Source organism: Anoplolepis gracilipes, chromosome 3 (assembly GCF_047496725.1).
Source record: "Anoplolepis gracilipes chromosome 3, ASM4749672v1, whole genome shotgun sequence".
Classification (NCBI taxonomy): domain Eukaryota; kingdom Metazoa; phylum Arthropoda; class Insecta; order Hymenoptera; family Formicidae; genus Anoplolepis; species Anoplolepis gracilipes.
In genome coordinates this window covers 12781276-12920734 of record NC_132972.1, presented here as the reverse complement: position 1 = coordinate 12920734, position 139459 = coordinate 12781276, and the positions used below count along the sequence as shown (strand labels likewise).

Sequence of the window (139459 nt, the reverse complement as noted above, 5' to 3'; positions counted from 1 at the left end):
ACGTGAAGGAGATTTTGTTCAATATTCAGAAGACTTTCTTCAATTTGTACCAAACATTGTTCGATATCGCAGCTTGTCTCCGAATCATGCTCGCTCTTTCTCGATTGACTTGCATTGTTCGTCTCGCATCCTTCGTTCTTTGGTTTTCTCATGGTACCGTCCTTGAAATTTTTCGACGTGACTTGAGATTCTTGGCGATGATTTTCCGACCACATTTCTGAAGACCAGGGAGGCATCAGGGGAACTTGATGTTGCGTTTGACTGTCGTAGAATACGCGGTAGTTGCTATGGCTGTTGGCTATCTCATAATTCACACCCTCCGTTCTAACATCCCAGGCTAAATTATCGCTTTCTATGTTCTCCCTATAATCTCGATTTTGCATGTCGACTGCAGGATCGCCGTTCTTGCCATGACTGTTTGCCATCACGTACATTGACGTTACGTCAAGATCGCGCGTGTTGAGATTATTTCTGGCCCTCTGATATCCTGAATACAACTGCGTGTATTTGCTATGGCTGCTCGACTCTTGATAGGCATTTCCGTGACTATTCGCGAGCGGATATGTCGCGCCAAAGTCAAAATCAGGTCGACGTCTCGAATCACTTCTCTTCAATCGTTTGTATATCGACCACTTATGTTTGCCATGACTGCCGATATCTTTGTCACAGTCATCGTCATCGTCATCATCATCGTTGTTATACTCAATAGCATCCTCGGGATACAATAATTCTTCACTGTCGATTTCGGGGACTGAAGGGCCGAGATTTCTGTCATCAATCAGGGTATAACCGTCCAACACATTTTCGTCGAGATCGATCCATTTCTTGGAACGATCTTCGATGGCTCTTCGACGACGCTTTTCGGAGCGATTATTTTCGGGATGTCGTCGTCGTTCACGTATTGTAGGATCGTGTACGTGTATTTGCACCGGGCAGAGGACGTCGGAATTTCTCTCGATGTTATCGCGCAGCTCTGGTGGTGTCGTTGTTACCAATGGCGCTGCTTCATCCAGTAGATTGTCTCTGGATCCGCGATATCGATAGCCGGGACAGGGTGTGTCGACCGGTGAATGCGAGAGAAGATTGACGTAACCACCGGCGCCTCTGCCTACGAGCGATCAGGTACTGATCGATGGATTCATCTGATTGTGAATCACAGCGGAATTTTGGCTCTCATTCAGCGCTTCGTTACTCGATCTTAGACGATGCATGTTACATATTACCTATTGGCGAACAGGTAGAAAATAAAAATGAAAATATCTATGAACGATTCTTTGGTGCTTAGTAAAAAAGATAGACAAAATATATTTTATTTTTCAGAGAAGGTAAACAAATTGAATATTTACTGTAAATCTCTATTATTATAGAAGTATTATATGTCCATGTATTATTTAAAATTTCATAATTGGAATTGTAGACAATATGTATGGCAATTACATAATTGATAATGAAAAAATGCTAATATCTGGTTGTTACTAAAAAAAATAAAAATTTTTGCATTGCAATACACGTCTATAGATGCACGTCTTAATATGAATTAAAACATAATACATGTATAATATCAAGTATTTTTGAAGGAAGTTTTTAATGAAACCATTACATTTTATATATTCGTCACTTTATTTTTTGTCCTAAAAAGGATATTTTTTTCAAGAGAAAGAATATAAAAAATTGATATATAAAAAACTAGCTACTTTATTAAATTGTCATTAAAAGTTACCTTTGGAGGACTTATTCTAATGTCCCTAAATTCATCCGTGAATGTCAGAATATAAGCGCAAAATGCCATTGCACAAAGCCATTCGGTTACCGTGCTAGCCACATGCAATTCCCAGCCGCCGTCCTCTTTGTACCATTTCCGAGGGTTCGTTCCTAGTATAGGATAAAATTTAATAAATATTAATATAATAAGACGTACGAGAGAGAGATTTAAAAGTGAAAATAAGCGGACTAACCTTTGTAAGCGAGATGAGCTAGTACGCCTGTGATAAGAATCACGAAGAAGCATACTGTACAGAAAGTCGATAATGCCGTGCGAAGATGCGCGAGTCGTAACGAATATCCTGACGGGTGTAAATAAAATGAACATACAGCCTGTAAAAAAAGAAAATTATTGTGAGTTATGTGCATATGAGAACAAAATAATTTTTATATATATTTAACGTAAATAAAATAATTCTAAAACCATTTTTCCGTTACGGAAAAGAACAAAGTCATTATGAAACTTTTATAACATTTTTCGTTAACACTTTAATCTCGTCTCGTTTTTTAAATTTATGATTTTATAGATTTAATTTTCAATAATTTGCGATAATTTTATTCCTATATAATTACAATAGTTTCACAAATTACAAGGCTATCGTATTTTCGAAATATCGTCTATTCATGTATTAAAATAATCTTGATATTAATAAATATTTAATGAAAGTTTATTTCGACACATTTACTATTTTGAACAGTGACCTTTTAATACGCACCTGAGTCCAAAAATACGCGGTACCACCTCCAAAGCAGAGTACTGCGCCGATGAGATGAACTACGATTACTGAAGTTTCTTGAAAATTCGCGACAATTGATAGACCGGCGGTTGATGCGAGGCCGAATATTAAGGCCCAATGATTCCATTTCGGCAAGGAGGCTGGTGAACCAAAAGTGCTGGTGCACTCTTTAACTTGAGAATATCTTATGTAGATCATAAAGAACACTGCAATATAAATGATACAGTTGCATTTTATCGATACATAATATTTATATACTAATAAATAAATACATTATAAATAATAATTGCTTTCTTATTATGTTATTATCGTAAAATTTCTAATCTTTTCTTTAGCGTATCATCATTTTTTAACATTTGCACATCGAAATTTTTTTGTCTTTGATGCAATAAGGAGAAAATTGGTTATTATAATCGTAAATACATGTGCACTTCAAGAGTGCTGTTTATGATAAACAACAACGTGCTATACGTATTTACTTACTGAGAATAGCAATCAAATTGACAGCTTGAGAGAAAATGCAACTCTCTGGTGCATAAGTTGCTGCATCGGAAATGTAAGGAAAACCAGCTTCTACGTGTCCTAGTAAAACAGCGATTACATATCTGCAAATTGCGGATGTAAAATAGCCTTTTAAAAATTTGATTTATTTATTATTAAATTTTATTAACAAAATAAAAAATGAATAAATAAAAGATAAGTTTAAGGATATTTCCTTTTATATTTTAATTAAATTAAATTAAAAGTAACAATCATAATAATAACATAAAGGATATAGAGAAATAAATATATATACATATATATAAAAAATAAGTAAATATATATATATATGTATGTGTGTGTAATTTATTATTATAAATATAATGTATGAGCATATATATATTCATAGTTATAATAAATTAGTTCCTTAAGCTTGAAAAAACTTTTTTTTAACACGTCAAAACTTGAAAAGTTTTTTTTTAACACGCAGATTGTATTTCCAAATTTCTAATCGATTTTGCTTACCGGGAAAATAATAATTAATGTATAATTAGATGAATACAATAGCTGATATCCAGATGATTTTAAAAAGAAAAAGAAATTTGAATCATAACTCTATTAATATATGTAAACATATATGTATATAAATTCTTTAATGATTTATAAATATAATTAGATTTACGTTAAAATGAAGATCGTAGGCAAGGAGATAAAAACGGCGATCGGCAGATAATGTAGATTAGCAAAGAATTCCTGTTTGTCCATGGTTTCGATGTACAGTCGCTGTCAATGTTAAAGCCGGTGATGATAATGTTAATCGTCGACGTCTGCGATCGACGCCGTTATCGGAAAGAGTCTTGCGTCGATGCAGCCGCCGACGAATTGCAATTATTCATATTCCTTGGTGGCTATTCATAGGCCTTTTAATCCTCTTTTTATTAAGTATCAATCTCCGCAACGTCTAAGTCTAAACCAACGATAGCACCGCGATTCAATTGCCATTAATATTCCTTCGATTCTGCAAGAGAAATAATTGTCTTTATTTTTTTCATGCAAATAATACGTTATCTTATATAATATATTGTAGTTCATTTTACTAGTGCGAGAGAGATAAATGATAATACTTTTGAGATTTTATGATCGACAACAATTATTTCCGCCAAAACGTGGTAATTAACGTTTTTTAAATAGTTCTTTATATAACATAATTTCATAAAAAGTGTGTGTGTGTGTATATATATAATTGCGTTTTTTATATATTTTCATATATGTTATTTGAGTAATTATAACTAAAATATAAATATAAATTGTGCGTAACTTTATATTCTTTTTCAGAACGAGTGAGATGATTTTGTAAAATATATTTAATAATTTAATAGATAACGCTATATTTTTTGATCAAAATTTAATCGATTATTTTTTTAAATGTGCAATAAGTTATAAGTTTTGAAAGATAAGAAACATTATTTTATTCTTATAAATGCATCTGTAACGTCCGCAATTTATAAGTTATCTCTAGTTAGTTGCCACGTACATTAAATACATTGATCAATTTGTCCCTGACTTTATCCTTATATCGAAAGAAGATTTCCTTCATTATTTCTTGTAAATCATAGTCGGAATAGTTGGCGGCTTCTGAAAAAGCCTGCTTTTGTGATATCATCTTAGAGAGGGTTTAACTCTCTTATAAAATAGTAAGGAATTATTTAACATTGCAATTTTTTACTATATAATAAATGATTGTAATGGCCATTTGAAATTGTTACGTTTCTTACTTTTAATTTTTTATTTTAATTTTTTTCTAATGATATATATTTGCTTTTAATGATACGAGCAGGTTAATTACTACAGATATTATATTACATAGTTAATTAAACAATCAATTATAGAATAATTAATTAGATTACACAAATCCTTATTAAAATTTATAATTGCTTCGTGTAACTAATTTTATAATTTTAATCGAGATCTTCTAAAAGGTTATTTAGTAAGATTTGAATAATTATCAGTAAAAGTAGATATATAAAATATGAGTCAATAATAAAAATTATATAAATAATAATAATAATAATACAATATCAAAATGCTAATAGTTTAAAGTAATTGATAGACGGAAAGTAAAAAATATATTAAAATATATATTAGAGAAAATAGCAAAAAGAGAGAATTTTTAGATATAGGAATAATATACATTGTTGGTAGTATAACATGTGTGGCAATAAATAGAGTTGTGGACTTTACATTGTGGACTTTACAGCGTGTACTAATGAACATTTCAATAAATTCGATAATAATGACATTCATTTAATCTACTGCGGATCAGAAATTCATACTGAAGTTTGCGATATAATAAGGAAGACTACATTATACGCTTATGTAAATAATACCATGCTGATATAGCGCTTACGACACGTCATGTTTAATGAACGTGCGAACTGTCACACGGGCGTTGTCTGCGTGAAAGAGAGAAGCGTGCGGTTAAGCAAACAGCCACATATACGAGATGCAAACGGATATGACAAGCTAGAAATCCCCAGTTAAATAACATTTTCCCTTTGTCATTATCTGCTCGTTATAAACTAAAAATAAAATCGATGAATGGATATGCACATTTATAACACAACGTGCAATAGTGAAAGTGATAATTTCCATTCGTGTTTACTTTTACGATGCGCAAAATTATAAGAGGCTTATGGAAAAGAAAATTCATTAATTAATTTTCTGTTACTCTTTCCGTGTTATTTAAAAAATTAAAACCAAAATTGTCATAAGACGCACTCGACAACACATCGGGCGACGCACAAAGAATTTGCACCCTGAAAACAATGGTTCCTCCCGTTCCTTCTCTACTCCTTCATTCGTAGGGTTGCTGAGACGTTGTCGACGTCGTAACTCTTCGTAATCTTCACTTTACAGAACATATATCGGAAGTCGCGACGAATATTACACGTAATTGGAAATATAGGCGGGAGACTTGTCCACTTGTCAGTTATCTCGTTTGAATTAGTTGGAGGACAAAACTTTGTGGTATTTGCGTTGAAACTCGTCGGGAAATGCGAAGGCTATGACCCGAAGGCTATGGAGGTGCGCGATCGATGTTGCGTCAACGAAAACGACGCTCTCGGCAGCTGCGCCGCACCGTATCGTCGCCGGCGCTGTCGGCGTCGTTACTGTCTGACCAGCACATTCGCCAAAGACTATATCTCCTACCACACTCTGACAATGAGCGTTTTTCGTCGCGTCACAAAGTATTCGTCACTTTTGCCACGGCTATATGATAAAAAAATTGTAAAAGTATTGTTAAACTTTATTTTTAGTTTGGTATACCGATAAAATTTGATAAGAATGTAAAGAAAAGCATACATTTTGAATACTATGTAAATTTTAAATAATATATTTTTATGCAAAATTAAATTAATTGAAATAATCTCAAGGGTCATTCTTTTAGAAAGTAAGAATAACTAGAAAATTTAAGTTTTCTTTTTTGTACATGACTTTTAAAACACACAAGTACATTTATAATTATATTATACAAGTTAACAATTATAGTATATATTACTAGTGTTTTTATTTCTTTTTGGGTTTTAAATTAATATTACTATTAAAAGTAAAATAAAAAATATAATTTTTATTTTACTGTTAAATTTAAACTTTTTATTAAATATTTATGTAATTATAATTTTTATTACAAAATATAATAGTAATATTAAGATAATAAGTAACAAAGTTTGTTCTTTCAAACATTTGAAAAACTTAGAAAATTGAAAAATAAAGAGTAGATGTAATAAGTGAAAGTTACATATAGTATACAAATATACAAACAAAAATTATAATTAGTATTAGTACTTTTATATTCAGTTGTATTTAATACGTATAGATCTCTATAAGATATTTTAAAACATAATATATGTTATCGATAATTTACTTCCGTCCGATAGATGCGATTCCTTTTTTTTACAAAGGAAAATGTTATCATATGATAAGTTAACACGCAGCACGATTTTTATCGTTTATCATTAGCTGGTTTCTAATTATTAAAATTAAAAAACATTTCTGGTAAATTATATTTAACAGTTATATTTATGCAAGATGTAATTAACATATATTGCGTCCTATTGAAGAGAATTCTAAAGCTGTTGGATCGAAACATCTGGTTTATTTATTATTTTACTATTGTTTTCGAGTGTGAAACACTGCCATGTTCAATCATCTTTTACACGTAGTATTTTATAAATCTCGTATATATTATTATTTCGTTTATATGTATATATTATTTATTGATTATATATATTTTTACAATTACATGCTTTCTGAAAAGATCATAGATATTGTTAAAAACTTGACGTACCAGGTCGTCTTAAGTGTATATGTTTCGTATATCTACATATTTTGAAAATCATATAAATGATAAATAATTTAAATTTTTTAATTACTTACCTCACACTATATTGTTGATCCGTTGCTCAAACTTTTTTTCCCCTTTTGCTTATCCTTTGCTGTTTCCTCGTAGCACTCACACTTACTTACGGAACATGATTAATTATGATTAGTTGTATACGCAACGATGACGAGACACTTTGCATGGCATTTCCGATCACGAAATAATCAAATGAGATATACACTTTATTGTATCGTAAGAGAGAGCAACACGAAAACGATGTTTATAGGAAGTCAAAATCATCTGTCACTCTTTACAGTAATTATCTCTATTGTTGTATATATGTAGTAGACACATAATAACACAATAACATAAATCATAAAATTAAAAAATTAAAGTAATGAAATGCCGTAATAAAATTTAATTAATAATCGCACTTTAAGAAAATGTAAAGTACATATATATATATATATTTGCCTTTAAGCATTGTTAGTAGAAAAATAATTAATTAATGTCGTAGGACTGTCCTTCATTCAATTAATATACACACGTGTTAACGGAAGGGATCTTTACTATAATAAAATTACAAGTTCTGTCCGGACATCAAGTCTTGTCTGACAGGAGAAGTATATTTACAACAAGCTCGCAGATCCTTTGTATACTGATCTTGTTATTATTAGTTATTTAAAGCGCGGTTGTTTTAGACACGGTGTGGCGTAAACATACTTGACCACGCTTGACGAATCACATACACTTACACGTACATACGTTTACTAAAATCAGTCCCACAATATTATTCCTCTAATAATGGAAGGATAGCTCATAAAAGAAGAAACGATAATTTTCTGTTGCTTTAATTTTTACTCGCATAATGAATGATTGCGATTCGATAAAGTTATCATTGCGATATAGATTGTCATTTATCAAAAATTTAATAATCGTTAATTATAATAATTAAAGCGAATTATGTTTCGATACTAGTTGATGTGCGACCACATTTAGAAAAATAATCCGACAGTATACAAAACGTTTCGCGTCACTACTTTACTGCTCGAGTGTCGTACGAATAATAATTAGATCGAGATATGTAAATAATAGTGCTATACGCCAAAATCAAACAGCTGTTATTGTCAATTTGTTGCTGAAATATTTTACGTATTATGGTATGTATCTGCTTCTTTAAAAATTAATTAATTGTTTTTCTAGCAATTTGTATTTTTATTAGTAATACTCTCAACAACCGATTATCGAGTTTAAACTCAAGAGAGACATCTCATTTAGTTTGCTAAAAATATCCTCGGAAACACTTGTGAAATTAGAATATGAGTTGAACGCGAAAACGCGATCGCAAAACGTGGGAACGTAAAAACGCGAAATGTGAAGACGTGAGAACGTGACCGCGATTACAACCGAGACGATTGTAAATAATAGCGCGCTATAGTTATTAAGGCCGACTACATGTTATTATTTTACGTACTCTGGAATTGTTTTCTACGTATTTTAAGATTTATTACGTAATATAATATGTATTTATGTATAGTATCGCAAAAGAGAGAATATGTGTTACTGCGTACAGTACGCTCAACTTTAAAGAGACCGAGCGCGAGGCGCGACGACACACACGCCGGAGTGCGCACTGAACACGTGCGTACGCGCTGTCACTACGCCTGTCAGAGTCGGAATGAATGGACGTCACAGCTGCTCATGCCTCACGCGCTAATATCCCTACCACTTCTTACTACACAACGCGGTGACGTCAAGGAGAAGGGAGAGTATGCTCTCTGTCCTCGCGCCAAAACAATAACAAACACGCACTATAAAAACTTGAGTATCGCTGCGTGATAAAACCTGACGCGTTAAAATATATACATCAAAGGATTCTAAAATACGTAAAATTCCTTAACTAAAATGGTATTATTATCCGACATTTAACGCGCTTTAAAGCATGTAATATTTATGAACCATTTTCTCTTTTCTCAATATTTATAATAAAATGCTTTTTAAATTAATTCTTTGACGCTTTTCGACTAACTGCAAAGTATTGTTATCTTTCACGTGTATCTTTATCTTGCATCTTTCACTTATATCTGTTTCCTTCATGAGAAACGCGATTGTGACGATAAAGAAAAAGGAAAGTACTTTGGTATACATGTAATAAAGATCAAATATTAATCAAGATAAAATATACGTAATAAAGATAAAAGACATCCATCACATACGGTTTTCAAACGTCAACAAAAGTTCGCGTAAAAAAAAAAAAAAAAACACTTTTCATCTATCATTTTGAGAGAGATTGCGCGCGTACAGAATGATTAATTTAGTATTCGATTAACTGATTTTTTGAATTTTAAATGTCAGTGGTTAAATAAGTGAGATTTGTAATGTTGTGAAACAACCGGGTTTTTGAAATAGTATGCGTAATAGCACATAAATTATGACTTATTAGCTTAAAATATTCTTACTATAAATATTCACGGATCTAATGAATTTTATACTATGATTCACGCTTTCTGCTTACAAAAATCTGATAATTAACGTTTCTCATCAAACACAGCACGTAGAATCAGTTGACATCACGAAAAAGAGAATAATTAATTTAGAGATTTGATTTTATGTGGCTTTTTTAAAAAAATATAAAATATAAAAAATTAATAATATAAAAAAATATGTTATATAAATAAATTGCAAAAACCGAAAAAGCATCGTAAATCAAAAATAATAAATATAAATTGAATATAACGGTTTCGATGTTAAATTTAACATAATTTTGTGTCCGAAGCGTTAAACGAGTTGTGGGCACTTTGTCATAATTTATATTACGTCTGTATGGGCTTCTTCCTGGTTCCTTTTATTTAAATTTTGCTATTATAACGTTATATTGGAAAGTACATTTAAGCATACACATTCAGTATTTTTGTTTGTAAAGTTTGGAGCCGATATAAGAAACTTATTACATTTTACATGCGTACTTTTAAGTGTTTTAATGTATTATATGACTACATATATTCTTACGTTGTATTGTTGAAGATGGTCCAAAGATGGCCCAAAGCATTCAAATAAGTGCTTTTTTTAAACTTGAGTTTTTATTTGCGCCCTTACACTCTGCGCTCCTATTTGCTTTTCTCCGTGACGTTATTAAATTTAACAGAATTTCAGTACAGTTACGGTTTCGATCTTTCTAAAGTTATTGATTTAAATTGTTCGCGTTTACATCACCTGTCTGGCTTTTGCTGAATTTTGTTTTATCAATGTAAATCCAATGTTTCGATTAAAGTTACTGATTTAAATATTTTATTATGCTTTATTCTAAGAGTTGTTTCATTATATTTATAATTACCAGCAATTTGAGTTCGCGAGCTAATTCCTACGTTCGATTTCTGATGAATTTCAATGAGCTGTTGAAGCGTGAGCGCAGTTCGTTTCTTTTTCATGATCGTATGCGCTTCGGTAACATGACGAGTTTGCCCTTTTGAAGCGAAATATCATCTGAATGAGATATTTTTGAGTGTTTTCTCTTTTTATTTTTTCTAATGTTTTTAGCACTTTCAATACTTTTTTTTTAAGTAGACGCGAACTTTAGTCAATCATATCATACATATACATATAATTTTTTCTTATATATATATACAATGTACTTTACTTATTTAATAAATATTTATAAAAAATTGATAGCAAAAATTATTATAACGTAGGTATTGAATATCGAATAACATAATTTTTATCTCTATTTGATTTATTTTTATATTATTTTATAAAATGTTTAATTATTATAATGTAATTACACACATCTTTTTTAATATAGTAATCGCTATTAAAATAAGAATTGGCTATTGTAATTAAGCCACATAATAATAATTCAAATGATGATATGAACCTCAAGTTTTTTGTCTATACTCGCAATATATCTAATCTTGCGCTACGAATATGATGTTTCGATTCTTGATAATGACATATTTATCATTGATTATATACTTATAACGTATCTTACAACTGTATTTAAATTAATAACATTAAAGTTTTTTGAGGAAGATGCAATTAGTATACACACAGCATATAAAAATTTTCTTCTTAATTAATAGAATTATAAATAACTTGAATTTTTAATTAATTAATATTAGAATTTTATTTAATTAATATTTTTTTGTATTTTGTTTTTCACGAATGTAAAAAATTCATGTCAACTCTTATTGTTAGTTCTCTGAAAAGTTCAATTACTATTTTCTTGTTACATTCTACAATATGCAATATGCATTCTGCAATATATACATATATATATATATATATATATATATATATATACGAATATATATATACATATATATATTTATATATACATATATATATATGTATGTATATATTACATATGCATGTATATATCTTTTTATTAGCCTCTTGTTGCTTTTACTATTTTCTTTGTATTTTTCTTTGATAATATGCAATAACTGTCAAACATATAAAATATACTAGAGAGATAGGCTGTTGAACTATAAATATAGTAGTATTCTATAACTAGTGGAAGCTTGACATATCGATGTAGAAAAGAAATTACGTATCTTGTGGCGTTGTCGCTTCTGTTTTGTGTGACGTTGCCGTGTTTTCGATTTTATCCAAATACATTAACTAAAAACAGAATTATTTTTAAAATTAATATCTGGAATATATTTTTGTCGTAAATTTTATTATCTCTAATTATAATTTGTTAATAATCACGCATAAAAGTAAAAATAAACGTTCATTGCACGTATTACAAAACGTTCTATCACTATCATAATTTATCTTTTAAAATTCTTAAAGTTCTTAATAAATTCAAAATGAATTTTTCCTTAATAAGCAAATATCAAAATGAGAAGATGCACAAAATAACCGTAATTTATGCACAAAAAATTAAAAGCTTTAAAAAAATTAACCTAAGGATTAATGCCTTTACCATCCTCTAAATAGTCTATTGCAGCAATTGTGCAAAAAGCCTAAAGATATTTATGCAACAACACTCAACGCAATTTTAACAATCAGAAGCACTGCTAAAATATTCTCTTCTTATTCTCTGTCTTCATCACATGCGGTGATACAGCTTAAATCTCCTATATCGTATTAAATTTTGTTCTCTTTGAACTGCATTTTTATTTTTGGAAATATAAAAATGTTGCAGGGAGTATAAGTGAGTATGGGAAATAAGAATGACAGTTCATAAAAGTCAAAATTTGCCGTACAACGAATGACGTATAGAACCTTTGTCGAAATTCAAGGTTTGTTGATCCATACCTTAAGGCCTTAAGACGTCACTTCAAAATATCACGATAAAATTTTCTACTCACTGTAACTCAAAAAGAAAATATTCAAAATAGAGGATATCCAGAGATCAAAATGATGAAGGTAGAAAATGATTTCCAGCAATGCTTTCAATCGTTAAAATTGCACTGGAATTGTTGTATAAATATCATAATGGACTATTTTAAAGAACCCATTTTATGCTTCTGTGCATATAGTATTTTAGTTAAAAACATTTAAAAATTTTTTTAAAATAAATTATTGTAAACATATAACAGAATTTTATTCTTTAATTAAATTAAATTAAATTTTAATTTAATTAATTTTTACAAATAATAAAAATGCTAGATAAATATTAAAAAAAGTTTTGAAAATAGTTTTTTATTTTCTCAAATTTTTTAAGAATCTAATAAAAAAATTGTAGTAATAAAGAAATACTCGGTAATAACAGAATATCATGTAACATTAGTAGTTTATGAATTTCTGGAAATAAATTTAACAAACGCAAAGGACCATTAGTCTAACGTAACAATTTAAACAAAAAAATGGCTACTATAGTAATTAAATGTGATACCGTAACTACGGGGTCTTCAAAGTTAATTAATCGAAATTCCAGAACAAACGTCAGAAGGAATGCGCAATAGACTATCGCAAGAATCCATTCACATGTAGTACTTGCGACATGCCAACCCCAACCACCGTCTGCCGGTAACCATTTCTTGTAATCATTACCTGTAAACAAGTTAAATTTTTATTTTATTTATTCTTACTATTCATTCATTATTTGAATATTTCACAATCCACCTTATTTTAATTTGATTTAATAATAAGAATAATTTTTTATTTAAAATAATATATATATATACAAAATTAAAAATATGTAAATACACTTTTGTGTGTTTGTATGCAACTTTCAATAAATAAGAATTTAGTCGTTTTACATGTGAATCTCGCTGAGTATTTGTTAGATGTATACAATGATAAGTTATAAGTTATAAGTTATATTACATTTGCTTACCTTTAAATTCAGACATTGAGATATAGCCAGGAATAATTGTAGCAGTCGTTAATATCAATGTGAGAGCCGAGAGAATTGCGCGCACATAAACAACAATCGTGCCATTCATAGCTGGTACCATCTTATAACTTAAATATGTCTAAAACAATTAGTATTGTAATAATTATTTTATGACTATAAAATTATTTTTTATATAAAGCTTACTCATTCCATCACTTCAAACTACTTTTATACGACTTTAAAGAAATAAAAATGTTTAATAGATATTGTTTTAAAATTTAAAGAATGGTTCCAATTGTCAATAAATTAATTTCGAGGAAATATCCACGGTGAAGCATAAATCTCCATAAGATTTATAAGATCTATATTGTGTACCTGAAAACAGAAATAGAGAGTGCCAGCAGAAAAGCAAGTCATCGCTCCCACCATGTGAGCGGCGATTACGCGAGCCTCTTGAAAATTGGCGAGTATGTCTAGACCGAAACAAGCGAGGATGCCGCAACACGCAGTTACCGTGATAATTCTTTTGCTTATGAGATCACTGCCTCTCTCTATTTGCCATTGCAATACTTGTCGATGCCTGATATAGACGCAGCATCCGACTGTGGAAGATGTAGATTGAATTTTTTTATTATGTTTAAAGAGAATTTATCTAAAATTTCTTTTTAGCTCTCCTTTTTCTTTAGCTTTTTATTATGTTATTTGTTTTTGTTATGTTATTTATTTTTGTTTACTTTATCGCTATTTAAATTAAACTAACTAAATTATATACATATGTATATATATATATATAGAGGCTCTCAATATTACTGAGTAATACAATTAAAAAACACAATTAGGCAATGAAAAGTCGACGCAGATGTAGAGCATGAAATAATTGTTTTTATATTTTTTAAGTCACTGAAGAAGGCTCGAAAGGAGTCTGAAACGAATAGATTATGAAATAAATAATTATTTGAATTATTGGTTAAAATTATTTCACGCTCAACATCCGCGTCGGCTCTTCATTGCCTAATTGTGTTTTTAATTGCTATTTAAATTATTTCTATTTTCGAATTTCATATTTTTTTACAGAGTTCTTTTATATTTGTGTGTATTTAATAATCAATCTTACTTAGATTTTTTTCTTGTTCAAACTTTTCTTTATTAAACTATTTTTTAAACTATTTTGAAGAAAATTAAATTTTAAAGCGTGAGATAAATATAATTTCATTTCTTAAAAATTTTGACCAGTATACATACGTAAAAGAGCTGCAATATTTAGACACTGCGCAAATATGCAAGATTCCGGTGATAACGTGCCGGTCTCTGATATATAAGGGAATCCAGGCACCACGTGGTCCCATTGCACCGATATGGTGTATCTGAAACATGAACCATTCATAAACTATAAACGTGTGACGTGAACGAGTATATAAAACGCTCGTATCGGGTTTCTTCGACTTTCTCAACCGTTCGCAAAGCTCTTTTATAATTAGCTCTTCATCGTTAATAATTCTACATTTGTTATTTGAACAGATATTTTAAAATACAATATAAAACTGTGTAAAACAATTTATCTCTTATTTTGAGCTAATTAACTTAAGTACATATGTATTTAAAATACTTATTTATCTAAAATTTTATTTATTTTTATTTAAAAAGTAACTATTTGTAAACTTTTAAAAATTACTTATATAATAACATTAAGTAGGATAAAATAATAAAATAATAAAATATTTAAATTAATTAATTTTTTCTAAAAGAAACTACGATGTTTCTGATATCCTGATATAATATACGATTCTTTTAATTAATAATATTATTTTCATTAAAAAATACAATCTTTAAAATATGTTCTAAGAATATTATCAAAGTAATTTGTCTACATTTCTGTGATTATATTCTGATCATGTCTTCAAGATTCTGAGAATAAATAGCAAGAGCATATTAATTGGTTTTTTTCGTCAGATTTATTGACGATAGTGATTGATATAATGAAACTTGATTTGATTATAAATTTTGTAATAACTTTTTATATCATATTTAGCATTTAATTTTGGGAAACAATTATTGATTGACAAGCGAGGTAAACTAATTAAAACTTGTTAAGAAAGACAAACATAAATATAATAATGAAAAAGTAAAGCTAAATTGAAAACTTTTTTTTTGAGAGAATATATAATCGAGGAAAATTGTTTCAGACACTATAATATTTAAATTTTGATTTATATTAAAAAATGTATTTGTTTTACTTTACTAACTGCTTAGTTTTACTTTACTAACTGCTTAGTTAATATAGTTTTTTTCTTCAAAAATTACGGACTTACGTAATTACGAATGTCACGGGAATCAAGATGAAGAGACTCAATGGTAATACGTGCAATTTCCCGTACGCCATTCTTGCTTTATCACCTTCGGCCTGCTGCAAGACACGGTCATTCTTATCGCGTTGTTATCATGCGGATCGGTGCGTCCTATACCCGCACCTGTACGTACACATTCTTCATCGGAATGATCAAGATTGGTGGCGATGCGATAGCTTGGTATGATCGATGAATTGAGGACAACGAGAAGATTGAACAGATTGTAGGCGGGGTTGAAGTGACACATATTTTAGTTCATATAAAAGACCCGGCAAAAAAGGCCCCCCCCAGAGACTGCTGGAAGACTCTCTGTGTGATTTATAATGTTCATTTCACGGATATCAACGGAGTGTTAGGGATAAAAAATTATATCTTTTTTCCAATTATATCGCAGTTTTAATAAATCTCTTGATATATTAAGGTAAACACACACATATCAAAAGTGTGTAGAACGAATAAGTATAATAAATATAAAAAATTAATAAATATAAATAAATATAGTTTTATTTTATTATTAATCAATTTCGTAGAATATTCGTATCAATTCTGTTATAATACGAAGCATCAAAAATTTGTTCTCCCTTCTCCTTCTCTTAAAATAATGAGCATTTAAGATGACATTCCAGAAAACTCGTCACATTATTAAGAAAAAAACGCGAAAGGAGAGACCGGACAATTTTACTATATTAATTTTTGTAATAAGAAATAAGATTTTTTGTATTCTCTATGACACATACAAATAAGAAAAAAACAAAGAAAAGGAGAGACTTATAGAGAGAAAGAAATTTTGATAACTTATGATAATCAAATTCTATCACTAAAAAAAGATTGTCGAAACTCACCTTGAGAATCTCGTCAAGTCTTGTAATTTTTCTAATAAGAATATACTATCACGATTCATGCCACGAGAGCACTTAATCGTGAAACGCTTTGAAGCGACTGTCCATTGTACCTTTTATCGCACATACCATACCGATTGTCACGCACACAATTACGTGCTAATTAATACTTGACGCGAGACAATACGATATACATGCATCCGATATTTAATTTCTAAATATATGTATATTTCTGTGAAAATATTTCGATTAAAAATGATAAATAGGAAACAATGATAACATTTGTGTGCGTATATGTGCACTTGATCTTTGTAATACCAAATATAAATAAAATTAAATAATTATAATTTGACCCAAGTGATTCATAAATCAAAGGCATTAATGAAATAAAAAAGATAATCTCTTAAATTAAAGATTTAAATGAATTATTCTGATCAAACTGGTATTATATTAAGCATTATATTATTGAGTTATTTAATAATTGTTATGTATATACACACAATTACTTATAAAAGTTCATTTTCAAGAAAACTAAACAGAAAATTTAGAATATATATTTAGAAAATATAAGAAAAAAAATATAAAAAAAATATAAAATATAAAATTATATTTGAATATCTGTAGTATCTTGAAATTAATATAAATAGTTTAATATTATTTATGTATTATTTAATAACACTAGTTTTATATAAGGTTGAAAAAATTCAATACCGTTTCATTCGTCGAATGAGTTTCATTATGCATAAATCGATGGTCCTCTTTCTTTGACCATGATGTATGGCAAAATAATCTCGGACTTGTAACGTTGAGTGATCGTAGAAGCGTGTTGGATCTGATATTTATGTGCAAATTGTTAAGCGATAGTGTCGATTGCCCTGAATTGCTTACAAAAGAAAAATTACATATTCCTGGTAGATTGCTTAGGTAACACCAACTATTCGTTGTGGGGACCCATAGAACGTCCTATGGTAGATATAAACTTTTGGATCGGATGTGTATGCTAGCAAATGACTTCTCAGCGCATATTGATTTTTTCCATGCGAGTCCAAATTCAATTAATAGAAATTTCCCTCGTTGGATTTAATTTTTGATACTTAATTTATCTTAACTATATAAGTGTCCATCCCTGTATGCATACTATTATTTATGGAAATCTAGATTGTATTTTTATATTTCTGTATTTTGTTCTCTTTTGTAATTCTATACTAGAGGGATTTTATTGTCCCATTGAGTAAATATAAATAAATAATATTTTAATACATCACAATTTAACTTCTTCTTGAGACAAAATCATTGGTTCTTATTTTTAAATAAACATTTTAAGACACAGAATAAGACCACAACATTTAAGACCATCAATTTAAAAAAAAAAATTGAATCATCACTCAAAAATTTATAAATTTAGGAATATAGACCTTTTTTGTTATTAAATTAAACGTATGAACGGTTACGCGTAACGCACGTCTCACTTGAAGCTACTAGGTGGACCAGAAATTCGTAATTAACGCGATGTCATTGATAGTACGTTTATTGGAATGGTAATGGGGCTATTTGGCAATGCTGTTTTGAACTCGACCCAATTTCAGATTATGTCTACTACTGCACGCCGTAACCATTTCATGCTAATGAAACGTTTATTTGAAATTCGGAAACTTTTCGCTTAGGAATGTAGAGGAAATCTATAATCAGGATTTTGTAAAAAAATTGTATAAGTGAATTACATATTTAAATCACATTTTTATATCAACAACATTACGACAATAGAATACAATACGCTTAGCAACTTTTGTTTGATGTTATGTTATCTTATCACTATGGTACATTTAACGGTTTGTTTTATTTATGAAATAATTTAATAATGATTATTGTTTCTTGAACGATTATTATTTCTACATATTTGTTGTTGTAAACAGAAATCTTTTAGAAAAACTTAATGTAACATTCTTGAAATTTGACAATCTACGTATATTAAAATCAGAAATAATCATGTTTTCAACATTTAATCACTTAGAAAAACAATTGTTTCGATACTTTTAATTAATTTCTTTTACTTTTACTGTTTTGAATATTTTTAAGTGAACGTTTCTTGTCATAATATGTGTCCGTTAACATGGCAGTATTTTTTAAATGGCAGTAACTTGAGAGAATTCTAGTAAAAAGCATTTTATAAATACTGGACGCAAGATATGTTTTTTGGCAATATCATTTTTTAAATGGCAGTCAATTAATACATTATTGATTTTTATATTAATTATAAAAGAATAATTGTAAAAGAATACACATTGCACAGAAAAGTATATTTTAAATATCAATTATTTTTATTGCTTTAATGAATTGCTTGCATTTTAAATTATTAATACTTGCAAATATTTTTGAAATTTAAAAAATAATTTTTTTAGATGCTTTACATCTATTGTTTAATTGATATAAGTATTTTTTTCTATTTATAAAGCTTTTGTTTGCTCAAAAAGATGTTTTAATAATATGTTAATTTATAGATAAATTAACTAAGAAACATGTGATTTCTATAGATAATAATAATATAGATTGATAATTGCACATGTTTAAAATAAGTGTATGTACATATGACTTAATGTTGAATATTTACATTCTATAAATAACTTGATAAATAAATAAACGCATGTTATTTGAAGTCGATCGCCGGATCTTATTGTGGAGTTAATTCCGAAGAAAATCGTGAATAATATATACGTAATGCATCTTATATTTTTGTAAATACTATCACTTCTAATACGCGATCAGACTAGTTTTCATATCGTAAACTAATATTTCTACATATAGTTAATTCTCATTCCACAGTCAATTATTATTTACAATTGTAACGAAAAGTATATATATTGGCATTTTATCTATAAAAATCGACAATTAATATCAAATAAAATTTTTAGTAAAATATGTTCTTATATATTTACATGTATTTTTTTTCTTTTATTAAATTTTATTAGATTGTATTAAGTTAAAAAATTAATTTATTAGAGAAAATAATTTGTATAAAATTAGATATTTTTCAAGTGCTCTAAAATTGAGAAATGTTATTTAAACATAATTTTTTTATATATTTGTTTGTCAATGCCATGTCCACTACAATTGTATTCTCAGTTGCTTTATCAGTGTATAATAATTATTTGTGAATTATTATTTGTACCAAGAATCTGAGCTTGCTATTTTATTCATGTAATTAGCAGATACTTTCCAATCTTTGAAATGTTTTAAAACATGATGTAATTATAATAAGTTATAATTATATAGCATATAATAATAGATAACTTTTTTAACTTTACTCTAGACGATGAAATAACAATAAAATTAAAAAAAAAGACGCCAATGCGAATTAAAGTTATTTTTGTGTGGACGGAGCGTTTCCGTGGTTTTCCTTTTGCCGAAAGCCGACGTTATTGTCTTTAATTGCATCGCAAATCAAATAATCAAGTGTTATGAGAGTACATTCTCAGCGAACTAGGTCGTTTAAGTTAGTGTGTCACTTATTATATATGATTAACTTTTACCAATACATAAATAGATAACAAAGAAACAGAAGTAACTCATTAATTTAAAATTAAATATTAATAATTTACGTACATGTGTGGCCAAATTAACTTAATTTGTATCTCATTAATTTTTCAAAGTTTCACTATTTTTTTCTTGCATTATTTTAAAAGTTGCATTCAATAACATCAAAAAATTTGATAATTAATTTGACATATATATTTGATATATATATTTGATTATATTTGATATATATATGTAATTGCAATAAATTTTAATTTTATTTTTTCTAATGTAAGAAAAACAATCCAGCCATGTTTGCACTCTAAATATTCAACAAACATATGCATGTGTATAGAAGTTTGACTGTTAGAAACGAATTTCCTCTATAGTAGTATAATCATATACTTGGCAATGTATCGTATAAGATACATTTTTGTTCCATAGTTTTGTAATAGATTAGCAATTTTTTATTTATAAGTAAAACGCGTTTTCACGTTCTTAAAATCTGTATAAATTAGATTTATACATCTTTTTTACTTTATTCTTGTGTTAATTTCATAGATTGAGTACTTTACAAAAAGATTACATTAAAAATACGCTATAAATTATGCACATTTCTTCCTATTGATTATATAAATTCTATCTTTTTTTTTTACATTTATTATTTATTTTTCAATCTTGTCAAATTTAGGCTTAATAACGTTGCATTGTTCGTACTCGAATGCATTACGCGCTGGCTTCGTCGATTACAGTGATCATTCTATTAGCATTAGGCGGTACATTCGTAAAACGCCATTTCGATTTAACTTCCTCTTCATCAGCTGTCGACTGCACGCCGCTAGTTTGACCACAATTAGATTGACTGGTCTTGGATCGCGCCAAGGACCATCTGCGTCCACGGCGGTCCATAATAATCGGCATCTCCGCGATTAAATTATTCTCGAATTCTGAGAGCATAAGGTAGTTCTCAACCTTGTTACACGAGGTTATACAATCTCCTATATAGTCGAGATCCTCCAGTAGATTGTCGGGTAAATCCATGTCAGCTATACCTTCCTCCGAGATGCATGTGAGCTCCGGTTTATTGGTTCCTAAGACATCTATTGCTTCACCTGAAAAATGATACATAATAATTATGATGAATATGTTATTAAGCAAAATTCTTTTTACATTTTACAATATGCTTTATACATTATTGAAAAGTCTATATGAATATATAGATTCTATAAGACCTACTATAGAGAAATAAAATATTGATTAATTTATATAAAAGATTATAAAGATATAAGAGCAGTGAAAGAGAAAAAATTAAATAGTAGAATGACTAGTGTGATAGCGTATGTATATGTGTGACGGCAGTTTCACATAGATAAATTAAATTAAATTAATCTTATATTGTTTATTTCTATTTGTTAACAATGTAATTAAAATTATTTCTTTAATTATAATAAATGATTAAAAAATAACATAAGAAGCAGAATCAAAAGTAATAACACAATGATTAGAACTTGAGTTTAATTAAGAGTTGTCGTAAATTATAATAGATTAGACACACGGACACATACACACACACACACACACACACACACACACACACACAAAAAATATGTAATGTTATTTAAAGATTTTTTAAAATATATTTTTTTCCTCTTTTTTATTCATAAAATTAGAAAAATATATATATATATATATATATATTTATATATATTATTATATATATAAACCTTGTATTGGTACAATGTCAGCTCCTAGAACGACTGCTGCGGCCGTCGCTCCGGCCGCTCCAGCAGCGGCCACGTGGGGTCCTTCGTTCTCGGGCTCTTGACTGAATGACGGTTTTCGTCGTTGAGGACAGTTGTCCGAAGCGCATGTGTGTTTCGTACCATTAACTTTGTGCTTATGCTTAGACAAATTTCTTCTATGCAAATCGATGAAGAAGAGAGTAAAACTGCCAACCAAGACGCACGTTGAGCTGAAGTAGTAGCCAGCCTTCCCACCGCAGCCCACGTTTATATATCCTATGAAATAGACAAATCACATCCGAAAGAAAATTCATTAAATAAAGAGCCTAATCTATATAATACGTTTCCAAATATTTTAATAACTTTATTTTCAAAAGATTTCGTTTACAAATGAAATACTTAAGATCGCAATGCATGGAATAATATCTGATAGAATGTTTGTACTCATTGAAATGCATAGATATCGTTACGTTTTTTTGTTTCTTACCCGATATGGGTACTCCGATTGCAATTGGTATCGCTTGAGAACATTGAACGAAACCCCATGTTCTGGCAAAATTCCGCGCCCTCACTCTTTCGTATGTGTACATCTTCAGGCTATAATGATAGCCGCCGCAGAAGATACCTATAAAAAACCAATGTTTTTTTTATTGTTTGTAACATGGTCTTTTATGGTATAGGATAAAGAAAAAAAGACTGCTGAATCGCGCTATTAAATCTTTATTACCCTCTTTTTTATTATTACTTTAGTAATTTTCGCACTTTGAATTATCGATAATCTTCGTTAATTTAAAGAAAGAATAAAACAATGTTTTAATTCAAAAAAATTATCGCAATTTTATTTATTATATCACATATATTAAATGGAGAACATATTACCAAGAATTATTTAATGATAAATGAAGAACATATTATCAAGAATTATTTAATGATTTTTTTGTTAATTTAACATTTCTCATCTTTTTCAAGAATAGAAGACCTTCTATTAATTTTTTACGAATGAAAGTTTCACTTTACCGTAAATCCACGCGAACATAACGTATCCGTGGTAATTTCCTTGAACTGCGGTGAGAGCGAGAATGCAGAGTCCGCATACAAAGACTGCCGCTTGTGTGAGATATTGGCGGGCTATCCTGCATTCGACGCTGCGATGAACGACCAAAAGGCCAAATGCTACGCAGCCAACAGTCCATGCGAGTCCAAGATAAGCTTGTAACAAGACAACTGCATCCCCGAGACCTTCTTCCTCCACTTGATGCGCCTACACAAAGAAAAGTCATTTATTTTATGTGTTTATCTCCACAAGCTTAAAAAAAAAAAATATATATATATATATCAGATGTTACACTCATTTTTTGCGGTTAGTTAGAAAATATAATATGTGTAAAAGTAAATTATAAATTCGTTTTATTTTAAATAGTGATTTGATTATAAAATGATTAAAAAAAAATTAAAAATAAAGCAATATTAAAAGGAAATGATGATAATGAACGAATCTTAAATTGTATATTCACTATAAAATTAATTTTGTACGATTTGAATGGAGAATTCTATAAATATATACATATATCTGCAGGTAACTCTATAGAGAATTTTATATCTCTATATAATTTAATATAATAATATATATTTACATAATCCTATAATATATATTAATTTATAAGGTATATTTTTTGCGAAAAATCATATTTCATGCAATTTATTGTCGAATCAGGAATAAGCATAGAAAATGGATGCAGTATGTGCTGCGTCAGTTTTTTTAAAATTCACTTCTCGTCGTTACCAGATAAAATATCGGCGTGTTGATCCCAAACGCCGAAATTCCGGTGGACACCAAGAGGATCCTCACTGTTTTACTCTTCAAAGTGCTAAAGTCAAAAAATGGTGGCCTGTCATCGGCCTTGTTTTTATCTTTTATCTTGCGCTTTTGATTCTTTAAATGTAAGATTGCTCTTCGTTGAGGGTGGTACAGAGAAGCGCTACGGTAAAAAGTGCCAAGGATAAAAGTGAGAAAAACTACTCCCGTGACAGCTTGAAGACCAAGTCGCCATCCGATTTTACTGTAATAAAAAAAATCTTTGCATGTAACTCTTGATTTTTGATGACTGCTTGGTAATATTGTAAATTAATTATAAATATTCTGTAATAATTAATTAATATCTCGAAAAAGAGGAAAAATTTATATAAGGACACTGATTCTTAATAAAATTAATAATGATATATATAATATATATAACTATAATATTTATATGTTTATTTATTATATTCTTATCATATATTCAAAGTAGAAAAATAATAATTTAATCATTTTTATTAATAGTAATAAGAGATTTTTAGGAATATATGATAGAATTATATGAAGATTAATTTAAAAAATGTAATGAGTTTTCCGTTTTGTTTTATCCGTTTGTTTATAGTATTCAGTCTATTAAGACAAGCTTTTGACAAGTTATTTTGCGATTTAACTTACGTGATTGCTCCTTTTATAAAAGCAGACATGACCGCTATACCCAAGCCGCTTCCTGACACGATAAAAATTTCGACCAATTCTCTCTTCCTTTTAAAATACTGTGCCACCATAAGTGTGCTGCAGTCTCGCGTCATTCCAACTCCTATCCCTGCATAAAAATGAAAGAAAAATCAATATTTCAAATATTCCATTCCTAGTTTTATTAGAATTTTAGGATTTTTTAGTATCCAATAATTTTGTTCCTTTCGACTATTATGCACTTTTAAAATTAACTAGTAGATTTAGATGAATTAATAAAATGCTGTGCAGCTAAAATAACAATCGTTTAACAATGCAGGACCGTAAATTATGACATATACATATAAATATTAGAAGATATTGTGTCATACAATCTACTATGTTGTATTAAAATAAAAGTAATCAATTATTAAAATTAACGATTCAGATGTTAGACGATACTAATTAGATTAAAAAAAAAGAAATTATAGTTGATAACTTCATTTATTCAAAAATCTTATTATCTTTACATCGCTCTCATATTATCGGAAAACATCTACGACTGCACTATCGCAAGTAGTCCTCTAGAGTCTCGTTACCGTTACGATCTTTACTCACCGACCACGGTGCCGTAGCTGAAGAACAATTGGTGGAACTGCGAGGCGAAGGAAGTGAAGAGGCAGCCGAGCGCGGTAACGAGGCCGCCCAAAACTGCCGTGACTCTTGTACTTTTTCTTCGGCAAAACGCTATCGTCACCGGCGACACCAGCAGGGCGACACCCGTCGACATTGCCCCCAGCCATCCTGTAACGAGAAAACATCGTATAGAGGTATTGTGCAAACTTTACTTAAGCGCTGCGTAGACGACGGCATCTATATAAAACTAAACGAGCATGATTACGAGAAGAAATGATAACAACTATAATTGTTCCTAATAAAATATTTTTCCTAACTAAAATATTTTTCCATACCGTCTAATAATATAATATTGCAGATTTTTATCTCTTTCTATCTTCTTCAGAATCATAGATCAACAAATACGCCCTTAGCATAAAAAGTTAACAAAAGTAAGTAAAGTCCATAAAGAGATTTTCCCTTAGATATTTTTCCTCAGTGGATGTAATTCCGTCACGTTACGGATAGTTACATAGATCCCGTATACAACGTGACAGAATTAATTTCACTGTGGAAAGATATCTGAGGGAACGTCTCTTCACAGAGTTGTTATTAACTTTTTTTTACTGCAACGGCGTATTTGTTGATCCCAAAGGAGATACGACTCTTTTCTAAATTACTCTTAATCTGTTCCATAATATAAATGTCAAATCCTGCATAATAATTTTAAAAAGATTTCGATCTTTGTCACGTGTCATACATAACAGAATGCTAATGACTAACAGCTGGTTCTCATTTCGTTTGACATAGTATTCTCGGTTATGTCGCTACTGTTATGTCAACCATCTATTTATTTCATTCTATTCATTTATTCGTTTGTCTATTTAAAATCAACGTAGACCATCCGTTTTCGCCATTTATTTGACAAACGTCGAACGATGTCTGGCGAGGAATGGGGTTGCAATTCGTGGCTTCACACTTTCCGCTTGGGTTTTTGGGAGACGTGTCAACAGTAAAACGAATTCGCTTTGCGGACTGTGTATTACAGCAATAGAATCCAACAAATCTTCTCCGATACTTTACGATCGAAGGATAAACCGCGATTGGCAATGTGATCACGGCGGGAAATGTTTGCTTACCGCATCGATTGGCTCGCTACTTTCGGCATCGTTCGTATTTGAAAATAATGGAACAATAGATATATATCTCGGAATAATTTAACATTTAACATTTATTTTTTTGAGCATTAGATATTTAAATCTTTTCTCCCTTATATATATATATATATATATATATATATATATATATATATATATATATTGCCTTCTTTGGCATAATACTTCTTTCTTTAATTTCATTTACTCTCCTTACTATCTCCTTCGTCAGCAAAAATTGAGTAGTCGCAATTTTCGTCTGGTACATTACCAGCCTACGGAAATGGATTAAATATACAGCAGCTTTATACATATATATATATATATACTTCCTTATAAGACTCACGATATGTATCGTCTAACGTAACTAAGTTATTGTCATAGCCTAGATGCGCGGCAAGTCGGAGCCAATAAGGTTTACGCGCTGTCATCCATCGTTTCTTAAATGATTTATGATAGTCGCAACATCCAAAGAATCTTCAGAGCACATTGACGTGCTAACGAATATGTATCCTCTTTCATGCTTCTTTTTTTTTCTTTTTATTCTTGCCGCAAAGAGTTTAGTGCGTCTATCGTAACCATGAAATCTTATCGATAAATCACGTCTGAAGGCGGGATAAAGCCGTGGATACCTCTTGCATCTACTTAACTTCGAAGCAAGGGGAGGTTTTCGCGCAAACAACGATAGTTTACATCTCTAAGTTATCATAGTTCCCGTAGCACTTTAAATTAATAAAAAAATATATTTTAAATTATCAATCAATTAAATGTATTATATCTATACGTAAAAAATACATTTGCTGTCACGTCAGGTCCAATCGCTCTCGTTAAGACGTCAATTGATACGACTGTCAGTAAATACCGAACGAGCACTCGATTGCCTCACTAAGACCGTTTTAATTACGACACCGAGTCATTAAGCGGACGCGATTAGGTCGCCGTAGGCGGAGAGTCGTTTAATTAATTTTCACCGGTCGCATCGATACGCGAGCTCATTGATCGCGGCGAGTTCTCTTTATTGCAGAAGTAAGTAACCGGTTGCCGGTTACGGAGACAAACGGGCGCCGCATCGTGCGCGGGAAAAAGCAGTTATTAATCTCACTGTTGCTGTAGGGGAGTGCGATGGATACCCGTTAAATATCGCTCGCCAACGATGGTGACTTATCCGCATGGAAGCGTCATTTAAGACTGGTGCCTTTCGCAAGTTCTCCCTCGATTCTTTCTCCTTCTGGATTCCCGAGAGCTTGCAACCGTCTTGGAATCTCCTCCCACGCGTGGGAATAAATATATACGTTCGGATTCGTCTTGGGATATACACAGGCTGTTTCTGTTATTATCGTTTAGGACGTTGACAAGGAAGAAAGAATGTGAAAGTTCAGAAGAAAGAGATTTATATGCAGAGAGAATACGTTCGAGTGCCTTTCCGGTAACATGATAAAGTCCATAAATCTGTAATATCTGGAAAACTTGAATATAAAATTTGTATGTGAGCGTGTGGCAATATTATTTTTATTCTACGGTGATTATCGATTGTGGAATTAGCAATTTGTTTGCATTAATAATTGTCGAGCACAAGAATCTATTCTTTTACAAAAATAACTTTTTGTATTAAATATGAACAAACAGATTTTAATGCATATTTTTTCATTTGCACATGACAAGAGCGAGTTATGATACATACTTTGTGAAAATGTGTGAAATCTCTAATAAATATATAGGAAATAAAATAATTTTGTTTCGTGAAGTGCTAGGAGGACGTTTATCATAATACTCTGCCACTTTTCGTTTTTCCTTTCGCTTCTTTTCTCGGTCAGGTTCAGAGATTCTTTATCGAGAATCGTGTGAGTACTCTTCCCACCCCTAGATAGTCTCCGTCGATGGGAATGGGTGAAACGACAGTGAGAGTGAATTGGCGAGAGCGAGAGCTGCCATCAGGGTCAACGACTTGCGGACTGGTCGGGTTTTACATAGCAAACGTGTCCTCCCGAAGGACGAAGAAGCTCGATTTGCGAGAATTTTCCCACTGAGTTCTTTAAGGAGCAAGACGAACGGCTTAAACCAGCAAGTGTGCATTGCTCGCATTTATCTTTCAATTTTTTGCATCGTACAGATACGAAAATAAATGTTTTGTTATAAAGTTTCGAATTTTTGCGTACTTTGAATAGAATGTATTTCGTGTTTTTAAATAATAATGTAAGAAATGTCCTAATTTGTTATACATATAACTTGGTGTCAATTAATTAGATAGATTTTATATGCTCGAGCTAAGTAACGTCGCATTAAAACAAAAAAAAATAAATTTATAAATTCTTTTTCATAAAAAAGTAATTTTATTATTTTTGTGAAATAAGAATATAATTTTATAGTATAATATACTTAATATTGTTTTGCTTTTATACATAATTTTTAACAACAAAAGAATCTATTTTTTTAAATATTTTATATTAAATATTCATATTACACAACAAATAGAAAAATGCATGCTTTTTAGGTTTAATTTAATAATAACAAATTTATGTAGACGTTTTGTGAGAGAGCTTCATACATATAACAGATTAACCATCAAATTTAAAATTTTTTACATTAATATTATTTAATATAATTAAATAATATAATTAATATTATTTAATAAAATTAAATAATATATGCATATTTAAATAAAAGAAGAATTACGATAATTATGTGAATAAATAGGATGTTTCTTTTTATATAAATATTTCTAAAAAGGATAAAATTTATATGTCAAAAAAAAAACTTAAATTAATCTAAACTGTTTAGAGTATTTTTTAAAATGTTTAATCAAAGATTGAAGCGATAACAAGAAAATTAAAGACATAAAAACATCAAAAAATATCAATTGATAAAATACAGAGTTTGGCTTTTAATATATTAATAAAAAAACATATAAATAATTTAAACATATATAACAATTTAGCAAATATATCTTTTGTCAAGAATGTATCTTTTGTATCAACAGAACAAGCCAATTAGAGTGTTTCCTCTTCTTCAAATGTTTGGGATTCTTGCCAGATAACACGATCCATTCATTTCCGCTTGTCCCTCCTGAATTCCCGCTAAGTCGCTCGGATCGAATTAGCTTCTCATAAAATTTCAGTACATTTTGGGATACGATTTCGTGTCGTAGGATTATCAAAATTTATTTAGATTTAAAGATAGCAGCATTTAAAAATCGTCAAAAATTATTCGACAAATACGTTTTCATTAGGACGATAATAATCCGCTTGTAATACAATCCCTTGCAAGTAATCATAATGAAGGGACCTCGTAGAAACTTGAAAGTATTGCCGACGTTGTACTTATTGTTAGAAGTATTGGAAACCACTTGAGAGTACGATTTTGTATTTTGTTTCTTTCCTAATAAAATGTTGAAAGTATATTCTCGATATTTCTCTCTTTCTTTACTAGGGATAATATTGCAAAGTATAAGTTTCATTCTTATAGATTGAATATCATTCTTAAAGGTTGAAACTTATGTATTTCTATAAATTATAATTTTCTCCTTTCTTTCTTTTCATTCTGTTATATGTACTTCTTAATTTATTTTCATTTTGTCTTTATTAATAAAAAAGAAAAATAATTATTTGAAAAATGCAGAAATATATATCTAAATATAATAATTAAATAAATCAAGTTTTTTTTTCGCAAATATCACCTCTCATTTGTTGGAAGCAAATATTTAATAAGCTGTAAAAATAGTTTTCTTCTTTTGCATTCCTTAATCCTTATAGTTAGCTTAAAACAGGTACTTTGATAAAATCATTGGATATTACATTATTATATTAATAATGTTTACGCACTTATTGCATCACGTACCTACGTTGAGAAGATTCTGACGATATCGCTTTGTTCCATCAAGTAATAACCAAGCCCCGGCAGCCCCTTGAATTCCCGTGGCGAGAATCTGTACCATAACACCCGTCACGACGATGACCCAACCCCAACAGTTTTCGGGGTAATAATGTTGTTTTATAGTGCATTGCGCAGCATATCTGAATATAATTTGAAGACCATATCCAATCCCGATCACATAATTATATTGGAAACAATATGATTAAATATCATACTATAAATAGTTTCATAACGCACGCGATGTTTGGTTTAAGAAAATAGAAATTGTAGAAAGGTATATAAGATTTTGAAAATATCAGTTTTTAAGTATCGCATAATATAATATTGAAATATTCTATATTAACAATGTAGAAATTAATTAACTAAAAATATTAATCTTTCTTGAAATAATATGACGTTAGATTAGAAAAATTTGTAAATTAATAAAAACGATAGACTTCAACTAAAATTTAAGACAATTGTGTCAGATAGTGTTTAATTTAATTTGATACGAAATATAACATCTCGATCGTTCAACAGTTGTAATACTTTATATATTCAAACCTAGGATCAGGATTTGCATCTTCCTCGATTTCTTTTGGCACTTGAAGGGACACTATTCCCTGACATTCCCCAGAAAAGGAAGGCTCGCCGAGATCGCCGGAAATTGCGACTCCGCTGTCTTCATAAACAGGACTTTGAACTCGGTTCTTCATTCCGCGATTTAGGATGACTATCCTCTTTGATACCGACGATGATACACGATTTTAATTACCTTTTCCGACACCGATATGATGTGTATTCTCGTCAAAGATTGCTCGTTCGCCATGATACGAGTTTACAAGCCGCTGCTGGAGTCACTGATCGTTCGCGATAATATCATCATTTATTATGCAGAAGTTATGCTCTTTTACAACACACTAAAAATTGAATTAAACGTTGTATGATAGTCGTAACCTCCAGTATGAAATTAATATTTTAAATTTTTTCTTTGACTAATTGCAGATGAAAATAGTAAAAAATTAATTTTAAATTGCATTTATTTGAATTTTATAGAATCTTTTATTTATTTCATTATTTATCTCTATAATGTTAATGAATATTTACAGAATTAAATGAAAAGAGATAAGAAAGAGAAATAAGCAAAATGAATGTACGTTTTTGAACAAATGCTAAAACACAATAACCTTCTACGAAAAGAGAGAAAGTTACAAGAAATTAATACCTATTATTTTTAAATTAATTTATGATATAACTTACTATTCTCTTTACGATAATACGTCAAAGAGGAAAAAAGTAAGATATAAAGGATGATAAAATCGCAATCAAAATGAGTTAACCAGTGAGATAATGCATGCTTCTAGTTATAAGTTTCGTCGTTATAGTGGCGTTCGTGGCATGTTCGGTGGCCATATATACACGTGTAAGAGTGCATTATGCTAAAAGCTAGGCAAACAGAATCTGTAAAGGAAGCTAGGGATGGAGGGTTGCAAGAGTGGTGAGTGAAAGGAGGAATCCAGTACAACTAGGAAATAAAAAAAGGAAGAGAAGAATTGAGGAGAAAAGAAGCGGGAGACATCGGAGCGTGTCGCGCTTTTATCACACTGGCTAATTCAACAATTGTGTAATTTTAAGAGAAGATAAACGACCCGTGACTTTGCAGTACTTGAAATGACGTATACATTTATCTCACATTTAAAATAAAATTCGTATTCCAGAAAGTTTATCGTGTTGCGGTAGAAACTTTTCTCAAAATTAAATTACCTTTGCGAATTCCGAAATTGTATGTTTCTACGTTTCCTGATTTGACTGGGGCTTAAAATTGAATGAGTTTTAATAGAACGTGATTGCATTCCACATCCTTTTTACACAAACGTATACTTTTTTAAAAGAGAAACATTTTGATCGTGAAAAATTACTTTGTTGTGATGCGTTTTATCATACACTTTCAAATTTTTTTTATCGATTTTAAATTTAATTTATAATTTAATTAAACAAAGTTTTAAAATTAATTTTTGCAAACTAATTATAAAATTGTATAAATTAATTGAAAGATTAATGTTGGGCAATAAGTTATTCTAAAAAATTTGAGAGATATATAAAATCTAATAAAATTGCAGTACTATATAATACTTGACTCTTATTTTGAATCATTTATATTAAACTCGAAAGAATTCAACGTAATTTCCCACCAATACAAAAAAAAAAAACCTTAATTCACGTACTGTTGCTATAACAAAAATATAATCATATAATTTTAATGTAAAGCGGATAACGAACGTACTGCGGAATTTTGATGAAACAATGATATTGAAAACATGTATGACATCTAACACGATCACTTTACTGGAGTTTTTTTCAAAATAATGGCCTTCCTTCTTGCCTCACTAGTTGATCATTTCGCCTGTAAAATTTTATTTTGCTCTATTGTCACATCTTGTCGGATCTTGAATTATTTTTAATAATTGAACGCAATAAATGTTTCTGATTTTGATATGACGATATATTGTACTATGTATTGAATTACGACGAATGATGCACAGCGGACGCATTGAGTTTTTCGGAAGCGATAATAATTTTATCGACACGTTTACGCGCGTATATCGCGCATCTCGATCGGAGGGATTGTCGGAACGCTAGATGAGAGACGCGTTGCCAAACGTCGACTGGGTTCGCCGAGGTGGATCAGAAGAGACGCGCGCTCTGCAAACCGAGTTTGCGTAGAGGAAGCGAGTGGTCCAATCCCCTTGTGCTCCCGGGTTCACCACGTGCTTTTGTAGGCGATAGGTTTGCAACAGGACCAATCGCGAGGTGAAACCTTGATATATATAACGATGTTGTTTGTCGACGCGATTTTATCATTGTTATGTCTATATACCAGGAATGTGATAGCTTCATTTAAACGAAGTTGAATCACCGTAAACTTCCTCTTATACATGAAAGGGGACAATAACAGTAAAAGAAAATAAAATTAGCTTGTCAAAATATACATTGAGGGATAAGTAAACTTCTTCGGTCAAATTAATTGTACAACCAGAATTTTTCGAAAAATATGCGATTTATTATAGAAGTAGCAGCTTAAAGGATTTAATTTTCTCGTGCAAAGAAGGCTCATTAAGTATAATTTGTCAAGTCTCCCGAAATTTCTGACAGGAAATTAGGATTAAATTACTATTTATCACCTTCAACAAAGTTTAAAATGGTAGATTAAAAAAAGGAAGCGCAATGTGCAGTAACTTGTTTTTAACGATAAATGTTTTGTAAAATTAAAAATTTTGATGCCATAAAATTTATCCTAACGACGGGCTTTCGCGTATTCGAAGTATCCATGCAACTGCACGATAATCGAGCAGTTACAATACCTCATTGACCAATATCGGCAATGTAATATTTTTCTGATACAATCACGATTGTATGACTATACGATTACTAGGTAATCGAACGATTCGAAATATGCATTGTCGCTTTAGTGAATTATGCAGGCAAGTCGCGCGCAGATTACAAAACAGGATGCATTTAATCAATACATATATCGATTTGCTCACTTCGAAATTATTCGCTATTCACTTAATAAAAAGCTGTCGAGCTGTTTTAGAATTTCATTCTGTCGTATTATTTGCGAGACACAGCAAATTATTTCATGCAATATGAATTTATTGTTCGATAATAGTAATATTTAATGAATGTTAATAACAGATTTCTAATATGTATATATTAAAATAATAATGTGTAAATATATCTTATGTAGATATATTATTATATCTTATTATTATAATTTTAACAAAGAGTACAAAATAACTCATCACGCAACACATTTTAATTATATATTTTTAATAAATTCAAAATCAATCTTTTTAACAAATATTTATTTTTAATTGTTTATAAGTATTAATATCTCGATATCTTTTTATGAAAGATATTTATTTATATTTATATTTTTAAATTTTGATGGTATATTTTATTCTGTATAAAATTCGAAATATAAAAGAATAATTTAAATCTTGAGAAGTTTTCCTTATCTGCATTCTTGTGATACATGGAAAATGGTGAGATAGGAAAACTGCGAAAAAGTGTTTCAAATGTAATAATTCAAGGTCCAGGAGCAATAAATCGGTGTTGGAGAGACTATCGTCGCGATAGCGAAGATTCTACAATAAATGCGACATATAGGAAAAAGTTCCGACGGTTTCACGCAGCATCTTTTGCTGCACGCTTGAGTAGGCTTCGATCGTCCGAAAGATCTGGCGATTCCTTCCGTCGCGACATCGTATATCCTGTTCTCTACGCTTTTTATAGAGCACCTAAGTGTAACCTAAAGTCGGATTTAACGATTTTTGTGTATGACAATAATGTGATGGTAATTTAATATGACAATGTTATCTATTTTTAATTCTTTAAATGTTATATACAATATATTATATAATATATACAATTGTTATACATATATAATTGTTGTATAATATATATAAATATTATATGCAATTATATTATATAGTATTATACAATATTGTGACAAAGAATTAGATTAAAAAAATAAAATAAAAAATTAAAATAAATTTACTCTAAAAATTTTTTTCAAATTAACAAGAAATATTTTGCCAGCTAAATATTTTGATTTTTTATCTGAGATTTTTATTGACATAGTATTTTTTTATTTTTAGAAAAAAGATTATTTCTAGAGATGAGAGTCTGTATATGTGTGTGATGTAGTCAAAAAAACATCAGATTTTCTTTTGATTAATTCATCATTATAAAGTCATTGACTTTACAAAATAAATTGAGATGACGATTAGATAAGATGGTAATTATATTTAATCAATAATATACATTGCCAGAAATGTGACAGAATGATGAATTTAAGTATGACTCTAATATCAACTACGTTATATTTTGCACGCACTTTTGCGTGTGATATTCGATAACGACCTTTTATTAAGTACTAGTATGATATAGTATGATACATATATAGTTGAATAGTTGAACGAAATAATATAAATCAAAACTATTTCAACTTTCTTCTGTCAAAATAAACACGAAATACACGTTAGAAAGCAGATGCTTATTAATATTTTCTTATATCGTCGCAACGGAATATATTCAAAATGTTAAATAAGAGTTCAGAATTGTCGGTCAAAATGCATAAATATTATGCACACGGTTCTCGCAGATTGTTTTCGATCCTTGTATCGTTAAGATGTCGACGACGCCTATTTTTACCACGAAACCATGTTGCAGCTGTCGAATCGCAGGCCATTATAAATCTCGCGACAGCATTTCGTCGTCTTAAACACTCCCTCCTTCCGCTCTTTCCGAAAATATGAAAAATCTCTTAATTTCGTTGATATATAAAATGTGTTTCTTCTTTTGAACATTCTATTTTTGTTTTTTAGTTGTGTCCAATTCCTCGATAATTAGAATGCCCTGGGTAACGATGGATAACAGGAGCTATGATTTTATCACGTGTCTAAAAGGTGAGAAAGCCGTTGTTCGTGTTTGTATTATTGACTTCTTTTCTATAAATATTCGAGATCTGAAATTCGAAATTTTATCACGCACGGAATACATAAAAGATTTGATTGATACGACCTAAATACTATTATCGATCGCAGAATAAATTAAGCACCGCGCGCGTTACCTATTTTTACATCAAATTTTGAATATAGTCATTAATTCAAGAAGTGCGGTAACATTGTTATGTCAAATATATAAAAAGTAAAACCTTAAAATTTTAATGTTGTCAGTTTTATATTTTCAAATCCGCGATCAAGGAGATATAAAAAAAATTAAATTTTTTTAAAGCGACACGTAACTTGATATCTTGAATAGTTAAAATTAGGAGAATTTAATCCAAATATAATAATACACACACTGTCTGTGTGACTGTGCATTAGAATGTCATATTTAGATAGAAGCAATATAGGCGACACAAACGGTAATAATCCATTAAACTCCTTTTCTTGCACGTATTATTGTTATTCTACGCAACTAAATTATAGGGGTGGTTGCGACGAAAGATGAAAAGGGATCAAGCTACCAAGTCGTTGTTTCTCATGATTAATAACTCTTAGTCTTTAAATGGTAGTTTGTCTTATCTTATTCTCTTCCAATTCCCTAACCAATCTCGTTGTATTAAGAGACAGTAACATTAATAGTTTTTCGCAAACGTGAGTGAAACAATTTGTTCGTGTGAGTGGTCATAGTGTGACGCAAAAAGTCTCAAGGTCTCAGTGTCAAGGTTCTTAAAGAGAATAAGTAGAAATAAAGTAGGATAAATCGCACGATGACGCTCACAGTAAGCCAAATCCGTGATAATCCACTTTTAATTTCTCGAAGCGAAAGTTACAAGATTCTCGTAAATTACGATTAATGTTTCTAATTATAAGTGAAAAAGATTACATGTGTTAATATAAGGTTATATCCGAAAGAAGGTACTAAATGCAAAGATTATAAGGTTGAAATCAGAAACAATTATTTATTTTTTTATGTGCTTCTAGTAATTATAAACTCCTTTTACAGAAAGAAAACAATATGCGAATAATTAACTTTATAGTTGAAATATAAAGTTGACGGAATATAGAATTTCATTAGTTGCCTATTTTTTGGCAGGAACAACACACGAAAAAAATATATATGTATATGTATAGATAATTTCAAATTTAAACGTATAAATTTTTAATCAAATGCTTAATACGATTTCAAACGAATAATATTTTATATACGTTATATTTTTTCTTTATGTATTAAATTATCGAGTCAAAAAGAATAATAAAATATTTATCACATATATTCTTATTACATATTGGCTTTGGTTTATATTCAAAGGAAAATTGAGATTAAAAGTCAAGCAAATTGGATATATATTTGTCGCAAAATCCGCAAATAGTTAGAAACGAACACAGGAGAAAGGAAAGATCGCGAATGTAATTTGATCGTAATTCTCGAGAGAAGGAACATGAGTCACTCAGATTGCCGAGTCGTTAAGCACTTCTCTCTATTGCATGAAGAGAAGAAGATAGTTGAAGTAGCGAGCAGCTTTCGAGGTTTCGTCGTCCGCTTACCAAACTCTTCGTTCTCGATCAATGTGTTTAACGAATCAGAACGTCGATACGACTCATTGAGACGCGGAATATACTTGGTCAAAAGCTTATAGAGTTCTTTGAGAGTTGTAATTATGTTTTTTAAGCAATCATCAGACATGACATTTAGTATCATTAGAAAACTTTTCATAGAAAATTATCTATATTTTTAATTTATTTATTTTAACAAAATTTTGTGCGTATATATAAAATAAAGTGTATGTTTGAGACATTGAAAAGGTATTAATACTACGAAAAGATGAAACGAGCATTTACAATTAGAGTCACCGTAATTGCTACGAAATATTTGATTGTGTGTTTATGTGTTTATTCAATAGTTACATCAACTTACAAACTGTTTATCTTTATCCACATTGATTATAAGATGAAGAATTTCATAGATTCCTTAGCATAGTGAACAAATAGCTGACAAATTATGATAAATCGTATTTGAGTTTTCAAAATAAATTCAAATGATGAACAGATCTGTTTTACAATAATTCGATATTTTATTTTGATTTTAATATCAAATTTTGGAGAAATTAAAAGTGAATCAATTAAATACTATTCATTAATTTAAAGATGATGGTTCATCAAAGTTGATATTTTTTTTTGTGAAAACTTGTTTTTTGATTTTATATATTGGTTGTCATAATTTATCTTTATGATTAATATTTAAAATTATTTAAAAAATAAAATTTTATTTTTATTAGCTTTTTTAAGGATATTTAAAAGTTTTTGCTCATAATTTTAAATAACCGAAAATGTAATAAATGCAAATATTCTATTTATTAAGATTAAAGAAAAACATAGATTAAAGATGCATTTATAATGAATCTGACATTAAAACTTTTTATATAAAAATATATATAAAATATATTTTATTATAGAACATATTTAATTTTTTAATTCAATTTAAATTTGAAAAAGAATAGTAGTCATCCGTTTTTTATTCATATAGAAAATGAACTAACATCGTTTAAATAATGTAATAAGCGCTACCAATCGTAGGTAGATATTTCTGCTTCATTCATGGTAAACTATAGTATCGTGTAACTATAGTATTCTAGCGAATGGTTGTAGCAAGCCATGGCATACAAATCTGTGACCGGCAAAGCAGTTTCCCTTAAAGATTTCTCTTGAAACATAGTTATCTAATTCAGATAAATTTGTATATTATATCAAATGTGGAAGCTGGATATATGTAATATGCATATAGCGCGTTGTACGTTTTTTAGAATTATTATTTAGCATACATTAAATTAAAAATTATATTAAATTTGCAAAGAATATTTAATATTCTTAATAACTATTGTCTAAACTCTTGTTTCTTATAAAGTTATTAATATATAGATTGCTATAAGATAAGATAATTTTAGTGCAATAATCGTAATACTAAGTAAGTGAGAATACGAAAAATTTGTAATTAATCAATTCCGATCGGAGTTTCTTCTGGTTCTTCCGTGCAAAGTGAAATACGACGACCTAATTTTACGAAGCTCTAATCGTTTGAAAAATGAAAAACATTGGGGCTGCTGTGATAAGTTTTTGATCTCTGTCAGTGACAGCATGATAGCAAATCTTTATCTCTTTTTGTATACGCATATCTTTACATCCGTGAATAATGGAAGGTTTTTCTAGCCAAAGTTCTCTCTCTTGATCCCATTGTCTTTCTAAAACAGACGATGCCTCTGACAGAAGGTTCGGATTTATTCACTTGATGACGAAGGGGATTAGAATCCATTGAGACCCTCGGGAGATACGGGCATCCCTTTAGTACAAAAAAATCATTGTACAATATTCTCAATATTAATTCCAAAATATTGATATTATAGCTTTTCTGATAAAAGCATCAAATACATCGATCGGTTTATAAATTCGTTTCTTAAATTTCTTATAAATATTTTACTAAAAATCAATTACATATTTGGTAAATCATTATCACAATTGTAATAACTATGAAAAAATTTGAATAATAAGATTTTAACGATAATGAATATCTTAGAGCACGAGAAAACATTGTTTCAATAATAAATGTTTAATTATAATTATATTTTTAAAAATTTTTATAATTTTAAAAGTTTTAAAATATCAATTATTATATATAGTATACGTATATATTTCTATATTAGAATTATTTATTGTATAGATTGAATACATTGTTATATGTACATTGCATTATTCAATTTTCTATTTGTAATCTTATCAACATATTAGAAAGATCAATTCATTCGTTTCTTTTTATCGCGATTGATATTGTATAAGATTCAAGAAGGAACTGCTTCTCATCAGAAATTTAACACGAGTCATTTCATTATATGCGTATCTACTAAGTACATGCAAAGCTCGTATTCTGTATCTTAAGTAGTATTATACAAAGATTGTAATCAACTTGTTGCGTTCATGCTTGTCGAATCGATAATTCCAATGTCAATTGTGTCCTAGAGCTCTTCTCCCATGCGTTTTTTCACCGCAAAATATCTTGCAATACAAATTTTGCAATTTATATTAATATGTGTGATTTATAATTATTATTTAATCTCTGTAGTAAAAAATTATTACATTATTATTACATTAAATTATTGCATTAATTACATTAATTGTTATATTATTACATTAAATTATTATAGCGTAATTGTTTCTGGATATATCATTTTTAAATTATAATAATATCAACTATAAACGAGAAAACTGACCGAATATATTTATTAAAAGTTAATAATAACGTATTTACGTTAATAATAACGTATTTGATAAATTAATAAGATTTGTAATTATACTCGTACGCTTCGGATCAATATTACTTTTTAATAAAATTCTTCAATATTATAAATAGCTTTATAGTAATATATGGTGTATTTGAAAGTCAAACATTTTTTTCGAACTAAGAATATGTTCTTTGTATTAGGAAAGCTTGTATGAATGACGAGATCGATGTATGAGGTCGAGCAAGATAATTGAATTTTATCGGAGAATGCAATGAAATAAATGCTTAATTTTTCATACAAAAATTCGCTTCTTGGCTGTCGATAGAAAATTAGATCTTCGTACGTGATTGTAATATTGCAATATCGATCAAGATATGAAATGGATAGCGTACGTTATTTTTAGTGAGTTTTTTCGAGTACAAATATATATCATAAATTTAAATATAATTAATATAATTAATTAAGTTGTTTAATAAATATTTTAATAATTTTTACAAAACAGTTCTATGAGTAAAAATTATTAATTAAATAAATGTAAATATTAATTAAATGAGACTGCTTCAAATGACGTACCTACTGAGATGAGACACCGGTTGTATTTCGGATAGGTGTAACAATAAGTGAGATTTCGTGTCAATCTGTAATTAATTTTAATTTCCAGATAGTGTTCTGTGAATAAATATTATTAAAATATTTATTAAACAAAAAAACCTAGATCATCCTCAACACTGCAAATAACTGCATATAAGTGCACCGAAATGAATCATATTTTAATAGTTGATATCGACTTTAAATGAGATTGGATTATTTATAATTTTACGCATCGTATATAATACAGAAAAAGCATTAAAGAATTAAAAACAATATACATACATCTATTAGGACACACATATATACGTTAATAAATAGAGAAAGAGAGAGAAAGAGATAGGAAGGGACACATAGGACTTCAAATTATAAATAGAATTCTACTTGAGTTTTATAGCGAATTATATATGCGAGTATAAAGATAATTATTTAATACGATGTAACTGATACAGTTACGCGAAAATGGAGTCAGAGTTTGCCTTCACGACCGTCATTTCGCGCCCAGTGTTTATGAAGCCGGGTCGGATCGCGATGCTCCGTGTTCTTCTCGTCGATTTCAAACGAATATTAGTGTACAAGTGCATGTCAGAAGAGAATCGAGATTTAGATAGAGATGAGCTGCAGTCTCTAGACAGATTTATCCGTGTGCGTTCGTCGTAATCGTGACGTTTCGTGACCTTCGAGGTCGTCCGATTTTGTAACCGCGTCGTTTGCTTTCGCATGTATTTTGCGAGTGAATTTCGTGCGCGAACAAAAGTCGAGTGTACTTACTGAATTGGAAAACGAACGATCGTTTTATTGGACATATCTATTAATCCGCGAAAAAGTATACGCCGATGTTTTGCATGTATATAACGCGCTATGTACAGTGATTTATCGTTCGTGCGGAGATATATAAGCGGGAAGGTACAGATCCGACATAAATTTTGTGTATCAATAATATGTATTGAAATCAGGAGTGTCATACAAAATGTTGCGCGATCGTTATTTTCGAGTTTTAATTAATATGTTTGTAATTAAACGCGAGTGTTTTGTGAATGCTTTTGAAGTGTATCGACAAAGAATCAAGAGATGAGCCAACCTGGGATGGCATCGGGCTTCGTCGGAGCAATCATGAGGTAATTTATTATTCGCGGAATTAATCTTTTTTGTCACGGTCATAATGTATTTCGTGTAATTCTATTTAGATTTAGAGTGTGAAGCTGGCATCTCACTTCGTGTAAACTTATTAATTCTTAAGAGTTCTGGCTTTTATTTTAATAATTCTAGAACTCTTAATAATAAATCTAAATTAAATAAATAGTTCTGGTCATTCCAAAAAATGGCTCGAGACAAAAAAGCTTAAGATAAATTGATAATGAGACACTAGATTCACGCTGCGTCTCACTTTTCCTTCGACGATCTTTTTAACATTCTTGTCAGTTTTAAGTTTAAGAATTCTACAATAGTTCTATGCATAAAAATTATTAGAATATTAATTAAATTGATCGCCCGAGATGTCGGACGTATAAATACCGAGGTAAGACTCATGTTTGTATTTCGATGGTTCTATCGACTTTAAATAAAATTTCGTGTTACACACTCGCATTTTGGGTGATCTAATTAATTCCAAAAAATATTTTAATAATTTTTATAGAATTCTCTTTAAAAATTAAAAGTGATTGCAAAATAACACGAAAAATCTTAAAGTCGATAGAACTATCGAAATATAATACAGCGTCTCGGTCCTCGATATACTTACACATCCGGCGTCTCAGACAATCTAATTTGTTTAATAAATATTCTAATAATTTTTACGCATTGTTTAATAAATATGCTAATAATTTTTATGCATAGAATTGTCTCTAGAAATTAAAAGTGATTGTAGAATAATACAAAGTCTCATTTAAAGTTGATAAAACTATCGAAATATGACCAGCGTCTCACTTCACCTCAGCGCCTCGAGCGATCTAACTTATTTAATTGATATTCTAATACTTTTTATGTATATATAAAACTTTTTATGGAATTATTATAGAATTTTCAAGCGTTTAAAATCTTAAAAAAATGTTAAAAAAAATTATTGGTGAACAAAGTGAGACACAACGTGAACTTGGCATCTCAATTTATCTTCTGAGTCATTTTTTGTTTAATAGAACCGTTTATTTAATCTATCAAAAACTAGAATTATTAAAAATAAATTCAGAAATTCAATAATTAATGAGTTTCTACGAAGTGAGACGCCAGTTTCACACGTACCCTCTTTTTGTTGAAAAATAATTTTTCTTGAATTTTGTATACATTTTCTGTTCTCATACAATAGAAAGATTTCTTTCAAATTCTAAAAAATTGTACGACAAAAAATTAATTCTAAAAAATTGTACGACAAAACACTAATTCCAAAAAAATTTTATTTAAATCTGAAAATGATATCTAACAATAAGCTTGACATATTTCATTTAAATAATCATATGATTTATCATGCTAAAGATTATAATATATTTGGCATTTAATGCAATTATTAATATAAAACAATTATATACTTGACATTTATTGTTAGTGCAATTATTAATCAGTCGAAAAATATTTTCAAATTTTTAGAACAAATTTAACATTGTGTTATATTATTTTTTAAAAATAATTTGTGCGATATTTTCTCTTTGAAATATTATTTATATCTTGCAATTATATCTTATATCTTGGCTTTAATGTTTTTCTATAGCTGTTTTTTTACTTTCTTTTTTCTCTCTCTCTCTCTCTCTCTTTCTCTCTCTCTCTCTCATCTACGTTAACTTATTTTAAACATTCTTTAAAAAAACATATCTATAAAAAAGACCGACTTCCACGCAACATTGATTCACTGACGGATATATTTTCGAGGGACTAATAAATTCTCATTAGTTCTGCGAAAAAACAGATCGTTTCTGTTGAATAGTATTGTTAAAGATTTATTATTAAAACATGTGGATATATCGTTATTAAGAAAGATACATATATAAGTATACACAAGAAATATAAGGATGAAATAGATATTTAAATAAAAATATTTATATTTTAAATTTATATTATAAATTATAAATTTATATTATAAAAATATTTAAATTTCTAAAATATTTTGTTTGATATACAAATATCGTAACAATGACGCATAATATTAATGAAGCTCAAGAAATTGATGCTAGCAATATGCAGTATGAAAGGATTAAATTCTTACTAGTCCGAGAAATTTAAATTTGTGATTAAATTCTGTTTGTAAACTCAATTAGATTATGCGAAATGGTTTGAATGCGTGAGCGTACAATTAGTTTAAAATCAATTACGTGATAATTGCAGTGATGGTCGCAGCTTTCTGGTTAGGTATCGGTGTAATTAAGGTGCTGTTGTAAATAAAAACGAGCTATAAAAAATGTGTCTTACTCCACGTATTTCTTCTCTAATATTCTTGTTAAATTATGTTTTAAATATTGTTATAAAATATTTATCGTTAGGAAAATAGTGTTAAAAATGATTGAATTTCTTGTTGAAGCGTATATTAGAAATATACAATACAATAATATGAAATATGAAAAAATTAATATTTTGTTTAATAATAGCAAATCACAAATAAGAGAATTAACAATAATAACGTTAATAAAGCAAAAGCAATTTTTTCTTTTGCAGTGCTTAAATATGACAAATATTGTCTGATGTTGACATTTATGACTGACGAATTCATCCGGGAACAATATTTTTTAGCGAGCAACGTGCAAGTCGTTAAATTCATTGCAAACCGAAAAATTTACGGATGCGGTCTCCGCATGCAGTACACGTCTGGTACGCATTTTCAGTAACAAGAATATGTGCGACAGACAAATAGACTGACGGACGTATTTAAAGAAAGAAACAAACAAGAGAGAAAGAGAACGACAAGAAGTACGAAAATAAAGGTCGACGCCTTTTTTACGAGACTCGTCGCGAGTCGCAATGGACAATTTCGGGTGACATCCTACGCGGAAAAAGTAAAGCGTTTCTCGATTACAATTGCGGTAACGACGCCCACCGTCGAAAAAAACCATCTCCGGAGATAACCGAATCCTCTTAGATGTCGGAGCGGTCTTGCGTTTTCGTATCGAGGATCATATCTCGATTATATTTCGTGCGGTTAATCCATTCGACAGAATGATACTCGTAGTAATTTAGATTACTGTGTTGATTTTGAGCAAATATAGAATTTTTATCGTCATATTTTTGTGTTGTAATAAATCATAAATAATAATAATATTTAAATAAATTATTGATTTATAAATATTTATCGGTTGACGAAATAGTATAATTGGTAAAAATGTTATAAATGAAACTTTTCTCGAGATATTTTCAATGTAATTTTTAATGTGCAAAGTGACAGAGCGGAATTTTGCTTTTCTTTTCCCCTTCCCCCCTTTTTGTTTCTCTTGAGAGAAGCAGACAGAGAGGCGTCTGTGCGACAATAGGCATTTCAGATTGACTTTATCTTGATGAACTTACGTCGGTTTTGCGCGTTGAAAGCATTCGCCGCGGAAGGGGAAGAGGGGGAGAGGGAGGAAAAAAACTTTTTAGTCCGGCAATTTTTATCGTACCTCTCTCATCTATGTTGTTTTATAGTCTGATACAACGGCGGTTCTACTTTGAGATACTTCATTTATGTTCAATATTAACGTGTACGCGCGCCGATTCCGCGCTCCTACGCCGGCACATAACGCATATTTTACATCCCTTATCGAAAGTGCTGGCTAGGTCAGACACCAGACGCCGCGAGAAAATGCGAGCAGCTTTGGATTTTAATCCGATGGAATTTTAATCTCTGGATTTTTTCCGAGCGAATCTAGGGATAAACCCAGAGACGTAACTAGTTTAGATTTAGATCAGTGGAAAATTATTTGTGCTTTCTCAGCATACAAGCAGTACAATTTTTGAGGGAAGTGTCATATGTTGAGTATATTTATCTTTGTTTTTTTATTACATAATATATAACGAGTACATCAATACTGCTGATTAAAATTAACATAAAAGATTTAGACTGAGGGAGTAATTGTAAAACATTTTTATAAAAGTGTTGAAATAATTCTCAAAAATAATTAATATTTTTTCACGTTTATTCGTTGATATTCAATGATGATTCGTACTCCCTCAGTATATATATAAATTAGTTTTTTAAACAAAGGTAAAATTAAAAAGTAAAAATATTATTTATGTGAAAGTTTGATTTTTGTATATTTTTAATTATTACATTTAAATTTGTACATTTAAATTTCAATTTTATATATATAATCTTTTGAATAAACTAGTTTAATTTAAAGTATGCTGTTTCTTCAAAATAAATAAAAATGTCTCTTGGAGTTTTTTAGAACTAGATCATGCTTTAGATTTACAACTTGCATGTCACGAAACTCTCATAAGTCTTCAAAAAAATTTTTTATATTAGATATATGTATCATATTTGCATTAGTATTCATTTACATATCATTGTTTTATATTCTACTTCTATCTCTTATATATATATATATATATATATATATATATTTAGAAACGATCATACAATTCATATTTTTTGTGTATTGAAGGGTCAGCTTTTTCACTGTCTTTTAAAACTTTGATCTTCTCTTAATGTAATTTTAAAATATAATTTTTTTATATAAAATAATTATGGTATAAATTAAGTTAAAAGAATATAAATTATACAAGAATTTTAAAAATCTAAAAAATACTTTTAAATTAAATAAAAAATTGCTAATTTAGCAATATATTAATAATAAATATTTAAAACAATATGAAAAAATAAATTGTTAAAGGAAGGCTTCTGATTAATTTTCATAAAAAATAAAAGAAGAAGTAGTAATTTAATGCACACTATCATAAAATATTTACGTAAATGCAGTACAAAGTAAGCAATGATTATAAACGAGAAGACATGTTAATGAATCCTATAGTAGGTTGGCGAAAGGTGCGATTTTTGACGATGATGAGACTTTATTGCTCTAGGCCAGTATTTTCGAGAGATGTTCAAAACAGGCATTTAAGTACGCCAACAAAAAATTGATCTGTCGTTCTCTTGACGCATTTGCAAATTTTTTGCTCTCATCTGAATTCAATCTTATCATATGTGCTAATTCGTTACCTGTCTGACATTCTCTCTTAGAGCCATAATGAAAAGAACTCATAATGTTATTAATGTTTATTCGTCCTTGATTCTGTGTTATTTTTGCATAATCTATAACTGAAGATAAATGTATACGGTTATTCAAAATTTTTTATACAATCGAGACATTCGATAAAAATATATTCTACTAATATAAAAATAATTTCCTACATTTTTTCGCAATTTATATTTTTCTTTTTACACAACATTTTACATTCGACTTCTTTATTTTTATTCTTTGTTATTCTTAAGTACAACTAAAAAAAAAATTCGAAAAATAATTAAATAGTATAATTAAAATAGAAGTATCGTTAGATTATATTTAAAGAGGGAACATTAAATTGCGCCAAGACCTGGCAAAATACGCATGTCACGTGCGTGTGTCTATATGCAAAGAGCACTTTCTCGTGACTTATTCTGAAACGCGAACAGGATCAACGCTCTGATATGAATCTGCTTCGATGACGTCAGTTTATCTATCATTCATTTTGAATTGTACAGAAAAATTGAGAACCAATTTCTCCTCTGTGTGTGTGTGTGTGTGAATTGATTCGTCTTAATATCTATTTCTCTAACTCGTATTATAAAAGACTATCTTAAATTCACGAGGCAGTGCGGATAAAAAAACATGGGCAAACTTGTCCTTTTTAATTCTTCTACAACATGTTTGGAGATTATATCAAAATTAGAAACAGACATATATCTCTTATTTGAAAATAACTAAGGCAGTCTGTTAAATATTTTCTTCATATCTTTAATCTTTTTAATTATTTGACGCATTTCAATACACCAATTCACGTAACTACAATATGTTCGTCAGTTATTTAGCAAGAGAGAGTTCCTTTGACGCGATTATAAAGCGGCAAGTTAGTAATACCAATTTTTTGTAAGCACATATCCGCCACAATTTCGCCCTTAATGTCGCAATACGAGAGCTTCTGTCTCGTGAGATATCTGGGCCAACGTAAACTCGAAGGAGAGACCATGTGTGCCCGTCACCCCGATGCGCGAAATTACCTTATAAGGAAGTATTATTACAGAACAGCCGTTGATACAAATGCCGCCAGAATCCGTTCTAAATGGATTCGTAAATTATTTCGTCTAAAAATGAAAAGATATATCGATACATTCATCATTGGTCGAGATTAAGATCTATTCGTGATGACTTTCCAAACTGCTCATTGATATAATGAAACAAAGCATCCTTCTAATTCTTATATAGAAGGGAAACTTATCCATTATTTATTTTAAGAAAATATTGGAAGATAATGTTAGAAGTTATTTTTCATTTCAAGCATATATTATTGAATTCTTCTTTTAATTAAAACATTTTTAGTATATTACAAAGTAAAATATAGTTTAAGTTTCTCCTGTTATTTATAACATTTTATATTCTGTGTGTGATGTTTTAACACTTTACGATACATGATGGACTCATACGCGAAACATATTATCTTACATGCGAATAGAGATTTAACTGTACGATGACGTTCCAGTTTTATCCCTTTCAGATAAATAGTATTAAATGCGACAAAAACGCCGATTATTATATGCATCTGTAAAAGCAATTTTCTGTTTTTGGCCGTATGCCAGTGAAGCGACTTTTGCACGCATGCGATTTCTACAGAGAAATATCACAAAGTGTCCAAAGTTAAACCAGTGATGTTAAAAATGCACCGCGATTTTACTACCGCTCCAGATAGTAGTCGTAATGCCAGTTGACACGTTCTCATTTCGCGACCAATTTTGGTAATCGAGACTTTTTCTTTTCTGGTCTAAATTAGAATTATCGTCATAATGTTTTGCTCTAAAACGATTTTGGCCAATAGATCTTATATTATATTTTAAAATTTTGTATTAGTGAATGATTGTGCTTTTTCATCGCTCTTATCGTTGTTATTTCCGGCTTCCATGTTATTTATGAAAGATCTTAAGTAGCTTTGTATGAGAGAGATTTAAATCGGAGAAACTCTTGATTCAATTAATGTTTTCGTTTTAAAGTACTTGATTTGTTATGTAAACACGCAGCTAATAAAAATTCATCGACCGTCGATCAATACCATCTACGTATTAACGAAAGTAAAAGTGTTTACATTCTACTCATTCTACGCTGTTTGTCTGTCAAAACGCAATAAGATTTAAATTTTTTGTCTTCATTATGTACAATCTACAAATATATTAATAATTAGTTATTAATTATTATGAAATTTAATTGTGATTTCTAAAAATGACTTTATAAATAAGGACAAAGATTATATCACAACTTACAATCCAAATATTAAAGATAAAAATATCAATGAATAATATCAATTCTTAATTTTATTCTTATGCAAATCTTATGCTAAATATAAAATAACGTTTAAAAAATTTATAAAATTCGAAATGTTTATATATTGATAAATTTACAAAGTTTATATATAACTTTACAAAATTTATTTTACATCTTTGATTTTTAAAGATTGAAATATTTAATCAAAAATAGTAAAAAAAGAAAGTAAAAGATAAAACAAATTATGAAAATGTGAGTGCCCAATGAAATTTGGACGGGAACGATTGATTATTATCTGTAGTTTAGCAGTGACCGGTAACGAATAGTTCTGATTCTTTCTTGCTCTCTAAACTAACCTGTTTGTAGATGCACGTGGGAGCCAAATTTGACTGTCACTTGCTGAAGAAAAATGCCAACGGCACCGTGAGTGCCATGTGATAGAATTTGTACTAACAAACCCACGAGGAGAACCACCCAGCCCCAGCCACCCTCCGGATAATAGTGTTGCTTTAGCGTTAGTAATTGTCTCAGGTCCGCGACTAATTGGCGCGACGTAGCACGTGTTCGTTCCGGTGCCACTGGTGTGTGATCGCTGCAAGCGATCCCGCTGTCATGGAATGACAGTTTTGGCAACGATCGACTGCGATGAAGTAGTGCGGTGGCGATCGGCGCCGGCGGTCTCGTCGAATCATTTCTTCGGTTGACGATCTTGGTCGCGTCTTGGTTCACCGTCTCATAGACGTCGACGGTTGCAGCATCATCGCGATTCAAATAACCTGAATATTTTTGCATATGAGATTGTCGATGGTAAGAGAAGTGCGCCTCCCCGTCGTTTTCGCATTTTCTTGCGTCACCCTCCGTACAGGGAACGACGATATTCGTTTCTCGTTCCCTCGATTCTCGCCGATTCCCGATAACGTTCCTCGCGGACGCGGTTCGCCGTGTTCTTCTTGGCGATCGCGCGCGATTGTGTTTGCCGGAGATGTGAACGATCTTACGAGTCGCTTCATCTCGAGAAGCTTGTTGGAGCGCGTCTGTGTTTGGCATGGATACAATGACATCGTCCCCGTGAGAATACCCGCAACTTTGCTGCGAACTGATTTCCATCTTCTCTTTGTTACAGTCATCTTTACGGCTCTCGATATTTCTGATTCGCTCGAGTTTGTTCGAGCCGATTGTTTTACCAGCACCCGGGAAGCGATATGCTGATTCGCATGGATTGTTTATCGGTGCAATTGCAACTTTTATTTCATGAACAGCGCGATTTTTCTTCAAATCGCAATATTCATTGTCGAGGATAGTTTTGTTCGCTCTATTATAAATTTTAAATATTTTTTGATTCTCCTCAATTTTGTCAGTTGGCCGGAATAAGCAGGAAACTCCAATCTTACAGTTTAGATTTTTAAACTTCTGGTTTTCTTTTTTACATATAATTATTTTACGATCGCTGATAATATTGCTGCGAATATCGCTATCCATCTTATCATGACTCGTATCGTCATTAATATCTGATTTATTGGCAATTTGAATTTCATTTTCAAGAAATGATTCTTTTTGTTTTGACCATTCTTCACCATCTCGTATGCAATGGTTCTTGGTGGTATCATTATATGAATACTTCGATACGTGATTAGGATTGCGGAATTTTGATCCGCTAATAGGCTCTTCGACATAATCGACGCAGTCATTATTATAGTCGGCCACGATAATGCGAGTTTCACTCGAAGATCTCAACGGTTCTGCAGCTGTTGCAGGCGTCACTTGGTATTCGTCAACTTCGAAATTTACACGAGAGGCTGCCATTATCCAAATTTCTCTTTCTCTGATTTCAAAGTGGCACACGGCTTCTGGTTTTCGTCGTTTTCGTTCTCTTCAGTGACGTCGCCATCTTTGTCGTCGTCGTCGCTCCTCTTCCTCGGTTTCTTCCATCTCCTTCTTGATCAGAAATTCGAAACTCGAAAAGCGTTTATCTCGAGATTTGAATTTTGCAATCGAAACGGAAAATAGAAGATTCTTGGTGCATTATTTCTGTCACACAAAAAGTAATTTGAATTTTTTATGAGGATTTTAATATTATTATGGTTCAACATAAATATAATTAATTTACGATCCATTTTTTTATATAAAAAAGAAAATATAAAAATACATTAATCTCTTTACATATTATATTAAATATTTATATAGCATTTTTATAGGAATTGTTGTCAAATATAATTTGGAATCTGTTAACTTTTTTTATATCAGATTTATCAAACTATATGTATGTAAACGAGTATCAATAAAATTTTAAAATAAAAATTGAACTGGTTTTTTGTTTGCACGTAAATAATCTAAATTCAAATTAACGCCACCGTCGTGTGGGTTCTAATTTATTACAGCTACAAAGCCTTCGTAAATAGAATCATAATTCTCACGTCCCGCGGTGATTATCATTTAATTGAAAAATCTCGTAAAACTTCGGAGAAGAGTTTCCGAAGATAGAATAAAACTTTCTTGAAAAGGATGCGTCAAGATCGTCATAACCGCGATTATGTCAGTCGAAACTTCCGGAAAGTTTCATTTCGCAGTAGCCTGGATCTCGTAGGCGGAAAATAGCCGTGGAGTAGTCCCCTGGTAACGGTCGCGATTAAATCGAGCCAAATGAAAGTCCTCTGCCTCGGAGGATACGCCGGTTGTGAACAACGGGATATTATTGTAGATCGCACGGGGAACCAACCGTCGCGTCGACCGGGCGCGACACGCTCAGCGCGCGAACTGAGCGCTCATCTCGGATCTCGGCGCGCGAGTGCCGAGTGTCTCTCTGCGGCTGCGGCTACGGCCACGGCGTCTCTCCGCTTCAAGAGCGGAGTCGTCGCGGATTGTCAGGTTGTACCGGACGCGATCGTCGAATCGTTCTTTCTTTCTCCTTCTTGTCTCTGTTCTCCTTCCCTCTTGCGTGTTTCTCTCATCTTGGATCTGTTCTACGCTACTCTACTTTCCCTCCCACCGCAGTGACGCCGTGCGTCATTCATCAGTAGCCGTAGATACGTTCTGTCAATGGCTGTTTCTAGTTCTCGTCGGCGATTCTTCTCCTCGCGGCTCCACTTGGTGGCAGATCGGTATTTTTCCTACCTTTTTCCGTTTCCTCTGCGCCAGTTCGTTGACTTGACTATCGTTCATCAGGAGTTACTTTCTCTGTTTACTTTTTATGTTGATCAATGTGGCTATTACGCGCCAGACTTGTCGGAATGATCTTGAGTATTTATCTTAGACCGTAATAAATTGTACTATCTCTGTACCTATCTATGCGTATCTCTATGAAAATGATTAGTATTACGACGGAAGTAATCCGTCGAAATGTGTTCTTTCGTTTCATTTCTTTGAAGATTACTCTCGAATCTATGATTGTGTGAAGCTCTTCATCAGTACACTTCTTATGATATGGATTATCGCGGGCAATAAAATTGTGAGCGTAACTTTGTTCCTTAGTCTTTCTTATATTATAAATCTTGCATAAATGCATCTGTGATAAAAATATTGCTAAATAAAATTGATTTTATTTATTGTTTTAACAACAATTTTATTTGAATTGCGCTACGTTGATGTTAACTGCAGTATTACATATTTGTTTTATTTTATTAATTCTAATTTTGACTTTATTGCATTTAATTTATTGCATTATAATTATTATAGAGTTGTGTACATTTATGAGGAGATTTTAACATCGTATTTGCATAGAAATTTGTTACTACGATACACATTATATCTTTTCTCATGAATTTAAACACAAAATATACGATTCGAAATAAAATTTCGATCTCATGAAACTTTAATTTAAAAACTTTGAAATTTCCTTCAATCGCTAAATGATAAATGGACAACTACTTTCGGCACTCTATAATTTATTAAGTGGAACAAATCGTGCAAAAGAGCTACTTTGTCTTTTCTCGTTGAAGGTCGATGTCGGACTGATTTCATGTCCATTGCCTTCGAATAGACAATTAGTCAGCCAAATTACATTCGTTCCGTATAAACTGTGCGTGCGAAAGGCAAAGCTTTAGCACAATGTATTACGCAACCATATTGCGTGCATGATTTAGTACTTTCTCCGATAGACTCGTGTTAAAATAATGTTGGCACAAAAGATTCCTTTGGAACGGGGATAAATAAACTTTTCGCAAGTATCTCGCAATCGGTTTTAATCCTCGCCGACTTCGGTTCATCTTCAGTTTAATATAATCAGTCTTTCTTGTACATCAACGTTTTTACGATAGGCCGAGTCATTTTATTACGCGAGAAATAAAAATCTAAATTGCTGCGATAATCTAAACTTTTCTATTCTCGCACCAAAAGGTCCTTTCGCGAACGGTTCCTTTGACGATCCCTCCTCTGTAAATCTCTGTTCGTTTCATTCCTCTCCTTTTTCTGGTCATTATTCTCTCGTTACCCGGAATATATGAATTGAGAAGCGCGCAGCTGTTATTATAGTTATATATCTATGGATTAAGCGAATATTTTATCAGATCGAAATCGATAAATCCACTGGATTCTGAAATCTTTAATCTTCGAAGAAAAGGTATAATTTAACAGCATTTTTCGTCGTGTTATTTATTTTGTTTAATTGCGGAAACATTTTATATATTCGTGCAATTTTTATCTTTGTATTCGTAATAAAACATATACGAAACATAGTATGTGCAATGTATAAAACATTTTTCTTATTTAAAAAAAATATGTAAAATTATAATTAAAAATGGAAGTATCATATAAGAATTAAACAATTCTAAATAAAATAATCTTTTATGCTTATTAGAAAATTAGAAATGTATGAGTCGTCAAAATCACATTGTTAAACAAGATCTACGATAAACCTATCCCAGTCATGAAAATGATTCGCAAGGGGTTAAGGATTACTTCGCCAAAGGCTTTGGTCTGCTTTAACTAAATGCTTGTGTCATGCTAGCATCATATTGTTCGCATGTCATTCCGTTAAGACTTCGTCAACACTCTTTCCGCGTGTCATGTTTCACTCGTTATTACATATCGATTCGATATAGCATCTTATGGCAAGATGCGAACAGTACAATACTACTGACAGGAGAACAGTGTCCTCCAGTGATGGACGGACAAAGAAACTGTCGAGCAGCTAAGTATTACTCGGTCAAAACGTCATGTCTGAGGGGAAGTTTAAGAGATAATACTTATAAAGTATATTCAGTCACCATAGAATAAATGTAGACTTTCATTTTCAGTAATACAATCATTTTTTCCGACTTTTATATTATCATTATTATATCAGTATTATTAATATTATTTAATGTGCACAATTCAATAGAAGTATATATTTTGTACTAGACAAGGAAATGAACAGATTGTGTGCTGATATTTTAGATTGTATTTAAAATCACAAAATATGTATTTTAGTAAAATAGATATAACTTTTGACAGTATGGTTCTCTTTCTCTATTGTAAGATACAAAATTTATTAATTATAATAATAAAATATAATATTATGTATTATTTAAAAGACCCTAAACAAAACAAGTTTTTTAATTAACAAAATTATAAATTTGTATACATTATATAAAATATTACATTAATATATTATCTTATATGTTGCACCGTTTGGATATAATACATAAAAAAAAAAGATGAATAGTTATAAAAATACGATTATACATTATTGAAATGAAAAGTTGAATAAGACTGATCTGTCTACAAATTGCCCTATCCATGACATTTCTTGATAAGTTTTACGTCGTCAGATGTTCCTTTTCAAATTACTTTACACCTACGCATTACTAGATTTTCGTTGACATTTATGAAGTTATAATCCCTATTTAATCTTCGAAGTTCCGCGTATTTTTTTGTCTAATGTTAGTTTTGACACGATATCACATAGAACATTTCACATTTCTTGCGTATGTAAATGTCTTTTGCATGCATTGTTAATTTGAGAAGAGTTATAAAGTTGCGGAGTTTTATTTTAATCACTATTATCATATGTTGTAAAGCACATTGCATTTTTTAAATTTATTTATGTATTTGGACGCTGATATTTTTTTACATTGAATGCAATAGGTCTGGAATGCAACAATATATATTTTTAGTTTAAAAATTTTTAAAGTAGTAAAAATATTAAAATCTATGTTATTTTGTAAACTTTTTATTTTTATATTTATGAATTATAATTTTTTTTATCAATTACATACATTAATTTAATTCATAAATTTTGTAACGTATAGAAAATATATATATATAAGCGAATCAGATTTATTTCAATGTTTATTGGCTTCTTCTACATTTTCGTGAATATAATGGTTTAAGTTCAAATACATAAATCGCAAAAAAATTTTATACCAGATTTATATCAGATATCAGATTTTTTTATCAGATGATATCAGTTCAATATCAAAACTTTTTTTCGAATTAATTGTACCGAGTTCCACCGAAATATTATAATTTTGAATTTACCACAGAAGTAAACAAGTAATCAATTTCACAAATAACAAGTAATATAAATCGATGAAATTATAAATTCTTCACATGGGTGTTTCATTTCTCTGTCATTTGATTTCTTTTTTATCCTTTATTGCTTCTTTATGATATTCACAAATTTGCAAAAACATGTTATATTAATTGCGATTGTACATGCACTTGCATATACATCAGATGATTATTGCGCGACATTTTATGTATTTCGACGTTAACCGCAGGTGTTATTTTATATTATATACAGGGGAACGCGAAAAATCATTGATTATATCAATGTACAAGCATTAAATTTAAAATTAAATTAAATTTTGTTGCCTGATTGATAAATATTAAAATACAAAATCTTTAATAGTACTTATCAATTAAACGAAGTGCTCGAATCAATTTGTTTTATATTTGTATTATTTTTTAACTGATTAATAATTGAGAAATTTGAAAATAACGGGTCAACCTTAATACTACGCAATATTATGTAATAGTACGTGATTTAATTGAGACGCAATAATTATGAAAATAAATTGCATGTAAGAAAGTAGGTTCTTGTTTACATATTTCATGATATGTCAATGTGATGTAATGAAGCGCGTCACTACAATAAAGGTCTCGAGAAAGAAGGAAAAAGACAAGGATCGGTGAACCAGGCGTTAAGAAAGATGTATTCTATATCCATTAAAAAGATGTTCCTTGACACTATTTTTGCTTTGAAATGGAGTGCACCTAAAATTTATATATAGCAGTCTTAATGATGAAACGATAATGATTTTATCCAATTTTATCGTAAAATCAGTTTTTTCCTTTTACGCGTTGCTTATACGCATCTAACCTGATAATTTTTTATTGTTAGAATTAATCGTTTGGCATCTTTTATTCGAGATCGCTTTTGAGTAATACCAGTTAGAATTTTACGATGTACAGCACGCTATTGTTTACATGTATTTTTGTTTTCATTTGCGCAGTGAGAGTTGTAACGTAACCTACGTTTTGGTAACAAAAAATTTTATAAATTATTGTATTATCTCTCGAAAAATGATTAACAAGGACCAAACGATTTTTCTATGAATAATTAAAGATTTTTCAGCAATACAAGTAATTAATTTTTGCAATTGTTATGTTTCCATCCATTTAAAATGTATAAATGATCGATTGTTGTATTCTGATAATTATTTAATATACGCGTGATTAATTAATTATCCGTGTCTTTGCGAGTGAATTTTTGTATTAGAGCATAAAATGAAGTAGAAGTAATAAATTCGAGATTAAGCGAGCAATAAATTGGCATTATATTAGTACTTAATTATATCATATATAATTAAATGTCATACATTCAAGTTATATCTCGAGTCAAGAAACAGATTAACAAAGATCTGGATCGAAAAAAAAAATAGAAATCTTATTGTCAGAAATTAAAGAAAATCGTTAGATATATCTGAGAAAATTCTTTTTCTTTCTCGGTAAACCAAGAGCTGAAAGCTGCTCTTGGTAAGCCTCCTAGATTATTAGAGGACAACGAACATGGGTTTGTCGCGAATTCTTGCATTGAAGTCATTTCGTTGCTTTTTGTCTGAACGACTCCCGGCGCGGTCGTCGCGAGGAACATCGAGATAATTGAATTGAACATTTCTATTCTTTATTTTTGCAGTCTCGGATATCCAGCTAAATGGTATAAATTTGTTTGACTATTAATTGATATATACTGTTTTAATTAATAATTTATAATAAATGTATATTTTTTTATAAATTATATATAATTATTATTATTTTAAAAGTTGACATTTTATACATTCAAAACTGTTATACTTTCAAAATATTGGATTATATGAAAATGTTAAACTCAAATTCATTTCGTAAAGCATTCGTGACAAATAAGGAAATTGTAAATGTATGTACAGTATACAAGTATTATTGTAAACTAAAATAAAATAACAAGCTAAGGGATAATATGCAAATAAGAGCCAAGCTCTGTAATTAATCTCTTAAAATTTACAGTTAAAATAGGCGCATGAAGTTCTAATTCATAATTAAAAGTGCGTATGTTTCGGCTAAATTTTGGCCCTCTTCAGCACAAACATAAATAAAATTATACATTACTAATCATACAAACTTCAAGTTTATTATTGTTGATGGACATGGAATACATAACTGTGGTATCGTGTTGTTGAAATTAGACCATTACTCTCCTCCCTAGTTGGTAGGCCAGGGAGTGTGACTCAGTGAATCTATTATGAAATAGTATAAATAATTCTGTTACAAAAAGTACTTCAATACCTTTGATCCATTTCTTCACATTCTCACAGAATTCACAATGGTTCAAAACTTATCATGTTTCTACTAAGGCAGTCCGTTAGAGACTGACGATTAACACTCAAGATTAATATAAATACATAATTAAAATATATTTTTGATACTATTTCATAATAGATATGCTGAGTCACACCCCCTGGCCTACCAACTAGAGAGGAGAGTGCTTAATATGTTCAATTCTGTAATAAGTAATGATCTAATTTCAACAACAAAATAATGATTTGCAGAGATGGGGAAGCAATGCAACACACATATAACATCAGTCGCGGCTGTGAGATAAGCTGCATATAGAGTACAGGATTGGACTTAGGTCAGCTTGAACTTAGTCAACTTTTTGGTGAGTAAAAACAATTTCATCATATGTTTTTATAAAAATTCACGAATGTTATATAAAGCTATATATTCTTAATGTTATTTTTTTCGTAATTGTATCTTGTAGTTAATACAAATTTAAATAGATTCTTAATTGAAGTGATAATTATATCAAATATATACATATATCACAATAAAACCTAGTTTCAAGACAAATATATAAATTATTAGAAAAAATAATACACAATTTTTATTTCTTAATATCTTTTCAACTTTATTATAATCTTATAATATACAATAATATGTATATACATATATAAGTATAAAATTTTATCGTATAGAGACGTATACATCTTTTTTTATTAAGAATATATAAAATGAAAACTAAAGTATAGAAGAAGCTTTAAAATTTAATAATTTATTATATGTGACATTATTATTAAAAAAAATTTTTTTTTAAATATATTTCCTTGAAAAATTTTCGTGTAGTTATCTTTTTTATTTACTAAATAATTAAAATTATTAAATAAAAATAGAAAATATATACGTTATACATATTAAATTACAATATATAATTTGGCAATATACAAAGCTATATGTTTTTAATAATATTTTATAATATTTGGATAAGAGATAATAATTTAAATTAAATTTTTATTGATTTTTACGTGAGACGTTTACTGTCTCGCTCGGCATTCTTCCGATGCTTTTCTCCAGTCTGTTTTTAGCCTTTATTCACAAAACAGAGAGCTATGTTATCTTCTCAACGTCGGTAACTCGATAAAGTAATTTATCCTGTAAATATTACAGTATAAAATGTTTTTTTTTCATAAGAATATAATTCGTTAAAATTATATATTTCTTTTAGATTTGTCGAATTGATAATGTAACATAACTTAATATAAATTAATTTTATTATTTATTATAAATTTATTTTTTTTTGTTTCTAAGAATTAAGAAATTTTTGGATAAAATTTATTGTTTATTTATCTCATTATACTATTTATTATGGAGATTATTTAAAATTCTAAATTTTTTATTTGCAGTATAAAATGTACCTATATTAATCATAAATTAGTGCCATAAGACTACATTTCTCAATTTACATTTTTTATAAGATTTTAATAATAGAATATATAATCTAAATATAATTTTTTAATTTTAGTGAAAATATTTTTTTACATGCAATTCTATTGCAATTTTTTATTTCACGTATTAATGTTGTAATATGACATTTTAATAATAATGAAAAGTATCTATGTAATAAAAATTTTATCATTAAAAGAAGGAAAAATAGCATTATAATTTTATAGCAAAAATTTTACAAAAAATTTAATTTTACTTAGTTTAAATTTTAGAATTAATATATTCGCACGATAAGAATACTCGTGTGTGTGTTTAGTATGTTTTAATTAAAAATATATAGTATAAAAAAATGTAACAAACTACAAGTTACGCGATGGAAAATATTAGTTTGTTATAAATATTCTGTTAAAGCTATCTATTATTACTAAAATATCAAAAATTTTTTCTCGTTTTATAAATTTATCGCGTTGTACATCAAATTTGAACATTATTTAAACATTTATAGTTTCACAAATTAAGAAATCTGTTTTTTTTTAATTTAAACTATCTTTAGCTAGTTAAACGAGCATAATAAGCAGAGGATATTGAAAACATCATTCGCTTATTTATCGATCGAAAATATTACGTTTCGATATAGCAAAGTGGGAAGTTCAGGAAACTTTAATATATATCTTTCATAAGTGTTAAGGATTCTACCGCAACTTTCATCGTACGAGAAACTTGTTTCTCACATCGCGACGCGTGCTCAAAGAACAAGGAATATAAGACAGCAAACGAGAAAGGATAAATTATTAACGATGGGTTGGACTCTTATATTATAAACGTGTCAAAAAAGATAAGTCAAATGATGAAGGAACCGAGCGAGTTGTAGAAATTTTCATAAAATTTTAATTTCTTTTGTCTTTTTATAATAACCTTCTCGTTAGATAATATCATAATAATACACTAATCCAGTTCACAGAATATATACAAATAAGAAAAATTAAAATTTTTTAAAAGATCATGACGAAATGAGAACATGGATGGCAGACTTATGAGATTTTCTCTGTATTAACTAAATTTTTTTTTGTAAGCTTTTATTAAATAAATTCCATAAATTTCTATTTTAATGAATTTTTATTCGAATCTCAGTTTCAAATTTTATTGAACAGTTTGTGAGATTTTGATTGAGATGTATGTTATATAAAAATAAAATAAAATCTCTCTCTCTTTTATTTTATTTACAATTTATGTAAACAATATAATATGTATATGTATATTTTGTTTAATTAATTTTAAGACATTTTTTTAAATTTTACCTGATAATATAAAACTATAAATTATTTAGTCTAAAGTATTTTTACTGATAGAATGTAGAATAAATAATTTGTCGTTCCATATTAAGTTAAAATCACAAAAAAATTTCTTTAACGTGGACGTCACGCTTCAAACTGTCACTTAGTTCGCGTATTACTATTATTATAGAGATTTTTCAGTGTGTTAGGTAGTAATAAAATTTTAATTCATTGACAAATATGATTGAACATAAAAAGAATACACAAAGTTTTATAGACTTATACAATTTATCATCTATGGACTGTAATAAATTATTATTATTTACGGTTTATTATTGATAGTATTTAATTATTTGTCTAAATAGTAAACTTCCATAACTTTGATATACGGCGTTTCTTGATTGCCTTTCTTTTGCGGTCAATTTCGTATAACTATGGTCTTTAACTATGGCTAGTGCTAGCTATAGCTTTCGGCATGCTGACGAGAGTTTACTCTAGTAACGTACTAAATAAGGTCTTGAGGCTGAGATAGCGACTTGTTCATTAAAGCGCTTAGATAGGAAGTCTATGCCCTAATTTACTACTAGGAGAAAGATTTAGAGTATTGATTTTTCTTTTAACATTTCTTTTTTTCAATCAATTTCACGCATTCTTGATGCAAGGAAAACGTAATGTCAGAATTTAGTTTGACAGTAAATAGCTGAAGTCTGTCAGAATTATCTTTATTATTATTTTTAGCATTTCAATCGTTAGAGAAAATATTTAATTATTAAAGAAAATATCTAAAGATAAATAATAGGATTTCAAAAAAATTAAAAAATTTTAATTTGTTTCGACTAAATTCTAAATTAAAGTATTACATAAATGAGAAATATATTAAGATGTATATACGATTAGATAACATACGGCTTTGATTACTTTCTTTCACGTGTTAGAGTTACGTTTCATGTCTGAAATTGTGTTGACAAAATTATTTGGAAATCTTAAACTCACCGGCTGTATGCCACGGATGATGATAGAACTTGACTTTAGCGGGTAATGCGACGGTGGCTGGAATCGAGAATTGTAAGCCCGATGCCAGAAGGTGTACGAGAGTGCCGACGAAGGTGACTACCCAACCCCATCCTCCCTCAGGATAATAATGCCGACAGAGTAGTCGTTTTGCTTGCACTCTTTGGCCTTCGTCGAGCTGCACAGCTGCAATGTTTTTATCCTCGTTGTCGTTGATTTCCGTCGGATGACTCTTCTCTTTCAGGAAAGAGTCATCGACGGAGACGGCGGTGTAGCTGCCTCTGCCTGCTGTATTCAGCAACGGCCAGGATCGCGCACGAGATATCGACATCACAAAAGGGAGAATAACTCCCTTGGTAGCTAGGTGCCCGTATCGTTGTTGCTCGTGTGTACGATGTTCGTATGCGTCGCACGCGTCGATGTTGCGTGCGATCGCGCGCGTGCTGTCATAAGCATGCTGCTGTCGATCGTCCAGACGGCAGCGTACGTTTCTCTCATGCGTTTCTTCTACGCGACAGCTGCACGCCAACGTTTGCCGATCCGATAATGTACGGAGCGTACCGATTATACGTTCGATATTGCGTTGTGGTATTTTGGAAAAATGATATATTGTAGATATTTTTTTTTTTTTTTTTTTTTTTGCGTTGTCCCTTTCTATTGCTTTAGCGATTATTTTTTCTTTATATTTGTGTTAGAAAATTATTAGGTAAGGAAAGCTTAATGATATAAATATATGTATAATATACATTTACGTTTACAAAAGGATTATTATTAATGTAAGATGTCCCATTCTTAATTTATTATTGATTAAATTGAAAAAATACAATATTTTTCAAATACTGTTATATTCTATCTCTTATCGTTATATCAAAGTTTTTTATGATTTATTAATTCATCATTTAGTTACGTCAATTTTTGCTAACGAATGAATGTTTAGATCTCCATGATACCAGTTTGTTATTTTGACATCAAACGTCGATCTTGATGACAGGATGATTGAAAGGTTTTTAATATCACTTCTAAAAAAAATCGATATTTTGAGAGCTATATTTAATAATAGACTCTCGTATTTTGCTCATTAATTCAAATTTGATCATATTATTGAGATGAAGAGTGATGAAACGCGCTTTGTAGATAATGTCGATTTTCGAAGTTCGAGAGGCAAGATTAATTATATAGTTTTTGTTCGCGATATGTTTGGATAATGGCTATTATGTAAAATATAACTGAAATAATTTTCTCACGAGTTGTTGCAATGAATTAATTTAGCAAATCTGCCGAATCAACTATTATAAATTATCGCGTGTAACTCCATGCGGGCTTTTGTATCAGAGATCGATCTAACAACTTCGTTTCCGTTAATGCGCGTGGACGGATTTTCTAAACGCTCGATTTTAATAAATTCTCAGCACGCGGGCTCCTCTCATTATGCAGCATCGCGATTTATTACGTCTATAAATGCACCGCTCGACAATCTCCGCGCACACGTTTCGCCGCCGTTCTTTAAAAGCTTTCGTCGTTTACCAAACGGAGAACGAATTATCGTACTAAACTTTTCGACAAAAACAACTTTCCTTTTTTTCCTATTTGTCATAGTAATGGAATGAACAGAATTAGAGAAATTATTGAATCAGTATATTGAAAAAATTATAATTCTATTATAATTCTGTGCTTTATAATAAGTTGGTGACATAACAGGCATATGAAGTTATGAAATGTATATTTTTTTGCAGATTATAGATGTTTGAAATGTATTTAGAAAATACTCTCTTTGTGACATTTCCTGTTATTTTGTGATATATGCAATTAATCTTTAATCAACTCTATCAATTAAAAAAAAAATCTTTAATAATACGAAATTTGTTCCGTTTAATTAATTTTTATAATCTGGTTAAAAATAAGAGTTTGAATCTTTACCCTTTAAACTTATGTTAAGTATAAATTATACATTATAAATGTACATTATAATTTTGTTGTGATTTAAGAATTTGAGAATTTTCGAATGTGTTTGGAATATTATTGAATGACTTTAGATACACATAATGTAAGATTTGACAACTCACAATTTAAAATTTGAACTTACATTATGATTTAATTAAAGATTCAATTAAAGAAAGTATTATCATATATATATATAAATTTAGAATACACATTATCTTTACCTATTAGTGTTTGAATATAATTTTACATATAATAGATAAAACTTTTCTCTCTTTATTAATATGGTTGATACAAATTTTATTAACAATTATTATTACGAATATATTAATGTATAAAAGAAAAAAATGATTAGGTTTAAAAGTATTCAATTATTGTCAATGACTCGAGCTCTAATTAGAATTTTAATTTTTATTTATACATGTGTGTGTGTGTGTGTGTGTGTGTGTGTGTGTGTACTCACAAATTATATTAGTATTTAGAAGGGGACAAGCGCTGAATAATTATCTACTATTAAATAATTTGTTTTCCGTCAATTTTTTAATCACATAATGTTTAAAGAATTATAATAATCAAACAAATGAAGTAAAAATAATACCGGCATTATTAAAGAACAAGTCTTGCACCGATTGTGAATTTTATTTCTAACCATAAATCGTATAAAATTTCACGTAATTGTAAGAGTACTCGGAGGTAATTGTGTCGTGATAATATATAGCCGGTGAGATAACGGACTATTGCGTATATCGAATATCGCTTGGTTGCGTTCAATTTCGAACGAGAGAGTAACGAATGCGCCATAAAATGATTACCGAAGTCAGTTAATGGATTTATTTCTCGTGACCGATTTACAGTCTCATATGATCGCGTAAATCCACGGTGAGAGCGAGCTGTGCGCGAGTTTCTCGATTGGACGGATTGAATGCGGTTACAAGCACGAGGAAAAATAAAGAGAATAAAAGTATATGTAAAAAGAGTCGAACGTATAAAACGCGTTTACAAAATTGACTTAAAATCGCTGAAACAGTTTCGAGAAAATTAAACGTAGTTTGAATCGAATTACAGATAGTTCTGCAATTGGGATGAAGTAACTAAAACTAAGCGGTATAAGGTGATTGTTGCTGAAGACCGACGGATTTGTGGAGCGTAGGGTTTCGCGCGGTATCGTCGACTGATGCCATGCTCCGACGAGAGACAGGCTCTTTCCCTTTATCCCCTCTGTACCCTCTTTCGTATTCTCCTTCGTCGCCTTTCGAGCATCACCACCACCACCACCACCACCACCACCACCACCACCACCACCACCATCACTTGGCAAAGACCACATCGCCATTGCTGATGTTGTTACATCGTCTTGTAAATCTCACTGTCCTTGCATCTGTACTTCTAGGCATTTCTTAGAAGAACCTATATGTTCAGGATGTTGCCATTCATAACATTGCATAATAAAATTTGCTTTCAGAAATAAATTGGTATCTCATAAATATTCTTGAACCATAACATCTGTAAATTTCTGTCAAGCATAGATTCTTTCTATTTTGCAAAAGTTTATTACAAGTTCCTAGACATCATTAAAGATAAAAGTAACACTTTAAATTTGTTTCTCTCTAATTTTTCATAAATTATTTTACTATTATTTTTCTCTTCATTTCTTGATTATTTGTTATCGTGCGAAATATTTATTGAATTTGTCATAAATTTATTTTCGTAAATTTTACGAAGGAAATTTTAGAAAGAAATTGGCAAATGCATAAAAATTTTTACAACTAACGAACATATTGACTGCAATAATATGACAAGAAACCATGAAAGACGTACGATTAGTATTTTTCTGAAATTCCTATCATTCCGTGAAAGACGCGAGAACGAGAGACACGTGCTCGTAATAGCGACGCTGACTCGCAACTTCCGTTGCCGAGAGGCCGGATGCTTCAAGTAAGATTGTATCTTCAGTGTGACAGGCATCCAATAAAAATGGCAAAAGTGAAAGAACAACTGAAACTAAATTGCTACTTCTATAAAAATCGGAAAAGGAGAAAGAAATTTGCAAAAAATCGATTTAAATAGGTTTTAACATAAATCAATTTTAGATCAGATTAGATTTGATATTTTCGGATTGTGGGTTAATGACCTGTGACGCACGCCCGATTTAAAAAATACAAATAACCATGACTTGAAGATTTTATTTGAAATTATCAGCTGAAAATTTACATAATTTCAGATAATTTAGTAAACTTTCGCGATACTATATATAAAAGAACTTAAAATAGAGATTAATATATTGTGTTATATTTTTATTAGACCATTGCAAAACATAAAATTTATTTCGGTATTATCAGATTTATAATTATTTTATTTAGCAATATATTTTTGATGTCGAGAAACCTATACAATCTAAATACAAATCTTCAATTTAACGTACTTGTTTCGTCTATGTTATTTTTGTCTTCATGACTTTGACAGTAACTGGTGGACGTCGAGCAGAACGTCGCGAAAAAGTACAAGAAATAGTGAAAGAAATGCGTCTGTCACGCGTCATCGGCGTCATCGTACGTTCGCGAGTTTAAGTCGACAAATCCGGGAGGCATCCACTGCAGCAGTGAAGGTTTTAGAATTTGCGCTTTATGAATGCTCGGGACTTTGCGAAAGTAGAGACGGAAAAAGCGAACCCTCCGAAGCATGCGTGTGTCATGCGTTCTTCTTTCGGTGCGCGCGCTTCTTTCTCATCGTGACGTGTGTATCACGGACGTGCGCGAATGGCATATATAAATTACGCGGCATAATTATACTTTCGCCTATATATCGGGCGACATACGTCAGTTCGTTTTTGTTGTCGCCGCAGACCGGCATAAACGTACATCACCGCCAGTATTCCTCGTAAAGTATTCCGCTCAGTTCTTAAAGTATCACCGACGTACATATGCGTTCTGACTCATCGCACGATCAAACGCACGTGCGATCGTCACTGATTTGGCGATTGGATTAGTGAAATTTATTTCAGTCATTCGGATCTTTGACAGTGAAGGTAAAACAATAAATTAACTTGAATTGTTGTTACTAATTTTACTCATTGTCAGTCATTTTTATTAGAACTGAGATATTAAATTAATATATATTTTGCCTAATTAAAAAATTATAGAATTTTTATATTTTTACAAAATATAAAAATTAATAATATTCTATTTTGCTGGCAGTTATTTTAATCATAAATATATAAGAATTAAAGTAAATAGGACTTATAGAAATAATATTGTATCTCCATAGCTCATAGCATACACAAATTTACATATTTTTATAAGACTTAAGGAATTTTTCTTCCGAGAAATATAGAAACGCTTGTTTTGCTGAATTCTGTATTGCCGACAATCCTAGACAAATTGCTTGAAGACGCACTGATACTGCTAAAGCATCGACATACGAGTTATACATATTTTCTCATATCTTATCGCACAATTCCTCGGCCGACATACTAAAACAATACGAATACTATTGTGCAGATGTGATTTACAAACCGATATCAAAAAAGTTATGTGCGAGTTTTGCAAAGATATATATCTATAATGCTTATTTTCACAAAAAGCACATTGTTTTATTATAAAAGAAAAATTCACTCTTGGAAAATAAAATTGTCAAAAAGAAGCATTCATTGTGAGAATAATTTTCAGATGATTCTATAACTATAGATATATAGAAGGATTTCACTAACGCAGCACAAAAAATAAGATACATTTTTCTAATATTTTTTTATGTTTTAAAATGATATATATAATTATTCATTTATTTATTTTAATGTACTTTTTTTAAATAAAACGGTAAGTTTACAGTAGGTGGTGATAAAAATAATAATTAATAACTGTATTTAAAACAATCTCATATGCTAAGCAATTACTGTCAGTTCTCTTTTTGCTGGCAAGTATTATAGTCGCTTCTGGAATGCGAAACTTTCGAATGTTCACCAAATCTAAAGAACGTAGGATTGTACTCGCGTACATGAATTTCAATCCGGTGGTTTTTTTTCCAGACCGGATCAACGGAAATGCGTGCAAGAAAGAACTGCGGGTCTTCGATGTGCTTATATGTGTAGGACAAGTATAGAGGCAGTTGAATAGAATGGAATTTCTCTCGGAGGAATTCGTCGGATAGAGTTCATCTAAAATCAAATGAGACCGGGATTAAACGGGGTGCTCACGTCACAGAACAATAGTCTGAGTTTTACGTGTACCTATGTATGTACATACCACAAAATCGCCGATTTGCACGATTTACATTGTTTGCATTCCACTTCCTCATTTCATTGTAACGGTAATTTACAATTATGTCGATGGATAAAAGAATATATTCCGCCGAACGCCTTATTTTTTCTTAAGTTGGAGGTCAACTCGTCTAAACACATTTTGATAAACAAAATTTACAATCACAATCGCGATGCGATTGATAATACATACTTACATTTTACGTTTTTGCTGATGCGATTGTGAATGTTTATTGAATCTTTTTTATTTTTTAAATTATTATCAAAATAAAGGCATAATATATATATATATATATATATATATATGAGTTTTCCAAATATAATCACGGTCAATTAAATAGTATGTTATTGTCGTGGTTAAAAAAATTATAGCGTAATTAGGAATTTTAATTTTAATTTTTGAATATTTAAATCTAAATACTTATTTATTTTAATAAATTAAAAATTTAATTCCTGTTTTTTTTATACGTGACAAAATAAAATTTTCATAAAATTAATTAAATTGAAGAAAATTTTTCAAATGATAATTAAACTTATGATAAAACATTTGATATCACAATGAGCAATTACTACTATTGATTATTGCATTTGTGAGCTTTGTAAAAAAAAACATTCTACAATTGTAGAAACTGATATTGTACCAATGTTACTCGCAATCGTAGAAAAAGACGAGATTGTTCCGGGAGGATACCGAGAAAAACGTTTATTATACGACGGGTACTATGGGGCGATGGCGGAGGAAGAAGAGAACGAAGGAAAAAGTGCACGCGTCCGATAAACTCGTTGCGAGCGCGGGGACCAGCTCGGGGGGTACCACTTTCACCGAATGAAAGTAAAACTTGATTCGGCAGGCGTGGTCGAGGGAACGTTGCGGCGATGTCATCGCGGACATGCTTTCGTATGTCATTAACCGACCTCGCCGATTTCATTTCATTTGTCGTCTCGTGTCATCTCGCCGGCATATTCGCGAACTATAAACTTTTCTACGCAGAAGAGAGTCACTAGTTCCAATAAAGTTTTACGAGAACGTGGAGGGAAGAGCTGCTTCTATATTCGAAAAGGAGGAAACTTATCCATATTGAAATGAATCAACAGTATTTGCAATCTTAGAAGTTGCATCGCCATTTCTCGAGATACTTAAATTTATGACAGCGCAAGCTATGCAACCGTATCCTATACATGTGCGAGCTTTTGTGATAGACGAGCGATGTGTATTCGTTTGGTTTGTATTAGATTTTTGTTCGATAGCCGAACGAGCGGATTGTGGATTGTGAATTTGCCAATTTAATATCTGACTAAAATAGTCTTGTTTTTAGATATATTTTTGTCGATATAATTTTTACTTTCTTTTTGAAATTTCTACTTTAAATAGATTTTTAGAATATAGTTAATCGTTTGTTATTAATCGTCATATTATAAATATATTTTTCGATAATGCACATAAATGTAATAAATATATTTTAAATAATGTTTCGAATATGCGATAACATCGAACACAATCTATTAATTATATATATGTAAATATAGCGCGATGGATTTCTGTTTAAACATATTTTATCGAAACATGCATCAAAATTATTTAATTATTATTTAAAATATATTTTTAAAATAATTTTTAATGCACCTTTTGACAAAATCTATTTGAACGGAAAGTATCCACTCTTCGCTATTATATACAATATATTATATACAATATAATTAATATATTGCGTTTGATATTATCGCATTAAAAATATTATCTCTTTAGAAATAATAATATAAGCTTTGGATTATATTCGAATATATTTGAGAAGTTCCTCAATCATGTTGCTTTTTTACTTTTCGTGATCTCAAGTATGAAATAATAGTGTGATGTACGTTAAATATGTAGACTCAAGAGCTGATACGGTTCTCTTGAATGCCTGTTTATAGTCATCCGAGACTACTAGAGACTACATTTTAATTTTAGCTGACTTTACTTCTTTATACTTGTTAGTTTCTGCAAGCATATTGTTCGCGGTTTTTTACACATTTATTACTTTACATTTCTTACATTTACGACTTTCCAGTTGCTGGTTGCATGCTCTCATGGACTTTATATCATCTCGATACAAGCGTATTACTGTTTTACTGTTTTTATTATCGTGTACCATCTGTGAACATTTTTGGATACGTTACTCAAGGTCTTCTGTTTTCTCACTGAGCATAATATGGCTCAGATAATTATGTGCCGCATAATTATGCAAATACCTTTCGCTGGAATATGTATCGATAAAATTAGCAATTCAATAACTTAGTTATGATGAATTTATCACTTCTAATATGTGTCAAGTGACTAAGATTTATATTTGCCATTTCGTGTATATTAGACGCATCTTGCAGGTAATGTAAAGATAAATGCAAATATCGCTTGGTCATGCAATAATTCAATAAATGAGAAGAGAAATAGTATGCAATAAATTATTTTTAAAAACAATTTTTTTTTAATAAAAGTTATGAAATTAATTAAATTTATTGAGATTTGTATAAAAATATAAAAAAATCATATTGTTCTTTTTCTATATAAAACAAAAATTCTTTATATAAAAAAAAAATAATTTTAATATATATATATATATAACATTTTTTAATTGAGTTTTTATCATTTAACAGAAGCAAAATTTTGCTTCTACTTTTTTTAACTCTGATATATGTATATAATCACATTTTCGGAAAAAAGTTTTTATTTGATTCATTTAAACTTAGCACTTTACTTTTAATAAAAGTATATTTATAATAAAAGTAGGGTGCCAAATTTTACATAGATATTTATTTCATAACATAATATGGTAATATCATTATCTAATCTTCAAAGTATATATTTACAAATGTAAATTTTCACATTATACACATTGGCTGCTACATTGCTAGAAAATATTTCATCTTTGTCTGGATTTTACTCTGTTTATTTCTTTCTGTCAGACAGTCGAACTGATTTTAAAAGGCAAATGTGGGTGTGATTGCAGACAGCGAACTATACAGTTATCTGCTAATCTGAAGTATTTTGCATTCACGACGGTCGAGACACATTTATCATTGCTCACTTGCGCGATTCGGCAGAGGGAAGCGACGTATGTATATCGATTTGTTCGACGACTATGTCTCTTAGATCATTAGTCACGCTCGCAACAAGCTTCTCACCTATCCTCACAGTTTCTTTTCGTTGTGCGTCGAAAGCATTCCAGTCAGGCATCGTTAACCGTGATTAATTTAAAGCCTTGACAGATGTCACTAAATAATATATACTTATACATATATATATTCCTACAATTAATTGGATATATTCTAAATTGAATCAGTGTATTATCAGTGATAAATAGTAGTGTCAGTTATAACACTGCAAACTGAGTGGAATTTCGCTAAAAAAAAGAAAAAGTAGTGGTTGTTTTTTTTCATTGAAATCTGATTATCAGATTTATCTGATCACAGATTATTATCATAATCAGTGAAATATAAGAAAAAAGGGCATAGTAGAAGTATTTTTATGAAGATTAGTAGAATATTTATTGAATTAAAATCTTGTCACTGCTGTAATCAGTAACATTTTTACTGATTTAGTTTAAGAGAGACTATTTTATTTATTTTTCTCTGAATTTTCTTTGTTGCTTATGTATCGAGATGATTGATCTTGTTAATTTTTAATAATAATTTAATTTTATATTTTTTAACACATATAATGATATGTATGAACTTCTAGATTCTAAATATACTCGATTTTCATGAATTTAGTTATAATTTTAGAATATTTGAATAATTGAACAATATTTTTTATCTCAATTATAAAAGTAACTGTAATAACTTTTTTTAATATTATTTTCTATATTATATATTTCGATATTATTTATATAATATATGTATTTATATAGTACATAATATTTTTATACTATATAGGAAAACAATTTGTATTATATATCTATTTATATATTTTAGATCGTATAAATAACAAGCAGAAATTTTCATTTAAACATTAAAATAATTTTTTGAATTGAAAGGCGATTGTTTGTTATGATAGAGATCTAGATTATTAGTAATTAGTAAATTTTAATAGTAGAGTTTTAATAAAGTTTTAGTTTAATCATTATCTTAATCTTTATATAACTTGAAAAAACAAAGTACGTTACTGTCAGCACTCCAGAGACTATAACCATTTGAGAATTTGTACCATTACCGCGTAGCAGAACGAAAAACACGTTTCGTACCCATACGAGAGACTTTCGTTCTTATGTTACCTTTGTTCCCTAGATAGATTTAAAAACAGAATGGAGATCGTAATGAAACTACTGGTATCTCTTTATTGCTCGTTGAACAGCGCACAATGTTAAAGTCCTTAAACATGATGTTGTAGAATTCCATAATTAATCAAGCTTGAGTAAATACAAAGATTCTTTTCCAAAATAATATTAATCATGAGTTAATCATAAATATAAAATATGTATTTGATACAGATTTCTTACATTGAATTCATAATTCTTGTGATGCTTAACGAACAACAATAAAATTGATAATTGGCGATTTTCGTAAAGGTCAAATTTAATAAATTTAATTATATTTCTTGATAATTTTCAGAACTATGATATCAGAATTTCTCAAATTGCTATTGATATTGATTTGGCTGTGGTATTAATTTAATAATTGTATTTTTTTGAAGAGAGAAAAGTGATACTACTGATAGATATTAACATTTTATAGTTATTTAATTTTTGTATTAATAATTAAAATTTTAATATGCATTTTATATAATATCATGCATTGTCATCGAGAGTATAACTTGTTCAATTGAGAGATGTAGTATTGAATAATCGTACAGAATGGTTTAACTTCATATTACAGATAAAACTGTTTTACTCGAATAGAATTTAAACAAGTGGAAGAAAAAGAGAAAGAATTTACAATTTGTTTTTTTTTTGCAAATATTTGTAAAAAGTAAAGTTTTTCGTAAAAAGTAGATCAACTCTTGGTAAGCATCGAGTTGTCGGTAAGTTAGTATAAGCTGGTAAAACGGTTTGATCTACAATCTACATGATCAGATAGCGTGAATTTTATATTATCTACTTTATTAAAGAATAATTAATACACAATAATATCAAAATTGTCTTTTTCTTCAATATTGCGTATAAGTCTGTAATTTGTAAAAGTTTTCAAATATGTATATACAATATATATGTAAAATCTGATTTTAATAAAGCAAATATGCAACAATTTTTAATATTTTGCAAAAAATGATCACATTTATACTATTTGTAAAAAATATATTGATTTAGTAGAATTATTAAATATCAAACCGGTCAGATTATGTATGTATCTATATATTTAGTGTATATCTATATATCTATATGTGAATTGTATGCTTTTGCCTCAGAATTATATTTCTGCAAATATTATTAGAGCGTAAACATTATTGGAGCGCAAACTATCGTACTTACATGAAGACAGATTAAAAGTTTCGGATTGCCGGAATTAATTCAGGAAGCTAGAATTAATTCACTACCATCTATTTCATGCCGCTAAATTTGTCACAGTTAATCGAACATATACCAAACGTATGTATATACACATATATCCAGTAATTTCCTCAGAATCCTGTAAGAGATTTTTATGTGCAACCAAACTTGCCGGTTTTTGTGGTAGATCTTGTAGCTAGGAAAATATTTGGCATCTCTTATATTTGTAATTATTTATCACATCATAATTGGTATATAAAATTTTTGTGAAAGCGAAATTCATCAAAATGATAAGTTATTGAATGAGAATTTATTGAAAATATATTTTGTTCTATGAAAAGATAATCGGTAATAATTTATTAAAGTAAAAATCTCAAAAAGAAATGAATATAAATAAAAATCAATCAAGTTTATTCAAACAAAATCAATCAAGTATTCAAACAAAAAATGTATTCAAAAAAATAAATAGAACAGAGAAGAATTTTTCTCTTTTTCTTTTTCTTTTTCTCTATTCAGTAAAAAATTCATCGAAAGAATTGATGACCTGCTTGCGGTCAGACAAATCAAATCAGGTCAGAGCAGATAAAAGTCAAGTTTCCAATTCAATAAAAATTCCTCGTTTTATTTTCATAATATGTTTTCAAATAATTTACTATTCGATTAAATGTTATGTAGCAAATTCTTGCTTTATTTCGCTCTTCATTATAATAATCAAATCAAATTTTTATTTGATTCAATGTTTTTTCGACATGGTATTTTTGAGTAATTCAATTTTAAATCATACATTTATCATTGATCAATTTTGGACATTAACGAAATTGTGTCGTAAATGTACAACAATGCATTCATGCATTGGAAGTTTATAAGGAATTTTATAAATTATGTTAACATATTTATAGATTAAATTAAATGAAACAATAATTTTTTGCGTTGCAGTTTTACATTTCTTTCGTGTGTAGGGAAATAAAAATATTTTTTAGTTGATTAATGTATGAATTATCTAAAGCAGTAACAATTTTTCATAAATAAAACACTGACATTTTTTTAAATATAAAGATATAAACAAAAGAAAGAAATTTATAAACGCAATAGGAAAATTTAAAACATTCTGTAATTGAAATGGATAACTTATATTTATCATTACAACGCCATATATGCAATTGCTCTAGACCATAGATATAACTTTCCTTTTTGATAAAAATATGATATGATAATAGATTTTTGATGATCGCTAATCTAACTAGTGACATAATTAATTAATGTTCACGCCATCTTTACGTAATGTATGCAGATGTGCTCCATATTATAAATTATATATAAGTTATAAGGAAATCCGTATATTGAGCTAGTGCGATTTATAGTAGCCGAATACCATTTAGATGACAGTGTTGTTACAGGTGTATCAAATCAGTTACACGGCGCATGTCTTGGCCCGAGGCATCTTCTCTAAAGATCGCTGCAGGTTTCGCAGAGTTCTGTTAGAACAATGTGTCTTTTGACCAGATATGAATCGCCACATATTCTGCGAATTTCGCATATTTACATATTAACGAGTATATCGTAATATGACGTATTATGCTTATCTTGTGCATTTCGATTATTCATTCGACTGTGATTGATTAGTTTCTGTGGGGAAGAGGTCAGTTCTCGCGAACGCACAATAATTCGATTTACTAATTACGATGTGGAATGAAAAATACGTTCGAGACACTCTTGCCTTGTCATATTATTTATGATTTACGGGCGTAAGTTTTTTACAATGCATCGTTAAAGCTTTAAGTTCATTTAAGTTCAATATAGCCGTTAATAATTTTTTGTGATTAGGGCACGCGACAGAAATCAATCCTTATGCATAATTTATGATCTACCTTCTCACGACACATTTGACGCTAAGTATCCCACGGCCTGATTCTAATGATAGTTTTCTTAATGCGTTTAATGTCAACATGAGAGAAAAACAAGTACATAATACATTTAGCTATAAATGCGATTACAGCATAGAAACATAATTTTCATAAATTGTGTTTACAAGTTTGCTTAGTATAATAAATAAATAACATATAATGTGTAATAACAGGCATATATTTTATTGTACGATATCCGTATATATATATATGTGTGTGTGTGTGTATATATATATATATATATATACGGAGAAAATTTTATATTAAAAATTGCTGCGATATGTAATAACGGTGGACCATTAGGAATCATTCTAAAGTAAAGTGTTATGTAAAATTATAAAAATTACATAAATTTACGCAAATTTTACATACCACTTTAACTTATGTAGAGTGATCCCTAATGGTCCACAGTTACTATATATATTGTAGTAATTTTTAATATAAAATCTTCTCCGTGTATATATATATATATATATATATATATATATACATATATATGTATATATGTACACACACACATATACACGATATATATGTCATAAACTCAAGTTTATCATTTTTACGAACCAGTCTAGTTTTATAAAATGCTGTCGTATAAAAAGTTCCGTATTTTATAGAACGTGCGATTATTTTGAAAAAGTTCAGTTTATTCACAAAAAGTTTAAAACATATGTTATATGTTCAGCCCAAAGATCAGTCTTTAAATATTTTGTACGTCATACCTGCATTTTCAATCGTCTGTTGAAACTGTACCATCGTTGGACTTATCAGTAAGCCGGATGCCAATTGCAGGCCATGAGAGATTATATGCACAAGAATCGTTACTATGACAATGACGCATCCCCAGCCACCTTCTGGATAATAATGCTTCTTAAGCGTGATTTTCTTTCGAGCGTTTATCGCGGTCAAGGAGTCGTCGACGTCCTCGGCTTGATCGACTAAATTTTCAGAGTCTCCGGCGCTACCGAGGCCTCCTTCGAGGATTAGTTGCTCGGAGAATCGCCTTCTCATCATCTTAGGTGTAATTGGAATGGCACTATTTTTACGAGCAGTAAATGCAGCATTATCGTGCGCTTCAGCATTTTTTCCGCTGGTACTCAAACGAGCGAAGGATTTGCTAGCGATTCGAGATTCGTTATTTTTTGACGTCTTAATATCGGCGGGTACGGAATTGTTGCCGTGAAATGTGGCAAGTGATTGCGTCGCGCGGGTTGTTGTCGTCTTTAGAGACGCTCGCGGATGAGTTTTGCTCGCGGTGATTGGTTCCGCAATACTCGTGGTGATGCTTTCGCAATTTCTGATCGTATCTCCGACGAGCGATTGCTCGGAGAGTTGGCGATTATCTGCACGGTCGATCTTGCAGTTGCGTAGCGAGTGCATCTGATCCAAGTATCGACGATACGGGATCGGACCAGCGGCGATCGAGTGCCGACGCTGAATCGTCGTCGTCATCGTTCCGTTGTCCCCGACATCGTTGCAACAATGATAAAGGCTGCCCGCCGAATTCCTACCGGAGGACGGCGGCAGAAAGCTCTGGCAGGTCGATACAGAGTTACCAGAGTCCTTCCGCTTCGCGCCAACTCCTCCCTGAAGGAGGAGAGCGGGTTCCTTGGCAAAGCAGGAGGATGTGGACGAAATCTTCCGGCGTTGTGTGTGATACTGACATTGAGCGCAACGACACCGACACGCGGAAAATTGCGGCACGAAGCAACGACATTGCATCATACGCGATAGGATCTCCGGATGCGCCAGCAGCAACTCCGGGATTTCGATCTCGCTCCATGATTTCGCGATGTCGCCGGAAGAGCACCTCATCCGCTTCGAAATGATACTCTCGGTCGACCAGCCGCTCTCGGATTCCGGATTAGATATTTTTCGCGTGCTACATTCGCGTCGCCGGCAGCAGCTCGCTCGCGTTGCATTGTCACGATGAGGATAGGATTCTTCTTCTTCCTCCGGTTCGTCGTCATCATCTTCGTCGAGCGAATTCTCCTCGCTTATAGCCGCGCTATAAGAACGACGACGTTTGCGATAAGCAGCTTCCTCGCACGACGGGCTCGTCGAGTCCATTTCGCGGTTCGTTTCTAAGACGTACAATCGAGGCGGATGTTTCAGCTGATTTTTGTTCTAGGGAAACGAAGTTTGCGACGAAGTCATATCATAGTCACACGCCATTGCATGACTTATCATAATGGTTTAAAAAATCGTGAATTACGCGATATTTATTATATATCTAAATTTGTATCTTTTTTTTATAAAAAAATAGATAGTTGTTTATCTTCTATTCTTATCTATTTTTAAAATTCAATTCAATTCATATATTTATAGGTATCTTACGGTAGGATACCTAAGGATATAATATGCCACTTACATCACTTACACTATTAGAACTGACAATAAGAAATAGTTTTTCAATTCACAGCTCGACATTTTTCATTTCTTCAAATCTTGTTATTTAATCGCATTTTTACTTTTGTGGTTGATTTTATTGGATTTTAGGTACAAGAGAGAGTTTATGTAACCAAAAATTGAACTAGGTATCAAGTTATACTAACAACATCGGTGGATTTCCAACGAGAACTGTCGTTCAGCGTGTGAAATCCATTGTCGTTTCGCGTGTACTTCGCGATGCTTCGCACGCGTGAAACCGAACGTGAGTCACGAGACGCGTCCCGCCTATCAATGCTTTGTCCTAATTTTTCTTGCACGTACATTTTATGACGTTACACGGTCGAAATTTATCGTAAAATTTATATGTATTAATTTTAAAAATGAAAAACAAATATAAAAAATGTATTTTTGTAATAACTGATAATGGCAGGAAATGTCTCTGTCTTTTCGGAATAATTGCAGAAAAAAATGTGAAAAACCTATTATTAGAGAATTACTAAATTTTTGTATTGTTAGATGAGAAATTAATATCAGTCGACAATAAAAGTTTTGACTTTTTCGTGTCTGCGTACTTATATTATTTTTTTATTTAGGTCAAAGATTATTTTTTATGCACTTTTGACAGTTAAAATTTGTGTCTTTTTTATTTAATGTTTTTGTTATTTTTAATTTATCCAATTCTCTCTCTATATATACATACATATGTGTAATCGCATTTCGTGTAAAATTTACAATGAGCAAAAATTTATTAATGTTTATTGAAAATCAAAAAAGAGAAAGATATTGAGAAATTATGCAAATGCTGCAAATTCTAATTATAACAAAATAAACAATTTATAATTTGCAAAAACTTGTCAGAAAACGCCAAGAAAATCAATGTATGTTCCAAATATTATAAGTTGAAAATAACTTTGTCCCCAACTTTAACTACAATTGCAGAGTTTCTTTAGAAATGCTAAACATTATTTCCGACAAGATTTTCGTTATTGTATTGCTAATGAAGTTTTGTAAACTTATATTTTAAAAAGTTTGTACTTTATAATTTATCTTAAAATTATTATCTATTTTACAATTTATCTTAAAAATCCTTGAATATAATTTTTAGTCGTGTTCTATATACAATTGATATATAAAATAGATTTATTGGATAAATTTTTTTTAACAAACATTTTTATGTTGTAAAAATGTTGAAGATTATTATTTGCTTATATTTACTAAGAATCCGTATAATTAATAATTAGTTTATTGTATATGTATATGAGAATATATACGTATATATAATAAAAGCAGGATTTTTTCTTTTTTAATATATTGATTTTTATTAATAAAAATATAAAACAGAACATAAAATATTATAATAGAATAAAATTTATTAGAACTTGTATTATTCAAATAAACTTTTAATATTATCATTATTTGTTTGTGCAAAATGCAGAAAGTAAATAAACGATATTTTATTTTAATGCAATTTTATGTATTTACTCTCTTTCATTAAAAATTACGAAGCATAGGTGACAGATACGATAAGTAGATTCTGAAGCCTGCATGATCGAAGATCTGGGTTTTTCGGGTTTCCATCTCTTGGATTCGTTCTGCGACCATCATACTCTAGATATCGCGAACACATTATTTATGACATGATCAGATTCGAGGGGGGGTGGAGTATATGTATAGTTACATAAAACGTGATCAAATTCCACAAGGAGACATATCTAGGTCAAAATTAGGATAATATCATCGAAATTTATCTTTTATGGTGATAAATAAGTAATAATTATGGTGATGGATAGTATGTGTTATTATTTTTCAAGAAAATAAACGAAACGTAAATTAATATTATGTATGCATGAGACGTAAAAAAATATTTATTTCACGCGATGCAGTAAAGACATCAAGCAGCTGCGTGCGACTAGGGCTGTGCTATTATACATATATAATACATTATGTATAATACATTCACGGTATATTAAGGTATTACCAAATTATTCGAAATTTTTACGTTAAATATTTGTGCTGTCATATTTGGCGGCAATTTCAAATGAACAATCCATTGTCATTCTTTGCAATCATATCTTTATAAAAAATGGTTATCAGCCTATTGAATTAATTAATTTCACGATAAAAAGTTGCAATAATAAAATATACATATATTAATATGTTTTCCATGAAATTAGTATATTGCAATTTATTTTATTATTAGAATTCGAGGGATCCTTCGTTTTTTACCAAAATTATTATAGCGCATTTTCATAGCGCATTTGCATTACATTTGCATTTATAAGTCATAACACGTTGAATATGCATGTATCTGTGTTATGATGTTTATTGACGCAAAGGGATATAAATGATCTTCAATAGAGAATTACTTCAAATGATTAAATTATACCTATTAGAAATTGCATTTATTTATGGTATTATATATATATATATATATATATATATAAAGTTTTGATTTGATTTCTTACCTGCGCTATGCAGTGGAGGATGTCGAAACTTTCGTTCGGCGGTAATGTGCCAGCATCCGGGCGCGGCGAGTTGCAGACCCACCCCGATAAAATGCACCAGCACGGAACACGTGACAATGACGTATCCCCAACCTCCCTCGGGGTAATAATGTCGTCCAAGAGTAGTCTCTTTTCTAAAGTCTATAGCCGGTCGTGCCGGCAACAAGCCGTCGTTTTTGCTGTGCCGATCCAGTTTTTTACCGTTCACATTTCTTGCCTCTCCGATCAAGCATCCCGCGTACCAGATATCTTTGCTTTGACGGTTGTCGTGCGCTTCTTTTTTTTCGCTCTTGATCGAATCATCGCGTCGAAAACCGTGCGCTTTCATCACCGTCGCGTCATTGTTTTTTTTATTTCGTGATGGAGAACGGAAGGGATCGATTTGCGAGCGAAGAAGACCTTCAGACGTGCACTTTGGACAGACGTGATGATCCCCTTTCGACGAGAATGAAACGGATGTCGCATAATCATCGTAGTCGTCCACCTTGATGTGTGGCGGTGATGACGTAGTGTCCCTTGGCGAAGATACGGGTGAAATGGCAATCTGACACTCCTTCCTCACCCCATCCGTTTCTCGGGTTTGTGAATAATCCACTTGCGCGATGCTGGCTGCGTGCACTCTTTCATTTGCAACGTTTACTATTACATCAAAGGCGTTAGTCCCCTCGAATGAGGGAGATTTGTTTGTTAGTCGTACGGCTGCATTTACGGATCCTTCTTGGACATGTGAATTTTTCGGAAATAATTTCGGGGTATCCGTTGTATCCGAGGTCGTTCGAGTCAGTAGAGATATTTTTGTAATATCTTGTATTTTTTTCGTTTCGTCGATTTTCGCGAAAAAATCTGATTTACATCTCGATTGATCTCGGAAAACGTTTTCTTTTAACACGATGACAGCATTTTGATTAATTGCAGTAGTATCGATTGATGAAAGACTGCGCGGCATAAAATATCGGTTGGAATTTGATATACTCTTCGTCTCGTTATTTACGTCAGATGAATTTTCGGCAGTACTCGTAGGTTTTTTATTTATAGACGGCCTCCCGTCGATTAACTTTCGTTTTATCACAGACGTAATTCCTTTAGAAGCGCATCGATCTAGGAGGATGACTTCTTCCAAGCAATCGGATCGCGGTGCAGTTTGTTCCAATCGATATACCGTTTCGCGACTCGTTGGAATAATAGTAAAGGCACGAGATAAAGGATCGATACGCACCTTCACTGTTTGCGGTGCTCGATCGGGCCAAGAACTGCTATGCATCATTTTATTCCGTCTGTTGATCATCATTCTGGTTAAGCCAGAAATTTTTTCGAACTCTATTTAGGTCACTCAGACGAGCGCATTGCAGCCAATATAATTCTTTCTGGTGTAATCCTTTAGTGGATAAATAATTCTTATTCTCGAAGATGAGGATGCGGTGATCCACTTTGTTAAAGTGGCGGTTTGTATCCGTGCAAGAATAATGGAAATTATAATCGATAAAAAGATCCGCAGTGAGTATTTAAATGTTATAATTTTCGAGTAAATCGTATTCTCAATGCAGTATATGCGCAGAGCGCGCACACACGTATATTCTTCGTAATTATGCATATTTTATAGGTGTCACCGACGTTTACGACGTTCACTATATACATCCACTAAAATACGCTTAAAATAAACCAAAGTAATTCTGCGTAATATCAGATAAATTCTTTTAAACTTTTTTGCGAATATTTATTTTAGCTATTTTTATTCGATTAAGAGAGTTTAATTAAAAAAAAAAAAAAAAATGTGATGTTTGCGACGAAAAATATAATGAAGTAATATATAGCTGTTGATTAAAAGTTTTCGCAAATGACGTGTATGAGTGTCGATGTGTGATTGCAAATTGCACGATATAATGATCTGTAACATCCGATGATGGAGAGATAACTTCCGTGATGCAAGCGGTCCTGGCGAATGCGCCAGGATGACTGCTACGCACGTGCTGCTTATTCGCGATCAACCCTCTCTCTGTATTCTCTCTCTCTTTCTCTCTCCCTCTCGCTTTCACGGGTGGCAGGCGCATGCTTGCAGATATCCGACGAATCTCGTAAGCTGCGACGATTCTCTGCGACGAGCTTTTTTATGTTACAAGTACTGTAAGCACTCGACTCGCGTGCTCATATGTTCTTATTAAAGTTTATGACGCGCGCATAATTTAGTAGAATACATACTTGCTGTGAATTTGTAGATTTAGGTCTTGATTAAGCTCTTAATATTTAATATCTGTTTTACGTCAAGCTTACTCACGCAAAAGATTTTCCAAGTTTTTTATATAGAATAAAATGAATAAGAAAGGAACAACATGAATCTAATTTCTTTATGACTATTCTGGGAAAGAATAATGGTTTAAATGTATTAAAAATTATAATTCTGTAGCTTTCAAAAAGTGATTTTGGTTAACACTTTTATCTTTTTCTTTTTTCTTAATTTTATTAAACAATAATTGTACTAATTAATCAATCGTAATATTAGAGCGTTTACATTTTTTCAAGATTGAATATTTTAATTTATTTTATAATATTTGTATACATACTCTTAATGTTTCCATCTTTTATAAAAATATTCTATTTAAGGGTTTACTCTTGTATTTTTTCTTATTGTTTTAATAATTACAGTTAATATTAGTCTGTATTTTTAAAAAATTTTTAACAAATTATACATATATTTATAAAGCACTTTAAAATCGCATGCGCTCTTGTTATAACTTAAGTTTCTTTTTAAACTGCATTGTCCAAAACAACTGCATTATATGCTGTTTTGATATTGAACGACCCATTTTGTCTGGCAACGAGAAATTGTAGTCTCAGAAAATTCTAGTTTATTTCTACGAATAAAGCTGTCTTTGCGATAACATTATATTCCCATTCTGTCCATCATCGTGCAAAACCTGACCTATCTTTACAAGTGTGTAATCTGTCGGTCGCAATGAACCGAGGAAAACGTAGCTATATTTAAGACAGTGAGATACGACTTGGAATAACGTCAGGAAGCAGGGTGAATTTCCCTGGGAATGGGAAAAACAATGGGGGGGGGGTATACATAGGTTTCGTTAGAAGTAGCAACGAGCTGATAAAAGAGGAATCAATTTTTTTTAAAGGGGCCTTGATCTTTCGAAAAGAAGAGAGGGAAAAAAATCGTAAAAATTCATCCGCGCGCGATAGATTATCCACGAGAATGTCATCATCGACGAGGTCGACGCTCAAATAGGTTTGTTCGATGGCGCGTGTCCGTAATAATATGACTCTCCCGTGTGTTCTCCTCGAGAATAACAACTCGAGAAGCTGGCGCCTTGATGGAGCGAGGGTGTCGCAGCGGAGGAAGGCCAGGCACGCTCGACTGGCGGAGACATTATTACCGATGATATATGCGAATTCCATGCGGCGGTTTGCGGGTAAGAGAGATGAAGCTTCCGTCGTCGTTGCGGCGTCGTCTCGTTGCCGGCAACGATACGAAACGAGAGACAGAGAGTTGCGGGCGTTCGGTAAATACGGTAGGCCGATAAATTTAGGCGGCCACTGAGCGCGTGCAGCTTCTCTAAACGCGTTCTCTCTTAAAGTTTGCGTGATTTATCACCGCATTAATTCAGAATCGGTCTTAGCTCCGGTATCTGCCAGCGGGCGGTGAATATAAGCGACACCGGCACGAATTTTATCACGTGCTGTCAGACGGACGCCTTCACGCGGATACTTTGTTAAGTGGAGCACGGCTCCTCGTTGTCGTCATCGTCGTCGTGCGGCGCGAAAATATTCCGCGATCGAATTAACGCACCTCGCACGAGGCATTCAATGGGACCCCTCAGGCGTGACTTAGCGAGATTACTTTGTCAGCTTGGAAAAAACATTGCAACTCGAACTCCACGGATATAAATCAGTAAAGAGATACGTCCGCTAACGTACATGGGCTGAAGGATATAATGAGATTTATGATGGATTGGACGCTCCGCGGCTGAAATTTTAATTCCCGAAATTGTGCACGCTGCGGGAGCGTTAACTCATTTATATCCTACATTCTGTGCTTTCGCAACATGTTGCACCGATCGTAAAGGCTGCGTGAGAGATGCAATTGGATGTAACCATGAATATAGAGTAGCTACTTGCATAATTAAATTGTAAATATATTTCACAATACAATTGTGGTTGAAAGTATATTTGTATTCAAAAATTTAACTTAACTGTAAGCTTGTGAATAATTTATTACGGCTGATTAAAGATGTACGATATTTTTAAAAAACTGTATTAAGTAATAGTTTTCCTGACAAAATGTTAAACTTGTGAGGATTACTAAAAGTAGGACTCGAATTCTCGTTAAACGGCAGAATGGATGCGTAAAAATTATATGGTCGATAAAGAAATGGACATATATGGGTTAGACGGACCGAGATGACGGCGGTAACTTAACCGAAAATCGGTAACAAAATCTATACAATGTAATAGCTGTGTGTATAATCGATGCAAGTTCTTTTACCGTGACCCGTTTCAAGGATATGTTATCAGGTTGATCTGTTTCGTTTACATGGTACATTATTATATGGAACTGGAACGATCTTGATGTGTGCATACATATTTGGCGACACTTTGCTCGCAAGCTGTCTTAACGTTGATAGTAGCGCCGATAGATTGATATGTCCTGAAAAGTACAACGGAAAACTTCTTTGTTCGTCCAACAGACTTTGGAAGTTTGTGAGTTCGGTTATTCCATTCCAAAGTCGTAGCAGTGACATTTGAAAAATAGACGAAACGACATTTCGAGAAGCGCCTGGCATGCCATGAATGTCCGCGAATAATTTCAGGATTCCGCGAAACTTATTTATCTTTCGACAAAATGACAAACTCCGCTTTTATCTTTGTGTCTCATAACAAAAGAATGCGGATATCACGCATTTCTTATGACCTATTGAAGCTAGTTGCGACCTTGATCATGTCGCACTCGATACGCGTCGTAAAACTTATCCAAGGAAATCGCGGTCGTATTTCGAACGCTCGTATCTTTGTTTGTGCCTCCGGCAATGACATTTATCTTCTGCCTCGAATGCTCGCCCGCAGGAAAGTCATCTCCGCGTTCTATAATTTTGTTTGTAAAAACTATGTTTGATGGCTGTCGCGCATAACGTCGCTCTGATCGGCGGTGAGTAATTCGATTTGATACCTAATCACTCGATAACGACAGCGATGGAAATCGCTTCGAGGCAGTTTGAGGTTGCAAGTATTGCAAAGCATTTGACCCGTGTGTGAAACGAGAACTTGAGCGTTAATGGATGACCACCGAACCGCCACTTTAGCGAGATTGAAACTGTCGTTTGCGCGTACCGAGCATGATGGATGCAACGCTTTATAAAGTCGTCCGCTCCTCGTACATACTCGTTAACTCCAGAGACTCTTACCTTTTCTATGCTTTCCTTCGCGTAAATAGCGCATTTGTTTTGTCTCATTTGATAAATGTCAGATGGTTAAGACTACAGCGTTGCGAAATGCATTTCAACCTGTTAAAGTCGTTTGAATCTTCGGAAGCAGGTTAAAGCTTCATCCCGAACACATTACGCTTTGAAAAGCCATCAACTTTGTTTCTACCGTTCTAGTTTTCCAATTATTGCGTCCGGTCATTACAATTTAGTCCTTCAATCTTGAAGACCCGTCAGACATGCCTTTGTGATTTTAAATACTTTCAATTATTATACTCGGCCTCAATAGTTTCAACCTGAAATTCCACGGTTGAAAAGCACGAAAAGTGGTTTTGTTTTCGTACCTTTTATTTTACTTTTTCATACCTTTTATTTATATTCACGTTCTTCAATTATTCTGTGGCCAGTCGTAATAATTTTTTTCAAGCCTGAAAAGCGTCAAGTTTTGCATTCGTTCTTTTATACATTTTTTTATTATTTTGCTCGACCGCAATAATTTTAAATACGTGCTACGTACTCGAGAAATGTCAGCATTAGTTTTTGTTTTAAAATACTGGTCATTATCGTTTCTTCTGATTGAATTTCTTTTTGACCGATCTATTTTATTTTTAAAGATAGTAGGGTATGGATGATAAAAAAGTATTTCTAGATTATTTTTGTCGTACATCAGACTCTCTCTACTAGATATAAAGAATTGGTATTTTATATATTCTTGAGAGGTAGTCTTACAAACTCTAAACCAATTATTAACAAGCAATAGATATAAGTAAATTTAATAGTTTCATAAAAAAAGTTTCTGTGTCAGATTATATGTATAATAAATGTTTATAAAATTGAAATGTTTATATTTGAGAATAAATATGAAACTAATATATATTTTAAAATTAATATTGAACATTTGCATTTCACTTCTCGACTTTTTAAATTAAAATATCATTGATATTATTTAATAATAGTTTGTTATATAATTTTGAAGAAAGGATAAAACTATTTTCTAAAGTAGCTTTTACATTAAAGAAGAGATAGCAAACTATCATTTAATTGCTTTATTCGTTTGCAATTATTTTTAATCGTGATCTTAACATTGTCTTAACATAAAGAAGCATTGAATATTATTTCGAAATTTCGAAGTTCTTTAGCCATACGCGTGAAAGATATCTCGAAGATTATCGCAAGGAGTTAACATGCATTTGGGAGATACAAGAGACGAGAATTTCGAGAAGAGACCTTTATTATTTACAATATTACAGTCTATGGCAAAGCATTGAGATCGGCCAAAGTGATCTTCATTCTCGTCCTGAGTTCATCCGCGTAGCGTAGGGCGGACTCGTCGATCCTAACGTCTTCCATTAAGAGATCACAGTCGAGATGTCGACTGTCACACGCCCGGTGATGATGCTTGAGCACGTCGTTTGAGTCCAGATGATGAGCCCGCCTGGTGGACGGGTTCAGTGTGGCCAGAGCATAGTGATTGTGCACCGTTAGCGCACGCCTCGTAGATATGAAGCTCTTTACCGAATCACCTTCGGGCGAGATATTGGCCGCTCTCATGGTATCTAAGTAATCCGGATGCTGCTCGACTGAGCGACGAGATTCCTCGTCGAGTCCGGTCGACCGATCGGTCTTGTTTTGCAACTCGGGGAAGAAATAAACGTTCCGTACAGAATAGGAAGCGAAATCCTTGAAGTTTCTACCGAGTTTTGCGCGCTCATCCAGCAATAGTTCGTGCCACGTTTTTCGGCGCGTTGGCACGATCGCCTCGTCGATATCGATTGGCACCACGAATTCCGATCGATGAATATTCTCGTAAAAGCAGTGATTGTACGGGATTAACTCCATTCGCCTCTTCGTCCAGATATCCTCGCCCAAAAATCGCCTTCGAGTCGACTTTTCGTTTGGCAAATCGCCTGGTAGATTAAGCGCGAACCATCGTACCACGTTTGATCGTTCGTACAGTCGCAGCACTTTTAGCACGTTTTCATGCACGTTGAAAACGTAGAAGTAGAACAACTTGGCGCCTAGAATGCGGTGTAACTCGACGAAGGCTATGAGCTTGCGCGATATATCCTCATCAAAGTCCAGTCCTTTGATGCACAAGATGAACTCTTGGCGCCGCTCCACCGAGATCTCGTCGTCGTATTCCGAGCGGCTCGTTAAACTATGACTAGCATTCTCGTAGCAGGGATTCGGACCCACGTAAATCCGCGACGGGCCGCGTATCGAGTCATCTAACGGCATTTGACAATTCACGAGGATTCCAGTGTAACTGTTCGCCGTGCCGTCCCATTCGTCCAACCAGATCGTCGAAACGAGCGCTTCCACGCTCAACGATCGTGTCTCACCGTGTTCTTGATACCTGAAACATAACGAGACCAAGACGCTTAATCTACCGCTTCCGATTGAAAGGGAGTGCGCTGATTAATGTCGAGTACTCTAGCGGAAAACACCTGCACGCATGGTGGAAGACATTTATATCTTCCAACCATGCATTTTAAACGAATATGCTCCGTTTCGCGCCGCTGCTAACATTTGCATTGCTCCTCATCGCTACTCATAACGTTACCGTAGAAACAGTTCAGTTGCTTCTAAATGAAATGGAAGTTTGACTCGTGTTAGCAAGGTTTAATTTCGCTGAAACTAAAAGTGCAAAATGAATTAAAATCATACTTTCTCAACGTGCTTATTATTAATTTGATTTTATATGTTTCGCGCATGGTAAATTCTTTTTATAAATTTCTTGCAAACAAATAAAAGTTACGGAATTTTCTTTGAAATTATTAAAGTTATATTAAAGTGGAAAACACCAACAAACGTGAATTTGAAATCTCCATTGATAACCTGAAAAGAGTTGTTATTTGCTCCAACTATAGAAAAGTCAGAAAGAAAAACGTTTCGTTAAAAACCCTTAAATAAACATTTTTAAATTACGATTTATTAATAAAAAATATATACATAAGTTTAAGATTTAAAAGATTTCTGTGGAAAATTTTCATAATTTTAATTAATTATATAATGTATAATCTTAATTAAATAGAAACATTTTTATATTAATAGTTCTAATATAATTAAATATAATTACGAGTTTATTAGATCTTTGTATTATTGAAAAATTTGATACTAATTAACCGAGTCATTTTGCCAGCAAGATTTGCAGAGACGACACGTGATTAGAGCGCGCGTTTATGAACATCATTTGAGTGATTCTCTTTCCTCGTGTTTAACGTTCGTCAGAGATAGACGAGTAAAGGGCTGCATCACGACGTGAAAAATAGCTCACCATATAGTGCAGAAGAGCGCGGAGGGCGGCAGAGCCCCTCGTTTAACGCCAATCACTCTGATGCTCGGGTAACCGACAACTCTGAGGTCCAAGTGGGCGCTGTACAGGAAGAGCCGTCCCGGGATTGTCTCGAGCCATTTCGTGCCGGGCGACTCGTACGCGTTTAACGCCATTCCGCGCGTTCCATTACCGTCGCACTGCTTGGTGGGCCTGTAATCGAGTGCCAATCTTCGAGCCCACGAATAGGCGACGATGCTTCTTGTGCCGGGCGGTTCACCTCCTGCAATACGTGCAAAGAATGATGATAAGAAGTCGTTTGATCAAAACGTATAGAGGAAGAAGGAGAGAGAAAAAGAGAAGAGAAAGAACGATCGATATGAAGGAGTTAATTGAGAGACTCGAGGGAGAATATAGCGCTAACTCATGTTTTTGTTAAGAGTGTAAATCATCTAGTCTTTGTACTAGATATTATAGAGTTGCACGTTAACTTGCTCTCCTTTCTCCTCTAGTAGTATTTATCTTTGAAAATATAATTATCGAAGTGATCGAAACTTATATTTTTAATTGATCAAAATTCCGCGTTCGTTGAAATGCAAAGATTGTATTTCAAAAATACATCTATTTTAAATTTCGAAACGTATGTAATATTGCTTATATATGTGTAATAGTAAAGTATCGAAACATAATTAATATTTTTCTTTCACGATTTTTTCGATAAAAAATAAAATATTAAAATAGAAATATTTAAAATTATTAAATAATTAAAATATTTAAAATCGAATATTTTTCAAAGGTAGTGTTTTTACAATTTTGTCAAAAAAATGCACTATTATTTTCAGGAATTTTTCTAAAAAAAAATTTAATTCTATTAACTAACAAAGAAACGTTACCGATTTGGAATCCAACATGGATTAATTTATATATAGATAAAATTTTGAATTATATACTCAAGAGATTGATAACGCATTACGCTTCAGTTATATCTAATTGCTTTTTCAAAGTATAATGTTAAAAAAAAAAACAAATTCTACTTTTTAGATGATACTGAAACTTTAGTATTTAGAAAAAATGTCTCAAATAAAAATTTGTAGTGAATTTAGTATGAAAAAATAAAAGGTTTAAAAAACAAAATTACAAAAATATTATCGAATGTTTATCATATAACATATTTTTGCTGTTGAAAGAAAACATTCAAAATTTTACACCTCTTTACATACATCAAAATAAATAAAATGTGCTTTACTGAATGAGTTGCAAATGTGTCATGAAATCTTTCTCGCCTGGAACAGCATTTTTTTTTTAATATGTTATTAACATTCACAACTTATTAAGTCACTGAAATAAACTTTGGTTATTTTGGCGCTCACGTTTTGGTGTGACTTTCTTCATACAAATTTAACTATACAATTTCAAAAGCAAATATAATGCATATTCATGCGACTGAAGTCACTTTATATTTACAAAGTTTCATTCAACTTAACTAGTTTTGGTTGACCGTGTTTTCTTGTAAGAACAAGCGCTCGCGCTGTCGCTCACACATATTACTATGCACTTAACTCTATCTGTAGCTTATCAAAACTTTTACTCTATTGGACTGATAGTATTACTTGCATCATACTTTTGTTAATATATCATTTTATAATATCTGCGAGTATAATGGTGTAGCCGTGTATATTTGTTTTATTCACACAATATCAGCTTATTATTTAAGTTGAAAATCGATCTTATCTACAGCACAGTCTATAAATCGACACGACAAGATATTATTATCTACTATATGACCGGACGTGGAAATGACGCGTGTCATGTACTAGAGACGGACGTGGTGTACCATGAATACGTTTACATTCGTTTGAACTTTGCTATGCTTGTATCTAAAAATATTTGTCTCAGTATCTGTGTGCTCTCGCTTATCAGCGTGTCGCGTGTAGTTGCTTATCAACGTCGCATGTAGTGCAATTGCGATTTTCATATACTCTAACGCAGTGCTTTCTCTCTAATCTAATATTCAAAGAGTACAGATAGAGAGGGAAGGAAAGAAAATTAGTTGGGCGGAATCTCAATCGACGTGACCGCTAATTAGACTCCCTAATGTTGATACGCCGCTTATATCCTGTATTCCGTGAAGAAACTCGTTCTCCGTGTAGTCACGGAGATCCGAGTCACGAGCCGAAGCGAAGATTTTCCATTCTCTTTTCCGTGCATTAATGTATCTAATAAATATATTTATGAAATATGACAGGGGGCATGTTCGCCAGACGCGCTGCCCTACGGCGGCGCGAATAAATCTACGTCGTTGATAGCTTTAAGGACTCTCGTTATGTCTCGTTTATAATTATTTCTGTGAGACAGCGGCGACGGGACGATGGCGGCGGCGACGAGACAAGGAAAAAAAGGGGGGAGGGGGGGGGGGTAAACGTCGCGGACATCGTGCTGGCGGGTAAATTTATGGCACTGCATACGTTTCGTGACTCGTCTCGTTTGCAATTACTCGCCTTCGACATATATGGATCGTGAAACGTTATCGACGGACGCCCGGAACTATTTTCCCAACGATCTCTCGACGTAGCGAGAGAGAGAGAGAGAGAGAGAGGGAGAGCGTAGGTAGATAACGAGACCGGTCGATCCCGCTGATACATCGCGGGTTCGCCTCCGCGGGCGACGGGATAGATGATGATCCGTCATGGTGTGTCGTTAAAAGTCGGCGTTTGACCCGATGAGGCCGCCGATGGTGGTATTACGTGTTTGCGTGCCGCGAGTATTCTTCGTGACTCCGTGCCCTTTACCTGTAGTCCTCCCCTCGTCCGTCCGTCCGTCCGTCCGTCCGTCTGTACGTACGTCCGTCGCCGGCCACGCTTCGCGAGCTTTACGAGAAGGTAAACGCGGTTCTACGTTTGAGAGAGAGAGAGAGAGAGAGAGAGAGAGAGAGAAAGAGAGGCATTCGTACCACGCTAGATATACGCTAATGCACAGCGGCGTTCTCATGGAAATCGCACTGTCAGGACGGAGAGTGGATCTAGCTGGTAGAGGTAAGTCAACGCACGGCAAGTAAATCGTTCTGATTTTCAAAGATCCATCGCTAATTAGTCAGAAGTTATGTACTCTCGACGAAAGAAATTCTTCAACCTCTGTTGAAGGGGAGACGTTTTATAAAACTGGCCAATTATTAACTCCGTATCGTTATTATCCGCGTAATTAACTAAACTTCATTTTTACGTCATAAAAATGCGGTGATGAATCTGTATTCACAATTTATATTTAGCGTTAAATACGACCCGTTGATCCTCAGCCCTTTGATAACATGAAAGGCGATCTTCGTACAACACGGACAAATTTCAAAAGCCTGTCGAGCCTGTCGAGCACGTAGATATAGTATGCAGCCTCGGTCTGCCGTACAATCAGCTGTCATAATTCCTCGCGAAATGTTTGCATGGTGGAGGCGAAGGTGAAATACGCGAAAGCACGCGAGTCGACGGGCGGTCATTCGATGAATCGCGTCATAAATTATGTCGACTAATGAAGTCGCTACTACTAAGTAACAGCTCCGAGATTTACCTCTTTGGTGAGCTTTATATGTACCAAACCTTTGCGATATATTTATTTATAACTCCGTAGCGCGTATCTTTTTTGCGTGCGCACGCATGTACGCATCCAATGCGTTATCTTCGTATCTTTTTAGTTTTTCTCGGAGGGACAGCGTAGATCCTGCGTGCGGAACTCGGTTGTATTTCTACGATGCGTAGCGTGGGTTGATGGGTATCGACCCTTTAAACGTAATCATATTCTTTGTTAGTATAAGAAGAGAGAAAGCGCAGTGTCCGTACAATTACGCGTGATGAACGTGCGTTTAAAAAAGCAATGAGCAGGAGCTCTTCCTTCTCGACTCGGCCGGATAGCATTTTAATGCTGAGAAACTTTACGCGACTAGGAAATAGTACGTATAAAGTAACAAATCATCGCTCACAGATACTTCGCACGAGTCGATTGCGTGCGAATTTCTTTTTATACGTGTTGAGATAGTACTTTGGTTTATGCGCTAACAAAATGGTTGCGAGAGTACATTAACTATCACTGTTTCTTTATGTAGACTCATCTCTTGCATTTCTGTACGTAACGATTGTGTTCGTAAAATAAAAGATAGAAGTTCTCCTTGTTTTTATTCTTTGCTATATAACATAATTTATAATAATTACAATTATTACCAAGCTAAAATTACATATCATAAATTATTTTTAAGTTTATGCTTGACAATGTATGAATCTTGTAAATATTATTGTTTAATTAACTTGTAATTTTCATTATTTAAAGTTTTAATATGTATAAAATTTCCAGATGATTATTTAATTTTTATTGGTTAAAGTTAACATGCATAGAATTTCGAGATGATTATGATTCTAATTATGAAATGATATTAAAATAATAAACTTATATTTTTATATACAAATTGCACGAATACTTTAATACATTAATCTTTTGAAAAATCTGTATGAATTTAATACATCAAGAATGACAATTCTGCTATTTTTTGTATAGACTTTAATAAATGAGACAAATGTATTATTTTTTTCAATATATTGTTGTTTTTTACGCTGCATAGTCGATTGCTAAAATTCTCAAATTATAATTTCAAGAATAAAATAGATATGTTTATATAAAATAGTTATATTACACAGAGTTTTCGTTTTAAACAATTTCAAATTTAATGCAATAATGAATGCTGTGAATTGTTGAAAAATTGTTGGGCACACGATTTCTTGAATGCTTAGGTACTATTAGAATAATGGGGACATGGATGATTTCTCTGCGAGATCGCTCGAGTTCAAAGGGTTAATTAGGTTTGCGAGACGTCACGTCGTGCGAAACAAGACCGATTTGTCTCTCGATTTTATCTACGCTCACGACCGATTCGCGCGGCAGCAAAAAATCCCGCTAGATGCGCGATGTTACCGCCGTCTTCAGGTTGCGGTGGCGGACAACACCGTTCGCCGATAACAAAAGGGCAAGGGTCGCGGCGCTCGCGCCCTCCGCGGAGATGCCTCAGAGGGAGGAGGGGAGGGGTGGGGAGAGGAAAATTGCTTACCAGGCGTGGGAGGAGGATCGGTCGGCGGATCCGGGAGTCGTGCTGGCGGCGAGTCTAACAGAGTCAGGATGCACAGCGCGGTGACCAAGATCGCGGCGAGTCCCACTCTGCATAATTTCCTCGTTCCCGCGACCGGCATGTTCTTCCTTTCTCTTCTTTCTCTCTCTCTCTCTCTCTCTCTCTCGTTTTCTTCTCTTTCTTCCTTATTATTATCTTTATCCGCAGTGGAAATCTTCATTCGTTGTGCGCATTTTGTCACAAGCGTAACGACAGCGCGACGAACAGTTTATTTCGCCAGAGTCTTCCGCAAACGAAGTTTGTCTCGATAATGCACTTTAACCGCAACTGCATCTCGAATGTAGACGCCATGTGCAGTTCAACGCTGTCCGATCTTAGCATTTACTTCATTTCGTATACAATTTTCCTGCGTTGTGACGCGTAGATTTGCAATCTGCCTACTCGTTTCCATTTTTTATTTCCTTCTTTTTGCCTGCCATGAAATTTTCTCTCTCCTTCTCTTCCTCACATTCTTTCGAAAGCAAGTTTCCTATCTCGGTTTGCTCGCGGCGATTTGATTCGCGTGGAGATTTAGTCACGGTTTCCTAACGAACTAGTTGTAGCTAATTATTCGAACTGCTACTTGGCGGCACAAACTTGTTCCGGAATCAGGTTCCTCTCGTCTCCGATCACGCGGTCATCTTATTCGATCTGTCGGTCGCCTTCGTCTCGGCACGCGTTCTCGCGACGCATCGGGGAAAGAGATCGCGGCGGCGCCGGTCATGTCGTTCCTGGAAGATCCGTACGTCTCATAATTAATTTACTCGTAAGATGCACGGTTTTAAATAGTCGTGCTCCGTGCGCGTGTAGGTTCCGGAGCGAGGGCACGAATTTGTCTCTCCGTTTCGTTTCATATAAAAAAACGCCTCCCACGCGATTACGACAAGGCGATCCCGCTTGTTCCTCGGCTTCGTAGGTAGACGACGACCATGTATGGTCGTCCTGCGGGGTTCTGCGTCTTCTCTCTGTCTCTTCAGACTTTCGATAATTCAATTATTTCGATTCGTTTTGCTCGATCGATCTCCGAGTGTCGAGGTTTTTCTGATCGATCCCCTCTTTTTCGCCACGACTCAGCGAAGCGCGAAAACTTTTGAAGATCCCGCAGGTTATCGCACCGCGATTACATTTTTGCCGTGGTAAGAGGAGGGATTCACGTGCGCCGCGCGCCGGCGTGACCATTTCGGATTCGTTTTCGCCTCGGCCCCGCCGATTTCACGCACGACCACCGAAAGTGGAACGCTCGGTTAGAAATGACGGGGCACCCGCCTCCTTTTAATCGCGTTCCGCGCGCGCGGTCAGAACCGATTTCGCAGGCGTGAGAAACGCACCTCGGAATTAAATTAACCGCCCGGTTGCCGTCACGGTGCGATACCCCCGGTGTAAACCGCTCGTAGCCAAATCCAAAGAGCGCGATCGGAATCTCTGGCGAATTAATTTACAACCTCCGTCTTAAATCTCGCTGTCCGGTCGCGAGCACCGTGACTTCCTTCGGATTATCTTCTCGCACACTTGAAAATTGAATTCCCCTAGTGTAAAACACACTGAGAGAGATTGAACGAGAAAATTAGATGAACTTGATATTTATTATTTTATCTTGATCCGCACTGGCATAATCTCGTGTCACTCGTGGGTTTCGCTAATTCTCTAAGAGTTATCGAATGCGAATTTCACGTTAGGAGACGTTAGAAGCAGAACCCGCCGTGAGAAGAAGATTTTCCTCTTTGAGAAAAAATTTCTTTCCATTGTCTTTTTTTCTCCCGCCGAAATTGTTCGCTACTGGTACGCGTAAGGCACGTGTATGCGCGATCGGATCTTTTTCCCTCGCGGTTTCTCGCCTGTCGGCGGGATGCAGCACGTGGTCGGCGGATCGACCGACAAGATTGGTGCAACCTGGCCTGCGCGAGAGTCGAGAGCGTACTGCGTTCGAGCGGGAGGTTAACGCGCCACCGGGGCCGGGGCCTCGCATCGTGGTACGACTTTGGACCCGTTGCCTTAGCATGCCTCGCCAATGCGCCTTGCCATACCCCGTCTCTACTCGCCTTTACCTCTTGCCTCGCCTCGACCTAACTCTTCTTGACTTGCTTTGACTTGCCTCTTAGCTTAGCTTCATCCCGCTCTCCGGCTGGTCGGTCGGTCGGTCGGTCGGTCGCTTGTGCTTCTCTGTACCTTCTGACAACGTTAGTTGAGTTTACCTTGTCCCATCCTTGTGAATCGCTTCGAGTTTCACATGCTCCTCTCCTTTCATGTCTCCTTCGTCCTTCTTGTCGTTTTACATTTCCGTTTTGTCGCTTCTGTACGCTTCTATCAATATCTCCTTCACGCCTGTTATGCGGTATTGGGATTGGTTTCTGCGGTTTTGACTAAATCGGTTGAAAATTGATATTGTGTAACAAATTAATACTAGATTATTTAAATATTTGCTTTGTGAAATAAGGATAGTTATTTTAATAATGATGTATTAGCATATAGTCGTAATAAATGCAGCGGATAATTAAATATTAACAAAGAAATAAAATAAACCTTTAAGAGAGATTTAATCTATTTTACTTTATTTCAAGCACACATACACACACGTGTGCATGTTATTTTTTTATGATTCATATAAACAGCGATGAATAGAGCGAGACCTGGAAAGAACTCTTAATGCTATGCACTTAGCATTTCACGTGCACCTTATAATCATAGTAATTTAAAGATAAATATTATCTGTGCGTTTCATTAATTTTCTCCGTGTTGTTGAACAACTAATTTTTCGTGTGAAAAGATTACATAAACACATTTAGTGGCATTCCTTGATATTTTCTTGACTTCAGTTATTTACATCTTTATAGATATGATTTTTCTTTGGATAAATCTTATACATGGCAAAGCTATTATGTGATATATGAAAACGCGTTGATAATATTCGTATTAATTTTAATTGTAAAAAGTAAACGTTTCGTATATTGAGATACGTACCAAAAATTACGCACATAAAAAGTGTTTGAATTTCTTTTTTTTTTTTATCTATCTTTTAATCTCTTTTTGCAGACATTCTATCTCGTGGAAATATATGCAACAATTATTTTAATATAAAAGTACAGTATTTCCCAAGCGTACAAGCTGCTTGATATAAATGCATAAGCAGTTTTGTATAGAAGTAAATCTTATACGAGCGCTCAAGCAGTCTTTTATAGGCACATGGTAGCCTTTTCTACGTGCACAACTTTATATACATAAAAATTTTAAAAAGTTTCGAAATTTTTAATAAGCCGTAAAGGCTTACTTATTGTAACGAACGTGCGTTCACGGCGTGTGCGAAAGGTACACGATCGACGAACAACATCGTTAATCGACATGCCTCGCCGTGTTGTAGTCTGAGATAAATCAAAGTGTGTCGCTGATTAATCTCGCTAACTATAGCGCGCGCGTTTAACACCGTGCAATTTTATTGTCGGCCCAATTCTCTGCCGATTATTTCGACGCGTCGCGTTGTTGATCGAACAAAAGAAGGTTCGAGTCATGATTAATATCTATTGCGAGAATCCAATCGCTCGATCTTGATGATCCTGCGCCGCAGCAGAACTGATCGACCAGAACAGAAGTAAACATTTTGCCACAGTTATAGATGGCAAAATTATTATCTAATTATTATCTATAGGTGTCTAACTGCAATTTACACGTAAAAAGAACATGAGAATATTTTTAAATTGTTTATTTAACAATATTTTCACCTTAGACGGAATGAACTGAGTTATGTATTAAATCAACTATTGCGATAAATATTATTACTTAGATAAGATGCGATAGGATCAAGATAAAACATTGATTTGATAGTTCATAAATACTAACAGCGTATGAATTGCAAAGCGGTATATTAGTAAAGTAAATTAAAAAGCTAATTTTTTCAATTGCAGTCTAAAAAGTATTTTATTAATTTATTTTACTTTGATCAATTTATAATATTTCTTGGCAGATATCTGAATATTTCTTTTGCACATATAAGGTTCTAATTTTAATTCGATTTTTCATCTTTTTTCTTTTTCTCGCGCAAAAGATTCCTTATAAATCACTTCGAAATACAATACAAATATTACAATATGAATAAATCAACGTGGTTCGTAAGAAGAGATAATTCTGTGACACTCGTTAAGTAAAATTAAGTTTAAATCATTCTCAGTATATAATTTATGGCGCTTCTACGTGGACTTTTTAACGTAGATGACGATCATACAGACATAACTTACGGTGGGTTGTTGATTTTTTCAAGTCTCGCTACTTGGTTGGCTGCAAGAAAACACTGCTGCACGTTCTGCATCATTAGCTACGTCGTGCTTCGAAGTGCATCGTTGTGCACTATAGTATTGAGGGGAAGAAAAGCGCGCGTCGCATCAAAGATCGTCATGATTTGCGGGGGAATCATTCTATGTAACATCGACCTCGCTTTGAGTACATCGAGTATTACGTCGTAACACTTGACAATACACATACGTATATCTACGTTTCTGAGGCTGACAATTATTTGCGAAATATTCATCCTTTACATACATCACAAGGTTCTAATTATCTTCTTCTTCATTAACTATGAAAAGCTACAACAGATTCATTTTTTTCTTTCTATATCCTATATCGTACATTTAATATTTAATTATTTTTTAACTATTAATGATTTTTTTTAATAAATTGCCGTTAAACCAGTACTGAATATGTTAATATTTTTTAAATACTTAAGATGAATCGTAGCTTAAATCTTCCATCTCTCTCATTGTGAAAGTATAACTTATTTGAAGTCTAACGAATCGAGTTTTTAACATAATAGATAAATTAAATTACATCTACACAAAAGAGAGAATTATATTTTTTCTATCTGTATACATTTAAATGTTTTTAAACAACATATGTTAGAAATGTCTCTTTTCAATTTGACGTGCACGGAATATCTTTACTCCAAGAATAATTAATCTCAGAGCAAATAAATCTAACTATTCATTCATCGAATTAAAACTCAGCTCTACATTTATCAAAGAATTTGATATCGAAATTCCATTACAATAATGATAGGGCCTCTGTATTAACCGCGCATTGCGATCGATGAAAAACCACGTGGTCGAATGACTGTCAAAACTCCTTCCACGGATCATCAACTTTTTGCCGATCGCACGCGTGTCGCCAGATTCGAGGCGAGGCACGCAATGAGCGCGCACACGCACGATCGCCCCCTTCGCGAGTAAATTATCGTGGGCCCCTTGTCGTTGCGGCGCGGCCGGTGGTAGATTAATTTCAACGCGCGCTCGCGTGTACTTTTCCCCGCGCTCGCCGCTCGCAAAAAAAGTCACACTCGTATATATTACGTTGGTCATGGTGGTGGTAGATAGATAGATAGATCCCCCTTCGCCGGGATCTACAACCACGACGAAGCAAATCGCCGTCGCGCATCGCGAATACCCTGAGGCTTTCCGCGCGTCCTTAACAACCGAGTGACCGAGACACGTGGATGTATTATATACGATCGTCTTTTCCCTTCTGTGTGCCTTCCCCCCGTCGGAGGTTTGCTCTATATATTCCCTTTCGTATACCTTGATACAGGGGACCCAGAACACGCTCCAGAATCTCTATCGTGCGCGCTCTCGCACGCTTCCACTGTTATTCCTGTCCTGTCACGACCAGTCGCATCATTAGGCCATCCGGTATTACAAATGACGTTGAAGGGACTCCTCAGGCTCCTCCACCTCTTCTTTGTACTCCTATCCTCCCTCTCCCTTTATTATCGCTCCCTCTCTTTCGTTCTCTCGCTTCTCTCGCTTTTTCGCGAACGTATTGCATGGAGATGCAACGAGCCTCCTCCAGCTTTTCCGTCTATCTCCAACTGGTTGTTGAGAGTCAATCTGACGAAACGTCGCTTTAACTGGATCGTACGAGCGCCACAGCAAAAACCGGCAAGCAAGTCATAAGCATTTATGAGTTTCTTACCGGCGATAATAAGTTTGGAACGATTGCTGTTTGTATCATTGTGCGAGATGTACTGCGGCCGTTTCTCTTCTTCTACAGGGCGACATTCTTGAGACGAGAGCCGCGTGCGTACCATGTGAGAGAACTGTGGTGCCGTATTCTCATACCTTATTTGCACCTTCTTTTTCATAAATTGTTCAGTATTAACATACCGATCTTGTTTATGAAATTCATCGAGTTAAGTCGAGCGCGTCAGCCGATGTATTCTGGGCGTCGTCTGACTCCGAGTGACTTTGCCTACTGCCCGTATCGATCGAGAGGGATTGACAGGTCCGTAACAAAACGATCGTTCCACAATACATATCATCGCATTAGCCTGCACATGACGTTCATCGCAATAGGCGATGCATACGCGTTAGGGTGATCCTGGAAATCGTGCGACACGTGAGTGTCACTGATTCAGAAATAAAAAATGAAAAAAAAAAACAATTATTTTCTCGTCAAATATGATTTCTTTTTCTCACGGTTTCGATTTCTTTCTCCTTCTCTCGTGTTACACGCGACAGACAAAACCGCGTTTATCGTAATTTCTGCAAAAAGTCCTCCTTAGCGATCGCCCAGTAGCGATCACAATCGCGTGAGGAAGATTTAAATGCAGTCTCCCCGCGTGCTTCGACCGTACGCGATAGTCATACAACATCGTTCAACGCGTGATCGACTTTGAGACCAGCAAGCAGCTCACGCTTCACGGTGGGCAGAATAAACGAAAGAAAAGGGGAAAAGAGAATGAAGAGAGATGAACGTGAAAGAATCCAGAAGAGAGACAGAAGCGGCAAGAAATAGTATGCGCGAATCGGAAGGCGAAAGTACAGTAGCATGTGAAAGGTCAGGCAATGTATGGAGATGAGACGAGATAAAGTCGCTTGTAGGAAATGATAAAAATTTTACAATGGTATTTTTACATTTAATATATTTTTTTTCCATACTGTGTAAAGAGTCAGTGTTACAAATAATGAAAAATGTTTTAAAAATTGTTTTAAAATTGTTTCCCTATATATTTTACAACGGTTAATTTCAATTTTATATTGTAAAAGAATTCGTTTTTCACAAAATAAAATTAAAAGTTATCGTATTAATTTTTCAATTTATCGCATTTTATCTGGCGCGTTTCAGTCATAATTGTCGAGAAAATATAACAAGTTTCCGATTTCATTGTTTTATCGGAGCTGAAGGAGTAGAAAAAGATACAATACATCCACGTTGACGCAAGGACTTCCACGTAGGGACTTGAAGGAACACTCAAGTGTGATGCGTGCGAGAATCGCACGCACTTCTCCGGCGTGCGCGAGACGGCCTCCAGCGCTAATTAAGTAGTTAAGAATCGAAGTGGAATACCGGCAATTATCCAGGATTATATTCCGATAATCCAGCAGACGTTTCCTGCTTCGTCGCCGGAACACGCAAAACGGCCGGTTCGTACGTGACACGACTTACACCCCGCGAATTACGAGCGACGCGCGAGTAGACGCCACTCTCTCGGAGACATTCCGTTATGGCTTTTCGCCGTGGGGCTTCCAATCGGCAGATTTATGCATCGGTAATTACTTTCCTATCCTGGCGGCAGCTAATGGGTATAGGCAAAGCCGGAGGAACCGATCGTTTCCTAGTTGAGAGACCTAGAGACGGCACTCACGGCTACTCACTCTACCGATCTTCTTCTTCTTCTTCTTCTTCTTATATAGTAGGTTTGCTACGTTGATAGCGACCGCCGGATTACCGGACCGCCCATCGCGAGCGTCTATCCACATCGTGTTCGATAAAATGGCCGGTGCACCTGATAATCTCCGCCGCGATTAATCGACGAAGATACCCGCTAATTTTCCGAAAAAACGCGCATCGTTCTCTAAGCTCTGACGAGCTCGGGATTTCATCGGTGTTACAAGCGTTATTTTCGATCATCAGAACAGCAGAAGTAAATAGATCCACGTCGCTAATAATAAAGTAGTTTTTCGCTCAATAAATTTTGACGGTTATCTCGATAAAAAGATTTAAGATACTTTGCTACGATTTAGTTTAATGCTCGAAATTTTCTGATCGGACGGTTAGAACAGATGAAGAAGTATTGGCTTCGTTCAAACTGTATATATATTGTCCAAACTCTTGAATTAGACATATATGTTTTCCATTTCTATGTTTTCACTTATACTCGTTTTGATTCAGAAGTGTTGCTGATGTAATTTCTTCTTCTTTCAGGTTAATATATAGAAATATTTTATATCAATGGATTTTTTTTTATATATTATATCACGAGAACCTTATAAAAGAAAGTCAACTCTTTAAATATAAAACCGATTGGCACCAAGAAAATATTAAAAATGGTCATTAAATATGTTTATGCAATCTTTTTATACAAAATATTGATTCTTGAATACGAAAAAAAATGAAGAAAACACACAAAATAAGATTCTTACGTGAAAGGATGAAATGATCCGCAATAGTTTTGGGTTTAATCGCCGCTTGAAGATATTCCTTTTTGGAATATTCATTTTTTTATCCGTGAATATTCCATACCTTTTACCTGCGATGCTTTTTCATGAGTGTTTTGCTTAACAAATCTTTAAATTCCTGCTTCTCCAAGATTTACCGGTTCTATAGCTGCCTGGTAATGTGTTCGATAAAGCGGTATCTGAAATTTCACGCGGTCGAGGCCGCAATAACACCTTTATATCCTCAACATAATATAGGCTTACTTCGATTCTGTATCTTTACTTCGGTAATAGGCTCTTAAATTTTTGTTCTGGTCGGTATAGTATCTCGTTTATTGTCGTTACACGTGCATCTTATTTCGAGACACGTGTTGTGGAAACAGCTGCGTAATATTGTTATTTGATTTTTTGCGTTCGATGTCTGTTAGCGCTTTCAATAAGTTAATTTCCTTTTTATCAATAAAATTATAGGTGTGTATTAAAAATATTTATATATATTTATTTATCGTTGTTTTCTCAGATTCAGATACTATAGTATATATTATAGTATATATACTACATAATAAATATATAGCAGAATATTAAAATGTATATAAACGAATATCTTTAAAGACATATTATTAATTAATTATACATATATAATTTTATTTGCAAAGATAAATAGTCTTCTCTTACGCGCATTAAATATTATTAGTTTTAAGAAATGATATGCGTTGCTTTTTAATGCGTTGTAGAACCTAATATTGTATAATATTAAACATTTATACATATTTTATATCCTGACCGTTGTAAAAAAGTTTTAAATCTTTGAAAAATTTCTCTCCCACTCTTTTCTCAGTTCAATTTTCGCTACCGCGCTTACTTTCGGATGATGGCTTTAAGGAAGGCAAAAAGCTATAAGGAAGGTACGATGGGAAACGATTTCGCGATCCTTCGTCGAGTCACGACCTTTCTCTATGGACGCCTTCTCATCGGTCTGCCATCTCGAGTTATTTGCGTTCGGTTTATGTGTGTGCTCGAGGAAATTCCCCCTACGCTTCTTGAGAAGAGAGAAGAGCGCGATAACTCTCCCTAAAAGTTTCTCTCCCTGTTTACAACCGGGCAGGCTTTAATGGCAACTTTTGTTATTCGGTTCCGAATCAAGGTCCAGCATTCTCAATCATCTCAATCTTCCTGATTACACGCACGAGATAGAAGTGACGCATAAAAAGATGCCCCTAATAACAGAAGTCGACGTAGTAGTCGCTTCCGCGTTTATCGCTCTTGCCTCACTCGTCGTGGACGTTGACGCGAGTCGAGCCTCGGAGATAGAATAGGACGCGAGGTAATTAAATGGACTGGCCGTCCGCTCGCGAAGGTCCATCGTTCTTATGCGCGCGTATTCCATTAACCGAGAAGAGAGCTCGTAAGTCTTGCTGGCGAGCCTATGAATCGTGCAACGCGCATGCATACGCGCTCGCTCGTCCGCGTTACCGCCGAGAATAAGGAATGGATGGCATAGACGACTGAAGGAGAAATTTAAGAAGATTTTCTCTCTGCGTTTCTCCTCTCCAGAGAGGATGCGTATGCCATGAAACGAGGCATTACAAGCGCGTGGGAGAGCACATAGCCATAAAAGAACAATGCCACAATGCTCGTTCAAGTGTTACCAGCGCGAAACGACGGTATAAGCATCTGATCCGTGTGCTACCAAGCGACGAATAAATTCTTTTTTTCTCCTTTTGTATATACAGTACCGGCCAAAAATATATCACCTTTAGGATTTTTTAGCATAAATTTAATTTAATTTACTTACTTACAAAATTAATTTTTTATATTATTAAAATTAAGTTTTTATATTATTTTATGAAAAATATTTTATTTAGTAAGTTGTATTTACTATCAAAACATATATTATGATATTATAAATATCCATGTGCACTTTGAATAAAATTATACTCAAAAATACTAACGGTGATATATTTTTGGCCGGTACTGTATATATATATATACATCGTATATCATTCAAAATGTATGTCTCTTTCTTTCCATTAAAAGTTAGAGATGCTTTTTGCTTAAGTAGAGAGTATTATTCTTGATCTATTTTTCAGAAAAATAATTTAATTATATTTTTGTTCCGACTATTTTTAAATATATTTTTTCTGTTTTTTATAAGACATACTAACTTTTTCTAATAAATAATTATATATTACTTAAAACTAAAATTTTTGGTTCTAAATAATAGTTTTGATAAATAATAGATTATTAAAAAAATCTGTACTTAAAAAAGTATTTAATAATTTATAACATTGTAATTATTGATTGAGTAACATTAGTTATTATTAGACATACGCCTAAATGTAACGTTATTTCGCGTCATTGATAATGCATTCTCTGTAAGTAATTAACGGTGTCCTTAGCAGAATCAATTAGCAACTATTCTCATTTATTTTACCATATCTGGACATTCTGATCACGCAAACATAATAAGACTGGGGTTAACTCATAAGAATTCAGTGACCGTTAAATACTGAGAATTTATGATAATGAATGTCTGACGTGATCGTGCATTACATCGTAATGATCTTTAATATTTAATTTCGCCATTGTTTTACGCATACTTTTTTCGGGGAGGTCGTTAGAGAGAGAGAGAGAGAGAGAGAGACAAAACAATAAAGCAAGTACACAGCAGACAGAAAAATATTAAAAGAGGAAGTCGTTACAGCTGCGACAGCTGTGCACAATTTCTCGCCTGTTCATATTGCCATGAAATCGGCTTTTGCGTAGGAAACGTGATTAAACTTGTTTAAACTCGTTATACAAGCGTGACGAGCGAGCTCGACAAAAAAAAAAAACATGCATCCGGTTTCAATACTGTCAGATCGATCGACATACGAAGCAAATCGATCGGGAGAGTATCTCTCATCCTGCATTACTGAAACGATCTAATATACCCGCGATAGAAACTTGCTGGCGCATACGATGATTTGCGAATCGCGATTCACGGTTGTCCTCGATCTTTCGACACACAACGGTACCAATCCCCCTCTTTCCCTCCCCTTTCGCCTCTACCTCCTCTTACGACGTCCCTTAATACACTATGCACCCCCTGGATTCGCCGTTATACTCGCAAGTGCGGCAACGAGCGTCTTATCTGGATATGTGGAATCGCGTGATGCGGTCGCGGGCAGACAACGGTAATGGCGATCGTGCAAAACCGTGAATGGGAAATCGTGACGTGGCTCCGGGCGATTTTGTTGCGGCCGTTAATTCTCCGCGTGGCGCGAGGAACGCTTAATAGATATTCTCGTCGGAGCAATGAAGATTATTCGTTCTACTCTATTTTTCCTGACGTTTATGCAACGGTTTCTTATGCGCGTCAGAAAAAAAAAGAATATCTTTCCGTCCCGCTGACGCGCGAGGCGGTAACTATTTCCACGAGATCGTGCCCGCGATGACGCGCGGAAACTATAATCAGGACGGCGAAGGAAGAAGCGACTTCTCTTTGTGGTATATCGTTGCGAAGAAGAAACGATATATTCCGTTCGAATGTGCCGCCGCTACAAAGGTCGAGCGGAAGAGGGAGGGTGACGAGAGGATCGCGCCAAAGAAGCGTAGAAATCGAAACCGAGCGAGGCAAAACCGCTGCGGCGAAGCGGTTGCAGGCGGTTGCAGGCGGTTGCAGACCTGACGGCCTGCAGTTCAGAGCGAGAGAAGAGGGCCCCGGTTCGCGCACAGTGGCTTTAATGCATGTAAAACGCGGGGAGTGCACTGGCGTACGCAGGTACTACCCCAGAAGTAACAAAACCGCTAAATTATCGGCTTGTCCCGCTCTCCTCTCCGAGTGCAGTCGAGTCAGCTCTCGAATGCAACCGCGGGACGGGCGGGCGAGTCTAGATACCTCGTCAGTTATTCGAGGGGAATATGAGTGAAGCTGATGTACCTAAAGGATTCAACGTGATAGACGTAAGTCATAATATGCGCAGTCGCGTACCCGTTGATCAAACTATTTTTTTCCTCCATCTCGTTCTGGATGATGAAGGTGTAGCAGCACGATATCTCCGAGTACATAGCAATTATGTGCGCCGTGTGACGTCTTTCAGAACCAGAATTCAGAATTCTCATATATGTTGTTTTATATATATATATATATTTCTGAATATGTACTTTACATGTGCATCATAAATTTTTCTCGTCAAGTGCGTACTTATGCGACGTGACATTTAGATTTATCAGACATTAAGATTTTTAAAATTGAAATCTCTGTGTGCGTTTTGATTCTATATATTTATACCTGTATTGTACCGTGGATCTTTTAATAAAGGATAATAGATTACCATCTCGTGTCTTGATGTTGAATGTGAAATACTGCGATCGCGATAACACCTAGAGGAAAACTTAAGTAGATACGCCAATTCTATGACGGCACTTGTAGAGAATCGTGATGGTTCTCGCGTGATCTCCGCTTCAGTCACGACTTATTCCCCCAGTCCCATCGAAACGTGACTCCTGATCGAGGTGACGCGAGATCCTAGATCTCGAATAACTGAAATTTTGAATTCTTGCTCCCAAGCGCGTACGATGTTATAACTTTACATTTTCTATGCTTTTTATTTTTCTTATCTCGATTTCAAGAAAATTTCTTTGTTTTTTCAGTTTTTTTTTTCGTACAAAGTTCATCACTTTAATTAATAATTTTGACTCGATGAATTTGTATTTGTAGAAATGTTTGTATCTCAATCAACGATATTTACACAATACTATTGCATTATTATTTCTATTTATATAAAGATTATACATTTTTTCGATTTTTTATTTATTTGAAATTTTGAGATCCGTATCGCGTCTCAAGGTTATCGAAAACAGGTGTAATAATCGCAGAAATGCGAGCAGTAGCAAATTTGCATATTTCACGGGCAGAACGAAACGGTGTGGAAAGGTGAGGCGCGTTAATAACCACAGGGGATCCACCGTCGAAGAGTAATTTCGCGCCTCGACGTGTATCGAAGGGTAGCGACTGACGGAGTATACGGCGGTGCTCGATTAATTGGAGGATAACCTTCTCGCTTGGCGGTCAGTGTCATTTGCAGAAGACCGTTCTGTATGCAGCGCGTACTCTCCTTTCGATATACGTTGTGGAGCCAAGCTCCAGAAGGGGAAGAAAAAAGAAGAGAGAGAGAGAGAGAGAAAAGGAGACGCGAAAGAGGCGATGGTGAAAGGCGAGAAAAACGCGAGAGTTTGCCAGGCTGCAGAATGAGAGGGGAACGAAACGAGCCCATTAAAGTACAGAGTTCATGTACGCCCGGAGCATCGGGATGTCGGGACGTCACCTGTGGATACGTTTATACGGTCTCCTCTCGCCGAGCTAATAATATATGTAAGTTCGCCCGCGGACTTTATAGTCAGCATCACGATATCAGCGAATCGTCCGTCGACCTAGCGCTTGCCGAGTACTTAACTTTGTATTGCTTGTCTCTGCCAGTGTGTAGATAATGACTGCCGACGAAGATTGTTTCAATTATTATGTTGTCCGCATCAACTATTTTTGAAATATGAAAAATGAGTATTTTGATACATTATCAAAAATGATTCCGCAGATTATATTCTTTTCGCTCTTGCCCAAAATATTTTATATAATAGATAATCGTGCATTAAATTAATCTATTATTCGTAGTAATGAATTGGTAATGACTATAAAAAGTATGTTTTTCTCTTAATTTGTTTATACAACTGTTCAGACATTTTTGTGGAAGAAAAATTCTATTTTTAATTAATGTAATGAGTTGAAACGGACTAATAGAGAAATAATTAACAAATAGCAATAATGATACATGTATAAAACTTTGATAGATTGCGTTATATAAGATAATGATAAATTTTAAAAATAAATTTAGATTAGTAAAATAAATTTTATTATATCTGTATAGAAGAAAACACTACTTTTTTTTCTCTTTTTTTAAACAAATAAGTTTAAATTAAGTACTTTAAAGATTATTACATTAAAATAATTTTTATTATACATATATATGTTATTGATAACAATTATCGTTTTCCTTATTTAAAACTATACTTATTTAAATTATTCAAAATAAATAATAACATGTTTTTTATAGAGAGATATTATTATACAATTATACAAGTATGATATAGCTATGCATATCAGAATATTTTAATGAAAAATTCTATTAGTTAATCTATCTCTAGTTAATCTATTCAGTAAATTATACGCCGTAGAGATAAATATAGTCAATCAATAATAAAATATTGCAGAATTATAAATTTAATGCAAAGGTCGAGGTAAGTGCATATATCGTTTCTGCGACAGTCTGTCTGATTTCAAGCATATTCTTGATAATTATGTCGAACCGACATTTTCGTTTCCCCTCGTGGCCCGAAAAGATTCACGGCTTATAACACACTTTAGATTATCTACACAGAGTCATTCGTGGTAGCCTCTGGCGTTAATTAAATGCGAAGCCTATTAGCGTTACAGGGCGTGACGCGTTACGTGTACGATATGCGATTTTGTTATCTTGTAAGTGCATCGTCAGTGTGCGGCGCTCATCGAGTCTGACGAAAAAATCCATGATGCCATCCATGATGATTGTTTTTATCACTCCCGGTCATGCCGACGATCTCTCTTTGCGTGGATCATAAGACTGATGCGTTCATATATCATAGTCATGAAACGCATATTTTGAATCTTCCCAAGAAAATATACACCATATGGTAAGATTAGATTACTTTAGCAAGATTAGTCTTTGCGACGTAGTAAGAGATTTCAAGTTTTATGTATTTAAAAAAAAATGTCGATAAGCAGAATTTTATTGATATTTAAATAATAGCTTCTAAGATAAAGGGAGTTTAAATTATTTTATTAGATTATTTTATTAGGAGCTTCCTAAAATATACATTTATTAAATTAAACATGATTACCTGATACTGTTCTTTTGTGGATATTAAGCAGCATTCTTATATTATGAAACTAGGTAATTTGCTTAAATCTATTTAATTTGTAAAATAATTTTACATTTTTTCGCAGATGCAAAGTCAATAATTACTCGTTAGTAGTGCCATTTCTTATTCGTAATTATTTAAATTGTAGTAAAAATTTAGTATCTGCTTGATGTAACATTATTTTTACAAATGTTTTGGAATTCGTGTCAAAAAAAATTAAAAAATTCTTGAGCTTGAATTGGTTCATCTGCATATAAGATAAAAAAATAAAAACTCAAATAATCTCAATGTTATACAAAGCCTTGTTACAATTATTATTCGATTAGGTTTTAACATTATTATTATTAAATCGCATATTATTCATATCTGAATATTGAGATTATCAAATGCTATTTATAGATCAAAAATTTTGAACAAGGAGAAAATATCGTCCTTCAGAGAATCAAAAAGTTTACATTGCAAAATTTATTTACAAAATTGCTCCTTTTTACATTTATAGACCTGCCTTTTCCTTCGTCATTAGCGTCGAAGAAAAATTGATTTATCAAAGAAGTTGTTGCAATATGTCGATGCAATAGTAACGTGACGTTTTGCACGTATATTATCAAGAACCGTTATCTTAAACTATCTATAAATTATTGAGAAAATCATTAATAATATTCATCTATTTTGAATACTCTGGAAAATCACAATCCATTTCGCGCAGGGAATATAGATGAGTAGAGAAACCATTTAGCCAACACCTGCAGACTGGTCACGCTAGGTATTAAAGGGTTAACGGTAGTATCGATCGTTTGGATGCTGCGACGAGTCTAGTTGAAAAAGTTCGCGGCACACTTATGTGGCTCGTTAAAGTGGTCTGTTTATATCCGCCAGATACACGAGAAAGATACAAATCTGATATGGTCCGTCCGCGAATAATTCTGATAATTGACGAACGCTCGCTCGCGTTCTAATGGCGGCAGGAGGAAACTGGAAAAGAAAAAGAAAAGAAGTCTCTCGGTCCGCCGTGCATCGTAACATAAATTCCGCCGATAATGAGATGGATAAATATCGGTTGCCACGCACGTTTTAACCGGAATACCTTGGCTCGGCCGTTCTCGATGGAAGAGTTATTGAATCCATCCGGTCGCGCTTAAATCGATACACGACGCGCGATGATCCGCTCGTTTCTCCTCACGGCAGGGCTGCCCTTATGGCCCTTGGCCGTAGTCGTTGCCGTCGCCGTCGTCGTCGTTGCTCGGGGCGATATATGCCATATACGTTGTGCACGCGAGCATTTCATTACTCAATTAACCGGCCCACGCGCCGTACGCACTCCGGACGACATGCGTGTCGTTCGGGCCTGGCGAATCGAATGACAGCGTAACGTGCACGGTACTTCGTAAATGTGGAGAACAACATCGTCTTAAAATGATACGCGGATATCTTGGCCGATTGGCAATCAGCGAGTCGGATTATATATGTACACATCGTGATTTTGATGAGCGGTCAAGAATTATTCGAATAGTCGGTTTGGTAATAATAAACAAAATGTTATTATTATTATTATTATTGTTTTTATTCTGCGACACTGGCGATTTTAATTTAACAACTACTTATCAGATGGAAAAGACAGTAGCGACAGCTGTCCTCTTCGATCGAACATGATGTCAAAAAAAAATCGCGCGAGCGTTTCTTGAATTATATTATTATTGGATTTCTCGGATATGCATATTTTTTGTAGACTTTTTTTTCTCCAAAAAGGATCTTGAGACCGATATTGAAATAAATGCCTGCAAATTTATTGCTTTACGTTTTACGCGCGTGTAAATTTTTAATTATCTTTCTTAAAGTTTTGTAACATTATATCTTTGGATATTTTGGTCACACGATTTCACAATGCCATAATTGCGCGCATAGACCGAGAATAGCTAGTAATTTTCCGCAGTGGCCCATGTAGTTAGGCGAGAATAATAAAGACCGTTAAGACCCCGCCGCTGCTTGACGCAGTGTCGTTAAGCTGGGCTCAGTAGGAACTTTACGCGTCGCAGCGGTTCTCTCCTTATAGCTCGTCCCGTGACCGCGACAATTTACTCGTCGTTGCTTGTCGGTGCTCCGCGCCCCGTGACGAGAACGGTAACTTGACGAGGCTTAGAATTTTACGACGTCGTTTCCGATAATTTTAACGAGAAACAGTTAAGTGTCTCGAGCGTTAGAGCGCAGACGTGAATGTTAAGGAAGCACCGCTTCGCGGTTTCAGGACACATACGCGAATGCTTGCGTTTATATAGCTCATTGGTATGTTAGACTATGTTTGCGCACGTGCAGCACGTTGACTGTGAATCGGAGATTTCGGAGATGAAGCCTCAGAATATTAATTCCATTTATATTAAATGTTGTTTTTATTTTTTCAGTCTTCACTATTCAATATTCCGAAAACGTTTTCTCGGTTGTTGATTCGCAAATCGTAGTTAAATCATTTTAACATCTACCACCGAAGAATACAAATTTCAAAAATTAAATTTCTGGCTTTTAAATGGCAACCGGATCAACTCATTCTTTAAATTGTAATTCATGTGCACTCTCTCTTTCTCTCTTGACATCCTTTCGAAAAACTAAATTTTTAATATAAGAAATGATTAAATACAGTACTTTGTAATTTTGTTCGTCAAAGCCGTAAAAAATATAGCATTTTGAAAAAAATGTTTTTGATTTTAAAAAGATTAAAAAAAGAAATTGCTAACATATTTTGATCAAAATCGTTTGTAATTGTATATAATTTTTCTTTCATTAGTAATTGAATTATTACAGTATATTTGTCAATTTTAAATATATCTTAATACATATCTACTTGCACTATGTTTTTTTAGAATCGCTTGTAGTGTCTTTCCTTTCGTTTGTAGTAGCCGCTTTATCAGAGCGAAATATCTACATCAAATCGATTTCAATTTCTTAACTCGCACGGTCCAGCGCGCGCGCGCGCCGAGTGGAATATCGTGTTCCCGATTTTTGCTCTTCACACTGAGTGCGTCACCGTATCCCCGAGAGAGATACTTTGTCCATCCTGTCGTTATCCGCCTACGTTGTCTGTCCTTGACTAAGTTCCTCAACCGATTGGCAGTCTCTCGTAGCCGATTCTCCTTTCGTTCTGGTCTCTTCGATTTTTCAAACGCGTCTCCATTCTCTATATTTTTTATTATAAAAAGCTTGAAACGCATTCCGCCTGTTGGCTTTTTAATCAATTAGTTTTTATTCCTCTAAAGCTTACAATATTTTTGTTCATGATTTCTTTCATATTTTAGAAATTTAATATTTATTTTTATTACTTCTACAGAATAATAATTTTCCGTAATAAAGAAAAATTCTATTAAAAAATATTCTTTGATAGTTTAGATCTGATCTTGAATTCTTTTAATCGAAAAATTTTTTAAATTTATAACAATCTTGCTTTTGATGTTTATAAATATCAAAAGCAAGAGAGAAATTATATGTATGTTTTTTTTGTAACTCACGTTCATATAAATATGTGTAGCTTTTCATTTACAAAGCATTAGTTAGACGACACGAGCTGATGAAAACAGATAAATTCAGAAACCCAGTTTTACATATTGTATAGAATGATTTCTATCAACAAAATTTCATTTTTTTAAAATAAATAATTTATATAATTATCCTATGTTTTAATTATTTACATTTACTCAAACAAATTATAACACCTTAAATAAAAAATATTTTTCATGTTCTTTTTTAAAAATGAATTTATTTTCTGCTTTGTTCATCAAAATCAAATTCTAAAAATAAATTTTATGCCGTATTAAACATAATGGTTTCTTTTAATACTCTAATACTTCTTTAATTATTAAGATGAAAAGATCGAGCTGGTACAAAAAAGTTTAACTATTACGACTTTTTCCAATTTTTTGTGTAGCTATAAAGTTTGGTCGTCTAAGTATAAACTTCAGCAAAAGTTCAACTTTGGAATAATCTTTTAAATTACCTTTACCTTCTTAGATATTTATCTTGGGCTTTAAAAACAAAATTAAGGTGCGATAAAATATGTAGACAAAAAATATATTGTATATTTGTAATATATGTACTATTCTTATCTATTTATAAAGCTGATATTAGATTTTATGAAACAATGAAATCGTGTATGTATCCGATAAAACTGGCTGTAACAATCAGTTATGCTATCGAGAAAAATATAAAAATGAGATAAAATATTAAACGGAGATATGAAGAAGAGAAATTTTTCAAGCACAAGAAATCTTTGCCAAGCATAAACTTTATCGACAAAATGTAAATTTATATCCTGTGAGTTACGTCGTTAGAGATGTTCTCCAAAGAACAAGATTGACTTTCGAAACAGAGTGATCGGTTTTACGCAAACTTTAGTCTCGGAATGGTCTGTCCAAGGTTGAGCGCGCGTCGATTACAAAGCGAATGTACATCGAAAACGCATTAGCAAATCATTGGCAATTATTGGCCAATTCGTTCGCTTTTTCACTTTTGTTCATCGTATTCTTAACAAAACTTATTTGTACCGAAGGAACGTTCTGATTTGTCCAGAGAAAGAAATTTACACAGAAAGGTCACTGCTCAGTTCGTCGCCAATAAGTCGCGACACTAGAGGTATGGACTAATAAAATTGTGAACGTTTTTTTGTAACTTTGTATAAACCCTATCTTTAAGATATAACTTGAAAAGAATCGTAAAAGAATTTTATAGTGAAAAGATTCTTATGCAATGTTTATCTTTTTTTTTTGTGTGCCCCTAACGGATTTTACGAGACTAATAAAATCGCGAGCACGTCTCTGTGAATGATTACGCCAAGGCCATAATTTGAGAACAATGCTAAGCGTACCGTGCTGTCTTTTTACCTCGTGGTACCGTACAATTGCCAGCTGCCTTGACGGACCGGATTGATGTAATCACCTATGACAGTCGGCTAGCGTGCGTTCCGGTCGTGCATAGCTTTTCGCCCATCTCTCTAACACCCGTCCCCTTTTCTTCACATTTTTTTTGCATTTATTCGCGTGTATCATTTATTAAAAACGCTTTGTTAAAAAATTGTTAGAAGTTTCAACATCTATCGCAATTATTTCAAATACATATATACAAGTTATTCAATTATGTAAGAAATTATATGAAATTATTTGAGTATTGTTCCTGCAATTGAATGCGAATATTATTTATATTATTATATTATTTCTTTAACATATAAATCTATTTTTATTTTAACCTATTTTAATTTTTAGAAAAATATAGTCGAGACAGACATGCAGAATTACAAGTATCCCAGACATTAAAAATAATTCGATCAATGATTTATTGTACTTTTTGTACATACAGTCATGACTCTCTGCAGGATCTCTCCATCCTTGCCAACCGCGCGACGAAAATAGTTTAATCATCGTGATTAATAATAATCGTTTTGACTTTAGCATTCGTTTTTCCCAATCGGCGACAGCGGATCGCTGCTGATGAAAAAGGAAAGAGTGCGACTTGCTCGTTACGACCTTGGTAACCTCCGCGCTATCTAATTAGTTCAGTCGTGGTGACTGCACGACGGCAACGGTGGCATTGGCGACGCCAGTCGCAGCGGGAACTAACGGGCGAACTGCATTTTCAGTAGCTGGCGGTCTTCTTTATGGTAATAAGCGAACGACCGCGATGGTGAATGTATATATATGTCCCGATAAAAACTAGTTTATTAATATGGGTAGCACGTTCGGTGTAATCTATTACGTCTCCCTATCTTCGCCGTAACGTTCATCTCTCCTCTCGCTCTTTTCTCTCTTGGGACACGCCGATGAGATCGTTCCCCGGATCTCCACAGTCGACTTTTTCTCTCAGTTACGATTGATCGACCGATCGATCTGATCGCTGCGAAATATTTCGCCACGCGTTGACGGACGGTATATCCTGCAGCTGCGATCATAGAATCATTGTGTTCTTGCATCTGATTTAACAAGCTGATTATGAATGATATGTCGATCTGAGAAGGGTACTCTATTATGTGTTAGCGACATGTTATCAAACTAGAGTTATCTATTCTATTCTCTACATATTTTTTGCCATTTTTATTTCTTGAAATTTTTAAAAGCATTATGATGTACATAATAAATAGCAATGTACGAGAAACAGGTGCATAAAATTTATTCTCTTAGGCAATTCTCTATCTATCATCAAAAGATATCTTTGAAAAACATATACTACATATACATATATACACATCCTAGAAGTTCTTCAAGTTGTTTGTTCAATAAAGATTATCTTAATTATAAATCTTAAGTGAATATTTTTAATAATGTATTCTATAGAGAGCCTTGTTCACTTATCAGACTTTCAGTAAAGACTGTAAACAAGTATTTATTTTTAAAATGTATTTAAAAAGTCCATAATTGTATTATATTATATTTTTATCATCGGATTTTTATTATATTATATATAATTTATTTTAAGAAAATTACACAGATTATATATAATTTCAGGTGTTTATATGAATATATAATTTCAAGTTTCACATAATTTTAAGTTTAATATTAAATAAAGAATGTGAATGTATTGCTTCAAAGTTAAAGAGCAAATAATTTGAGCAAATCGCAAAATGATTGACATTTAATATTATTACATAAGTATTACAAGCGTATTATATATATATATATATAGAAATTCTTGAATTGCAAATTGCAATCTAAAGCAGGAAATCGGAGTCAGAAAGGAAGTGACTAGAAGGTATGAACCATAGGTATTAATGCGCCGCTAGCCAATCCGCTCGTCATCACGTTAGATAAAACTGCTATGTATGCAAAACGATCGAAGAAGTCGTCGTTCTATCGATAAAGCTAATTATAGCGAATTATGTACGATAACATCCTGTTGTACGGCAACATCCTGTATAGAATAGGAAATGTGTTTTTCCTTTACAATAAATTAAAATAAGTAATAATTAGAAAATTACTTATCATGGAGCATATTATAGGATTTTAGAAAAATTAAATTTTTAAACTACTAAAGTGGAAAAGTAAACGTAAAAGTATATCTGTACATTTTTACCATAAGACAAATTTAATAAAAAACAAGATAAATACTCTTGCTTAAACAAAGATACATGTTTGTAATGCTTATTGATAATGCGTACGATATGCACTTAGCTGATAGCATGTGGACTTAAATCTATTTCGAAACATAAAAAACATTTATTTAAGTGATTTTTATGTCATTTTATAATCTTAAAATATTCATTTTTTAATCCGTAAATTTGATATATTTTAAAATCTTATTCTCTTTTAAAAAGTAAAATATTCAAATTTTCTCAAATTTTCTTTTTAGTAAATAAGAGATTTATTTAATTTCCTTTTCAAATGTTTAATTAAATATACAGATTTGATACTTATAGATTATATATATATTATTATGATATGCAGGAGCATCCAATAACGAGAAATCAATCGGAAACGCGATCAGAGTTGCAATATGTCCAATCGATAACTGTTCGAGACACGAGCGTGTGGTGCGCGGAGACGGGAAGAAGTAATAAAATAAACAGAACCGTTTCCAATAAACGGGCGGTGGACTTATTTCTCGTGTCAGACGACAGCCAATAGCAAGTGGCTGCCGTCGTGTTTGGCGCCGCAGCTGCAAGTGCAACCTGCAGCTGACTGCTCTCACGCCAATAAACTCTTTTAGCGATGATACGAAGCGGCGATGTGCAAGCGGTCTTTCCTCGGCGAGAGGTAGCCCGATTTTTTTCTTTTTACCAACTGAAATGGCGTTAGCGCGAAATCGAACGACGGGACCTCGACCGCGGCATTTTTAACTCTTTGTTCGCGGAAACCTTGGCGCGCCGAGAAAAAGGTACCGATCGTGGAATAATATTTGCAAAGCTAATTGTAATACTGTCGTTTTTCCTTGACGGTGTTCGAGGGCGTCTGCGCCACCGGCAAGTCACCAGAAAGTCGCGAAAGAAACCTTGACATTTGCCGACATGCCAGTATATGCGGTCTATACTGTTGATCATAAAAAATTTATTATCGGTATTTTTATTCAATTAAACATTATATGTGTGTGGCCATTGCAGTATCGGTATTAAATAAATCGATTATTAGAAGAAATAAAAATTGAAAATAATGTAATAACATTTCTTTTTTAAGAGGTCTTTTTTACGCTCAAGGATCCAGTTTTAATATCCGAAGTAAACCTGCTTCAAACTAATTTATCAACTTTACCCAGCATCATGCGTGAAATATTGTATTTGTCGTGAATAGCGTTACGCTCTAATTACTACAAGCCGGCAGACAAAAAAAAAACAGTAAAATAAAAATTTAGAATATACGCATATATTAAAGGCACAAAAAGATTATTAAGTTCTTGTAGCATGACCGATCACTTCATTACTTTTTTATAGTATTAGCAATTTTCGCGTGACACAGGAACGTTAATGATTATCTGATCTAAAGTCATTAGTTGTATATTTATAATTGCTTGATTATCGGTTACGCGACGATTAATTAAGAACTCGCTTAATCCACGCATCAGTGCTCTGAAATATTCGTGTTATTTCTTTCTGCTGAATATAAATATGTGTCCTCCACGGTAGAGTGCATCGATAACATATTGTCGGCGAGAATTATTTTTGATAACTTTCTTCTGTTTTCCTAATCTTTATATAAATCGGACGATCTATCTCTCCTTCCTTTTGTCTTCCCTTTTTTGTTGTGTCTATATTTTTTTTGTATTTAATCGGTTTGCTTGTAAACGTGGCGATATCGTCTTATCGTTCCAGCCGGAAATTAAACCGATACATACATGGAATATATCCGTACGTGATAATCGTAAGGTAACTCAATTCACTTGGGCAAAAACACCACGATCGGAAGCGGATGACGCGGCACGTAGGTGGTTACGTGCGCCTGGACAAGTTTACCAGCGGACGTAAAAGGTAATGCCGCGAGATGGACGCCTTCGCGATGTCGATGACTTCGTTCAAAGCAAGCAGAAACTGTCAGCAAGCATGATACGTAATTTAGATCCTCTGAAGCGATACTTCGTATCGTAATATAATCACGTATTATTTCAAATTTTTCTTATTAAAAATTATATTAAAAATATAATTGTAAATCAGTATGTATAGACGCGAGTTTAAAATTACTGATTTAAGATAGTAGTCAAATTAAGACGAAAATAATAGATATGATTAATATTCAATATATCATGTGGATAATTAAAATAATTTAATTTAATTTTTTTTATAAAGTAGTGAGTTTTAAGAAATAATGCTAATGTATGTATAAAATGTTATATTTCTTAAATAATAATGCTCTCAAACAAAAAGTTGAAGACTTGTCAATTGCATTTGTTCATTTTCTTTGCTAAATTCTATTCTGAATTTTGAACTGCATGTTATGTGTACGAATTTAAATTCGATGGCGTGTCGCGGATCGAGAAGGAAAGAAAAAATACAGTGAATGGAATGTGCCCGGTGAATGTAATTTATTCCTTCTTTAAGGTGCGAGGAATCGTGTAAATCATGCGACCGGTCGGCCAGCTGGCTATAGTACTATACGAAAAGTGCGCGTAACTTTACCTTCGAGTACAAATTTACGATTCTTCACCGCGGTGAAGATAACCGGAGATAAAGTGTACCGGAGTATGGCGTGCTAGAGTTATATGAAGCAAGAGCGGAGGCAGCCAAGTCGGGATAGCGTGCGCGCGCGCGCGCGGGACGTATGCACGTGCAACGCGAACGTGTGCACGTGATGCACCGCGGTGGCGTGCACTCTTCGCGTAGGTAGGTAGCTGGGTCGCTAGGTAGGTGGGTTCGGTATCGTGTGGTGGAATTACGCTCCGCTCGCGTACTTTTCAGGTCCAAGATTTACAGCCTATCGTATGAACGCTGTGCCGCTGCACATATGCAATAAAATCCGAAACCCTGTCGATCGTCCGTAAAAATAGCTGACGAGTCGTTACTGCTTATTACATCGTCTTGCGCGCGTAAAAGGATCTACCATATGGAGCAGCTGTACAAATGTGTTTCCACCGCAACTTGACCCTGCAATATAACTTGGTCGTTAAGTTACATGTCGTACGTGTCTCCTATTGCTTTGATATTCAATTTTAAATGACGTCTAATCGAGATACCGAATGCAATTGACACGGTGCGTCGTTTGAAATTACGTCGAGAATAAATCAAGGGTAGAATCGCGCGAGCGATTGTAATGAGTGAACAGAACCGTTCTGCGAATACATACTTATGTTACTCTTTTTTTATTTCTGCATAGTAGTTACATTAACTAGATACTACGTATGAACACATACTTATATATACTTTTGATCATATACTTGTAGAAGCAGAATAGTAGAAATGTACATTACGTACCTGAATGAGATATCCATTTTCCATTTCCATTTTCATTTCTAGATATGTAATTATACTTTTAAACCAGCATAAAGTGGCTTTTTTAAATAAAAATTTCACTGAAATTAATACTTGACGGTTATTGAGATATTTAATATTAAAATATGACAATGGACAAGAAAAGATATATACCATAAATTATCGGAAAAGAAAAGTCAGCCGTAAAGCCGAGAGAAATGAATACGACTGATTATTTTATCTGAAAGTTTCGTTAAATTGAATTCCAAGTATCGCGTTGCACTTGAAGTTCCATATTGCGATAATAATTTGCGAGCGAAGCGCTATTATCATTTGTATTAGCATTTGTATGACATATATATGTATAGATTCTATGGACGCAAAAATTAGACGAATATATATCCTGAGTAACGACAGCGTACCGTTACATTAGCACGATACGTCGACGAGCATCATTACGTTCATCCTACGTCGTCATGGACGGCCGATCTCGTGGGGAATGATAGGGGGCAAGGGTTCTTTCTCAAAATGCCTTATTGCCATCTCCCGGACCCTGGAGTAACAGAGTGTAGTCTGTCGGCGGGAGCCTGACCCCGGATCACGATTTACGAATAATAGCTGAGCGCGCGGGGATCGTCTATTCACGGGGATGTGCATCGATCTTGCGCCTACTATTACTACTCCCCGATTGGCGCGCATCCTTATAAGTCGCATGCCAATATAAGCCGCAGTCCAGGAACTCATTATCCTGCGTCTGCCTCAAATCGCCCACGTCCAAAATGCATTACGTCCATCCGCGTGCGTGGCGCCGTGCGAAGAGGTCATAGGCTAGGGACAAAGTTCTTATCGACGTCGCGCGTATACACGAGCCTCCTTAGCTTTCCCACATATTGTGTTCCCGTCACACGCTTCCCATGTCTTCGTCTTCCCTAGAAATTCGATTCACGGCCGTACGTCATCCGTTAAAGTAAACAGATCTCCCCAGTCGCGTACAGGCCGCTCGAAATAATACTTCATCATCTATTCTCATTTAATTAAATGCATAATTAAAAGATTTTGTCGAAGGATTGAGTTTGAAGGAATTTTAGCGAAAGAAATAAGAAATGTAAATTTGGTTCTAAAAATAAGATTCACAGCAATGACGTGGAAAATATACATAAATATGCATAAATACGAATATCGTATCTGTACAGACGCTTGTGACGACCTTTTGCGAGATGTCGGCGTCGCATTGATTTTGTAAATACACATTCACGACGTTGCGAATTGTATTACTGTTTCGCGAAAATTGCTTTCTTGTCAAGAGCTAAAAAAAAGAGACTCGCGAATGAAACTTGGAGGAAACGAACGGAAAACATTTCGCTTGCCTGACGGAATTTCTCTTTGAGCGACGAATAGCGACAAGTAAGTTCACAATAGATCTCCTCTGGCTGTGTAATTTCGTTCTGGCGGGAATCATTTACCGTCCACGGAAACTCGGGGTGAAGAGATATTACGCGAAATCATCGTTAAAGCTCTATCATTCCATGGTGAACAATCTCAAAGGCTCGCGGATAGGTGCTTCAACCTTTATCAAAGGAGTGATCGATCTCATTTTCTCTCAATTTCACGTCCTAGCTTGGTAATGCACTCGCATACACGCACGTGCAGCGTACGATGTTCTTTCTCTTCCAACGAGATTACTATATAGATGTATAAGGGGATTGTCGATCCAATAAAAATCACTTTTCCGTATTGCACTTATCTATTGAAGATAAGATCCAAGTGAGATTGGTGTAGTCTCTCGCTGAACGTCAAAGAATGTAAGTTGCTTTTCTCATGTTTAATATTTCAACTTTTGAACATACAAACAATATTGCAATTAATTTTATATATTCTATACATAACAAATGTATATTTATCAATGATACAATGATATAATTATTATTTTTTTTTTTACTTTAATGCCATATTTTTATAATATAAAATAGTTTGTTAGAAATGTGAAAAATTATTGTTGTAAATGTAACGAATTAACAAACGAGTTTTTTCAATTTTAAAATTTGATTTATACCTATTTATATATCAATAAAATATTTTTGTCAACTTTTGCAGGAATATTCTCTAAGAATTAGTGTTCTCGGTTGTGATGTAAACCAGGAAGACCATTCTTGTACAGATTGCTATAGCAAAATGGAACGTGATCGAACGGAATTTCGCGATTTTACGCTCAGCCGCGGAATCACGTCGTCGCTTAAGATGATATCTACGATATATCGCTTACATTAATTCGGTCGCGTCCCACGAATAAAAGATAAGATATTACGCGCAATAAATGTTTTGGTGTAAGATAAAATATGCCCAGTTAGCTCGATTAATCGAGCTCTGTATTGGACTATTAGAAGAGTAAAGTTGCAAGGTGTACTTGACGCGGACGATAACTTCCTCAAAGAGAACACATCGTATTAACGAACTTTTTCTTTTACATCGTAATAATATCCTACGCTCATTCGGAACAACATGATCGTTTGATTACCGGTTACAACGTTGCCCGTAAATATAGTTTTTTTTTTTTTTTTTGTCGATGACTTTAGTCACGCTCTGTTTTTCGCAGCAAAATATCACATCTTTTGGTCCCATACATCGTTCCAAGGATTTCGATGAATTTCATCGTGATAATTTCGCGACAAAAAATTAACCAAGAACATGTATATTAAATGATAGATATATATCATATTGAAAAATCTCTACGGAATTTCCCGATGGGGAGGGCTAAAATATTTAAAAAATTCCAGACCACTCCACGTGCGAGCGCACGCAAAGAAGAAAGAGGAGACTCTCACGGTCTCTCTCCTCGACTGACGAAATATAACGACGTTAATCCGAAGCCACGGCACGCAGGTAGCAACTTCGCTACATATTCCGGCGATGACTCTCGCGATGCAATGTATAAGCTTGTTGCATTGAATAACCGCGGGATCCCGTACGTGCACAGCGGACCGAAACGTCGTCGCGTCGCGTGTAGCCATATATATATTTGCCTCGCAGCATCTCGACCGCGGCATAATCCTGACACGTGCACAAATTTCCCTGTGCGCCGCCTGCCTCTCGCAAGCTCGCGAATAACTTTTCCGCTTTGAAGTGAATGCTATACGGGACGCAATTACTCTCGATCCTAGCGGGATTAAGGACGGCGACTTCTACGGAGTGCTTAGATACCGTGCAATGCTTGCAATAAACTTCAAGAGATTGCAGATCTATTTCTCTCTCTCTTAAGATTTATTTTTTTTTTGTTTGTTTGCTAAAGGAAAAGCGTAGACCCGAAACACGTAATTGCGAAACAATTTAGCGTTTCCATGCGCAATAATTGCGTGTACAAGTCGCAGGATTATTTTAACTTCCCGAATGTATATCCATTGAGTTATAAGGAGGTTTATCCGATATGGAAGAGCGCTTCGGCGAATTAGAGTGCTTTTGCAATATTATGCTTCGAACATGGATAAACGCTGGAGTCACGCGTACGACGAATAGTAATCCAATTCTAGAATAGAAATTGGGACAGTAATTCGTATCGAACACGGAATTGTAGCATTTATTGAAGTATTTAGCGTATTCAAGTAAAAAATATTGTTAAAAGCACCGTATAACTCGATATTGACGAATAATTCATATGACAAATGACAATCATTTTGCTTGTCAAACAGAAAGAGAGACATATCATTGTATATGCATTTCACGTCGATTCCACGGCGCGACAATTTTCAATTTACTCTGGGTGTGGCGTAATAATTACATTTTCGGCTTTAACAGTGAAATGATTTCTTTCTTGCTGACTGAGATGATGAAGGAAGTAGAAGCGAAACGAGTCCGCGGCATCGTCTTCAGCTAGATCGTAAGAAACGTGTTAATGGCAATCGTGAATTACAACGGACCGCGACTTACACGCCTATCGAACCGGTAGCGCTTTAATAGCGCAAGTTGTGTGGATCACAGCCTCCCATTATGATTAACATCCGGCGCAGTTCTGATTTGCGACACCTGTCGTTGTGCACGTGTCATGCAATAAACCGTGAGATATCAAAGTATCAGAGTATATAATGGACATTAAATGCAATATATAATTTGATTATCAATTTTACATTGAGTTGCGAGTAATGTGTGTAACCAAGTGATTGAATAAAATGTCATTAAAAAAGGGATGGAACTTGAAGCTAAAATGTACGTGTAAATAAAATATCGGATTGTATTATATGACAAAAGTTTGTGTATTATAGAAAAAAATGTAATGCGTTTCATATTTCTGTTTTCTCTGACGCAATGGGTGTCCTGATTTTTTGCATCCTCTTGTGTATATCATTAGATATAAAACGCTGTCGCGGTACGGCGTGTTGGATGGATGCTTCTTGCACGTTTTCTTGTCAGCATCCCCTGACGGCGGCATGGCTTTCAAACGGCTTTCATTAGGCTCTTAATTATCCACCGCGTAATATTAAGTTTCCGAACTGTTTAACACACTGCTCGGCTACAATATAAAGAGTTCATGATACGCGCTGATCCCACGTTATTAAGTCTGTGGAGAAAAGTGCTAATGAAAAAAAAATGCGATAATGGAAGCTGTGATTTATAAAGCTGCACTTGTGCCGAACGGAACTAGTCGCGGCCTAATTACACGGGTCTTTTATACCGCAATCCACGATATCATGATATATACGCAGCATCGCATAGTACGTTTATCATAATGTAATCCGGACGCGAACGTTCTTATCCCTTTCATTATTGATTCTTTGAATATCATCTGAGTTGCTTCTTAAATGGTTTCATCCTCTAACTTTATTATCTTTTTAATACAATATAATATTGACATTAAATCGTACGTCAATTTGTCACTCTTGCTGGGATAACATTTAAAGTTTTTACTATAACAAGTTTGCGCTTTTTACCATATAATATATGTGTATATACATGGAGATATTTATTAATTATATATATTTATTTACGTATAAAGAAGTAACATAAACAGTAGATAAATTCACTATTAATGATCATTATATGTTTATAAACAACAAAAAAAAAAGTTTGAATCAATTACGATAATTGTGACATAGGGTGCAATTATAAAATATCTTTTGGAGATTAAATTACATATCAGTTACAAAAATAATTTCATTTAACGTATTGATTACTTAATTTTCTCAATATTAATGATTGTATAAATATTAAGTTTCATCGAGTGATAGTTTCATTATAAAATTTCGATTCAATCAGATATCGATCGTTGGGGGAGTGATTAATTTTCATTAACTCTGCGATTTGCGAAATGTATCTAGATTTGATTTATATAAAGGTAGAATGATCATTAATCATTCTCAAAGTGATTTAAATCCAGTTTCAGTTAAAAACGAAGCTATAACAATCTATAAAATTTTAGATTAGAAGTGGAGAGAATTCAATAGTTCAATCTTAGATTCTCAGCAAAGTACGCTCGTTTCAAAGGTGGCGTGGCTTCCGGCGGATTGGTTTGTAAAAAAGAGCGATTTAGTATAACGAGGAAACGAACATACTCCGTAATTATGGAGAGCGTATACGGATGTGAACTATCTTGTATAGAAGGTGCCATAAGATATACTGTTTATCTGCAGGCACGAATGATCGCGTAACACGATCGAGCAATTATCAGCTCACGGAAGGAGTAATCATTTTCTAATAATATCAAGTCTGACTGGCATTTCCGATCCAATCTCAACAATTTAATCCTTAAGTATTACCACGTCCTATACTGTAGTCGTACTCTCTTTAAATAGAGTTTCGAATAATTTCTTCTATGTTATCTTCATACGAGAATGATGATAACTCTTTGCGAGACTTTAAACGTCCTAAGGATTTTTTATTTGAAAACAACGTATATACATATGTTCTTTAATTCTCTATGTCAAAGTTTAAATTTTATTAATTTGCACATGTATCCGCATTTTCAATGTTGTAAACTTTCCAGTATACGTAAAACAAATAATATAGGTAAAATCGTCGATTCTCGTATAAATATAAATAAGTGCATATGCATGTAAAATCGAAATAATGTCAAAAAATAGAAATTATAAAATATTACATATTTTATTGTATGATATTTGCCTTCTTGCTTTTATATGGCTTTTGTTAAACCGTAAAATCATATATTGGTTCTATTAAAGTTTCCAACGCGTGAGTTATTCTGAAGTTTCAGGTATTGATTCTAAAGTTTCTCGAGCATTTGTTATTCTAAAGTTTCAAACACCTGAAACCCTCATGCTTTAAGCATTACACACTTTAGAATTTCATAAATCATGTAAGTGCAAAAAGCTTAAATATTTTTAGTTTTAATTAAGTAAACTAATAATATATTTGGATAGATTTCCATATAATTTTTTAAATAAGAAAAAAGAGCTATACACATGATAAAAACTCAGTAAATTAAATGTATTTTTATTTATATCTTTCTCTAATTTTATAAGATATTATTAGATTAAAAATCTCTTTAGTTTTACGATATTAAAAGATGTACATTTTTTTATGAACTTTCTATTCTATATTTTATATATTTAGAATATACATGTAGTTAAAAACTGTGACACAATTTTATATAAATAAACTTTCAATTATTTATTATATATCATTAGAAAGAATGAAAAATTTAATATTGGAAAAGTGATAAATTCGTTTATAATATATTATGTTTACACAAAAACAAATTACTTACCATAGCAAACCGCTGCATTTATCGAAGAAGCATATTCTGCGTCCGGACAAAGAGAACGGATTCTGCTTCGATATATACGGCGTAAAAATGTCCAACCGATTTAGCTGTGAGACCTCTCTTTAGTCGATGGCGACTACCGCCGCGAGACCTCGGTCCGACTGGAAAATTGCAATAATAACGGTGATTTCGCGTCCATTTGTCCGCAATGAGTGCACGCTGCGCGGAGCGCGGCGGTCGTGTTCACGGTTAGTAAATACCTGGCTAGTGTATATAATTTTCCTCGTGCCACTGGAAGTGTACGGTTACTTCTTTCTTTTTTAATCTTTTCCACAAATTTTTTTGAACGGACATGCAAGAGCCACATCATCGCAAATAATACTTCGATAGATAACGAGCAAACACTGTTGAAGAATTTCGATGTAAGAAAACCATAGGTATATCATTTATCTCGATAAATACATTCAAATTATATGTTTTATATCTTCTCGCAAATCTTCCGAATCATGTATGCAAAAAGTAATTAATTTTTTATAAATATTACAGCTAATAGTATGATGTATGCTTTGCATAGATGCATGCAATTACAGAGTTTTTAAAATATTTTTTTCATTTTTTGATATTAACGTTTATATCTCATATAATTTAAAAAATGTACAATTATTTAGTTTTCAGTTTCTTCAAATATTAAATAAATAAATAAGATATATAATAATATAAATCTTATTTAAATAAAATAGTGAAAAATATAAATAGATTATGAATATGCAACGTATTTTTAACCTCCCAATATATAACGTATTAAATTATATCCATACATGACTTTATTTTTTAAATCCGAATTAATTAAATACACAATGAATTTTAACAAATTTACATCATATCGGGAAATTCGTTATATCAAGCTCTTTTTGTAGCTTTTTATGATAAATTTTATTTCAATTTTTGCTGCTAATTCATATTTGATACAGCTTTGTTTACTCGATACATTTCACCGTAGAAGTTTCAAACAGTGATTAATTACGCGTGAAATTCGCAGACTGGCAATTAGATGTCGTAATAAAGGAAACGCTTTGAAGTATCGGATGCAATGCATCCGATACTTGTAAGCGACAATGGAGGAAGTAGGAAATGCCGCTCGTAGATCTTGCTTTTGTTTCGATCGGCGAGATTGGCGATATAACACCTGGTACGCACACACCTACGCAGCGCACGATGTACGTACATACTCCGACTCGACGAGTCGTCGTCGTCGTCGACGTAAGCGAACGATAACGCAAATCCGTACACGGTATATATCCGTACCGGCTGCGAACGAACGAGTGAGCGAGCAAAGGATGCTTCGCGAGCAGATTGCTATTCGGCATACCCTGTACACATCCGTATTCGTTGAATTCCAATTCCGATTTGTATTCCAGCCACGTCCATGCGCTCTCTCATCCGGGGAATATCCAGGTTGCACAGATTGTTTCCGAAGCGCGGCTTGCTTATGCGATTGACCACGTGTATAAAGTAGACGTGCCACGTTACAATATACGAACGTCATTATTCTTAGAAGGGTGCTCTCGTCGTGTCCCTTTTCGTGTCTTCGTTAGGAAAGGAACTCGTGTATTCGCGCCGGAAGGGCGTCCTGTACTAAACGGGAAGCCTCTAAGAGAGAGATCGTATCGAGCAAACTATGTTCGCATGTCTTTTTTTGCATCTTGCGCTGTCGTTTATTTGGATGATTTCTTGCGTGCGGTTGGATTTGTCCGGGATCACGGAACGTGATTTGTTAATGTCATACAGAAGAAAGGATCGCACTGATCTCGTTTATAATAGCGTGTATCGCGTAATTGCGGAACGATTTATTTATTAACTTATTTTCTAAAGAAGAAGACAAAATATATATAAATTGAAATTATGGATTCATGAGAGCCTGAAAAATGAATTTACGACCACGGATTTCTTCTCATCTATATCATAGTAGGTTTTATTTGCGTGCAGTGTAGAATCGCGGCGATGTAAATCGATGGCTACGAGCCCGGTATCTCAGACAAATCTCCGGAATCGCGATCGAAGGCCATCGGCGGACTCGTAAATCGTGCTCTTCTCTCTCCTCGTCGAAGAATAAGTCCGTGGGTTCGAGAGTCGCGGACGAGTCGCTTCGGGGGCGAGTACGGGCGCGCACGCATTTACGCACTTACGCGTGTCCGTTCGCACGAATTACGAGCCATATGCAACGCGCGTGCATATGCACACGCTTGCGAATCCCGCGTCCTCCCGCGGGTTATACGCGTGCATTTACGAGCACCGATATGCGCGCGCGAGATTGCCCGAAGCTGCTGGAGCTGGAGATTCTATCGTCTCTCGCACATGCGGATCGCATGCGTCTCGGTGGCGAAGCTGCAAATTGAACATCTGCCGTCTCGTCTGCGCGTGCGTGCCGTAAAATCTTAATTTTTTTATCGTTACGTCGTCCATAACATCTGCGAAATGCGGCTATTAAAGTTGCTATTCAACTCCGTTTTCCTTTATGCGATTGTCGAACAAAAGTTATCACGAAAGTTATTACACTTTTAATGCGGAGTTTCAAGGTATTGTCTTACTTGTTCGATATGTTTTGTCACAGCAGTTAAAATCGTATAGTAAACTATGATTGTATCACTGCTCTAGTTTCAAACATTTTCTCAGAGAAACGATGTTTCTGTTTTTCTATATATTATTACAGATTATTTGTAGTTTTATTCTTTAGCAATAATTGCACACAATTTAACATTATTATATCTTGAAGACAAAGAGATTCTGAACTTATATTAAAATTTTTTATATTTATATATAAATTTTTTTTATTGCAGAATTTTTTATGTACCTTTGTTAAAACATTTTATATTTCAAGAATAAGTTTTATATAGTATTGTAAATTTTATATACACATCAGATACGCTTTTATCAAATGTCAGATATTAATTGTTGAAAGTTACGTTGCAATTACACGAAGATTGTATTGATGTAAGAGAAAAATTCTGCCGTCTATTAATGTTCAAGCTATTGATTATCTTGAAGAGTCAAGAATGCGGAACGTATCGAACGATTGATAGCACAGAAAAGAACGCATCTCGTACGCATGATAAAGGTTAAACAAGGTTAGCGGGACGTTATCATTTGATTGACTTTTTTCCGTATGAAATTTTTGAAGAATTATTTCCTCAATAAAGAATAATAATTTAAATGTCCATGCTCTCTCACACAACATTTGAAATAAAAGTAAATATAATTATTTGTCATATTTAACATTTATATTATTTCAATAAATCTATTTTAAAAGGTAAGATATAAAATTAAGGTAGATTATCCAAACACTAGATTTTAATTTGTTATACATTCTGTCTTTATAAATATTTTGATATAAAAATGGAGAGAATATAGTTTCTTAATTTTATTTTTTTTAATTAAAAGGGTTCTTTGAAAAACACAATTTAAATTACCTGGGCAATTAAGTGTCAAAGCAAAATCATTTTCCTTGAAACTTACGTTACTATCCGCGTTTGACTCTTAATTGTCCGAGTAATTTAAATTGTGTTTATTTTCTTTGTTATAATTTATACAAAGATGTATTTACATATTAATTAAAAAATATATTACTAGGAAATAGCATTTGCAAATTGAATAGAAATGCTGATGTAACCGTATATAATGCGGTTACATAGAAAATATTATTGAATCGACAGTTAGATGTAATTTAACTAGCTCGCATATTAACGCGATTTATGATACAAGTAATTGATACAAGAACCGTTGACGTAGGCGATTTGTAACACGACCGATAACAAATTCGCACAAATCATTATGTAGAGAAATGAGATTAGCGGCGCTGCCGGCTAGTCGTGTGAATTAATCGTTTTACAGATCGGATGAACAATAATTTACTTATGTAAACTAAACAAAACCGTTAATAGGCCTTATCCCAAAAGCTAATAAAACATGAAAATGGTCTCACATAATTATATGATTAGGATTATACTGTTATTCGTAACGTACAATTAACACATACGAGATTAGAAGACCATATATTTTTTCTTTTGTGGATTAGCTATTTGTTAGAGTAACTGTTTCCCATGGGATGTTATTAGTTATTAGGATTGTCGACGAAGCTTCGCGCGTTCGTACATTTTCCAGATATAAATCCAAGATGACCATAAGCGAGATGAATTATCAGTTGCGCTCGTAATACCCATTAAAACGGAAAATAACTATGCGGAATTCTTTAAATTAATAGGTACTGTGCTTTAGTCATTTATACGATTATTAGGTAATAAGATAGAGAAAGAATCGTTAAACGTTCAGTAGAAGTCAATTAAATGAACGCTCGTTAATTGTGATGAGTTAATGGCTGTTGAGTTTGCAATATTTCAATTATATTATTTCATGTCGGTTCAGGAGAAAATTATTGTCAAAGTTATATCAGAGCTTGATGTGGATTTTTCTCCAAGCTTTTGTCCAAGAATCTTTATTGATGAAAAATTAATCCGTGCGCAAATATACTCGAAATACCCAGACATCGTTCAATTTTTATAGCATTGTATATTTACTTTGTGAAAAATACAGGAAAACCGTCCTCCTATCTATTGAAATAATAATTCTGTTATTATAGTATATATTCCAATTATTTTGCTTTTGATATGTCTCTCTCTTTTTCTTATTTATACTACAGTTAGTTACAATATAAGGTAACTGTTTATTAAATAATAAGAAGAAAACATTAAAAGATAATACTCGAAATATCAACATTTCTATTAAATATAGATTTACTCCAGTAATAAAAACTAATTTTCTTTAATTGGTATTATCTTAACTAAGCAAGCGTGTAATATATAATCTTTGGTTGAGCGTAATTTAAAAATTATCTTAATTTTTAACCGTCGATATGATAATATTATGGAGAGTAAGTCATTCTATATTTTTATTTAATTAGAAAAATTTTTTCAGTAAACAGTACTATGTATATTTGGACATAAAAATACGAGCTTGTGGACATTTTTGCTACAGATGTAATTTTGCACAAAGATATACTACTTTTTTCTACTTGTATTTTCTTCACGTATAACTTGTAACGTGATTACAATTTATAATATAGTTAATAATCACGGATTTAAGATCTAAGTTGAAATTTGAATATCCTTCTTTGGTAACAAGCACCTTCGATAATGATTGAGGTCATAATTATGTGCGAAACAGCGATGAATAAATTGAAAAATGAGTCATCGAATATTTCGTCTAATTTGCACGGTCAGTCTCTTCATTACGGAAGTCATTAGAGTCTGGCCTTCCCATCACTAGGTCGACGGATCGTTGCTCGCGTTCCTTATAATACGGTCAGTTTGTCGACGAAAGAACAGTTAACGTCTTGTCCGAGATGGTGGATAAGAAATCTTCTCGAATGAGTCCTTGCATCGCACGAATATCTACGTGTATATCCAGTACTTGCTACAATTTTGTACTACTTGTTTCAATAACGTTAACAGTACACGAGCAGCTATTACTTACAGTTACTTTATTTGACATAAAAGATGCCGCTATTACGCAAATATGTGTGTAGTTGACATCTTGTAACAAAAATTGCTAAGTAATTTATGTTACTATTGTGCTTTTAATATTAGTAATATCATTAACTTTTTGACACTCAGTCTATCAGTGAGTCGTATTATTTACAGATCAATTATATATTGACATATCAAACTAATTTTCTTATCTTAAAATTACGAATCGATTACCATACACTTCAAATAAAAATAATTGATATATTTGAATACATTTAGCCAAACATTACCTGTTAGAAAGGCCGTTTGCGATTTACGAAGTGAAGGAACATTTTTGTTCAATTAAAATGCAAATATAAACGTGTTCGCCTTTATTGCATCTTTATTTCTTATTTTAATTCAAAACTATGTCGTACCAGAAATATGCTGGATCATTGACCGGTTTGAGGATTAGGGGCGCCAACACATTTGACGCGGTATAATTATTATTATGCTACCAACCCGGCGGTAACGTCAGACAAGCCATCTGACATTATTTAGCGTCTCTATAATTTAATGACCGGCAACAATCGTCAAGCGGCAAGAGATACCCGTTTCACGTTAATTACTTAATTACCTCAACTTCCTGCTGATATAAATCACACGACGCGTAAGAAAGTTGAGCTGTTACAGACACTGAGATTACGACGCGATGTAGATAGGCTCGTCAATTAATGCTAAGGGATGGAAGTTAAAAAATGTAATATAATATCTGTGTGTCTGTGTATTAATTCTAGATGGTTTATTTCAATATTATTAAGCATGGTTATAATATTTTGCAATTAATGTCCCCGCAAATGTTACATGTTTATGTCTAGCATATATATAATATATGGACATGCGTGTAATTTATAACAATCGTCCGAGAGATGGTTTAATGGAAAAGTCGCAGAAATCTTGCGGCGTGAAGATGAAGTCGAAAGCAAAAATCGATGAAACGACGCGACGTGCGGTTCGGCTTCGCAACAACATCGCGGCACGAGCGGTTCCACGACACACTTCGCGCTCGCGAGTCGCAAAACCTCTCGCATGCAATTTTCTAGGAAGGCTCGCTCGCGCGCGAATCCATCGAAGCGTCGAGCATCGCCCACCAATATTTTATTGCCGGCCGACAAACATGTTCTTTCACACACGTCGGTTTCGAGAACCGGAACGACGTTATCGCACCGAATCGCTCGGCGACACGCTCCGACCTTCTTGCCGCTCTTCTTCTCTCGGTCGTCCTCGAAGTGGAGATTCTTTCACGAGAGACCGACCGTGGAGGGGCAAGGACACTTTAATCCTCCTACCTTCGAGGTTACCTTCTCAAGGGGAAAAAGAAGGAGAAGGAGGGGAAAGAGAGGATGACGACGATGACGATGGTACTTGAGAGAAGATGGGACGAGGAGAAGAACAAGGGCGGAGGAGAGGTCTGATCGTCGAGCATAATCGTGACGGAACTTGGATGCGCTCGACGTGAGAAATGTAATTCTTGCTGAACGACACTCGCATTCACGAAATCAAAATTTCGTTCGCGCCGCATATCTGTTATGCGTGCGATTGCATTTGCATTTCAATCCCTGGTTAATAATTCATTCTGGTCTTTTTTGGAGCCAACGCGCTCTCAAAAGGAAGAAGGACTTGTCCGTTGCAACATTCGAACAGTCGAGACCGCGTCGCACAAGCAGACGACATTAATCACCGATTTATGTGCTGCTGGGAGGTCCTTTGATATTTTTAGCCTTGCCTCGAGAGTTTAATCGCGAATTTATTGCAATGAGATTTAAGAAAGTAAATATTATAGTTAACAGCGACGCGTAATCAAGCTGGAAGAAACATTTCGATTGAAATTTCTGCCCCCGAGGTTGACAGAACAGCGGATCGGGAGACTGTGGAAGTAAACGCTTAAGGGTTCCCCCGCATGCAGCTGTTGTTAGAGAGTAGAAATCACTTTCAACGTAGCTATCTCGCTACCTTTGTTATTCTTTTCTAGCGGCGCTCTTTAATGAAAAGGTAAAGTTATTGTAACGCAGTATCTAATTTCATTTAATTGTATATTATTACTAAGGGATATGCTATTCGCGGAAATTTGCGAGTAGAACGGCAAAAACTGGTGGAAGTGAGACTGGGGCCAGATGATGATGTAGTGTCGACATAAACCCGTTAGCATTTTATTTCGCCATTATCCGCAGATCGTTAATTGAAAAAATGAATAACGAAAAATGACCGTAGCTTCCCTTAACGCGGCGCGATTAATCGTTTGATAACTAATACGTAAATAATGAGAAATCGAGTCCGGATTACCTTGGTACCTTTTTTCTCGATCCTGTTCCCATTCCAATGCAATAAAACGGTCGTAATTTTGTACCTTGAAATTAACTCTCAGTATAATTCGACGCGCCGAAAGGGCAGAGTTTAAGTGTAAAGGCGGCTCCACATTTAATGTACTCTCGGCAAAATGTGTGAGAGATTTTATACGAACAGTCATTATTTGTTCGTTTCCGGCCGGATGTCGGTAAACATGTCAGAATTAAAGGGCAATAAAGTCTCCTAGATCCTGGAAAACGTTTGCACAACCACTCCAGTTTAGTTCAGCACAGTTTCGTTTACAGTGGGTTCGTTCATTGTAGGATTATATTTGCACTATGATAGTTTCAGTTTCACAACTTCTACTCGAGCGAAGAAGATAGTATGTTGTTCTTTGCTTTATGTTGTACAAAAACACTATTTACCATAAATTTATCTACTATATATTTATAATAATATATAGTCTAAAGCAATTATATACATATAAGTCAAATATTTTTATCAATTTTTATATTTGATTATATTAAGTTGCATATATAATTTTTTTTTACATTTACTTACAACATATAATTGTACAAAAACTCATTAAATGACAAACATTTTTCTTGGTTGTATATGATATCAATATTTACATTATATTCCAATAAAATGTATCATTTAACAATAAATTATAAAATATGTTTGAAAAATTGTAGATTCATTCTAAATAATTGCTGAATAGGATGCATTTAGTGTGAGATCGCCTTAAATCGATCGGCATGTTCGCTTTTGGATAAAGGCGTCACACCTAGACAAGCCACAATACAAAATCGTAACTAATGGTTCGAGGAGGCGTGAGCATTCCCGCCTAAGCTATCATCTTGATTTATTTATTTGATTTCGTTTTAGTGATTTGCCGACGCGATGGAACGTTTCGTAATTCATTTAAAGACGTATTCGTGCGTGTGATTCGTATACCATTAATTTTTTATAATACAAATCATGAGAAAAACAAAATGTCATCAGAATTGATTATCGGTGATTTTTATAAAATGCAGAATGTATTGATCAGAATGAATCATATATGAAAGAATAAATGAACTATGTATTAGCTATTAATATATGATTAAGAATAAATTATCTAATATAAAAAAATTTACAGCAAAATAATTCCGTATAATTATTAACAGATTTATGCATTATATTTTCAATATTTATATTTACAATTTAAAGATTATTATATGAATAATTAATTTAATTAATAATTATACCTATTAATTTTTTCAAATACGCGCAATTATTTTATTTTAATGAAATTCTTTTCTGCATCAAATTTTAACAAATGTAACTGTTTTTGCAATTTATATCTCTTATAGACACATATTGATGGGCTATCTAAAAAATATTTTCACATTTTTAAGATGTGTACATATCAATGCAAAATTATGGTTTCTTCTAATTTTTTATCATAGAGCATTTTCTATTAAGGCGGATTTGATGAAGCTTTGAGAATGATTAATGACATCATAATCTTACTTCAGGTTAGGATTCATATAAATACATTTGTAGTTAAATGTAAATTAAAAAAAATTGGATTTAATCGCATCCGCAATGATTCTTTACTTCTATTGAAAATGCTATTATTTCGAACATGCGAATAAATAATTTTTTGTCATTTTTCTTAAAAAAATTATACACACATATATATACATATATTAATATCCATTTAATTTGATATAATCATATTGATAAATTATTAAATAATACAGCCAATGATCGAGCAAATTAAAATATATGTTAAAAAATGTTTATATTTATTATTCTAAATTTTAAAACGTAAACGTTTCGGCTGTACGCAGTCTTTTTCAATACAGTTATGAACATATATATATATACGTGTAGATGTTCGTGTGACAAAAACTATGCGTAAAGTTGGAAAGCATGTAGAAAGGCTTGTATTTTTAGTAATCTAACGTCATGTACAAATAAAAATTAACAGTTATTGTAAATTCAACCAAAACAAATGTCAATACAAACGTGAGTCCACGCAATAAATCAAAGAACACGCAACACATTTTTTAACATATATTTTAATTTGCTCGATCATTGGCCGTATTATTTAATAATTATTTGTAGATAAAAATACAAGCGGTAATAATTTATATATTTACTTATCATATTGATATTTTCTAATATTTATATGTGTACACTTATAAAAGTTAGAACGCACAATATCCTTGAACTTAAGTAATCCACTAAACGCAAAAGAGGATTAACAAGAGAATTCCTTCAAATAATCACACCGTGTAATGTACACGAGAGGTTGTAAACGCGAGTTTTCGACCTTGTGAACATTGGCACGATACGAAGTTTCCCACGGGAAAGCAAAGAGCCAAGAGTACGTCGTCGTCGAATCGTCAGCTCTTAGAGATTTCTAGAGAGCTGAGCAATCCCTGCGGGCTGACGCACGATCCGCCCCGCTATAAAGCCGCTATGTAAATTCACTTTCCAACATCGTAGTCGCGTTTCGCAATTAATACGGAATGCACTTGACACGCGTAGATTGGTCTATCTAGTTGCAGTGAAGGTCGAAGCCCGTGTTGATCGGTGGAAGGGAAATAATCCTCGATCTCGTATCGCGCGCCTCTGTCGTAAAATTGCAAAGGAAGGAGAGACAGTTCAGGTCCGAGACTCCATTCGTTTTCTTCGAAGTCCCTTACACGACGAAGTCCCTATTTGGTCATCTAATATGTACTCTATTTTATACCGTTAATCATGTATGCGCGAGCTATAGCGAGCCGCGAGAACCGTGGAACGCTTGCTAAAGAGTTAATTGGCACATCGATCCACGTACCAACGACGGTAATGATGGCGCCGTCGAGGGTAGTCGTTAAAAGGAGAACTGATCGCTGGTACTTCAGTTGTATTTTAGTCTACACAGATACGTCAACACGCAATATCGACTTTTCCACTAGGATTTCCTTCCATCATCCCGGGAATAATGTATCTTTATTTATAGCTTCATTCTTGTTTGTTGCAGTACATTCGACATGTATTGACACTATTGTTATATTCTCATGTCACATAAAATTACAAATTACTTACACTCTATATTTTGAGAAATTATAACTTTGAAATGTATATAGAACTAATATACATCTCCTTTTATAATTTAGAAATATAAAGCTTTTTCAAAATTATATATAAATTGATTAAAATATCTATACACACACGATTTATTGTTTTCTTACATTTTATTACATTTCTTTATTTTTAATTACATATTTTTATGGTTTTTTTTCCCTTACAGTTTTAAGATCTTTTATATAAATTGAAATACTAAGTAGTTTCATGTATATGTAGTTCATACAGCGTTTATTTCTATTTATAACTCTCTTTCGCAATCTTATCGCATGTGTACTGAGTATCGTCTTTTTATTTATCTCAGAATTTTTCATAAAGCAGTGCAGTGCTATAAAAAAGATATATTGCGAGTCTTTTTCAATTTAATGTCGAAATTTCTTGTGCAATATCTTCTCTTTTAAGATTAAACAAAGAAGGATTAGTAGTATAACACAAAAGTACACTCAACGTAGCTGCTTCAAAATTGAGAACTTGACCTTTTTCTTTATCTGTGTTTCTTAGTTGCAACAAATTTATTTATATAAAAATCAAGAGACACGATATTTTGTCTCAAATATCGCTCGTAGTAAGAAGCGACTGCGTGTGTCTATATACACTTCAAGTTTATAACGTTAGAAACAATACATTTATATATAATAAATTAAATTAATTGATATATTATGTTTATAAAATAATTTAGTAAATTTAAAACACAAATAAATGTACTATTTATTTAAATGTATAAAGAGAACATCTTTTTAGAAAGATATATATACACGAATTTACTCTGTATATAATAATTATTACATACTAGGATAATTTTATATACATAATAGTCATTTATTGAATAATGATTATTATTAATTTTTCAAAAAATATTCTGCTAAATAAATGCTACAACTCTATTCTCCATAATACTACGTGCTTCTCTCGTAATATTGCTGTTTAAGAGTGATGATCTCATGTTAATCGCTTGTCAAAATGAATTTATTGCCGAGCATCTTAAGGAATCATCAACGATGTCGTTACACGTACGTATTTCGATGTAAAAATACATAGAAGATCTATTCTTACGCGCGCGTTTCGTGCCCCGAATTTGTATTTCGTGTGAAAACCGGTTTACCTCTCGATCGGTGATACCGATAAATCGCCCAACTCAATTCGCCTGCGGCACGATCTACTTAAGGATATCTGTCACGCGGACCTTTCAATTTATAATCGGAAGCGTCTACATATATATATCCGCACGCGCGAGGGTGCATTATGCAATTCGGACGTGGTGTATCGCGTCGTGGCGCTTGGCCACATCGGAACGTGACATTAATCATCCACCGATTTCATTCGGGGCCATCTTTTTCTAAAGCCGACTTCTCACGGAAGCTTTACGACCTCTCTTCTCGTGCCTCCCACGGCGAAATTATACCGTGCCTTTCGTGTACATTAATTTTGCGCGGCGCCAAATGACGTCTATTCTCGACCGACGATGCTGCGAAGTTCTTCTGGAAAAAGCGTTGCAAACGTATCCTCGTCGGACGTAATCACTTGTGTTTTCTCTCATCTCCTTATCTCAAAATAACATTTGATATATTGGACATTTCGAGAAACGACCAGCGAAATTGATTATTGTTTTTGTATTGCGTGCTAATTATTTTTTCAAGCATCTAAATATTTACTGCTCAACATGGTACTGTTTTATTACTGATTTAGAATTTGATTACAGTATCAGGTTTCAGTATTACATATCATATTCGTAAAGCGACAAATGGACAAAAATGTTAATTGACATTGTAAAATTATATCAATATAAAATATGTAATATAGAATAATTAAAATGTATTTTTCAAAATATATTATTATAAATAAAATTTGTAAATATCTACTGTTCTTGCTATTTTAGACATAAATTTTTTTAATTAATTTTTTTGGCCTAACTATAATCATAGATAAAATCTGTTGAATCCGTTTAATCCAATGTCCGGCTAAAATCTGAGAGTTTCGTTTGTTTACGAAGCACAAGGAATGATGTGCTTATCTTGGATTATACCGCGAGAGATGAAAATGTTTTATTTTCTCAGCAAACTGCAATTGGTAGAACGGGATTAACTTTCGCCGTAAACCTTCTTTTCTGTGCGGACTTTCACTATCGTCGTCCTTAAAATACGTTCATGTCGGTCGGAGAGCTCCAGTCGGGTATAAACACGGCTACTCGGTCATCTGCGCAGCGCATCGACCAATTTATACGAGCGAGATTAATTTCAAGAGCTCGTTTCTGAGAGATACAGGCGCCCGGCGAGAAGTAAAATTTAATTACGTGGTGCAGGAAAGTATCGGACACGCGGAGATTGCGAGGGAATTGTATATAAAGGATATTTTACATACAAGGTGTTCCAATAATATTACAATATCTTTTAAAA

General features: G+C 33.0%; 6 protein-coding genes across 14 annotated transcripts; all 6 read right to left on the bottom strand.

The window, feature by feature from the left end:
• Positions 1-1084: 1084 nt before the first annotated feature.
• On the bottom strand, positions 1085-7670 carry LOC140663748 (DNA damage-regulated autophagy modulator protein 2-like). Of its 4 annotated transcripts, XM_072888179.1 has the most exons (8): positions 5757-6159; positions 5366-5557; positions 3661-3996; positions 2982-3103; positions 2478-2704; positions 1956-2094; positions 1721-1872; positions 1085-1223 (listed from the first exon to the last, which is right to left on the bottom strand). In XM_072888179.1, exons 3-8 carry the CDS (start codon positions 3741-3743, stop codon positions 1119-1121), a joined length of 828 nt encoding a protein of 275 aa, XP_072744280.1. In that variant the 5' UTR covers positions 3744-3996; positions 5366-5557; positions 5757-6159; the 3' UTR covers positions 1085-1118. The 4 variants fall into 4 exon arrangements, with proteins under 4 accessions (XP_072744280.1, XP_072744281.1, XP_072744279.1 ...); XM_072888180.1 differs by lacking the exons at positions 5366-5557; positions 5757-6159 and adding an exon at positions 7416-7670; XM_072888178.1 differs by lacking the exon at positions 5366-5557.
• A 4079-nt stretch (positions 7671-11749) lies between these two features.
• Positions 11750-16918, bottom strand: LOC140664038 (DNA damage-regulated autophagy modulator protein 1). Of its 5 annotated transcripts, none has more exons than XM_072888731.1 (7): positions 16830-16918; positions 15952-16046; positions 14885-15006; positions 14018-14244; positions 13643-13781; positions 13199-13356; positions 11750-11976 (listed from the first exon to the last, which is right to left on the bottom strand). In XM_072888731.1, exons 2-7 carry the CDS (start codon positions 16020-16022, stop codon positions 11902-11904), a joined length of 792 nt encoding a protein of 263 aa, XP_072744832.1. In that variant the 5' UTR covers positions 16023-16046; positions 16830-16918; the 3' UTR covers positions 11750-11901. The 5 variants fall into 5 exon arrangements, with proteins under 5 accessions (XP_072744832.1, XP_072744831.1, XP_072744833.1 ...); XM_072888730.1 differs by having other exon boundaries at positions 15952-16163; positions 16830-16911; XM_072888732.1 differs by having other exon boundaries at positions 15952-16125; positions 16830-16911.
• A 2376-nt stretch (positions 16919-19294) lies between these two features.
• LOC140663852 (uncharacterized) lies at positions 19295-77982 on the bottom strand. 2 transcript variants are annotated; one of them, XM_072888365.1, is made up of 9 exons: positions 51352-51793; positions 49294-50965; positions 25164-25349; positions 24549-24696; positions 23862-24138; positions 23096-23339; positions 22566-22703; positions 22061-22354; positions 19295-21448 (listed from the first exon to the last, which is right to left on the bottom strand). In XM_072888365.1, exons 2-9 carry the CDS (start codon positions 50738-50740, stop codon positions 21063-21065), a joined length of 3120 nt encoding a protein of 1039 aa, XP_072744466.1. In that variant the 5' UTR covers positions 50741-50965; positions 51352-51793; the 3' UTR covers positions 19295-21062. The 2 variants fall into 2 exon arrangements, with proteins under 2 accessions (XP_072744466.1, XP_072744467.1); XM_072888366.1 differs by lacking the exons at positions 49294-50965; positions 51352-51793 and adding an exon at positions 75671-77982.
• On the bottom strand, positions 58581-64578 carry LOC140663853 (uncharacterized). Its single transcript, XM_072888367.1, has 3 exons — positions 64146-64578; positions 61378-62055; positions 58581-58819 (listed from the first exon to the last, which is right to left on the bottom strand). Exons 2-3 carry the CDS (start codon positions 61724-61726, stop codon positions 58815-58817), a joined length of 354 nt encoding a protein of 117 aa, XP_072744468.1. The 5' UTR covers positions 61727-62055; positions 64146-64578; the 3' UTR covers positions 58581-58814.
• Positions 77983-78837: 855 nt separating the features above from the next.
• On the bottom strand, positions 78838-81781 carry LOC140663578 (uncharacterized). The gene is made up of 2 exons (XM_072887832.1): positions 79805-81781; positions 78838-78947 (listed from the first exon to the last, which is right to left on the bottom strand). The coding sequence occupies exons 1-2, from the start codon at positions 81129-81131 to the stop codon at positions 78838-78840; spliced, it is 1437 nt and encodes a 478-aa protein (XP_072743933.1). The 5' UTR covers positions 81132-81781.
• Positions 81782-86517: 4736 nt separating this feature from the next.
• LOC140664039 (uncharacterized) lies at positions 86518-95340 on the bottom strand. The gene is made up of 3 exons (XM_072888734.1): positions 93624-95340; positions 88544-88823; positions 86518-87622 (listed from the first exon to the last, which is right to left on the bottom strand). Exons 1-3 carry the CDS (start codon positions 93859-93861, stop codon positions 86518-86520), a joined length of 1623 nt encoding a protein of 540 aa, XP_072744835.1. The 5' UTR covers positions 93862-95340.
• Positions 95341-139459: the final 44119 nt, after the last annotated feature.

Coding starts and splice junctions, on each gene's coding strand:
- LOC140663852 (XM_072888365.1), bottom strand. CDS start 50,740: ATGGCAGCCTCTCGTGTAAATTTCGAAGTTGACGAATACCAAGTGACG. Junction 24,697..25,163: donor CAGCTACGGCACCGTGGTCG/GTGAGTAAAGAT, acceptor ATTTTTATGCAG/GGATAGGAGTTGGAATGACG. Junction 23,340..23,861: donor ACACGCCGATATTTTATCTG/GTAACGACGAGA, acceptor TTCTTTGTGTAG/GCGCATCAAGTGGAGGAAGA.
- LOC140663853 (XM_072888367.1), bottom strand. CDS start 61,726: ATGTCGATATCTCGTGCGCGATCCTGGCCGTTGCTGAATACAGCAGGC.
- LOC140664038 (XM_072888731.1), bottom strand. CDS start 16,022: ATGGCGTACGGGAAATTGCACGTATTACCATTGAGTCTCTTCATCTTG. Junction 15,007..15,951: donor CCCGTGACATTCGTAATTAC/GTAAGTCCGTAA, acceptor TTCATGTTTCAG/ATACACCATATCGGTGCAAT. Junction 13,357..13,642: donor CTCAATGTCTGAATTTAAAG/GTAAGCAAATGT, acceptor ACTTGTTTACAG/GTAATGATTACAAGAAATGG.
- LOC140663578 (XM_072887832.1), bottom strand. CDS start 81,131: ATGATGATCAACAGACGGAATAAAATGATGCATAGCAGTTCTTGGCCC. Junction 78,948..79,804: donor TCCTCCACTGCATAGCGCAG/GTAAGAAATCAA, acceptor CGCGATATCTAG/AGTATGATGGTCGCAGAACG.
- LOC140663748 (XM_072888180.1), bottom strand. CDS start 3,743: ATGGACAAACAGGAATTCTTTGCTAATCTACATTATCTGCCGATCGCC. Junction 3,104..3,660: donor CCTACGATCTTCATTTTAAC/GTAAATCTAATT, acceptor CGCAATTTGCAG/ATATGTAATCGCTGTTTTAC. Junction 1,873..1,955: donor AGCTCATCTCGCTTACAAAG/GTTAGTCCGCTT, acceptor ATCCTATACTAG/GAACGAACCCTCGGAAATGG.
- LOC140664039 (XM_072888734.1), bottom strand. CDS start 93,861: ATGAAGATTTCCACTGCGGATAAAGATAATAATAAGGAAGAAAGAGAA. Junction 88,824..93,623: donor CGATCCTCCTCCCACGCCTG/GTAAGCAATTTT, acceptor CACGTATTGCAG/GAGGTGAACCGCCCGGCACA. Junction 87,623..88,543: donor GCGCTCTTCTGCACTATATG/GTGAGCTATTTT, acceptor GTTATGTTTCAG/GTATCAAGAACACGGTGAGA.